The following is a 125,060-nucleotide window of genomic DNA, read 5'->3' on the forward strand; positions in this document are numbered from 1 at the left end:
TTATAAGTAAATATGCTGAACCATTGCGATGGTTTCAGAGTTTGCAGTGACACTAATTATGTTCTGCCTCCTTTGTACACCGCGCGGACCGTTTAACCTGGCAACAACTGCAACCGGCTCAAACGTGATTGGTCAATATCATGCTGACTACAAACAGCCTACAACCAGAAACCAGGGCTCTTCCGCTCTTCTTCCGGAGGCAAGATCCCCGGGGTTTGCCTACAGACTCTACATTCACTGAAATGACTCAAATGCAGCTCCACAGTCTGAATGTATCCTCTCGGGGCAACCAAAAGGCTGGATGACATGTTGCCAGAGCATCTTAGCTGTTGTTATGGCAGTTTGGTCTTTGGTTGGAATTGCCCATGCAAACATCTGTAGCAACTAAGATATATTGATAGACGTCTTCCTGTTGCCCCAAGGACAAATAGTCTATGGCCACTACCTCCAGAGGGTAAGTAGTGACAACAGCTTTTAATGGGCCTCTTACCTCTGGCTGTGGTCGCTGTGACGGCAGTACCCACATTCTGTTGACCACCGATGAACATCTACCCCCTGCCCGGGCCAGTAGAACCTCGGCTTCAAGAGGGACAGTGTTTTAGCCCCCGCCATGTGGCCGGCTGCCCCATGATATTCCTTCCACACCAGCCTCCTCCATCCTGGGGGCACCACAGTATGTGTAGACAGTTCATTAGATCCACCCTCCTCGCCAAGCTTAAAGAGGAGGCCATCTTTCACCATTAATTTGGACCAACACCTGGTGTAAGGTGACAACAGACTCCTGCTATGCCCCTCAATATGCCCCAGTGGTTTACCTTGTTGTAACAGGGCTGAAACCTGTCTCAATGTGGGGTCTTCCTGCTGACGACTTGCCCATCCCTGAAGTCCATTTGCTGCACCGTCCACCACTGTCACTCCCATATCCTGGGGTCTCCGTGCATTGCTGTTCTCCTTCCCTGGGCGATATTTAACAACAAAGTCATAGTTGGCCAACTGTGCTGCCCACCTTTCCTCAGTAGCCCCCAGGTTTGCAGTGTCCAAATGGACCACGGGATTGTTATTAGTATAAACTGTTATCTGTGCCCCCCACAGGTAATCCTTGAATCTTTTTGTTATAGTCCACTTCAATGCAAGGCGTTCCAATTTAGATGAGCTGTAGTTTTTGTCGTTCCGCTCTCCTTCTGCTCTCCTTTTCCCCATGCACCTGAGAGAGTACTGCACCCAGCCCTTCAAAGCTGGCATCAGTGTACAGCCTAAATGGCAACTTGTAGTCTGCATATGCAGACTACATGCGGGCACTCACCATCATCTTCTTCAAGTTATCAAAGGCCTCCTGGCAGCTGGTTGTCCATTTGACTGGTTGGCTCTTGGACCCCAGCTGTTTGGTGCCATGTGTAAGGGCATGCAGAGGGGCAGCAATCTTGGCAAAAGAGGGGATGAACCTTCTATAATAGCCCACAAACCCAAGAAAAGTGTGCACCTGCCTTACAATGGAGGGGGGTCCTGCACTGCCTTGACCCTTTCAGGATTAGGAGCCACTCCCTACTGTCCGAACAGATGGCCCAGGTAGCTCACCTCACTCTGAAACAGGGTCCATTTCTTGGGCTGCAATTTCAGTCCATGTTCATGGAGTTTCTGAAACACTCTGTCCAAATGGGTTAGGTGCATATCAAAGGACTTGGAGTACACAATAATGGCATCAAGGTAGATAAGCAGGGAGTCATTTACCTGAGACCCAAGGCAGCGCTGCATCAGTCTCTGGAAGGTTGCAGAGGCGTTGAAGAGGCTGAAGGGCATTCTTTCAAACTCGTACAAACCTAAAGGGGTAGTGAATACAGTTTTCTCCCGGTCCGCAGGGTCCATATTCACTTGCCAGTATCCGCTGGCAATGTCAAGGGTTGAATACCACTTCGCTTGATTCAAGGTGGCGAGGGCCTCCTCGATCTGGGGAAGTGGGTAGGCATCCTTGTGGGTGAGGGCATTGAGGTGATGGTAGTCCACACAGAATCTCCAGGCTCCGGATTTCTTTTTAACCAAGTCAACCGGTGCCGCCCATGGACTGCTGCTCTCTCGGATGACCCCTTTTTCCAGCATGCTCTGTAACAGTGACCGCAGTTCTTGATAGAGGCTAGGTGGCACAGGTCTGTATCTCTCTTGGGAGGGGGGTACGTTACCTGTGGGAATCTGATGTAGGACAGCGCTTGTTTGCCCAAAATCCTCCTCATTCTGGGCAAACACACACTTCCATTTTGCTAACAGCTGGTTCACTCTTGTCTTGTTGTTGGTGGGGGAGATGGGGGCACTGCAGGGGGCCTCCTGCAGTGCTATCCTCCACCAGTCCCTGCAATGCTCTCACTGCCACCTCCACTTCCCCGTCTGCCTGCTCCTGCAGCACAAGCTCGTTAGCATGGATTTGGTCAGGTGATATGTGACACACATTTGCCAGTGACTGGCATTGGGGGATCTCGATGGGGTAAGGGTGAGGGTTACACACTCGCATACAGATTTTATTTTTCACCACTTCAACCACTGTGTGAGCCACCTGCCGCTCTGTCTCTGTATCTATTCCCTCCACCAAAGCAGTAAAAGTGACCTTACCAGAGTCTCCAGGGACCTGGGCCCACAGTACCATATCAGTCTCTGGGGGCACCACAACCGGCTGCTGTCTGGTCAACCTAGCGGTGACTGGTTGGTCTTCCGTGGGACCCACTGCCAAGGCTCACTGGCAGCAGGCAAACATCCCAATTGCGGTGCGAGCAGGCAGGAACAACAGACCTGAAAACTTGCAATCCAGGGTGCTCCCTACCATTAACAGTCTCCCACACTGGACCAATGAAATTCATCCCCAGCAACCCATGTTCAGGCCCCATACAGTCATCAGACACGATCAAAACCTCATGCTGTGGAACCTCAATCCCCCCATTTTGAAATCCAACATCACATATCCTACATAAGGAATGTGTAGGCCATTGGCTGCTTTTAACTTTAGCCAGCCAATTTTTGCCTTCCCTTCTGCCTGATGATATTGAAAATGTCTTTTAAAGAAAGCTTCGCTGAAAAGATTTACCTGGGATCCTGTATCCAGGGGGCAAGGAATAGTCTTTCCTTCAGCAGCGACCTCCACTCTCCGACAAACGAGGGCTTAGATGGAGCTGCATTCTTTTGCCCTCCATTCACTCGCCGTACAGTGGCCAGGCCTGGGTGTTTAAAGGCAGCCGGTTCTGCTGGCGCTGAGGGCAGTCCCGACGGAGGTGGCCCGGTTGTCCACAATGCAAGCAGATAGGGCAGCCTTGTTCATCCCAAAGAGGGCGTACCATTGTGCGTCAGGGGCGGGCCTGTTTGAGGGCCCCTTCTGCCTGAACAGAAGCTTGCCTACCATTCCTCAGTTCCTCCTTTAAACAATCTCCCAGCTCTGTGACCAGCTTTACCAGTTCCGGTCATCACCCCAGCCTTCCTTCTCCAACTCCTGTAGCAGGGTAGCAGGATGTTTTGTTTTGGTTGATACCTGCTTGTTTAACCACCTGCTCTCTCTCTCTCTCTCTCTGCCTCTTTGGTTGGCCGGCGAGTCACATGACACCAACCGCCACAGCTGTGGCGAATTGGGACAATCATCGCACGAGTCAGTGATCTTGCATTTGGTGTCCTGTTGATAAACCTTGACAATATTATTATTATTATATATCTATTACTATATTATTATATTATTATGTTATTATGGACTCAAGTTGAAGCCAAAGAAATGCTTCTTGGTGAAAATGGACTAAAGTTTCTGGGCCATGTGATCTCTGCAGCTGGCGTCCAGGTTGACATGTAGAAGGTCAGGGCTCTGGAGGATGGACCTATTCCTAAAAAAGTAAGGGAGGTTACAGCAGATGGTGGAGCTCACAAGTTATTACAAGCGCTTTGTCACCAACTTTTACCCCTACATACACTAGCTGGCAAAATGAAAAAAGAATGCCAAAGGCAGAGACTATCAAAATGCTTTTGATAGCCTGAGAAAGAGTCTTGACCCCTGGTCCTGGCATACCCAGATATAATGCTTCCCTTCAGACAAATCCCTGATGGGAACCTACTTGGGCTTGGTGCTGTCCTTATCCAGAGGCAGAATGGAGTAGAATGGCCCACCAAATAGACAGGAGTAAGGACACAAGAAACACAGGTTGCAGCCCAGTGTAACATCTAGTCCCTGAGTTTAGTTATGCTTTCCTGTCTTTGTGAATTTTTGGTTACTTCCTGTTTTATTTTGTATTTACCTCTGCCTCTCATTTCAGATATTCACATCCTGTCCTCCTGTGTTTCCTGCCTTGTGTGATTACCTGCCCCGCCCTAATTAGTGTCGCCTGTGTCCCATCATCCCATCTTCCCTTGTCTATTTAGTCAGTGTGCTTCCCTTTGTTCTCTGCCAATTCGTCTTTTCAGTTGTCTGTAAGCGTCCCAGCCTTTCTCCTAGTGTCAGTTTATAGTGGTTATTGATCTAGTTCTGTTTTTCGACCCTGATTTCTGCCCCAATGATTTGGATACCTCTGCCTGACCTGACTGCCCACTCGTGTACCGAACCCATTTCTTTATTAAAAGGATTATTGATTGGAACTTCTGCTCTGTTGAGTCCTGCGTTTGAGTCTAAACTACTGTCGGTCTTAACACCCAGGCAGCTAGAAAAGGACTGGTCTCAGGATACAAGTGGGATGAAATCCAACAACTCCAAGTGAAAGATCGTGTTATCGGCCCAGTGTTTACAGCTGTCAAAATAAAATAAACAATAGGCCCACGAAAGATCAGGTGGTGTTGCAGTATGCCACAATATACTTACTACATTCTACCTTTGCACTAAATGAAGCATTGCATTAGTTCATGCAGGACACAGAAGTCATATGCCTCCGGCTGTAATCAGATGACAGTCAGATGATTGGATCATTGCTTCTAATCAGTCACACACCAATCACAGCCCATTCTCACACAAGGTGGTCCATTTAAATATGGCGTCCTACTTGCTGATCCCTGCTATACCAATGCTGCCACACACTGCTGCTGCTGGGAAAGCTTTGCCTTTACCACCCCAGCCTCCACGTTTCTAACATGGCTCTAAGATGAAAATGGTATTTAAATCTTGCTGTGGGTCCACTCTTGCATACTCAGGGGGGTTCTGAACTGTGCTCCCTGTTTTGGTTTAGCATGCTGCTTGTCTAATCCAGGGAGCACCTTCACAGCAGAGCCATCAGGGCTAAACCTAACTGTATTTCCATTTATGGCAATAAATGATTAAATCTATGATGAGAATGTTCCTGACTGAACTCAAGTAGACATGTGGCAGCAGTAGTGGTGACAGCGGTAGTAGTGTAAACACAGGACCAACTAAATCACCATCAGCAGCCGATATTACATTTCATACGTCTATATAATCATATTAATGTACATCTTTCAATTGTTTTGCACAGAAATAACATTTTAAACATATTTACCCACTGGTAGAATGGCAAACGCCCCACAGGACAACAGGTGGGTCGTTAGGAAGGAAAGCTCTTCACTTCCTGTTCTCCTCTTGTGGTTCCTCCGGAGCCACTTTCACTTTGGGGATACCTGAAAAGGCACACAGTCATCTAGTGGCTTAAGTGTGAACATTGTACATTTGGTGACACGCAGATTAAAATAGTCACAGCATTATTTGTGTTTTTTTTTGTAGCCTATATCATCAAGTACAAATAAATGCACACTACATATGACAAGACAAGATAAATGATAAAATTATTACCAAAACTGTGTACTGTAAACATCTGAGTTTGCAAAGGAACTTCCTGGTTAAAATCTACCAACTGAACATTCCTTAGTTGTACAGGCTGAGTTACTAGCAACAATTATTTGTTGTGGTAGCTTACATGGCAAAACTGTCTGCTTGTTTATAACCTATTGTGTTTCTTGCTTCATGGAACCTATTTTATTGGATGCTGCTGCATTCCAAGATCTCATGTTTTACTTTAGTGAGTACAATGTTATCATACTGACAGAATCAGTAGCTTGAAGTAGACCAGAGTGTTCTTTTACTAACCTGGAAAGGATGGCAGAAGAAATACCTGCACATGAGTTTAACTGAAATGGACAGCCACAAAAAAGGTTCACAGGATGAGATCAATGCCGAAAAATGTCAATTTATTAGGAACATCCGTGCGCAAAAAGAAAAGTGCTCAAAGTGCAAAGGAGAAAAAAAAAAGGAGATAGTAAGTGTGCAGTCAAGGGGTTTTCATTGATTGTAGTATAAATATAACTTTATCTGGAAGGTCTAACTTGTTGATTCAGAGTCGTGGCAAAACTTTCACAATGGAGACAAAGACACATTACAAGCAACTCAACAGAAAGGTGATTGAAAAGCACAAGTCAGGACATGGATACAAAAACATGTGCAAGTCACTGAACATCCCTCGGAGTATAGTTGAATTAAAATCTGCCTAGTGCAGCAAACTGAGTGAGCATGCATGCAGGACATTAGTGAGGGAGGCCACCAAGAGACCTATTATACCACTGCAGTACTTTCAAGTTTAAGAGGCTCTGATTCAAGGGGCTGTGCGTACAACAACAGTTGCTCTACCAATTGCAGCTTTATGAGAAAGTGGCAAAGAGAAAGCTGCTTCTAAAACAACTTACAACATCTTTGCCAGAGGGCTCAGGGAGACTGAAGTCAGCTAGAAGGTTTTGTTCTGTGGTCTGGTGAGACCAAAATGTAGCTTTTTGGCCACATGAGTAAATGCCATGTTAAACTGCATAAATATCATGCTGTGGGGATACCTCTATGCAGCAGGCCCTGGAAGGCTTGGGAGGGTATAATGAATGCAGCAAAATACCATTCATTTTAATTCATTTTTTTGTATAGCACAGTATCACAAATTACATTTTGCCTCAGAGGGCTTTACAACATACAACACCATCTAAAGGTGTGTTTACACCAGACTTTTTATTTTTTTCGCTGTCGCTCGGTTCACCCCTTTGATATCGCTTCATCGCTCAGTTGCAATTGCTCGTCAATGTGGCAGAAATCAACAGACTCGCTTTTTCGCTTTGATGACGTCATTGAAGCATCTATTGTTGCTTTTAATTTGCAGCTATACTTTTAATGAAGCTGACATGTCATGACAGTCAAGCACCCCCCCGGGATTCCGGGATTACCGCAGCCAATCATTGAGCTGCAAGCGACAGGACCCAGCGAAATACAGCTCCTCATGGGATTTCTCATCTCAAGCGACGAGCGAAATTTCGCTATCTCACTCTGTCGCTGTCGCTCTGAGCCTGAGCGATTTTTCTCCTGGGCGAATATACGCTCAATCGCCTGTTTGCATTGACTTTGTATGTAAACTCGTCTCTAGCGGGAAAAAAACAGGTCCGGTGTGAACACATCTTAACCTGGTGGTGGCACAGTGCTAAAGTGGTTAGTATTGTCACCTCACAGCAAGAGGGTTCCTGGTTCAAGCCCAGGGTGGGGGGCTCAAACCTAAGGTGAGGGCGCCCTTCTGTTTGGAGTTTGCATGTTCTTCCCATGTGAGCATGGGTTTTCTTTGGGCACCCTGGCTTCCTCCCACAGTCCAAAGACATGCAGGTTAACTGGTGACTCAAAATTGTGAGCATGAATGATTGTCTGTCTCTATATGTTAGCGATAGTCCAGCGACCTGTCCAGGGTGTATCCTGCCTCTTGCCCAATGTCAGCTGGGATAGGCTCCAGCCCTAACAAGATAATCTGTTATGGAAAATGAATGAATGAATAATTACATGTCAGTAATTAATGTCATGTTATTGTCATGACATAAAAACTTTAACTGAAATGAATTTTGGCAGATGTGTCGTGAAGCTGCTGGCTTTTGGACACAATTGTACCCCTGACCTCTATCACTGAAACTGGTCTGTAGTCCGTTGCAATCCATTTTGCAAGGGAGTTAGTTAGTGAGTGGACTTACTCAGTTTGTGTTTGAACTAATAATAATAGCAGTACATGATAGTATACGCATATGTGTATAATAATAGTGGAAATATGACGTATGATATTATTAGTAGTAGTAGTAGGGATCAGGCAGGACCATAGCAGCAGCACAACCATGACCCATGATCCAGGTGCAACCATGATCCGTGGGAACCTGCGAGATGTGAAAGCACAAAAGCTCAGAGGAAGAAGCCAAGATAGTAATATACAAATACAGGGAAATCCTGGAGAAAAACTTAATGCAGTCTGGATAAAACCTGCAACTTGGGAGAGGATCTCTTTTCCAGCAAGACAATGAGCCCAAACATAAAACCTAATTCTAAATCCAAGTGAGAATCTGTGGCTTGACACTAAAAGGCTGTTCACTCAAAATCCCTGTGCAGCCTGACAGAACTTGACCGTAACTACTACTTCTACACACTGGCTTAAAGGAAGTTAATACTTACTCAAACAAGTTTGTTGTGTTTCATATTTGTAATGACTTTGTTGAGTTCTGTTTTCACTTCTGTATCAAAGGTTCTTTCTCTGTTGATCGGAGTAAAAAAAAGGAAAGTAAAAGTCCTTTGATTCAGTTCTGTAAAAAGATTAAATAAAACATTAAAACTTCCAAAGTGGGTGAATAGTTTTTACCGGCACTTTAATCAGTCAAAAATACAAACAGCACTCTTTGGGCAGCAACACCAGAGCTGCACCTGATGCAATCATACTATAAACTGTTACATACAGTTTGAGCTCCTGTAGATACTAGTCTTTTATTGACACAAATTAAAAAATTTGACCGTGGACAGGAGCGTTCAACTGACCTCAACCCTCACATTAACAATGTGAAATAATCTGCAGGTATATTGTCATCTCTGCGTTTTCTATTAACATGCCACCAGCACTGTACTTGGCAATACTGCGAACTCATTCAACAAGTTATCTCCAAGGCAATAGAATCTAAAACCACAACAAAAACACAATGAGTGTTCTTATGAATGCCATTCTGGCAAGCTAACAGAGATATTTGCTACTTCTATTACAGCTGGCATCATATAACTGGCAACACTAACACTGGGGGCATCTTTGTTTTGGCAATAACAGGGAAAAACTGAGCTCAGTGGTATTATGTGTTTGGGAGTAGAAAAAATGTTCCAAAACCCAGATGAGAAAGAACAGTTTAATGATGCAGCAAAGTCTGTAGACAAAACACAAGACAGGTATGAGGGGAAGTTTTCAACCATGGATTGTTATTATTCCTGTATAATAATCATCATCACCATCTATTCATCAGAATAAATGCTCTGATAATTAGATTCCCTTAACTCAACTCAACTTTATTTATAAACACATTTAAAAACAACTCACGTTCACCAAAGTGCTGTACAAAAGGAATAAAATCCTAAATAAACACATTCATAGGGGTGACATAATTGTCAGGTACACAGCTCACACATTTATCGGCACAACACACACAGGCACACGTCAGGGAAGACCACATCAGGAGACTCTAACGCTAATGAATAAAAGTAGGTTTTGAGCCTGGACTTAAATGATTCAATGGTGGGGGCAGATCTGATTGGGAGGGGGATGCTGTTCCATAGTTTGGGGGCAGACACAGCAAAGGCACGATCACCCCGAGCTTAAGTCTGGAGTGTGGGACAGCCAGGAGCCCCAGGTCAGCTGAACTGAGGGACCTGGGCGTAGAATCGGGAGTTAGAAGGTCTGCGATGTAAGATGGGGCTTCATCACAGACCTGTAGGCTGGAGGGCAGATATTATGGAGACACAGGAAATGACACTGTCATTTGCATTGCCCGGGCAAAAGTGGCAGGGTACATGCAGCTCAGCTATACATTTTCCATTTTGTATTTGTGGCTGGCTTTCCCTTGAAGAGGAAGCCCATTCCACTCTAAGCATCAATCGGCAACCCCCGAGGCTGAAAACTGAAACCAATGCATAAGTGCCAAAAACTGCAGTTCTTCAAATGGCTACTTGAGGCATCTTAAAAAATAAAACAATAAACATGTTTACAGCCTGGTACAAAAGCTGCTTTGGTCTGTATAGCTAACGTCCTCCTTCATGACAACTGCACAGGTGATGAATCATTGGAACTCACCTGTTACAATTTTATTAGAGCTTAAAGTTATGCATAATTAAAGTGGGTACCATCACTAGCTGCTAGTTGCTATCTGTCTGCTAGGCTTCATCTCAGCTAGTCACTGAACTTGATATCCTGGCTATGTCTGTGGTGTTGTGCTTTTTGGAGAGTTTTTAATTCAAGTATCAGAACAAATAATATTGCTTGCTGTGCAAGTGATTGTACTAAAAGACTGTCCAAGAAGTCTGTCCTCCATTTTTAATGGTAAGTTAGTGTGGACGATTTGAGCTTTGATTTAGAGTTTAGAGGATATCATTTATTTTGCTTCAGACCTACCAAAAGTCCACAGATACTTTAAAATGATACAGATAACAGTGAAATGAGGGGCAGAGACAAAGAATTCCCAAGATTACAAAGTTTATTAAACAATTCAATAAGACAAAAAAGGTATATATTAAAACAGGAATCCTATTAAAAGCTGTGAAAATGCAAAGAAGTACTACTTAAAAACAGCAAATTACATTAAAACAATGGAGTGCTAAAAGATAAGCAAAATAACACAGCAAAATAAGAAAAATGTGATTAATCAAGGAGGTGCAAAAACTACCACAACACACAGGTGAAAGAGGTGTGAGGCAGGGGGAGAAACTTTATCACCGAAACCCTCCACCATTGACAGTCACATGCCAACAATCCTGTTGCATCCAAATAGAGACACTCTTGGGGGAAACAAGAGTCTCAAAGACAAAAAGAAAAGAAACAAAATGAACAAAGCAAAATCACCAAGTATAGAACAATATCAAAATGAACAAAACAGCAGTGGCAGTAGCATCTACAAAAGAGAAGATTAATGAACTAATATATACAGCTTAACAAATACAAAAAACAAAATGCAACACTGATCTTTACTTCTTCTGCCTGCCTACTGGGACCTCTCACACAGAAGGCCAAATACACTGGGGAGCAAGTGTCGCTATGGAGCAGGACCTAAAGTACAAAGCAGAGGGTAAATCACAGCACTTAAAAGCAGAAAACCTAAAACCACTAGGCTAGAACAGAGCCAATCACAAGCCATCAGAATCCTGGGAGCAGAGGGACAAAAGACTGTACCAAGAGTGAGGTATGGGCTTATATACTGAGCCAAACAAATTGAAAACCAAGAAGTAGAAAGGGCTGAGGCCTGCCTGACCTTACGGTGGCTCAAGAAGGACATAACTACATTAGCTTCATTAGCTTCTTAACTAGCTAATTAGCCAGCTTATAAATTAGCCCTGGGTAAGCTTAGCTATGCTAATAATGCTAATTAGATCATATGCTGTCTACAGTTGTTAAACCGTCATGCTCTGAAGAATTTAGGGTGATAATACAGTACTTTTGAACATAAGGTATCTCTGTGAGGTTGGAAAATGGTCCATCACATTAGTAAGCTAACATTATGCAATGGTAACATTAAACTGACCACACTGACGGTAGTCTTTTTGCATCTCTTTCAGAGACTTTAGCATTGCATGTTCCTAACTTTATGTGTGATCTGGCTCTGTCATGAATAAACTGTGTCAGTGGATTCAGACCTGTAGGTGTGCTCCATATAATAATATATAGCCTTAATATAAAACAAGTAAAAAGTCAGAGGGAGAGAAGGATATCATATGCTGTAAACCCCCTGAGGCAAATTGTTATTTGTGGTATTGGGCTTCATAAATAAGATTGATTTGAAAGTAAACTGAATAATAAAAACTTTCCTTTGAAGGGGTACCGTGGTCTAAAATGGTTTGGGGACCACTAATCAATCTAAAGTTTTGAATTTGTGTATCTTTAAGATTGAGTTTTTGTGCCTAAGCCTGATAAATCATACAACATTTAAGCCATAAATTAAATAGTACTTTTACACAAAGCACATAAATCCACACAGTGTAGCACTGCGTTGGTAGAGAAAAGCACACACCACAAGTTTTATGCCATCCTCAATTGTTAAGAATGCTTTTTAAAGTGAGTCTTGTAGACTTCTTAACATTAGTTCAAATGGAATCTAAATACATTTTCATTCATGAGCAAAAGCAGAGAAGGCCAAGACAAGCTGATAAACATCCTTTTTGTCCTGACCAGACAAGCTCACTAGCTACTTTGTTTTGACAAAATGTCTGTGGATTGTTTTGTCTTTCCTGGAAACAGTTAACAAACTTATGAAGTAAAACCAAAACTTGAACAATAAATATTTTCTCTCTTTCTTTTTCACTTCAAATTCACTGTACATACTGCCTGTCAAACTTACCTGTTTTTCCAATTTTCAAAAAGTGAATGAACACACTATACATTGGGTGCGTTTGAAAATACTCACTCTGAATGCAAGTGCACAAACTGGACCGTTCATAAATTTGGACAGTTGGAATGTACCATTCAATTCAGAACACCAAACTATCGGAGCAGCAGCACATACTCTGGGCAATGTCGGGGAGACGGAGCAGCAGAGCACCAAGCAAAGTGAATGTGTGATGAACTTAAGGGTCCGTTATGTGGAAATAGAACGCTCTGTTTCTTCAAACAATAGCTCTTTTATTTTAGTGCAGAGTGTCAGGTTGGATTTACAAACGCACCCATGGACTGTTTTGAAATGTTTGAAACATAACATACAACGTAGTTTATGTAAAGGTTGCCCATTTTTTTTACATATGGTAACACACAATGAATGAACAATGATATGATAAGTATACAACAAGAGGACAGAGAAAAGGATTTAACCACTGTCAATTCAATAGCAGGCTGAAAGCCTGATCTCATAACCTCCTTAATCCTGTATCATGGGGTAGTGGTGGGCTAAAGGTTAGAGAAGTGAGCTTGTGACCAAAAGGTAGTTCCCTCAATCCCTGTCAGCATAAATCTGGGTGGGAGAAGTAAAACTGCAGTGTTTATTATTCTTTTAAACCACAACCATTCCAGTGGAGCCGCTCTGTGGCCAGTGGGTCAGACTGTGGTGGTACTGGGCAGCTTCCAGTTCTGTATGTAAGTAACTGTGTGAATGTGATCAGGGCAAGAGCCTTCCTCTAATTCCATTTTTCAACCAACATGGAATCGGTTCCACTCTGGTTTCTTAACTTTATTTTGAGCCGTTCAGAGCATTTCGACCAAAAATAAATTAGTTCAGACCCTGAAAAGTTGGTTCTCAGCTGGAACCAAAAATATCAGCTTTTTCTTGACCCGAAGTGAGAACCCTGAAGACATTAGTAGGTGTGTCACAATCTACATGATGTAGACATGATGGAGAAGGCAACAATGCAGAAGTTAGGTGAGAAGTGTCAGACAAAAAAACACTGTGCGGTGGTCCCATAAATAGTTTGTCTATGCTTGTTTTGTGGGTAAAAACTACAGTATAATAACAGTACAAAAGTTGGCAGGTGATCAATTTAATCCTTGATTTTACTGCTACTGTTAACTTCCATTGTGTACTACACAATGCCCTCCTTTGATTACACATCCTTGATGACAGTGGTTCTGTGCAAAACTGGTGGAAATGCGGACCAGTTTGCTAGATAGCGCCAAGGTTCCCTGAATCTTGAATGGTTTAAGTCTGGTTCAAGAATCAGAGCTAATTTGGTGGAAAAGAGGTATCAGTGAAACCCCCCTGAAGAAATCAAGGTAAATAATTACACTGCCTTCCTGATCCCTCTCCCAGAAGTATGTGTGTTTTTGTGGTCTCAACACAATGGAATGGGGATACAAATAGAGATAATAGCGCAGATGTTTAAACAGACGACATTCATGTATGGCACTGTTCTATGCACAAGTGATAAAAACAGTTTGAAAAATGAAAAGAGAACCTGAGAAAGAAGTTGAAATTCTGCATACTTTCTCACCTCCACAAACCTGGCTAATTACCATGTAAAGTGTGTTTCTGAAAGTTAAAAAAATTGCAGGGCGTCGGTGGCTTGGTGGTTGAGCGGGTGCCCCATGTGCGGGGCTGTTGCCACGGCGGCCCGGGTTCGGCTCCAGCCTGTGGCCGTTTGCTGCGTGTCACTCCCTCTCTCTCTCCCCCTTTCACACCTGTCTGTCCTGTCAAATGAAGGGTAGAAATGCCCCAAAAAATACCTAAAAAAGAAAGAAAAAAAAAGAAATTGCCAAATGAAGCCCATTCCAATGCTGAAGAAGTGTGGCCCTAGGGCACTGCATTGAAAGCGAGGGTGAATTTAACAACTACATGTGTAACGCTTGTTTCAGCCTATATTTTCCACACAACTAATATAACTCACTGTGTGATTATAGAAAGTGTCCACACTTTCCTTTGGTTGCCCCTGCAGTGACAGAGTGTAACTCTGTGTGTGACGCACATTAGCTATCAGCATTGTCTTTGACCTTGAGAGATTCACAACCAACCCACTGAATCTAAACAAATGGCTAAAGTATCCTAACATACATAAGAAATCATTACAGGAGAATAAACATATCAGCAACCCACTAAATGTCATCCCTGACATCATACTATCTGGGTCACTCAGCCCTGATTGAACCTTTAAGATACGTCTACAATTTTCAAGCACATTTCCGAGTGGAAGCACATTTAAGTTCACGATACTTGTAATGTTCTCTTTCTTGCTGTAGACAGCTGTAGCAACCTAGAATATTTCTGACCTGCTGTCAGGAGGGTCGGTCAAAGGTCACAGATGACCCCTAGGCCTTGGGTTGGAGGGGTAGAGGTCGGGGGAATGTAAAGGCCTATGCTCACTATGGAGTGGGTGTGGGTGTTTTAATAATTCCTAATGGCTGGCCTGGGCTATTTCATGTACTACAGTATAAAGTCACAGTCAGCTGAAGAACTGGAGGAACTTGCTGATATATTCTCTTCTCCTGGGGACCTCACCAGTCCTCTGTAAGACCTGCGAACTGTATTTCAGAAATCCAAACAACTTTCCAGTATACACACAGAGGGTGTTATGGGTTGCTTCTCATTTTACAACATGTCAGAGCTGAAGCAAGCCTACTATAGCTGGCTCACAGCTCTGCAGCCGCCAGAGATAAAAAAGAGTCCTGGCTCTGTGTGCGATTCTGACGCTCAGTCATTGGGGCCTGACAGTTAGAGCTGATTGGCGCTATGTGCACTAAGTTGAACAACAAATCCAGCCAGCGCTTTGAGAGTGGACTTGAAATTTCCTCAAAAGTAAACAAAAAAGGAACAACCAGTACCAACAGCACAGTCGGCCACTGGCAGGCAATGTAATTATGTGTAATTTGCTACACAAGGCTGGCATAGCAGCTAATGGTAGCCAGACAACAGGGCAAACTATGCCAAACATCAAGACCATAGAAAATGAGAGTGAGTGAACAAAAAGGTTGTGTAGAAAAACAAACAGAAGGATGACTTCAGTTCCACCACACTTTTAGTCTGTGTCAAGATAAGCCATCTGACTAGCTTGTGCGGCTGATTAAGCACTAGTTTAATGTGTCTGCATTGAACCCTAGTTGAATCAGCAGCATATCAACTCAATGGTGATATGTCATGACATATGTGTAACTTAAAACAGTTAGATTAACACTGGCAAAAAGCCGAAGCACACTTATTCTTGAATTCAATATGATTAACTAATCTCAGAAATGTTTTTTGTGTTCCAGCTTCTTGGTCAGCTGTAGTCTGATTGGGTTTGCTTTGAAATGGTCAGCTTTAAAGTTCAAGTTTAAGTTTGGATGCAGAATACAGCAGCAAGGTATACAATCCAAGCTGTGCGTAACGGGCAAGACAGTGCTGCCGCAAGAACCTGCAGTCTTTCTCCATACAAAAACAATGTCTCAACTCTGCTGCTGCTGCTACTGATGTGCAGACAGCTTGGTTTTGAATGAATTGATTTAACTTTGGTATCACTTTCCAATTAAATATGGATTATTTGAAAATTATATTACTAAATGACAGCATTGCTCATATTTTATACATTTTCCCAAACAGTGTTTATATAATCTTTGTATTGCCACATTACATGCTGTAGCCCACAGAACATGTTGCAATACTGCCTTTGCACATGTTTGTGGTAAGCATAAGCATTTTCCTTTCAGTATGTATATCATGGGCGTAGCGGACGCGGGGTACGCATGGGACATGTCCCCCACACTTCCCGTATCTGTGCCCTCTGTCCCCCGCACGTTTTACAGCTGTTAAAACCGTTCAATTTGTTTTTAACATGTGGTAACGTGTTTTTTTCCGAGCTGTCTTTAAACGCACCATGAGTAGTCGGTGCCAGGCGCATACACATGCTGTCGTGTTGTGATCAGCACTGCTTAGTAACACACGTCTGGTCTATGCGTTACTGAGCAGTGCTGCTTTGTTTTAACTATGTTCAGCAAAGCAGCCAGCAAGAAGCAAAAAACCTTGCAGTTTGTTCCAAACAAACCGTGTAAGTTAAGTAATGCTGTTGCATGTAGATAAAGTTAGCTAAATGATGACTAATTAATAGATGCCAGTATATCAAGTTAAGCTAGTTAACAAGAATACTAATGTTATTGTTAAATTGCTTGCTAGCTAGTTTCATGCTAGGAATAAACCCACTCCTCCTTAATTTCTGCGCAGAACTTGTGGTCGCTATTGCTTTGCGCATATTTTTTTAATCTTTATTGCCACAATAGAAAGAGCAGGGTCAGGGAGGAGACAGTGGACCAGAGGCCAGCAAGGATGATCATGCAGGGTCTTCACAGGTGAGGAGAGATTATAACTGGCTGAAAAAAAAAAAATCTATAGCATAAAAGTGACTTTGAGGTTAATTTCCACAGCTATGTCACCACTACTATTCCTAATTCTATTTATGAATTTTGCTTTGCACATTTATTATCTATATTATTGCAATAGATAGAAGAGGGACAGGGAGAAACCAGGCAGGTATTTTGCACTTAATTATCTGGCTACTTACCCTGTAGATGCTCGAGGGTCATTTTGTGTCAACTCAACCAGAGTGTGGCAGCTAAAACTTTAGATTTTGATAGTAGCTATATAATTTTAAAGAACTAAAGTCGGTCCTCTGGTGCTGTACTGCGGCTATTTGTGGTTATGTGGTTCTTTAGCCGCCAAGGAGAGGTGCAATTGAATGCGAGAGGATGATAAATCACTCAATAGACCTCTGAACAATTTGTCTCCCTCACTTCTGAAATGATGGCTACGCCCCTGAGGTATACATTATAAAGGTCAAAGGGCAGGTTCACAGTTAAGAGTTTTACACTGTCGAAGTGTCTGGTCTATTTTAATGAATGACATAGACCACAAGCACATATTAGTCCACTAACAATAAACTGTTGGGCGTTATTTTATTTTTTATTTTTTATTAAAAAAGAGACATCATTTAAAATAAGTAGTTCAGCACGATTACTGTCTAATACAAGGCAGTTTTTAAGCCCTATTGGTATGTTGATTGATTAAATGGCTAGGTTATTGTTCAAACAACACACACACTCACACTGCACTGCATTTACAGACAAGGTGTCGCCACTCCCGACAAAGAGTAAGTGTATCTAGAGATAACCCACTGCAACACGTGAAATGACAGAGATAGAGGGATTGTGTAAGACAGAGAGAGAGAGTAAAAGAACATGTGACACACGGACAAACACCCAGATGCCCCCATCCCTGCCCCCCACAAAAGCGCATGGAATGGCATAGTGTATGTTTGAGACAGCGAGAAACAATACTTGACAGTATGTGTGAGCTTTAAGCACTTAAACTATAACAGTTCATGAAGTCAGTGGAATGTTGGTCGACGAGCAGGCTTAGATACCATCCAGCCATCCATGTGCAGTTTATCAACAACTTAAGCATCTCGTTTCCTGTTTTCCGGTGTTCTTTGAAGAGCAAGTACTTTTTTTTTTTTTTTTTCTTTTTTAATGCCTTTCGGAAATTTCTTTGGGGCACTGGTCATTCACACCAAATGTTCTACTGATCCTACCCTGATTTTGCTTTGGACTAGTTCTTTCAGCTGGTAATGTTCAAATTTAGCAAATAATGGTCTTGGGCGATAATGGGACATTATTAATCAAATAAATATTAAATAAATATTGAATATTAAATATATTAAAAAATATTAAATATTCAACTCAGATGGAAGTTTTAGGGAAAAACTCTCTCTCTCTCTCTCTCTCTCTCTCTCTCTCTCTCTCTCTCTCTCTCTCTCTCTCTCTCCCTCACACACACACACACACACACACACTTAACCACACCCTTAAATAAGTAAATTTGCTTTTGTCCAGCCTGTCCCAACAATGTTTGGCAAAGATTAGTAACCACACCTTACATGAGCACTAATCTGGGAAGACACTTGTCTTGTACGGACAGGTGCTTTTACAGCTGAAATCAGCATAGGCAGATTTTTCAAAGTAACTGTCTTACAGTCGATTATTAAATATACTGTAGGTATAGAATTTGACATGATGACCATTGTGCTGAACCATGATCCCCAACTACAGTTGTGGGGTCTGGCACTTCATTTAGTTAAGTTTATGCATATAAATCAGTATCAAATATGACGCACTTAACAGGGCTGCAGCAGGAACAGGTCCTTCCACAGCCAAACCTCTCTGAGGATGTGTTCACACGGAATCTCACGAAATTCTGTGGTGTCTGTGCTTTTTTGTTCCACCTCTTCCTGTTATTTCCATCCAGTCTTACTTCTTTTTCCTTTTCTTTCTTAATGTTTCAGATGCAGATTAATAAAGCATTGGGATACACTCAAAATATTTTATCTCACTTTGAAAAGTTTTTGACATCTTTGTCTTTAAGTGCTACCCCAAGTGAGTTTGTGTCTAAATTAGAGCTTGGCAAAGGAGCTACATAATCTAAAACATGGATGCCTCGCACACATCTTAACCCGGCAGCTCAGAAAGTCTATACAATCATTACAGTTGAACACCCAAGATTAGTGTCACTCATTCAGTATCTGATCACACACTGATGTCAGTGAAGTTGACCTTTTGGATATAAAATGTCATCATTTCATCATCTTTATTCTATTTAACATTGAGGGAAATTTTTGTCATAATTAGTATATGAATTCTTATGGCCAAAAGCATGTTTTGTGACCTTTGGCCACCAAAATCTAATCAGTTCATTGTTGGGTCCAAGTGGCTGTTTGTGCCAAATTTCAGGAAATTCCCTCAAGGTGGTCTTGAGATATCACATTCATAAGAACGAGATGGTCGCAAGGTCTCAGTGACCTTTGACCACCAAAATCCAATCAGTTCATTGTTGAGTCAAGGAACAGTTTGTGCCAAATTTGAAGAAATTCCCCCAAGGCATTCTTGGGATATCACGTTCACAAAAATGGGATGGACCCTAATACATGATGGGTCTCATTCATGAAACATGAGCAGAATGAATTAGTGTGTAAACTGTTCGCAGAAGGAAATTTACGTGTATTTCAGCAATCATCAATATGTTAGTATCTCTGATCTTTTCATAGGTACTACTAACATAATCTGCTTCTGATGGCTCATAGTGCTTGTGTAAATAAAGTATGCACATAAATATTGCTTGTCATGATCAAAAATTACAATTTTAATTTGTATTGTGCTCTGTTATGTTCACAATATGCAGATGCCTTTGAAACATGGAAGTTAAACATGACAAAAGAGAAAAATTACGTATCTTAAGGATGTGAATGAGTTATTTAAAATATGTATAGTTTAAAAATGTACATGTGATCTGCACCCTGCTGTTTGTTCAACAAGTGAGTCTGTAGTGTTTATTTCCAGTATCACAGAACAATACAGCTCTGAACTGAGTTCACATAAACATTGTTTTTATCCTTATCAGTCAACAGTGGGTGTTTGATAGCTGTAGCCAGAAAATTCAAATGAGACTATCTCTGACCTGACACGCAGGCAATCTCACCTGTGCGCATTGCTTAGAAGACCAAAACAGGAAGATGGTAATACACACAGATCGCATGGAATACACACGCACACATACTCCACTCTCTTACATCATATCGTCAAATGATTTTCTAAACTTTCCCTTTTTACCTTCACCCTCCTTGCTTTCTGCACGACAAAAGCTACTTGTTTTTTCTTTGGCCAGAGGAGATTTGACATTTTAAGCTTGGTGACACAGTGTGCTAGAACAGCTAATTAATTCAAAAATGCCCGAAAACATAAGCTGTTTTAATGACAGAGAGGAAGCTCCCAATTCCAGTAAATGTGTTGCAGCAGTGAATGCAGGGTGTGACTGATGCTTGCTTGTGTGGACAGGAACTAAAAGGAGACCAGATAAGAGAGTAGCTATTATCCAACATACATTCTTGAGTGGATCATGAAGAATTTTGTGCCCACATTGCACAAAGGAGAAGCAGGAACACCTACTTGCTCTTAAATTGAGAGAACAAACCTTGTTTGTGTGATTAATATCTGCTAAACAACAGACGATGAGAGAGTAAGTGAGTAATAGTGAAAAAAAAAACAGTTCACGTGCCAGAGTATGACTCATTAGAGGCTGCGAGCCAAATCGGTAAAAAAGCAAAGTAGTGGTGTTATAGCCTTAAAGGTAACAAAGACATATTCTGAATCATAACTTAACATCACATAACTTTGTAATGGCAACAACAGCGGCATCTTTTTCACTAGTGAACACACTGAACCAGCAGGCTCACTTTGCCATGCCACAGGAGAGAGAGAGAGAGAGAGAGAGAGAGAGAGAGAGAGAGAGAGAGATCACAGTGGAGTGTTTTTCCATGACGTCTCTAGTGCGTGAGTGTATGTGCAGAGTATTTCCTCTGTTACATAGGAGAACTTTTGTTCAAAGAAGACTGCCTTTTTCTATTATGTAAGTCTATAGGAGCTTGAGGATCACAGACCTCGCCGTAATCAATTACCTGACCAGACCTGCCACAGAGTGACACTTTGTAACACTTAAGAACAGCTACATAAAATCAAAACTACAAATTGCACTCGTGCTATGATTGTGAATCCTTGTTTTTTCCTACAAGTACTATAGAAGAGGGCAGATGTAATATGGATAAATAGGATGTGAAACATGAAAATACACAGTAATGGTTACAGTGGCATGTCCAGAAACTCTACAGCTGATGGGAAACCTTGCAAAAAACTCTTTGTCATCAACATATAAGAGTATGTGAGCACCGTAGGACATATACTTGAGCAATAACGTCTGTCTGCAGTGACAGTGTGGTAATAAAGTAAAGCAACATCATAAAGTGCAGAGTGGAGATAAAGAGGAGACACTTTTCTTAAAAAGCCATGCAGAAACAAACTGTGGTGTGTTTTAAACACACAATGTGACAAAATCTTTCACAAGTGATGTCACGTGATCATGTTTTCATGGACACTAGCAAAATTTTAAAACCAAAATCAACTAACATCAAGCACCCAACAAAGAGTCAAGAACCTTTTCTCAAAAACTGCAACCAAACATGACTCAGGTATTTGGACCTTCATAACCTACCGAGACTTGGTATTAACATATGGTTTGGGTGATCCGATCACAAGTGGACAGCAGAGACACATCGTTGTTCACACCTGTGCCTGTCATGCGTCTCCAGCTGATCACTTGTGTTCTGATGACGTTACTGCCCCATGCATAGCTGCTTTGTACCATGCATACTAATCATCAGTGTTGGGCAAGTTACTAGAAAATGTAATGTATTAGATATTACTAGTTACCTTCATTTGAAGGTAATAAGTCACTTTACAATATTACTCTCTGTGTAGACTAACAAGTTACTTATTACACTACTTTTGCCTTACTATCACCACAATGACCTCAGCAGAACTAATGTTGATTTTAAATGGATGAGGGTCATGTTATTTCACAGCAGATAATCAAGGCACAGAAGCTCCAGTTTATTACAGTTTATTCAAATCCAGTGCTGCGCAGGTCTGACCCATTAATGCATTCACATACAGTGGTCACCACTTTGTATTAAAATGACAAAAAAATGTATATATATATATATATATATATATATATATATATATAAATATAATTTATTAGTACATCATACACCTGTAGTGACTGTAGACTGTATAAATAACGCGGTGACATAACAACACACAACCACCTTTGGGGGCCGTTTTTTTTCTGGTGGTGCCCCGGCAGAAACGGAGTATGGATCAGTGTGGATGAATGAAAAATGAAAACAATAAACAGTTTATTGCCGGTGGTAAAGCATTACATGACACTGTAAATGTAATAATATTACCAAAACTTCTGTTGGCAATGCGTTATATCATTTTGGTACTGCTAAAATGTAATAGTGTTTTACCCCAACACTACTAGTCATGTTAACGGTTGTGTCAATACAGCTTGAGATATCACTGTCAACAGAAGTCAATGTCTCCTTCAATAAGGCAAAACGATGGATAGTCACGTAACACTTTGTCCAACTCAACATAAAATGGATAAATTATAGAGCATTAGCATGCTGTCACCAAAACAACCACCACAACCTGCACTGATGATGTAGTCCTTGTTGTGAACACATCAGGACATATTACTGTTTATACTAAAAAAGATATGTGGTCAACTGTGTTCCTGACCACCTCAGCAAGTGGTCTGACAGATCGGATCACAATGCACCCTAGTGGTTGTTTAAAATTGTCTTTACGCTGTCCACTTGTGATTGGATCTCCCAAAATGCAGGTTAATACCAGGTCTGAACAGGGGCCCATGATGCAGTTATCTATTAAAGGACCTCGATGGGAAAAGCAGCCATCGCAAAAATACACCATCATTCAATCTAATCTAATCTGATCTTGATCTCTTTTCTGAATGAGTGAAACAGGAAGTGCGTAATTTGGCTGAATTAGTTAATAAAAACCTGGTCTGGCAACTCAGCAGTCATGATATTGCCTAACAGACTACTTGGTATACAATCTCTTTAATACAGTCATCATCATATTTCTGGCACAGTTTTCAGTTCTGTGTCTTCATTCATTTAACTATGTACTATTAAAATAATCCCACAGCATAATAATAGTGTTTGCTTGCCTTAATTAATATGCAACTCTTTTGGCTCTGAATACATTGTCAAGTCTGACTAACTTTAATCATATAATTTCATATTATACAGTGGTTGTTTTTAGGAAAGAGAACCAGCTCATACCGGACCAAACCTGTAATAGCACTCTCAGCACCAATTAAATTATTCAAGTCCAAGGATGGGCCACAGTCCAAGGTGGGATACAGATTACTACAACTCATTAAACTTGTCACGAACCAGGTAGCTTGCAAAGGAAATTTGGCTCCAAAGCGGACGCCAGTACACAGCAGATAGAGTTAAAAGATAGTTTACAAGGACAAGGTCTTTCAGCAGCTGTCAGCAGGCAGGCAGGCTGGATCAGGCAAACATAGGGGGTAGAACTGTAAGACAGGCAGAATGTTGGCAACAGGCAATGTGTTACAGAGCCAGGGCTGGGGCCGAGAATAAAGACAGACTGACTGGAGCAAAGAGAGGGGTGGGGACATGATAGATGCTGAGTCGGGCTGAGGCTCAATAAAGGCTTGAAGAACAAACACACATGACTGGGCAACAGGAACATGTTTTAACAGTGAAATGGGAAGCAAGTTTTACGGTAACAGAGAGACAGGCTCCGACTCTGACACGCTCAGGATAGAGAAGATTCAGGAAAACTTTAGGAATAGGGAGAGATGGAGAAATAGGCTCTGGTATGGAAACAGGAACTAGGTCAGCCAGAAACATAGAGAAACATGTGGCGAGAAGCAAAAACAGATGCAGAGAAAAGTTCTAACAGAAAGACATAAGGCTTAAAGATTGGATCTGACAGATGAAGGCATCTGGCCTGCTGGATATCTGTGGAATGTATACGTCAGAGAACACAAGGAAAACAAACTTAGAGAGAGATAGAAAGAGAGAGTTAAGCAGGTGATAAGCCGGGCTATGACTCCTTATTGTCATAGCTAATAGACTGAAACATAATAAACAGATAACATTCTGAATGCATTCAATTTTGGCTGCCTGGTGGCCAGGCCTGATTAAATATTTGGGTAACTTATTATTCATATCATTAACAGTCCACAGCCCATATAATACTGTTCTTAAATTAAGATCCACAGCATATCAACAGAAACACTAAAAGGTGATACAACAAATGCAGGTAGTGCAGACAGGCCAGTCCAGTGCTGAAATGTAGTTCAACTGTGATTTCTAAGGGAAGCGCAAAGTTAGCCATTGTGCTTTCATGACTGTTATAGCCACAGGCTATGTTGGGAGTGTGAGGAGGCAGAGCCAAGTTGTGAGCTATAGAGAAAGGTTAAAACATTTAACTTAGGTAGAAAAAACTGGAAATATGACAAAAAGCTGGATAAAATAAAAGATAAAAGTTTCTGACAAACATTCTTGCAAGGCTGTACCATACATGCATTTCACTTGCATATGTGAGTGACATTAGGGTGTGTGAATGTGAAAAATCACTTGGGGCAGCTGTGCAAATGAATGGGATTAGTGGATTGGAAAACACTGTTTTGTAACTTCTGATCACATATGCAGCCTCCCCTCACCATCTTTCTCTCCTCAGCACTGTGTGTAGAAAAAAAGAGCAGGCAGCAGAGAAGAGAGACCACTGAGGAGAGTCAAAATGCCTGTTCAACAAACCTAAATTGGCAGAAAACTGATGTTTTCAACTGTTACGTTTGCAGTCATTTCCAACACCTGTATGTTTTAGCCCCTAGCATGCTCTTTAGGCTCATAGCAAATTATACTAAACTATATGAACAAGCTACAACTGACTGTATGTAGCCTGTAGCATTATTTGGTACATCTAAAACTGAGAAAGCTCCTATAGGCTTTGTCTGAGATGATGACCCTCACTCACAAACCAACTGTTGCTGCTCTAGAAATATTTATTGATATAAATCAGTTACAATCCTGTAATAAATATATTCTTTTCTAAAAATTATTTAGATAATAATAAAAAAAGAAATGATAAGTTTGTCAATAAAGCCGAGTATCTTTTGGAAAACAGTATCGACAAAGTCCCAGTCTCTGAACCTACTGTCCATCATCTGATGATGAGAAGCCTCTGAGGAGAATGGACAATATTTCAGGCATTCCTGTGTAGCCAGCAGATATCTGGGGCAAGATTTTTTCTTCTGTGCGCAGCTCATAGTTTATTGTTAGATTAGCAGCTTGAGACGGGTCCAGACAGCATTTCAGATAATCCCTGTAAACAGATATCTGTATATGAAAGCAGATAAATTAGAAAAAAAGTTCATAAAAAGCTTAATCCTCATCAGATGATAGCCAGTGGGTTCATATATTGCATTTTGACCAATGTGCTCCGCCACTTTTGCTCTTCACATGTACCTGTAGGCAACCAAAGTCTGCTCAAATATTATTGTACAGAAACCAGCTTCTGACATCAAAATCTTGTACTGTTGCCAACAGCTTCTGCATAATGACTCTTTTTCTACATGCCAATCTGACAGAGCTGAGGACTCTGTCAAGAGAAGGGCAGGAGTAGTGTGCTTTATGGCGAATAAGGCCGGTATGATGGTGGGGTGCTGTTCTGATCCTGCTGTGGAATGCTGCTGTAATGTTACGCCGTGCACAAACGGCTGCAGAGTGGAGTGGCTGACTGTGTGGCTGTCTTGTTAAGGTTGGGATGTGTGGGCAGTTAAATCATCCCACAACTAGGAACCATGGATTACCAGAACCATCCAGAAACATGGAGAATTATAAAGCAGCAACCAACAATGTAAGAAGACTGAAAAAATGATTGAATTACAGTGCACAAGTTAAAGGAGCTGAAGGGATCACATGTCACTGAAGGTGTACCTTATATTTTTTAATTTAATTTTTTTTTTTAAATTTTATATACTTTATTAATCCCCGAGGGGAAATTCAATTTTTCACTCTGTTTGTCAATTACACACAGGTCCGAACACACACATGCACAAACTGGACATATACATTCACTAAGTGGAGCGATGTCAGAGTGGGCTGCCCATGACAGGCGCTCAGAGCGGTTGGGGGATTCGGTGCCTTGCTCAGGGGCACCTCGGCAGTGCCCAGGAGGTGAACTGGCACCTCTCCAGCTACCAGTTCACAATACATATTTTGGTCCGGACGGGGACTTGAACAGGCGACCCTCCGGTTCCCAACCCAAGTCCCTATGGACTGAGCTACTGCCGCCCCATGTGTCAAATAAAGAGGCCCGTTTCCACCGCAGGAACTTAGGAGTAATTTTACGGGGCAGGGGCCGTTGGTGTGTGTCTCCACCGCAGGAACCACCCCTGAAGGACAGAGTTCCGGAACTTTTACTGGGGCTAAACAAGTCCCTGCCTCGGAGTAGGTACTCAGAACGGCCCCGAAAGACTCCTGGCTGGGGCTTGGGATTTACTTGGTGCTGATTGGATATATTCAAGGAGGGATGTGATGACAACAGAAAGCAACAAAATAGCCGGCATTTTTAAAACTCAGCAGACGAGGGTTAGCTCGTTCATATAGCTTCCTCTGTCATGTAAAAAAAACTCACTAAATGGCCCGTGAAAAAAATATTTTTTCCAGCAGATATCTTAGTTACAACATGATTGAGCTTATAAAAGTGCGCCTGATACCCTTAAATTTTTGTGGAAACAGCTAAGAATAGTTTGGGAAAAACAAATTATACCAAGAGCATGGCGTAGGGCAGGGGGTGTCCTCATTCCTAAGGAGAAGGAGTCTGTGGACCTTAGCCAATTCCGGATGATTTCTCTCTTGAATGTGGAGGGGAAGATTTTCTTTAGTGTAGTAGCGCAGAGACTAGCTAGCTACTTAGAAAGGAATAGCTTAATAGATACCACGGTGCAGAAGGCAGGAATACCAGGTTTTTCAGGGTGTTTAGAGCATACTAGCATGATCTGGCACCAGATTCAGGCAGCGAAGATTAACAAAAGGGACCTACATGTAATATTTTTAGATCTTGCAAATGCGTTTGGTTCAGTACCGCACAGCCTCATTTGGAGTGCGTTTGACTACTTCAGAGTGCCACAGGTAGTTGTTAACTTAGTGAAAGCATATTTTCAGGATATTAGGTTGTGTCTAAGTACAGCAGGTTTCACAACAGGTTGGCAGAGGCTAGAAATAGGCATCATGGCAGGGTGTACAATTTCTCCATTAGCATTTACTATGGCAATGGAAGTAATCATCAGGGCATCTAAGTGGGTGGTAGGTGGGGAGAGACGGCAGAATGGGTTGCATCTTCCACCAGTTAGGGCTTACATGGATGACATGACACTGGTGACCACAACAATGCCATGTACAAAGAGGCTACTAGAGAAGGTAAATAAGAACCTCAAGTGGGCCAGCATGAAAATCAAGCCTAGTAAATCTAGAAGCATCTCGATATGTAGAGGGAAGTTAAGTGATAGGAAGTTTGTCACAGATGATGAGGACATCCCAACAATTAGGGAAAAGTCAGTAAAGAGCTTAGGTAGGTGGTACAATGTAGAGTTGAATGATAAGGAACAGGTGGTGAAATTTAGAAAAGATGTGGCTGAAGGATTGGATAGAATAGATAAATCAGAACTTCCAGGAAAGTTGAAGTTGTGGTGTTTGCAATTTGGGCTATATCCTAGGTTAATGTGGCCATTGTCAGTTTATGAAATTCCAAAATCTGTTGTGGAGAGAATGGAAAGGTCGGTTAGCTCCTACATTAGGAAGTGGTTGGGCGCTCCTAGGTGCCTAAGTAGTGTTGCATTGTATGGAAAAGGGATACTTCAGCTGCCAGTATCTAGTTTAACAGAGGAATTTAAATGTACCAAGGTCAGGACAGAGCTCTTGTTATCTGGGAGTAAGGACGTGGTAGTTAGGAGTGTGGTTCCAAATCCAACCAAGGGGAGGAAGTGGAACCCAAGATCGGCAGTTCAGGAGGCAGAGGCAGCTCTTAGACATGCAGAGATTGTAGGTAATGTTCAGTTTGGCCGGGGAGGCCTGGGGCTTGGCTCAGGTAAACCGGTATGGAATACAGCAGGCCTCAAAGATAAAAGAAAGCTGGTTGTAGAACAGATACGCAGACAGGAAGAGATAGTAAGGGGTGCAAAGGTAGTGGCCCAGGCTAAACAGGGACAGTGGTTGAATTGGGAAAGTGTAGAGAAGAGGAAGCTTAGTTGGAGGGACCTGTGGAGTATGGAGGAGAATCGTATTAGATTCCTGGTAGGGGCTACATACGATGTGTTACCAACCCCCCAGAACCTAAAACTGTGGGTAAATGAGGACCCATCATGCCCATTGTGTTCACGTACCGCAACTTTAAAGCATATTTTGTCAGGCTGTAAAGTTGGCTTGTCACAAGGCCGATATACATGGCGACATAATCAGGTGTTGAAATGTTTAGCTGCAGGCATCGAAGGGAAACGAAGACAGGTGAATTCAGAAGGTGTTAAGGATAGGGGCTTAGTAATTCAGTTTGTCCGTGAGGGAGAGAAATACAGAAGGGATAAGTTAGTGAGGAGGCAAGGGTGTGGCCGCCTAGAAGGTGCTTGTGATTGGGAAATGCAAGTAGATTTAGGGGGAAAGCTTGTTGTTCCTCAGGAAATAGTCTGTACCAGGCAGAGGCCTGACTTAGTGTTGTGGTCAGTGAGTCAACAGATAGTTTATTTCATTGAGCTGACAGTTCCTTGGGAAGACTCAGTGGAAGAAGCCTATGAAAGAAAAAAGCTTAGATATGCAGACTTAGGAGCAGAAGCTGAGCAGCGAGGATGGAAGACTAGGATTTGTCCAGTGGAAGTGGGGTGTAGGGGATTCATAGCAAGATCAACTGTCTCACTCCTGGGGGAACTCGGAGTGCGGGGACAGAATTTGAGGAAGACAGTGAGGGAAACGTCAGATGAAGCAATTAAATGCAGCCAGTTTATCTATTACAGAAGAAATAATGTCAGCTGGGGGGCAGCAGGGGGAACTACTAAGCAGGGCACATAACTCCTTGAGATCAGGTGGAGAGATCCACTTCCTGTCAGAAGAAATCCAGGAAGAGGAAGCATTTAAGTGTGGGAGTGGCCTATTGGAATCCATTTTGTTTGAGGCCATGCGGCAAGGTGAGTGTGCTTGCTGATCCTGTAAGTCCAGTTAGCTCCTTTAACTTTAGCTTATATTGTAGTTATGCTATGTAGTGTGTGAAATAGAGTATGGTGAATGTGACAGGAAAGCTAGTATCAGCATTGCTTCTGCCTGGAGCTCGCATGTATGGAGCCTGGGTTTGGTTGAAGATGGCAGTGCTGTTTGGGCTGAGAAAGCCATGTGTAAGTAAGAAGGAAATCCAGGAAGAGGAAGGTTATTTAAGTGTGGGAGTGGCCTATTTGAATCCATTTTGTTTGAGACCATGCTGCAAAGTGAGTGTGTTTGCTGATCCTGTGAGTTCATTTATCTCCTTTAACTTTAGCTTACATTGTAGTTATGCTATGTAGCATGTGAAATAGAGTATGGTGAATGTGCTAGTAAAGGTAGTATCAGCATTGCTTCTGCCTGGAGCTCGCATAAACGGAGCCTGGGCTTGGTTGAAGTTGGCAGTGCTGTTTGGGCTGAGATCACTGTCCAGCCTCCTGGAGGTGTCATTGTTGTGAGGGCTCGTCCTGGGGAGGTAGACTGTACAGCCTAACCCGGCGGGGGAGTGTGATAGCCTAACAAGGCTTCCTTCCCTGGGTCTACCTCCTCTGTGGTAGTATAGGTAAGGTAAAGGAGGTTGTTCGGTTAGTGTGGGGAGCAGTGAGACCTGGCATTAGGGGAGTGTCTCTGGGACGCCAGAGATCACTGTCTAGCCTCCTGGAGGTGTCGTGGGACTAACTAGACGAAACACCGGTGAAAGGAGGTTCCCACCCGATGACCCCAAAGACATGTTAGTTATCACTGCTCACGGGTCTGTATAGTTAAGCCTTGCCATAATAGCTTATCGTAGGGCTTAGGAGGATTATTCACTGAGTGCTGATCCCTTTTTTTTTTTTTTTTTATTAGAGCACAAACTTCTTGTGTTTATTTGAATTCAGAACTAGCCCAGCTAGTGACTGCTGTGAATAGGGCAGCTGACAACAAGGGAAAGACCATGTGACCGCTTGGAAAGACAGCTGACAGGAGGGAAAAGACCCCAGCGGTGCTGGCATGGGTTAGCAACCCATGGTAGCATGGTGAGGCCTAGCAGCCTTATTACAACCAAAATTAGCTACAGCCAACATAGGGAAAATACCCCAAGAGTCAGCGAGAGCAGGGGTGGAAGATGACTCAAAGGTGGATTACACGGTAACAGACATTGGAAAGGACACGACTATGACTTGGACCGGTGACTCAGTGAAGGATAGGGGCACGGACCTATCCACCAGTGCTAGAATTAGCAGCACTCAGGGCAAGGTGAGCGCATCTGTAGAGGGCAAAAGTAGCATAGTTGAGAACAAGATGCTTCAGGTTTGTCCTTGCGGCTGGCAGAAAGTAACATCAGTGAAAGGCCTCAGAACTCATCAGGGAAAGAAGAAGTGTGTGGCAAAGAAAGGGCAGAGTAGCCGCATTGATCAGTACTTCCTAAGAAGTCAGTCGAGTCAGTCGGATGAAGTCCAGCGGCAGGTAGAAAACCACAGTTCGCAGGATATCAGTAACGCTGCCACTGAGGAGGAGGGGGTAGTAAGAGAGGATGCAGGTGACACTGAGGCCAGTATGCTAGCCAGAGAAAGAACTATGGAGCAAAAGGTTAGAGTTAGATGGCCTAGAGCAAATGACAGTAAAGAATGGGAGATAGTTAATAGAGACTTGTCAGTAATCTTGAGTAGGCTTAGAGGAAATGCAATACAAAGGTTAGAAAAGATGGGAGATATAATGTATTCATATGGTGTAGAAAGGTTTGGGGTGCATGAGAGAAAGAGGAGTGAGAGGGTACAGTCAGGTAAGTCTAGGCGGCAGAGAGAAATAGAGAAGTTAGTCAAGGAAAGGAGACAGTTAAGAAAGCAGTGGAAAAAGGCTACAGAAGAAGAAAGGGAGGGAATTAAGGTGTTGCAAGAGGAGTTGAGAAGCAGGCTAGCAGTTCTTAGAAGGGTGGAGCATCTCAGGAAAAAGAAGAGGAAGAAGGAATATGCTAGGACAGGTTTTTTCAGGGACCCTTTTAAGTTTGGGCTCGTCCTGGGGAGGTAGACTGTACAGCCTAACCCGGCGGGGGAGTGTGATAGCCTAACAAGGCTTCCTTCCCTGGGTCTACCTCCTCTGTGGTAGTATAGGTAAGGTAAAGGAGGTTGTTCGGTTAGTGTGGGGAGCAGTGAGACCTGGCATTAGGGGAGTGTCTCTGGGACGCCAGAGATCACTGTCTAGCCTCCTGGAGGTGTCGTGTGACTAACTAGACGAAACACCGGTGAAAGGAGGTTCCCACCCGATGACCCCAAAGACATGTTAGTTATCACTGCTCACGGGTCTGTATAGTTAAGCCTTGCCATAATAGCTTATCGTAGGGCTTAGGAGGATTATTCACTGAGTGCTGATCCCTTTTTTTTTTTTTTTTTTTTTTATTAGAGCACAAACTTCTTGTGTTTATTTGAATAGCAAAGCAGTTTTGTGTTGCTATGTGTGGTATGTATTCAGTTTTGGGAAATCATGATGTCTAGAAAGCATCAGTGGCTGCAGCTGACAGGGACAGCTAATACTAGCAGCAAAGCTAACATCAGGACGTCATCTGTTAAAAGCCTCCCGTTGTCGGATACGACATGAAACTACTCCAGTTAGCTCAATCATGTTGTAATTAAGACATCCGCTGGAAAACAAATTTTTTTTCACGGGCCATTTAGTGAGTTATTACAGACACCGCTAAGGGCTAACAGCTAACGGCGTCCTTACGTTGCCCCGGTAAATGGTCACACAACGATTACGTCACATCCAGAGCCCGTAAATTTACAAGAACCTTCTCCTACTCCGCTCTCTCAGTGGAGACACAGCGGTTGAGAGGGCCGAGCGAGAGGACGTTCCTGTAGTAGTTCCTGCCTCCCAAATAGTACCAGGAACTTCTTCAGTGGAAACGGGCCTAAAGATCGATTGATTGATCGACTGACTGAATAATTGACAAGAATCTGTTTATAGAGATTAATACATTTCTAATAATAATCATCCTTAGTTCTTGCTCTATCATTTGCAAATCTCAGTCTGCAAAACATTTAGGTTGTAGCGTCTCATTTTTAGTTGCCGCTTGATAAATGACAGGTCATATTAACTGTCGCTAAGTAGCATTAAGCGTGCTGTAACTCTGGATAAGATAGTTGATAGCTGAGTCTCATTCCCTGATTGTCAAGGACTGGTCCAGATCAAGCTGAACGGGAGAGCTATTAACGGACTTGGCAAAGTAAGCATAAGGATACACATGTGACTACATCTTGTTTTGAAAATAAGGTGTTAACAAACGGTTTGTACTGCCAGGGTAGGGAAAAAAGAACTGGAGTTTTTTCATCACATTACAAGGCCAACCCACCAGGAAATTTCTCAAACTTCCTATTGGCCAGTCTGTGCCAGTTAGAGATAACTGGTTAGGGTAAGGTTGGGTTGAGGTTAAGCATCACAAAAACACAACTGGTTGGCTTTAAGGACACATTTGGTCATAGGGTAAGGTAGGAAGCAACTTAAATCAATGAGTAAACAGACTTCAACACAAACCCTGTATCTGCGCTCAGCCAAAGATTATCTCAGAGGTGAAAGTGTCTCTGTAACACCACTGTACAATTGCATGTGTAAGTAGTTCTGACAACTCCAACAGAGTGAGGAGTCTTCTCTACATCCTGTGTTATAACAAGTTCTTAGTGGATTTCTTGTTTTGTAAGGCACATGGACCATTTTGACTTGAAGATAAATTACTTCTGTGACTTGGCTATGACATTACACCAACTGGGTCTAAGGTTGTACATTTATATCTTTTTGTATATCCCAAATGTATAACAGTTACCTTTAGTATGCCTCCATCTGAGAATTAGTCGCCACTTTCTGTGAGAGCTATTTCTGTCTCTGAACCTGGGGTCAGAGCCCTGGTAACCTTATGACACCAGTCTCATTACAAAGAAATATGTATGTAAGGTATTCTTGACAAAATTTATTATGGAGATCTATAAACTTCCTTTTCTAAAATAGATCGACCCATGTCTTAACTCAGCGCCCTTTTTAGGCTGCATACAACCCCATTCATCTGTGTCAGAAAGCATATGGTGACAACCTCCTGCTGACAAAAGGTCAACTCCAGACATGTCATTAAGTCAGCTACTGTCTCTTTACAGCTTAGATCAAATATTCAGGGTATTTAGCTAAGCCCATGGGCCTGAAGTGATTTGTACTGCAGTAACATAGTCATAATTTACCTACTGTGCTGTTTTGCAAAATGAATCTACCCTGTTTAAAATCACAGAGCCCACCAGAGCACAAAACCAGCTGCTGAAGTTGATCTGCCCTCCAAAGATTATGTTACACTAATGTAAGAGCAAATTTAGCTCACTGGGATGATCTGTTATGGGCTGAGAAAATTATTACATAACTCTTAGCAGGAGACAAGGTAAATAATAATAATAAGAATAATCAAAATAGACAGTTTGTGCTAAAAAAAAAAGTTAATAAATAGAACAAATCCACCTTAATGTTATGAACATTTGATACTTATTAAACTACAACTAAACACCACCACAATAAACACAAGACAACACATGGAAATCAGATTTGTTTGAAGGAAAATACGATCAAACTTACTTAAATGATTATTAAAGTATGAATATTGACACAAACAGTGGTTTCTTGCAGTGATCATTCCCCGAGAGACTTAGACAAATACCACATGGCCTGATGAAATTTGGCCAGACTGGATTCATCCAAGAATTATCTCAGGAGAATCACTTTTTATTGGCCAAGTATGTGTACACATACAATAAATTTAATTGTTTTTTGTTTGTTTCTACTGGGGTTTTTTCTCACTGTTTTTACACATAAATAGACATAACAGTTGGGAACAAGGACAAAAAAGCTGGACATGTCTGCCTGACTAAAGGCATGTCAGTACTATTATGTGCACAAGTATGTCAAAGAATTGGTGTTTCTATAAATATTTTCTAAATATAGGCCGTATAAAAGCACCAATAACCACAAAATAAAAAATAAAAATTGTCTATTAGTCTATTTGTCTATTAGTGCAAATAAATAAATACTGAATGGATAGCAGCATGCAGGATTTAAAATGATAGTGACAGATGATACAGTATGTACAGTAAATATGTGAGCACACACACACACACACACACACACAAACACAAACAATTTTTTAAACTTGCCACAAATGACAATCTGCCAAGTACAGCTGCTCAAGCAGCGATAGGCCAGGTGTGCAGGGGTGAGAAAGTAGGCAGGGTTTAAACTTGTTTCTCAACCTTTATTTTGGCTAAAAGTAGAGCTAGCTCTATAAACTCTAGAGGCTGTCCATTACTTACTGAGTGACTTACTGAGTGACTGTTACACCAGTGGTCGATCAATAAAGCCCTGGTTAAGTGTTGGAGTTTTCCCATTGGCCATTGCTCTTTCAAAAGAATTAGGCATGACAGTGTTTGCAGTTTATTTCCTTCAACTGCAGAGGGCACCAGGCCTTTATTTGAACCAGATGTACATTAGATACGTTAGTACAGCTTCTTTTCTGATTTATTCCCATTTGCTATTTAATTGCTGTTGCAGTATTATGCAAAAGCCCTGTGGAGCAGGAGAGGAGAGAGCAGAAGACATTAAGAAAGGTGAGATAAGCTTCCACTTATTAACTATTGCAAATAGGATCATTCTTTATTTTGAGTAATCCACTGTTTTTGAAATGATTTCTCTTTCGTGTAACTTGGTTCCACAAACAAATACTAACAAAGAAAGTAAATGCTCACAACAGTTAACAGCTTAAAATACAGGCAACTTCAACTTGGAATTTTTCTAAATGTTTACACAAGATTATTATAAAACTCAGGCCAGAAAGTAAAAAAAAAGGAAACTGGTTACGATCCAGTTGGCAAAACTGGCTGCAAGGCAACTCCATATGTGTTCTCATCACACTCAGTATCACTTCCTGCTTCTTCGTTTAGATTCTGTGTGACAGGATCCGCAGGTGATATAGTAACATTGTGCTTTATGTGAAAAATATCCCACCTCTCAGGCAACAGGTCATGATTGAATATGAACAAAGCCAGCGAAGAAAAAACTAAGATGGTTACCAAAGTGCACAACATGGAGATTGTCCTGATAGGAGACTTTTGGATGTAGATGCCATCTTCCAGTGTGCAACCAGGAAGATGAAGAACAACAGGAAGACCTACAGAATTCTCCCCCAGCAAAACCCTTACAGTCAGCCCTACGATGTAACCCACCGTGGCACCGTAACCATTCGTCACTTTAAAGAAGAGCACAGAAACCAGATGGGGGAATATGAGGGTGTAGGCGGTATCTGCTCCGAGAATCCAGAGGACCAGGGGGCTGTTGGTGTAGAACGTCATGGATGTCCCAACCACACCCACCACCACCACTGTGACCCGTATTACCCATTGAATTTCATTGTCTGATGCCTAGAGACATGAAGTCATACAAAAGGAGACAGTTCATTATTAATTCGTAAACCTGTGCTTTCCAAAATAGATGGATTTGGATTTGAAAAGTTTGTACTTAATTAATTAGCAACAGTTGTGCACATAACACTCATTTTCAGAGAAACTCCTTACCTGTTTGCGCAGAATGTTCTTGTAGATATTTGAAGAGAAAACAGAAGTTGCAGACAACAGGCCAGAGTCTGCAGATGACATGACAGCAGCGGCCACAGCTCCGATTCCAATGATTGAAATATAGGATGGAGTTAGGTTCTGTAGGGTCAGGGGCAGGACCAAACTTTGCTCACCACGTACATATGGAGATGGAGAACCATACAGCGTCAGGTTCCAGTCTGGATGAGAGAAACAATAAAAATAAATGATTGTAATTTTTCCTCAACAGAGTAAAAGACCCAAATGGAACTTATGTAGAAACCTGGACTCTACTATGTCCTTAAAAAGGCTGAAAAATGAAGCCAACACAGAAGTGCCAAAAATTGCAGTAAAAGCAAGTAATCCCCATTGACACCCATGTTAAATTACCCAAATTTACATCAGAATTAAACATGTTTACAGCCATTTTTCCTGTTTATGACAACCAGTGTTCATTTTGACAGCTATTTTAGATTTACTCTTAGTCTGCTTGTTTTGCTGCCATTCATTGGCTAACAGCCACTGATGCACCTAACAAACTCCATAAATCCATTCATCAGCTCCACCATCCACAGTCAGACACACATGGCTGATTATTTACTGCTGAATTACAGCTCACTTTCGTACCAATGGCTGACACTGCTTTGGTTTGAGTGTTTTTGCTGGCTAGAAGATAATTACAAGCATGGCCTTTTTCTGATTTCAGTGTCTGATAGGTCATAACATTTTTGTTACGTCTCGTCTCATCAACAAAAATGAAACATATTTTTCGTCTTAGTTTTTATTTTAAAAAATATATTTGTAGCTCGTCATTGTCTCATATTCGTCATGGAGAAAAGGTCATTGATAGAAATTTTTTATCATAGTTTTCATCAAAGAAATTAGAACTGATGACAACTGTACGGGGGATGCATTTTTTACATAACTCACCTGTTTGAATTCCTCTAAGGCTTAAAGTTATGCAAAATTAAAGGCATAGCCACTTTGAGTGATGGGTTGTCTGTGAGGTGTCACCACAGTCTATGAGTTAAATCCACCCCTCCCTCCTTCCCAGCTACCATCTTGTCTAAATATGGTCACTTCGGGTTACTTATGGCTAAAAAAATCCAAGATGGGGACGGTCAAAATGTAAGACTCAAGGCCACTTGAGTCCACAAACCAGTGGATGACACCACAGTGGCTATGTCCATTATTTTTATAGAGTCTATAGCAGTGTCACATTAGCTCTTGGTAACGTACAAAGGCCATATGTAGACTTAGGAAGCCAAATAGCCAGAAAGCTCTGTTTTCTCTTTCATATTACAAGATAACTGACAATCAATAATTTGACCCAACAATACTTCTCCTGTCCACAATGTAAGTGTCTGTATTGAAGGTCTGTCATCTCAAACCTAATTCCCACCTGTAGAGGCGGCGACAGCACCAACTAAGGCAGGGGGGATTCCAAGTATGATGATGACAACAGCAGCAGCATAGCAGGTAATCTGGGCAGTTCGAGATGAGTTGGCAGACAGCGTCCTCTGGTGGAAGCTCTGAAATGAAATACTACCAATACCCTGAAATAAGAGCACAGGGAGGAGAGAAAGATGTATGTTAAGGACAAGAAAAGATGAGGAAGAAGAGTTAAGAATAAAATATACTAATACACAAGTACTGTCCAAAAGCCAGGGCATCACTCACTGTTCCATCACACACAGGGATAGAGTGGGGATGAAAAATGGCCCTGGACTTTGTGACTTAGACTGGTCCACCAGTCTCAGTAATGAGTATAAATTTGTACAACATTAAATAAGAGAATTTGTTACAGTATAATGTTAGTATACTTAGTACAATTTTATGTACAATCAAATAACTATATACCACTGGTATAATATGAATTCCAATTGAACAATATGGTTGAGTTTAAGAAATACAGAATTGACTTTTATAACTTTTGTAGGTATTGTTCCTACATTTCATGTAACAATGAGTCCAACATTTCAAGAGTTAGCTGCAGCACTGCAGCTTCTTTTAAATGTTTCGTCTTATACAGGCTGTGATTGGTTGGTTCACACAAAGTGACAGTGATGAGCACTTCGACTTTATGAAAAGTAGAAAGTTTAAACAAAACGGAAGCAACATGGCTAAATAGCCAGTTAGCCAAGTTTATAGTTTCTAATCACCTGAAGATAAGCATCACTGTGTTTTCAGTTCCTTTGGACTATGTCACAATGTACACTTCTGACCTGCCATACATTCCAATCTCTCAGTTCACTCAGTAGATTTCCACTCACCCCGCCTCTCCACCCCACCTACCTGCAAGTCGATCACCTGTCCACACATCTCCTGCTCCTGCCGGCCCACCATACCCGCCTCTTCAAGCCAATTCTACTCACCTGTGGCTCATTACTCTCTGCCCCTATAAAGACTCTAGCTTCACAGACTCTCATTGCCAGATTGTTCTTCGCCACACCCATACAAGACTTTCCAGCTTTTATTCCCATACTACTTCCTCGTTGCAGACCTCGCCTGCCTCTGACTCTCCTACTTTGTCTGCTCCCCGGTAAACCACTCAGCCCTCTGTCCTCGACCAAGAGCTCTGCTTCTGGCTCCCTGGTTTCTGTTTGCCTGTTCCCCCACGACTGTGTGGAGAGGCTGTCACTGAGCTCTCTGTAGTAAGTTTACCTGTTCTACCGCCTGTGGTTTCCTGTGAATTGCCTCACTGTATGGCTGCAGATTCAATCTTTGTGTGTGCCGCAGAATGAACTTGGTTGTTCTGCTTTTTGCCAGAGCCACCCCGCCTACAGCCAGTTCCACACAGGTTAAGTGTGCCGACTTCCCTTGTGTGTTCTCCTGGTTCCAGATTCCCTGCTAGTCTCACATTGCCTTCTGCCTGCTCTATCATGGTAAAGTTGCACACCATTGAACACCAACTTTGGCATTTATCAATTTGGATGTGAGCGTAGGGTACGATCAAATCTCACATCAGGTCTCAGCTCATGTATGCAAGTTTGAGTCAGTGTGGATTTGTGGTGCAGCTCAGCAAGATCTGAAAATAATTATTAAACAAACCTCAAACTTGTCATCTAAGCATAAGCAGCCACATATTCAGTATATTAAAAAAGGATTCCCAAAACGAATAAAACAAAATGAAATAAAATAGCCATGAATGATTACATATTCATCAGTTGCAAAAATTACCACTCTATTAACTTACAGGTAATTTGTGATGCCAGGCTATCAGTAAACGTGGTAGCCAAGTGGCCGGGGGCGGGGATGCACGACTCATTTGTATTCCATAACAGTAGCGTTGCCTCACGGCTACGGCACGGCGCACTGCAGGGCCGGTGTCTTCTCAATAAGTAGGCTATTAAATGACAACATTTTGGTATGGTTCTTATTCTATGTGACAAAGGTTATCCCCTCAATATCTTATAACCCCGCTGGCAAACCCTGCCACAGAGCAGGTGTGCAGGTTTAACAGTGCGCACACACGCACACGGGTCACGGTCGAGCGCTGCTTCAGGTTGCTCAAGCGCAGGTGGCTCTGTCTTGGACCAGCGGGAGGAACGCTGCTGTATACCCCAGAAAAGGTGTGCGACATCATTTTGGCCTGTGCAGTTTTGCACAATGTTGCTTTAGACAATGGAGTGCAGTTTGATGTGCCGGCGCAGCCAGATGAACCAATGCCCAGGGAACCATGGCCAGCACAGCCTCTACTGGGGGCTATACGGAGGAGACAGGACCTCATTCATTCACTCATTCTAAAATGTAAAGTATACTTTAAAGTTGTGTAAGTGCTCTACAGTAGGCCTATTTAATGAGTAATGTAATGCAAGTATAGCCTATAAGAGTATAGGGATATTCAATACAGACAATGGACAACGTTTAGTCATTTAAACATTTTATTCAGGTTTTTTTTTATTTTTTTTTATTTTTTTTAGATTCTAGTTAATTTATTTTAGCGTGTTATTAATTGTCTCGAGTGTGCTAACTGAAGCCAATAAATGGCATATTTCTGTCTGCCTTTCCAGGACCTCTGCCGTGATGATTGGCCAAGCACGGGAAGCGGAGGGCACGCACTCTCCTGCCTGGCTCGGTGGGACCGCTCTGGGGAGAGGACCTGGACGCCATGCTTTTGTACTGTCAGGTTAAATTAACTAATGCAAGCAAAAGGAGGGCTGTTAGTTACCGTTCTGCTCTGGCTCCGATGCAAGTGCGTCTGTGTCTCCACCACCACCACTTATGCCAGAGATAGATTCTGACCCGATTAGTGAGGAGATTCTCTCCTCGGTCCCCTTCATGGTCAGGCTGGGGTCTGGTTGGCCTCCTCCAGTCTGCGTGTTGCTGCGCCTAAGGGCTTTTTGTTGCCAGCTTTAAGTCTGACCACTTTTTCTTGACCTAAACCTAAAGAATTGTGACTTGATCAACTACCAGGCATTGGCTATAAAGCTATGGATGAATAAAAGATTTTTTTTTTTTATTATCATCATTAGATTATAGGCCACTTATTGCGAATTTTATTCAAACCTCAGTCGGAGTCTGTTTGTCAACGGTGACGCTGCTGACTGCCGACTCCTCTCCATGTTGCAACCTCACAGGGCGAGGCCTCTGTACCATGAATATTTAAGGGCGTGACATGCTAATGACGATCGATTTCAGCCGCCACATTTATCAAGGCCTGATCATTCGTACGCTGGGACTGGTCAGATACGAACGTTTCATAAATCACACGTGTCCTATCGTAAGATGAATCCTGCGCTCAGATCTGCACCTGTTTCTATGCTCGTTTGATAAATGAGGGCCTCTCTGTTTATTAAACCGATGCATTTAAGTTCATTACAAACCATCCTGCCTGTCATTGTTGCTGCTTTTGAGTCCCACACCCACCTGTCACAGACTAAGCAATTTGTATCTACATAACAAGCATGTTCTCATCAGTGGAGTCCGCCATGTTGTCCTACAGTAGCCTGTATGGTCTGCACAACCTGTACAGACAGTACCACCTCCACATGAAAGTATGTGTCCTTGAAGCCCATCTGGACCAGTTCAGAATACTGGTGGGCAATGCATCGATTTAGGGTACAGAGATCCACTTCAGTAAATTTACTTAGTTACATTTAACCACTGACAATAGTCCAGGAGTATGTATTTAAAGTGCAATTGCGGTATTTTTTTTTTTTTTTGCTGTATCAGCACTCAGTGAATAACCTCCTAAACCATCATAGGGCTTAGGAGGTTATTCACTGAGTGCTGATCCTTTCCCTAGAGCACAAACTTCTTGAGTTTATTTGAATTCAGAACTAGCCCAGCTAGTGACTGCTGTGAATAGGAAAGCTGACAACAAGGGAAAGACCATGTGACTGCTTGGAAAGACAGCTGACAGGAGGGAAAAGACCCCAAAGATGCTAGCATGGGCTGGCAACCCATGGTAGCATTGGTGAGGCCTAGCAGCCTTACTACAACCAAATTAGCTACAGCCAACATAGAGAAAATACCCCAAGAGTCAGCCAGAGCTGGGGTGGAAAATGACTCACCGGTGGATTACATGGTAACAGACATTGGAACGGACATGACTATGCATTGGATCTGTGACTCAGTGAAGGATAAGGACCCAGACCTATCCACCAGGGCTAGAATTAGCAGCACTCAGGGCAAGGCGAGCGCATCTGTAGAGGACAAAAGTAGCACAGTTGAGAACAAGATGCTTCAGGTTTGTCCTTGCGGCTGGCAGAAAGTAACATCAGTAAAAGGCCTCAGAACTCATCAGGGAAAGAAGAAGTGTGTGGCAAAGAAAGGGCAGTGTAGCCGCATTGATCAGTATTTCTTAAGAAGTCAGTCGAGTCAGTCAGATGAAGTCCAGCAGCAGGTAGAAAACCAGAGTTCACAGAATATCAGTAACAATGTCACTGAGGAGGAGGAGGAGGAGGAGGAGGAGGAGGAGGAGGAGGAGGAGGGGGTAGTAAGAGGGGTTGCAGGTGACACTGAGGTCAATATGCCAGTCAGAGAGAGAACAATGGAGCAAAAGGATACAGTTAGATGGCCTAGGGCAAATGACAGTAAAGAATGGGAGACAGTTAATAGATATTTGGCAGTAATCTTAAGCAGGCTTAGAGGAAATGCGATAGAAAAGTTAGAAAAGATGGGAGATATAATTTACTCATATGGTGCAGAGAGGTTTGGGGTGCATGACAGAAAGAGGGGTGAGAGGGTACAGTCAGGTAAGTCTAGGTGGCAAGAGAAATAGAGAAGTTAGTTAAGGAAAGGAGACAGTTAAGAAAGCAGTGGAAAAAGCCTACAGAAGAAGAAAGGGAGGGAATTAATGTGCTGCAAGAGGAGTTGAGAAGCAGGCTTGCAGTTCTTAGAAGGGCAGAGCATCTCAGGAAAAAGAGGAGGAAGAAGGAATATGTAAGGACAGCTTCTTTCAGGGACCCTTTTAAGTTTGTTAAAGGATTGTTTAGCCAGGAAAAGGGAGGGCAGCTTAAAGCAGCAAGGCTAGAGGTCGAAGAATATTTGAGAAATACATATTCAGATTTAGAGAAGAATAGGATAGTAGGTTTTCCACCGGATATCCCTCCATTAGGAGGGATAGAGCATGAGATGGGTGTCAGGCCACCTAGGTGGAAGGAAGTTCAGGAGGTGGTCAGGCGTGCAAAGGCTTCTTCGGCCCCAGGGCCTAATGGAGTCCCCTACAGGGTTTATAAAAGTGCACCTGATATCCTTAAATTTTTGTGGAAACAGCTAAGAATAGTTTGGGAGAAACAAATTATCCCAAGAGCATGGCATAGGGCAGGAGGTGCAGAAGATACTATGGTGCAGAAGGCAGGAATACCAGGTTTTACAGGGTGTTTAGAACATACTAGCATGATCTGGCACCAGATTCAGGCAGCAAAGATTAAAAAAAGGGACCTGCATGTAATATTTTTAGTTTGGTTCAGTACCACATAGCCTCATTGGGAGTGCGTTTAACTATTTCAAAGTGCCACAGGTAGTTGTTAACTTAGTGAAAGCATATTTTCAGAATATTAGGTTGTGTCTAAGTATGGCAGGTTTCACAACAGGTCGGCAGAGGCTAGAAATAGGTATTATGGCAGGGTGTACAATTTCTCCATTAGCATTTACTATGGCGATGGAAGTAATCATCAGGGCATCCAAGTGGGTGGTAGGTGGGGAGGGACGGCAGAATGGGTTGCATCTCCCACCAGTTAGGGCTTACATGGATGACATGACACTGGTGACCACAACAATGCCATGTACAAAGAGGCTACTAGAGAAGGTAAATAAGAACATCAAGTGGGCCAACATCAAGATCAAGCCTAGTAAGTCTAGAAGCATCTCAATACATAGAGGGATGTTAAGGGATAGGAAGTTTGTCATAGATGATGAGGAAATCCCAACAATTAGGGAAAAGTCAGTAAAGAGCTGAGGTAGGTGGTACAATGTGGAGTTGAATAATGAGGAACAGGTGGTGAAATTTAGAAACGATGTGGCTGAAGGAATGGATAGAATAGATATATCAGAACTTCCAGGAAAGTTGAAGTTGTGGTGTTTGCAATTTGGGCTATATCCTATATCCTATCCTATATATAGGTTAATGTGGCCATTGTCAATTTATAAAATTCCAATATCCATTATGGAGAGAATTGAAAGGTCGGTTAGCTCCTATATGAGGAAGTGGTTGGGCGCTCCTAGGGGCCTAAGTAGTGTTGCATTGTATGGAAAAGGGGTACTTCAGCTGCCAGTATCTACTTAACAGAGGAAATTAAATGTACCAAGTTCAGGACAGAGCTGTTGCTATCTGGGAGTAAGGACATGGTAGTTAGGAGTGTGGTTGCAAATCCAACCAAGGGGAGGAAGTGGAAGCCAAGATTGGCAGTTCAAGAGGCAGAGGCAGCTCTTAGGCATGCAGAGATTGTAGGTAATGTTCAGTTTGGCTGGGGAGGCCTTGGTCTTGGCTCAGGCAAACTGGTATGGAATAAAGCAGGTCTCAAAGATAAAAGAAAGCTAGCTGTGAGGAAAGAGGAGGTATTAAGGGGTGCAAAGGTAGTGGCCCAGGCTAAACAGGGACAGTGGTTGAATTGGGAAAGTGTAGAGAAGAGGAAGCTTAGTTGGAGGGACCTGTGGAGTATGGCGCAGAATCGTATTAGATTCCTGGTAGGGGCTACATACGATGTGTAGGGTTGGGTATTGTTTAGGTTTTATCCGATACCGGTGCCAAACCGGTACTTTTGAAACAGTGCCGGTGCTTAAACGGTGCCCGAACCAGTGCTTAAAGAATGGAAAACATACAAACTTTGTCCAAAAACGCTGCCTTTTTATTAAGGCATTTTGTGACACACAAGTTGAACAAAATATTAATTTAAAATCCTTAAATAATATAAATACAACAGACTAAGAAATTAACTGATATAAAAATTCACAACAAACTGTTAAAATTATCATAATAAAAACAGCAGCATATCAAAACCAGCAGCAATACAGAATACAGAGAACATGCAACATGCAACATGCAAAAAAAAAAAAAAAAAAAAAAAATCACAATCACCTTTCAATTTTTTCGTGTTTAAAAAACACCTAACAACTTTAAACTTTCAGCAGTTTTTTTGCAAAAAGATGACCATGTTAGCCTTTTCTGGTGATATGCGGCATCGCTCTTGGCTGATGGTATGCCCAGCACAAGAGAAAACCCTTTTGGAAGGCGTTGATGAGGCTGGGACACAGAAGTACATATCTGATAGGGCACATAAATTGGGGAGAGTATCCCTCTTACCCCACCACCAGGCCACAGGGTCTTGTCTAGAAGGAATTGCAGGCAGACCTTTGTAAATGTCCAGCTCCTTCTGCACCTGCTCTGTGATGGAGGGGCCACTGGCTGTTTGAGAAGCTGTCTGGAGAAGCTCTCTGTCCTCATCCTCAAACAGCTTTTCCAAGGCCGACTTCTGGACCTTTCTTGGCTGGAAAACAAAAAAGAAGTGTAAGGTTTGAAAAAAAAAAGTGATCAATTTTAGAATATAGTATATGGTTCTTCTGACTGAAAATTTCTGAACTTACACGTTTTTCTGGCTTGTTCATCTCATCGACATCAACCTCACAGTCTGCCTGAGGGCACTCTATAGGAGGCTGTGGACACAGATAGTAAAAGAGCATTCTTTCAACACAGAAACTACAACATGATGCAAAAGAACAAAGATGTACACATGCAGTGAAATACCTGTGCAACTGCTGCTGTGGCATTTGCCACTGCTGCCTTCTCCAACCTGTCCCAGACGTCAGCAGCCTCACCTTCATCTAGCCTGCCTTTAAAACGTGGGTCCATCAGTGTGGCCTCCTTCAGAAACTTCTGAAGGTTTTCATCCTGTAAGGAAAACAAGATATAATACCTGATATTGAAAATGCTGTGGTTCCCCTCCTTTTTATGAGGATAGATATTGTCTGCAAATGGAAAATACCTGGTATCTGTTCTGCAGATTACCCCAGACCTTCTGTTTTATTGAGGAGGTGAAACCAGTGTCTTCATCACATTGCCTGAAGTGTGCCTCCAGCTTGGTCAGGATGGGGATGATTTGGCTGCATGTGGGAGACTTCTCACTTGACGCACACAGGGTTGATGTGTACAGGACTTGCATGCACTTGATAAACTCCTCTGCCTTCATTAAATCTGCCTGTGTGAACCTTTCTAGCCTGTGGAAAATGATTAACAATGTTAAGCATAAATGATAAACTGACATTGTAATTTAGCTCTAACAAGTGGCTCTCTTGTCATTCACCTGTCCTTCTCCATTGGCTTCCTCAGCCGTTGATCCAGAGCAGCTGCCTGGATTGCATCAAACTGCTCCATAAATCTCTCCACCATCAGGAAAAGGGAGTTCCAGCACGTCTTAACGTTGAGAATGACATTATGCTCTGGCAAATCTAAAGCACAGACAGACACAGACATATTTTGAATTACAATTAAAAATGGTATTATTAAAAACAATACTTCTTGATATATAACTGTATATGCTACTTACTGAGGACGCGCTGCTTCTCTCTGAGCAGTTTTGCTCAATGATGAACGCTTGAGCCATACCACAACTGCACGGATTTTGGCACACCAGTTGGAAACTGCAGGAATGTCGTAAATATTTGTGCTGCCAGGTTAAGGGTGAGAGCAAAGCATCCCACTTTTAAGAAATCCAAACTTCTCAAAGCAACATCCATGTTGCTGGCATTGTCTACAGTGGCAGCAATTATTTTCTCCTCTAAGTGAAATTGCTCCACAACACTGGCTATTTCTTTGGCCACAACTGGTCCTGTTTGTGACTCATAAACCGCTTCAGTGCTCAGCACATTCTGCTCCATTTTGCCTTTGGAGATATAGTGGACAGTGACTGTGAGGAAGTGGTCCTGTGCAACACTGGTCCATCCATCACAGGTGATAGCCACCTTGTTAACCTGTGCCAACTTCTGGATGACATTGCTTTTCTCTACAGAATACCATGCAGGTATAAATGTATTGGATATGTCATCCCTGGATGGGGGTTGGTACCTAGGATTAAGGGCAGTGGTCATCTCCCTGTATTTAAAAAAATACATTAGATTAGATTAGATTAGATTAGATTCACTTTATTGTCATTGCCAGGAGCAGTTATATACATATAATACAAGAAGTAAATATGGTCCAAAAAATTTTCACCTGAATGATGGTGACTCCACCGTTGAAAATGGATGAAGGCCTTGCACCACAAATTTTGTTACTGCCCTGTGAATTTCCTCCACTTTTTCTTTTGTCAGTTGAGCCTTCTTGGCCAGGGTGAAGGGAGTCACTGCCATCAAACAACAAAAAGACCTCTGCATGAGATGACAACGGTGTTCGCTAGTTCACCCTACATGCATAAATCTAGCGCATTATTTTAACAACATTAAGTTACTTACTCGACGTAAATTACACATTAACAACATTAAGTTACTCACCCGAAGAAGAACGGCTGCTGTCATCTGTAGCGTCAACGACACTGGCAGGGCTGGGAGTGGGACTCTCTTCTCCGGGGATGCTGCTAACTCCAATAGCGGCAGAAGATGTGCTTGGCGTGGGGTCTCGCAGGCTATCAAAGACGGTGCATTGCTCGGCTTTTAAAAAAATGCCATGTGTCGTCAGATGCTTAATCAAATTCGAGGTGTTACCTCCCTTGCACAATATCGCCTTTGAGCACTTATTGCAGGCAGCCGAATCTGCATCTTTTGAGGTGAAGTGCAGCCAAACTTTCGACCGTTTCGCCTTCGGCATTTTAGGTTCACTTCAATCTAATCAAGGGTCATTGTGGGCAGGTGCAGGTGAAATATACTGACGTGACGTCACGTGCAGTGCACATCCACGGCTGCCCAATGAGCTGGATGCACTTCTCGGCAGGGATCCAAAACTCTGCATAACACCGGCACTGCAATAGAGGTAAGGGGGCGGTAATGAAAAATTCAGTGGCACCAAAATGAAGCACCGAAATCTGCGTTGCTTTCCGGTCTGGTTACTACCGTTTACGTCGGCACCGGTGCCGTCATGGTACCCGGTATCGGTACCCATCCCTAACGATGTGTTACCAACCCCCTAGAACCTAAAACTGTGGGTAAATGGGGACCGATCATGCCCATTGTGTTCAGGTACCGCAACTTTAAAGCATATTTTGTCAGGCTGTAAAGTTAGCTTGTCACAAGGCCGATATACATGGTGACATAACCAGGTGTTGAAAAGTTTAGCTGTGGGCATTGAAGACAGGTAAATTCAGAAGGTTTTAAGAATAGGAGTTTAGCAATTCAGTTTGTCCGTGAGGGGAGAAATACAGAAGTGATAAATTAGTAAGGAGGCAAGGGTGTGGCCGCCTAGAAGGTGCTTGTGATTGGGAAATGCAAGTAGATTTAGGGGGAAAGCTTGTTGTTCCCCAGGAAATAGTTTGTACCAATCAGAGGCCTGACATAGTGTTGTGGTCAGTGAGTCAACGGATAGTTTACTTCATTGAGCTGTCAGTTCCTTGGGAAGACTCCGTGGAAGAAGCCTATGAAAGAAAAAAGCTTAGGTATACCAGACTTAGGAGCAGAAGCTGAGCAGCGAGGATGGAAAACTAGGATTTGTCCAGTGGAAGTGGGGTGTAGGGGATTCAGAGCAAGAAAAGCTGTCTTGCTCCTGGGGGAACTTGGAGTGCGGGGACAGAGTTTGAGGAAGACAGTGAAGGAAATGTCAGATGAAGCAGCTAGATCTAGTCAGTGAATTTGAATGAGGAGGAATCATGTCAGTTGGGGGCCAGCAGGGGGAACTACTAAGCAGGGTACATAACTCCTTGAGATCAGGTGCAGGAGAAAATCTAGGAAGAGGAAGGTTATTTAAGTGTGAGAGTGGCCTATTTGAATCCCTTTTGTTTGAGACCATGCTGCAAGGTGAGTGTGTTGGCTGATCCTGTGAGTTTATCTTCTCTATCTCCTTTAACTTTAGCTTATATTGGAGTTATGCTATGTAGCGTGTGAAATAGACTATGGTGAATGCACTAGGAAAGGTAGTATCGGCACTGTCTCTACCTGTACCTCGCATAAACGGAGCCTGGGTTTGTTGAAGGTGGCAGTGCTGTCTGGGCTGAGAAAGCCATGTGTAAGTAAGGAAAAAGAGGTTGTTGGGTTGGTGTGGGGAGCAGTGAGACCTGGCATTAGGGGAGTGTCTCTGGGACGCCAGAGATCACTGTCTAGCCTCCTGGAGGTGTCGTGGGACCAACTAGACGAAACACTGGTGAAAGGAGGTTCCCACCTGATGACCCCAAAGACATGGGGTTCATGTCATCATGATGATTTCGGAACAATGGGACTTCGGAACAATGGGGTTAACATGGTTGGAACAATGGGATGTCGGACCAATGGGTTGTCGAAATAATGGGCTGTCGGATCAATGGGCAGACCCCAAGACATGTTAGTTATCACTGCTCACTGGTCTGTATAGTTAAGCCTTGCCATAATAGCTTATCATAGGGCTTAGGAGGTTATTCACTGAGTGCTGATCCTTTCTCTAGAGCACAAACTTCTTGTGTTTATTTGAATAATAATAAATGACACAGACCAAGTAAGATTTGAGCTGTGCACGTAATTCTTAGCGCTTTAAGCCAGGGTTGCCAGCTCTCACGTATCTGGTGTGACTGTCACTATTTCACCATCAATGTCACTCTCTCATGCCTGTTTGAGAAATCTCTGAATAATTAAAACACACTTATGATGAAAAAAACTTTTTGTTTGAAGAGTCTGCTGAATTCCTTTAAGAAAAGAAATGCATAAATGCACACAGGTCATTTAAAGTCCTTGAATTTAAATATTTCTGTATGAAATTGCATGAAAATAGGATTTCACCACGTGAATTTTCAAAATTTTCTTGGGGGAGAATCCCAGAACTCCCCTTGAAATCTTTCTTTTTGTCAGAACAGGACATATCACTGGATTTTTTAAGCAGATGATTGTTACTACCATCATATTGATGAAATTGACCTTGATCTGCGCTGTAAAACAAATACTGAATGTCTATGGACATATGTGGGGCTTAGGCCTATAGATATAAATATGCAAACGTACACTCATTTTCGTTTGCCACATGTGCATATTAACTCTTTTAAGGTAAAAAAACAAAACAAAACGTGCCGCCGTGTCCACATATGTTCATCACCACGCATGCACAAGCAGATATTACATCACAAGGTAAAATGCCACTCCAGCCCTCTGTACGAAGTTGGCAACCCTGCGAGTACTAGCCAATCACAGCGCAATAGTACCAGCTAATCATAATGAGCAAGGTGGGACCAGGTGGAACATGTCCTGTCACATGATGATGATTAGATACTGGAATGTATGCTTTTAGGCTATGACCTAACCTTATGTTTCAACTTAAGATTGCTAGCTTAACAAATCCCACTTGTGGTTGTGAGTGAAGCTAGAAATCTTCAGCTGAGCTTGATAAGTTGTATGCTAATAGCAAACATTAAAGTAGCTAATGTTAGCTTACAATTAGGGTAATGGATGGATGGATGGATGGATGGATATGGACAGTGGTTAGCTACCTAGCTATAGCATATAACATACTTACTAGGGATTTCAGGGGCTGCAGCAATTTCTGTCCACTTTTTTTTCTTTTTGAAGCTAACAATCTTGCAAATAGAGATCCTGCAATGTATTTGTAAAATCTTATTCTGTTACTAAAACCTCTCTGACTCATGACACATTGTCTTTAGATGTGAGAGGGTGTCTTTAGTCTTTTAAAATTATTTTCAAAGGGTTCCAGATTATGATAGACATTAATCATTTATGAAGCCTTATAGATTTTTTTTAAACAGTATGAAAATGCATCACACTTTATGTAGCACCAACAATGAAAGGTTATGATGAAGCATGCATTATTATAGATACATCAATATGTACTTTTACTTAACACATACAATGGTAACTTATGATACTGCATTGACTATTATAACATACTATGAGGCCTTACTACAGTTAATTGTTGAGGTGAGTATAGGTGTTCATAATGCATTATAAGCCCCATCAGTCAACATCTAGTTAATAACTAGTCAAAAGCATCCATAAGACACTTATAATTCAAGTAACATCTATAATGTTTTATGACTGCTGGTACAGAGCATTAGGAAGCATTATGTGTTTTTAAGAGTGTTATCACAGAGCAATAAAAACGCATTATAATTCACAATAAATGCCCTCATTACGCATTATAGGTGTGGTCTTCATAGAAAGTGTAACCAAATGTTTTCCTTCACAGGTTTGCTGGAGCTATGATTACTTTACGTTTAAACACAGTAGCCTTTAGTAGGGCTGCCCCCTACAAGTCAAAGATTCTACCTCTCTTTTTAAATTTGTCAATCAGTATGCACTGATCCTCACTCTGCAGCTAAATGTCCCCAGATTTAGCTGCAGAGTGAGGATTTCTCTTTTTCACACTGGTCTCTGGTACAGGCAGCTGCGGACCCAGACCCAGGCTGAGTCTAAGTGAGATGAAAGCAGCTGTCTGGAGGAAGGGAAGTTTTGCCTAGTCAGGCTCCAAGATAACACTGTCTTCTGGCCTCTGCCTAGAGGTGGTAAATTCACAGCTCACAGCAACTTTATACAATAACAGTCTCCAGCTTTTGTTTGATATCAGTGTTGCTCAGTGCACGGACAGAAAAGGCTGTATCATCAGAGAACTTCTGGAGGTGGCAGCTGTCTGTGTTGTATCTGAAGTTCGATGTGTACAGGGTGAAGAGGAAGGGGGCGAGGACTGTCCCCTGTGGAGCCCCTGTGCTGCAGACTACCACCTCAGACACACAGTCACAAAGCCTCACATACTGTGGTCTGCTGGTAAGGTAGTCGATGGTCTACGCAGCAAGGTGGCGGTCAACTTCAGCTCTTTCCAGCTTCCCCCTGAGCAAAGATGGCTGTATTGTATTGAAAGTGATGGAAAAGTAAAAAAACATGACTCTCACAGCACTTTCAGTGTTCTCCAGGCGAGACAGTGATCGGTGGAGCAGGTAGATGACTGCATCATCTACCCCAATGCCTGTCTGAGGGGTCCAGTTTTGTTCTAACCAGGAGTTTGAGGTAGTTCAGTATAATCCTCTCCATGGTCTTCATCAGGTGGGAGGTCAGGGCTGAAGTGGTTGGGCTCCCTGGGGTGTGCAGTCTTACAGGAACCACGCAGGAAGTCTTCCACAGGACAGGAACCTTCTCCAGACTGAGGCTGAGGTTTAAGATGTGCAGAACCACCTGACAGAGCTGGACTGCACAGTCCCTCAGCAGTCTGGAGCTGATGCCATCCGGACCAGTAGCCTTTCTTGCCTTGATCTTCATGAGCCCCTTCCTCTCCTGGGTCAGCTGTTATGGAGAGGCTGCAGCGGGGGGTGGGGGATGACTCCAGCTGAGGAAGATGGGGGGAGGGAGGTGTGAAGTGGAGGGGGGTAAAGAGGCGAGGGGAGGGCGCAGCTGATGTCCCTGATGTCCTGAGGGAGGGGGAGGAGGTGTGCCAGAAAGGGTGAGAGGGCCCTGGGTCTGTGCTCTGGTGGGTGGGGGAGGGAGAGGGAGTAGAATCAAACCTGTTGAAAAGCAGGTTCAGTTCATCCGCCCACCCCGCTCTCCGGACTCTGGGCCCCTCCCGCTGTTGTTGTTGTGGCCAGAGATTGTGTTCAGGCCTCTCCACACCTCTCTTACGTTGTTGTGTTGAAGGCGCTCCTCCAACTTCCTCCTGTAGCTGTCCTTGCCCCTCCTTAATTCTCCATGCCACATCAGTTTCCAACATAATATCCAACATAATATCAAAAACTGTAATATCCTTTGATTCACTGAAACTTGGCTAAATCCTGGACAGCACCATTCAACAAGGTGACTCTTTTTCTATATGCTGATCTGACAGAGCAGAGGACTCTGGCAGGGGAAGGACAGGAGAAGTGTGCTTTATGGTGAATAAGGACTAGTATAACGATGGGAATATGAGGTGCTGTCCTGTTCCTGTTCACTGCTATACACCCTTCAGAAATGGCTGCAGAGCGGTGCTGCCCATTTTCTGGAGGAGCAACCATGCAACAGTCTTGTTGAGGTTGGGATGTGTACACAGTTAAATCCAGAGATGGGACCAAGTCACACATGTACAAGTCTCAAGTCTTAACCTTCAAGTCTCAAGTAAGTCCCAAGTCATTTTGTCTTGGTCAAGTCAAGTCAAGTCAAGTCAAGTCACAGGTTATGTCAAGTCAAGTCAAGTCCTGTAATAGGTCAAGTCAAGTCCAAGTCAAGTCACCTTATTATTGTAATTTTACCTGCAGAATCTGATCTAAATAAAGTGAAAAGACAAGATATAAGTAACTGTCAGTAAACATTGACTTCATCGCTGCAATGTTTACTTTGCAGGGATGACCCCCATGCGTGCGTGCACACACACACACACACACACACACACACACACACACTAACCAAGGCAGCGGCCAAAATCACCCATTTAGCTCATTTAACCCTGTGTTGCTCGTTCATAAAACGTACAGCCGGTCTTGTGATGAACCGGTCGGAATGTTTACTCACGTTTTCTGGGGTTAATGTTAGCAAATAAATTAAAAAACAAGTTCCACCAAACCGACCCACCCCCCGACCCCACCCCACCCCTGTATCGTATCAAGCTAACATTAGCTAACTACCGACTAACCAGATAATATTAGCTAATTGACAAGAACTTACTGGGCAGAATGGCTCTTCAAATGACGAACAAAGTTTGAAGTTGTCGCCTGGCTGTCCGAGATGTTTATGCTGCATGTCTTGCACTGTGCTGTTCGTCTTTTGCCTGTAATAATGGTAATTCTGAAAGCCGAAGACGATGACTCTCGGTACCCCTCCCGCTGACATGTTGATGCCTATCTGATATAAGAGGGCCTGTTTCTCCAATAAACACGTAAGGTACGTAGAGAGGGCATGACTGATTGACAGGGTAGTGATCCAATCATGACAACGCCATTCTTAGCCTGCGCTCCTACCGGGTAATCAACATTATTTTTTAAATTTAATTTATTAATTTTACATTCTAACTGAAAACACGATCTGAATAACACTCAAGTCATTCAAGTCATCGTGTCTCAAGTCAAGTCAAGTCCCGAGTCTTTAACTTCCAAGTCCGAGTCAAGTCTCAAGTCTTTTATTTTTTGTCAAGTCAAGTCACAAGTCATCAAAAGAGCAACTCGAGTCAACTCAAGTCCAAGTCACAATGACTCAAGTCCCCATCTCTGGTAAATACTATTGTTTAAATTTTTTATATTTTCTCGTATCTTTCCTCTCTTGCAAGGAGCACCTGTAACATAAATAATTTCCCCTCGGGGATCAATAAAGTATTTCTGATTCTGATTATGATTCTGATAAGCGACAGCGGCGTTTAACCAATGGACTGTTAGACTACAACTTGACAAAACAATTGAACGGTACAGGAAACATGCAACTATCTTCTACAGTGGAGTCACTCGCTGTCAGGCAGCTAAATGTTTTACAACTACAGTACTTAGATACAAATATGGAAAATGAGCTAAAGAGAACATTTGAAGAGCTACATGATGATGTCGAGTCGAGTCACCCACCGCAGACATTGTCTGTCCACAACAAAAGCTTCCTCTGGATAACAATGGATATCACGTCACTGGATATAACGTTACTTGGACTAAAAATCCACAGAAGCGCTACCGCTTAATGTAACGTTACAGCACTGTGATGAGGCCAGCAGGTCGACAGTGACTTCAGAGATGGTGAGAGAGACGTGTTTCATTAAGATGCTCTGGTAAGAATTGTTCATATACCTCTGTCTGACTTGACCATCTTTTATTGTTTAGGGCTAAAATGTTTTAGTGAAAGGGAACTTCAGTTTGTGAAGGAATACTGCATGCTGTGCGCCATTTTAAAACCTGGCCAAAAATAACGGAGTAAGGCACGTTTTGGTAACGGTAACTGAGTTACTGAATTTAAAAACTAACGCATTAGAGTATTAGTTACTGCCAAAACTAACAGCGTTACTATTAACATGTTACTGCTCAACACTGGTGTTACACAATATAAGTGTGTAAGCTAGAGCTGTCAATGACCCTGAAGAAGATCTGTGTTGGTCGCAGTGCGGTGATCACTTTAAATACATACTGCCATGTAAATTAAAATCATTTTAATCTGCACAAATTCTACAGTGTTCCTTGGACTGTTTTTAAAGGAGACTTTTCCACCTATGGAATCTGCAAGATGGAATAAGCGCAGTACTCCTGACATTTTAAAAGAACATCTGTATGTGATCACCACAAAGACCCAGTAGTGAGTACTCTATTGTCTTACATTAAAAGGTTATCTCATTTCATGACAATTTCAGTTTAAGTACATGTGAATGTATTGGTGGTGTATTGACTGTCCTACTGACATGCAGCTTTGCTCTGAGTTTATGGATGGAAGCAGAAAAGTATGACACATGAATATTGCTCTTACAATCATTAAGAAGTCATCAATCCACTTCCAGATTTTGTCTTGCTCCAGATTGCTGACCCAGGGTTCTTGGAACGTGTGATTGAATGCAGTCTGGGCAATGTTTGTAGATGTGGGGTTGAGCAGCAGGAATGGGATACACAACCACTGGAGAGAAAACATTGAGATCATCAGACCGAAGACATTAGAACAGCAAGTCAATTAATCAGTTTCAATCAATTCATCAAACCTAACAACACAACTGTTTGGCCTAGGTGGTTTTTGGAGGTGTTGGTTTTCTGTGTTTTTCCCTCTCCAGTGAAAGGTTCAAAAGATGTGAAGTCTGTAATAAATAACTTTTATTGCAGGATTGAGTTTTTCTAAGATGGTGTTCTCCCAAGGGGCAGTATCTACTGTAGGAAAAACAGCCTTCTGAACTCTCCCAAAACCTAGATTTTAAGTAAATGGACAGGGGTGAGATGGGCCACTCTGAGGGTCAAATGTTTATTGCTTTGTCCCGACCTCACCTCTTTGTTGATGAACTCTTTCACCGTCATCGTGACGCTAAGGGTGGTAAAGGGGTCAACTGGAAACCCTCCAGATCCCAGTTGCTGATTAGCATCCTGGAAAAATTCAGCATTTGACAACTCAGCCAGATTACCTGCCAGATTGGGGTCATTAACTATGCTTTTAAGTTCACCACATTCTTTCCCCCTTTTGTCACATCTATGGGAGCCACACCAGCTCTATCTGGTTCTCAACCTGGTGAAGATGAGATATAGAACAGATATGGAGGTCGTAAATTCAGTATGCATTCCTGAGCAGAAACTAAGTTTCTCTTGTATCCAACTTGAAATGTCCCTTGAAAGTAAAACTATACATTTTATCCATGTTCTAACATTGTAACTGTGCATAATCCTTGTTTGTTTGTTAGTTGAATGATTTTTTTTCACTCTTGTAGGTCATAGTGTGAGTGAGTTATAATTTCATGTGTTTAAACCCTCATTTAACATGGAGTCATACTGCCATCTTGTGACAATAGTTAAGAGGAGTCCCCGTAAGGAATCCCATATTATATTTCGATTTAAAGCTGCCCTGTGGAGTTTTTAAATATATACCAATGTCCGTTACATTACAGCCACTGCCAAAGGAGTTATTAGGATGATCATTGAACGCATCTCCAGCACACAACAGTCTCTGGTTTGCTTAGAAGTGCTATTGCCTCTCAGGAGCGACATTCCCACGCTGTTGCACAGGAAATGACACATTTGACGTAGAGTTCAAAGAGCACATGCGCAGTTGGAAATGTTGGAGACGACGAGGCTAGCAGAGGAGCTACTGAAAGATGTCTGAAAAACCCAAAGAAACGGCCCAGGAAAGTTTCCGAAGCCTCTGGAGCTGGTCCCGCTGGTCCTCCCCAACCTCCGCAATGTTCAGAAGAAGGAAAAAAGGCAAAATGAGAGAGTGACAAACGTAGAAATCAAACCAGAGTAAACCCTGTCTCACACAGAGCGCGCGGGGCGGTGTGCGGTGCACACAAACATACAAGTCACTGAATCCTCCACAACAAGTTCCTGAAAATGTTTTACAATATTTAGAAAATGAAAGGATTCTCTCAACTGAAGTTATAAGGGGCTTTTGATTTTAAACAGATACAGGAAGTGTTGAGCTTGAAATGCAATAACTTTATCAAGGCAAACAGAAGCAGATAAAAAATAAAAATATAAAACTACAGAGGGAATAATAAATAACGGCCCATTTATAATGTAGTCTGTTTTAAATAAAGCTGGTACCCTCTGCAGTTGTGGTAAGTAAAAGCCCTGCCACTATTTTTTGATTTTCTTACTTATGTAAGCCATTATGGAGAAATAACATTGTTTGCTAGCTTGATGCTAATGGCAGTACTCACTGGGTTGATAAAGTGCCTCTGCTGTTTCATGTCTGCATTTTCTCCTTTTTACTCTGTGTGGTAACATCCCTAGAGGAAATATCTAAAATATCTAAAATGCTGGGGTGTTGTTATCATACATTTGTCCATGGCAGCAGATCACTCTGTGGTCCTATTGGTCAAAGTGACGGCTGTGACGGGAGAAGTTGTGAGAGACAAAAAGAAAATCAAACATTCTGGACTTTCTGTTGGAACATCAAGAGGCATCCCAAATGTGGCGTTGGTTGTCGTTAACTATGACATACTACACCAGATGAAACGATGGATTATCGGGTATGACACTCATTGTCGTTCACAATCCATGTCGACACCATACATTGCTGCGTCGGGCTAGAATCGGGCTGATATCATGGAGTGTGTACCAGGCATAAAGGTATCTCCCAGGGTTCCATCTTGGGGCCTATTTTGTTTTCTGTTCTTATAAATGATTTGTGTAAAGACATTCAAGCAACATTCATTTATATGCATCTGCATATAACGCATGCTCCCTCCATAATGCAGGCGGTACAAGAGCATTTCAGTCAACACAAACTGCTCTGCTAAATTTTAAATTGATTTTAAATTCTCAGAAAACAAAGTTCATGGTCTTCTCAAAAGCTTGCTCACAGTTGCTTGATGATATTTGCACTTTTAATTCCAATGGTAAATCCCTTGAAAGGGTGCCCTCAAACAAGTACTTTTGTATATGGATAGATAACATGCTTTCATTTATTGTACATATTGCTACTCTAGTTAGGAAGCTTACAGTGAAGATTGGCTTTTATTTTAGAAATAAATCTTTTACTTTCAGTGCTAAGAAAAAAACTTGTGGAAGTTAGTTTTCAGTCTGTGATTGATTATGGTGACAAAGTGTAAGTGCATGCACCCTCCTCCATTTTATGTAGCCCGGATTCAGTATACCATGCATCTCTACATTTTATTACAAATGCAAAGTCCCTCACTGACTGCATTCTTTATGATTTGGTGGGTTGGACGTCACTGACCACTCACAGACAACAGCACTGGTATATTTTTTATCTATAAAGTAATACTGGGCAAACTTTGGACCTACCTCTGCAACCTGCTGTGTGCCAGCTCTGGTTATTACCAGCTACCCTCCTCCAAGTGGTTGCTTTCTAATGTACCCCAGGTTTTAACAGATCTGGTAAAAAGTGCATTTTCCTACTATGCACTGTGGGCATGGAACAATCTTGAAAAAGATCTAAAATTAGATACACCTATACCCAGTATAGGGTATAGGTGAATTTAAGGGTATCATAAAGGATGTGATGATAGAGATGTGCTTGTTTTTCTCAAGAGGCCACTATGTTTGAATAGCTGTTGTTTTATTGTGGATTTTTTAATCATATGTTGCATTTGTTGCATTTTAATGTGTTTTGATTGGCTGCTACCTTGGTCAGGTCTGTCTTGTAAAAGAGATTTTCTATCACAATGGGACACCTCAGTTAAATAAAGGCAATAATAATGATAATAATAATAATGATTTGGGCTCCACATAACCAAATCATCCAAAAGCAGTTCCACAGCTTCAGTTTTTAATGTCACTGCCCTTCACGCTTTTTCTGTGAAATGCTTTGAAGCTCCATTTCATTTTGGAAAATCTGGACCTCTTTAGACTGACACACCACACAACAGTCACTGAACTTCCACAAACAGAGCTTATTTGATTGCATACATTCCAAAAAGATGTATCCGTCTAATGAACTTTAAGCTGAATGTTCTTATGCTCTTTGTCTAGCATTCACTTGTGCTATCAAGATGAAGGTTAAATACATATCGGTTGGTAGAGCTTTATACTAGATGTCACATACGTGCAGATACTGTATCATTAAAATGAACATGTGCTACTGTATAAGGCGGTGTAACTCACCAAACTGAGGAAAACTAAACAGAGCTGGATAACATCAGTGTACGCCACCGAATAGAGGCCTCCTAGCAATGTGTAGATAATGGCCACAGCTGATGAGATCCAAACAGAATAGGCATAGGGCAAGTCCAGAATCACACTCATAGTTGATCCTGTTAGACAAACCCACAAACAGTAATGGAAACGCTTTGTTTGCCTCCACTAATTGTTTTATTTTTTTTGTTTTGCATTATTAGGTAGGTATAAATGTTTACCTAAGCTTAGCAGAGTGCAGGACACCCACAGCACATCCACCAGCAGAGAAGGCAGCACTAGAGCACCACTCAGTATTTTGCCATACTTTATCTGGAATGGGTCCATCATGGTGACATACTCCTTATCCCTCATTGGCTTGGCAAAGAAAAGACCACCTTTTGCATTGGATGAGATATTAAAGTTTATACTGTATTTACACTGTGTAATTCAGGATCAGTACAGCTTTTTGCCTTTATAGTGTGTGACATGTCTTACCTATTATGAAAGACACTGCGTAATACACAGGCATAAGAGCCCATATTAAGCCCATTTTAGGAGAGTACACCGCCTCAGCAATACCCAGGATAAAACCACCTCCGACCCACGTTGCTGCAGAAAAATGACACACAGACACACACACACTTAATGTAGAATATACTGCAGTATGTATACTGTATGTACACAGTTGCAAGTGTTAGTATACAGCAGCCGAAATGCTGCAGAGGGCAGATGATGTGTACTGTCCCTTTGAGGTTCAGCAGTCACCACATTTTCTATTTATACTGGTGGGAAATAGTTTGTGGAAAAAACAATGACCCACTCAGTTACCACGTCTGCATTTATACATAAAGAAGTGAAGTAAATAAAGTAAAGTGAAGTAAATAAAATTGTGTCCCTTTGTTTTGCAGATTGCCTTTACTTTGTTTGATTCGTTTGACACAATCGATCATTCCCTATGTCTTAAGAAATGGGAACGCTATGATATGAGTTAAGAAGTTATTCAAATAACAGGTGTCAATATGTAAAAATGAATTATACTGAATCGCATCTTAGAGGAGTAACCTGTTGTGTTCCACAAGATTCGGTATTAGGACCTAAGTTATTCAATTCAATTCAATTCAAAGAACTTTATTTTTCCGTTAGGAACTTCGTCTGTGAAGAGTGATAGTGCATATTAAACAAAATAAATACAAATAGATAAATACAAATGTTAAAAAGTTAAAAATACAAATACAAATGTCAAAAGGAGAGAAGAACAAACACACACACCCACAAGCATACATATCAGATCAAATCAGCTGTTATTCATTAGTCTGATGGATGAGGGTACAAAGCTGGACATGGCTCTCTTTGTTTTAAAAGCAAGAGATCTGTACCTTAGATCTGAGGGTCTAATACATACAATAATGTATTTATACATTATTGAAATAATATTTGTGCAGTATCTAATATGTTGAAATTTGTAATGTTTGCATACGACACAAATTTATTTTCATCAGATGAGGACACGAAAGAGTTATTAAAATCAGTAGAAAGGGAACTGATCATGTTGACAAAATGGTTTGCTGTTAATAAGTTATCACTAAATAAATATTAAACAAAATTTATGGTGTTTAGGGGTATTAGGGCTAATTGTGAAGTGAAACTGATTTTTAAATGAAAGAGTGTATGAAACAAAATTTGGGAGTGATTTTACATCACAAACTATGTTGGAAATCACACATAGAACATATTAAATGGAAATTATTAAATGTACAGTACAGACCAAAAGTTTGGACACACCTTCTCATTCAATGCGTTTTCTTTATTTTCATGACTATTTACATTGTAGATTCTCACTGAAGGCATCAAAACTATGAATGAACACATGTGGAGTTATGTACTTAACAAAAAAAGGTGAAATAACTGAAAACATGTTTTATATTCTAGTTTCTTCAAAATAGCCACCCTTTGCTCTGATTACTGTTTTGCACACTCTTGGCATTCTCTCCATGAGCTTCAAGAGGTAGTCACCTGAAATGGTTTCCACTTCACAGGTGTGCCTTATCAGGGTTAATTAGTGGAATTTCTTGCTTTATCAATGGGGTTGGGACCATCAGTTGTGTTGTGCAGAAGTCAGGTTAATACACAGCCGACAGCCCTATTGGACAACTGTTAAAATTCATATTATGGCAAGAACCAATCAGCTAACTAAAGAAGAACGAGTGGCCATCATTACTTTAAGAAATGAAGGTCAGTCATTCCGGAAAATTGCAAAAACTTTAAATGTGTCCCCAAGTGGAGTCGCAAAAACCATCAAGCGCTACAACGAAACTGGCACACATGAGGACCGACCCAGGAAAGGAAGACCAAGAGTCACCTCTGCTTCTGAGGATAAGTTCATCCGAGTCACCAGCCTCAGAAATCGCAAGTTAACAGCAGCTCAGATCAGAGACCAGATGAATGCCACACAGAGTTCTAGCAGCAGACCCATCTCTAGAACAACTGTTAAGAGGAGACTGCGCAAATCAGGCCTTCATGGTCAAATAGCTGCTAGGAAACCACTGCTAAGGAGAGGCAACAAGCAGAAGAGATTTGTTTGGGCCAAGAAACACAAGGAATGGACATTAGACCAGTGGAAATCTGTGCTTTGGTCTGATGAGTCCAAATTTGAGATCTTTGGTTCCAACCGCTGTGTCTTTGTGAGACGCAGAAAAGGTGAACGGATGGATTCCACATGCCTGGTTCCCACTGTGAAGCATGGAGGAGGAGGTGTGATGGTGTGGGGGTGTTTTGCTGGTGACACTGTTGGGGATTTATTCAAAATTGAAGGCACACTGAACCAGCATGGCTACCACAGCATCCTGCAGCGACATGCCATCCCATCCGGTTTGCGTTTAGTTGGACGATCATTTATTTTTCAACAGGACAATGACCCCAAACACACCTCCAGGCTGTGTAAGGGCTATTTGACCAAGAAGGAGAGTGATGGAGTGCTGCGGCAGATGACCTGGCCTCCACAGTCACCGGACCTGAACCCAGTCGAGATGGTTTGGGGTGAGCTGGACCGCAGAGTGAAGGCAAAGGGGCCAACAAGTGCTAAACACCTCTGGGAACTCCTTCAAGACTGTTGGAAAACCATTTCAGGTGACTACCTCTTGAAGCTCATGGAGAGAATGCCAAGAGTGTGCAAAGCAGTAATCAGAGCAAAGGGTGGCTATTTTGAAGAAACTAGAATATAAAACATGTTTTCAGTTATTTCACCTTTTTTTGTTAAGTACATAACTCCACATGTGTTCATTCATAGTTTTGATGCCTTCAGTGAGAATCTACAATGTAAATAGTCATGAAAATAAAGAAAACGCATTGAATGAGAAGGTGTGTCCAAACTTTTGGCCTGTACTGTATGTTTGTATGTTGCACTCTTGATCCCCTATAACTGGGTGTTTTTAATGGTTTTTCTCCAGTCATTACAATTATTGTGTCATATTCTGCTTCTCTGTCACTCCCTCCATGCTAGACTTGACTACGTACAAGGCAGAGCACCTACTCACCTTGTTTGGGTTGGTTGTGGTGGTGCCATCCAGCACTTTTAGTGTGGTGACATTAAGAATCAGGGAAGCCTTTCCAGTGGTGACAGGAGAACTGTTTCAGTGTTTTGAGGGGAGGCTGGTTGCCTCCTGTAGGTAGTGAGGTGGGGAATTACATTAGAGAGTGAGCCAGTTGCCATTGCTTCCTGGCCAGGTACAGTGGTCAGCCCCCGACCACCTGCAGCTTCACTGATACACTGGATTTCGCCTCCAGCTTGGTTTAATATTTGAGATTTACTGAATCAGCATTTCTCTGCTATGTCCCAAAAAGCTCTTTTGATTTAATTACTTCTAATGCCATTCCAAGCATGTTAAAGTTTATGCATTAGAGCAAGGTGTGCACAGAAATACAAGACAAAATGTGCCCCAAACAGTACATTTTCTTTTACACTATAGAAAATTAATACAATAATTTTGCTATGGAAATTTTATGGGGAATTATGGTTATATTACAGTGTTTATTTAGTATTGCTATAGAGTTGTATTACCACTCTTGACCACCTTTTCTATTGTGTCTTGATGCAGAGGGAATTGGACGATCTGGATGCAAAAGGGGGTTGGCTGTAACTCACGCAAGCAAATGCACATGACTAAGAAGAGTCACTAAGTAGGTGTAAGCAACAAAACTACTTGGTAAGGTCAGTGTTTGTCACATGAGTCGACTTGTGACTTTTAAGGGGTCAGCAGTTAGGTTTGGTGAGGGTTAGGAAAAGGTTGTGCTTGACTTCAGTGACATCAGTACACTCAGCTGACTAATAAACAACAAGTGACTGACAACTCACTGACTAAGTTATTTTCACATGGAACACAAACACCAGTCTCCTGGGTCAAAGACCTGTACTAGACTGGTTTAGTACTACAGTACAATTTTTGAGGTACTTTTACTGTACTGAAATATTTCCATTTATTGCCACTTTATACTTCACTATATTTTAGAAACAAATGTGATTTTTTATTTGTATTGCACACTTAGATGTAAAATATAAATCAACTAATGAACAGTGTTAATTTCGTTGACAGAAACTTTAACGAAAGTTTTTTAGCGGAGCAAGCAGCCACTGGCCACCAGATTTCAAGTCTGTTAATCCCTACAGGATCCACTCAAATCTTGTCTTGGGGTGGCTGATGCTGTTTAATTAAGTTTTAATCTGCAACTCAGAGACATGAGTTAAAACCTCCAGATTAACATGTTACAGATTAAAAAAGAATTCAGGCTTCATTTAAGTTATTTCTCTGCTTCTTCACAGTGAGATCGATAAATCACAGTTTAGCATGAACCTGGGTACAAATCTTAGTTGTCTCAGATTAGTTATTTGTGGTGTCAAAGTTTTTGAGAGCATAAATAGAGAGATGTTGAGCTTTTCAAATGATGATCAGTAAGTGTGTGCTTATAAATCACCCCTTAAACGTATCAAACACTGATGGAGAAATGATAGTTTGTAAGTGTGTAGAAATGATTTGTAGTTGGAGCAAAAAATTGTCAAAATGAAATTTTTATCCAACCTGTCACCTTGATTCTAATTTCTGATACATTAATTAATGAATTAATGGACTAAAATGTTTTGAATTTTGGTCGACTAGACTGAAACTATGAGGGATAAAAATGATTAAAATGTGACTAAAACTAATAACCATTTTCATCTCAAGGCTAAGACTAAATCTAAAATAGATGTCAAATTAATACTGCTAATGAATATGATATATTATTATTAGGGCCCGACGGATTTATCGGCCGGCCGATTTAATTGGCCAATTATAGCCATTAGAGAATAATCGGCAATCGGCCAAAAGTTGGCGAAAAGTTGGCCGATTGACGCCTATGTTAACACTTATATTTTCATCACTATTAAAATGCAGGGAATATGGTGTTTTACTTAGAAATGATGTCCTGTTTCTGAGATTTTGTGAGTTATCTTGTGATAGCGGTCAGGTGAACATGGCGTGCTGAGTGTTTGCTGCTCTTCAGAAACAGAAACTGTTCGTCTAATTTAACCTGCGTACTCGCTTTTCCTGTACACCCGCTCACCTGTCCCCTGCTGTCAAAAGTCGCTGCTTTAAAACGAATGTCTTATCAAGATATCTAACGCTGAGAAGCGTATAAGTGCCCTGGAGGATCGAGCATCATCCAATGGAGAGACGGTGAAACAACTACCAAAAGATGTGAAATTTCTACGTGAAAGGGTTACCGATCTTGAGAGCAGAAGCAGAAAGAACAACATCAGGCTCACCAGATTGAAGGAAGACGCTGAAGCTGACAATCTGTTTACCTTGATAAACAAAATATTCCAGTATATACTGGGCATTAAAGATGGCGACCCGCTTCCTGAGATCGACCGGGCGCATCGGGCCCTGAGACCCAAGCCAGATCCAGGTGACCCCCCTCGATCCATCATAGTGCGCCTGCTTTGGTGGGGTGATCGACAGTCAATATTACAGGCTGCCAGGAACAAGCAGAGGCTCGTATGGGAAGGACAATGATTCTTCGCCCGCGAGGACCTCGCGATGGAGGGCCAAAACAGCGCGCTGCCTACAGAGACATCATCGACAAAGTGAAGACCACTGGCCTGCGATTTGGTCTGCTACACCCGGCGAAGTTTATCATAACCATTGAGGACGAGACTCTTAGGTATGATTCAGCTGAAGCTGCACTGAGGGGCTTGAAGGTGAAACTCCCAAATATTTTTTGATAGGGATGTCAACAATCCTGGAATCTACCTCGCCCCGACTGTAAGTGACTCTTTTTCTTTTCTTTCGTTTTTACCCCCCTCCCCCCCACCGCACACACACCTTCAACTTGCAGTCCCTCTCTTTCCCCCTCTCCTTGTATATCACAGATCATGGAGTTCAAGAACTGAGAAAGGGAAAGGGCATAAGCATATTGTCTCATCTCCCTTATCCCAAGGTCTGATGTGTGTCACCCAGTTTAAGATTATCTTGCAGGTTTACTAACTAAGCATCCTCTCGGTAACGCTCTGTTGACTGTCTTAGCACTGCTTTCACTCACCCATTGCGGATAGAAGATGGGGCTTGACCCCCCCCCCCGCGCATACCTGCGCACTCATTCTCTACCCCAGATCCCCACAGGTGCAGTATCCATTATATACGTATGCATGTACAGCAACAGCTGTTTTTCTTTGTTCCTGTGCCCTTACTCATCGCTCATCATATATTTATTTTTATTTCTCTTTCTCTCTTTGAATAAATGGTGAACAATGCTATAAAAGTGACTTCATGGAATGTAAACGGAATTCAGAATACTGTTAAAACACTGATATAGCAATGTTGCAGGAAACCCACCTTAATATGGAAGAATCACTTAAATTAAAGCAAAGATGGGTGGGTCAAGTGTTCTCTTCCCCAGGCTCTAGAGGTTGTAGAGGTGTGAGTATTTTGATCTCTAAGAAATCTCGTACAACCTAATTGATATGGAGATGGATAAAGAAGGTCGATATCTGATATTATTTGGCACTTTACAGAGCGAAAAATGCGCAATGGTTAATATTTATGCTCCCAGTTCTGCCCAAGCATCTTTTTTATCCCCTATTACATCCCGCTTGGCACGGTATGCTAATCATCCCATCCTAATGGCGGGCGATTTCAACTTAGTCAAAGATGCCCTGATAGACCTAGCAATTACATTCTAAGTGCTATTGTCAATAAACCTAAACAATGGAGATTCAATAATGCACTTTTAAAAGATGATACCTTTATTTCCCACATTAAAACCAGAATAGAGGAATTTATATCTATAAACACAGCCTCTGTTTCCTCTATACAAACTGTTTGGGAGGCCTTTAAGGCCACCTGTCGAGGTTGGATAATCAGCTACGCATCAGCAAAGCACAGGGAAGCTGTGGCAAAGAAAGATAAATTATGTAATGAACTTAGATCATTGGAATTGCAACACATGCAAGAACCCACGAGCCAAATGTTAAAGAGCTCTGTCCTCTCATTAAGGGCCGACTTACAAGCAACAATACATGAAGAGACTGCATTTGACCTCTACAGGCTTCGGAGGAAACACTTTGAGTGTGGGGATAAAGCAGGAAAGATGCTTGCTCTGCAGCTTAAACAGCTGGAGAGCAAGCAGTGTATTCCAGCTATAAAGAACGCTAAAGGCACAATCATAACGGATCAAAAACTAATCAGTGATGCTTTTAGAGAGTTTTACCCAGAACTATATCAAAGTGAGTGCCTAGTTCAGCCCCTTTTATTTGGAAACCTGAAGGTATTAAATATTTAGGTACAACCGTTAAAACACCAATCAATAAGATTTTTGATGCCAACGGTCCAGGTCTACTTAAATTAATCAAAGAAGACTTGAGAAGTTGTTCAACCTTACCGTTGTCACTATGGGGCAGGGTAGACATATTAAAAATGAATGTTCTGCCGAGACTAGCCCATGTAATATCATCCATTCCCCTTCAATTTCCCCAATATTGATTTAAAGATATTCAATCTATATTCTCTACATTTTTATGGAAGAATAAAAAACCCAGAATTAGTTATAAAAAGATGTCCATGTTGAAGAGTAAAGGAGGTCTAAGTGTTCCTGATATGTATTTATATTACCTTGCATACAATGCCAGATTTCCCATTGTATGGGGTTATAGCACTAAAACCTGGAAGCCAGATTGGGATTGGTTAGAGGAACAGATAATTAAAGACCATAATAAACATATATCCTTGCCATCATTATGGTACTGTCCTAAAGATATGGCAGGCATAGACAATCCAGTAATTAGGTGCTCCATTGGCATAGTGAAGCTCGTGCACAGAAGGCTAGGCATTGTGGGGAGCTCCCTTCCCTCCTGCCCACTATGGAGTAACCCTCTTATTTCAGCAGGCGGCCTCCCTTTAAACATTTCTTGTATGAAAAATTGTGGATTACATACTTTAGGGCAAGTTGTGAAGGATAACACCACGATACCTTTCTCTGAAATGTTATTGAAGTTTAATATGAATAATTCCAATTTCCTCTCCTATCTCCAGTTTAAGGCTGTTATTACCAAAATATCCTCAAAAGGATCAAGTGTGTGTAGTCATGAACACTTAGACAAAACCCTAAAAAAACTTGTGGGTGGAAAAGGTCTGGTCTCAGGCATTTATAAATTACTACTCCTATCCTCCTCCAATACCAACACTAGGGCTCAGACAAGATGGGAAGAAGATTTAGGTATCTCACTCTCCCAGCATGAATGGGACAGAATTTGGAATAACTCTGTATCTTTTACTAAATGTGCACGTTTCAGGATTATCAATTTTAAAATCTGACATAGAGCTTACATCACGCCCTACAAGCTAAACAAGATGGATAACTCTGTTTCAGACCTATGCTGGCATGGGTGTGGGGAGGTAGGCACCCTGGCCCACTCCCTTTTGTTCTGTCCTGCTGTCAAGGCCCTCTGGGATGCAGTCAAAGCCACAGTGTCCCAGATTTTAAATACTGAACTGACCCTTTCTCCAGCTACATGCCTGTTAGGTGTTCAACCGATTGGCATTAACTCTTCAATTGCACAAAAAATTGTCTCACTCGCATGTCTTGCAGCTAAACGTATAATACTCATGAATTGGAAAGTTAGAAACCCCGACTGTTTTAACATCCTGAAATGGCTGGATGAATTTTTAAATCTTGTAAGCATGGAAAAGGCTGCTTCGGCATTGTTGGACCTTCACAGGGGGGAGGACGGCTTATAGGACATAATTAGAAACTTTATGACAGCACAGCACCTTGCCCCCACCCCAGCATAATGTGGTCCCATTGAATCAAGGCCTTTTGCCCACTAAGACTGTTAACAGGGCTTTTTGTTGATGTTCCTAGTGATTGACTGTTATCCAGGTGACTCCTTGTAATGTCTGCACCTAAGTTCCATCCATATTGTCTCCCTCTACTCCATACGTCTCCCTCAGGAAATATCATGTGTGTAAGGTCAAGACTTTTACAGTGCTTGCACACACTGCTAACTCAGTGTTACCTACTTATTGTTTTGTACTGCTTTTAACAGTATGTTTACATTGTGGTATGGCTACTTTTTCTTAAGTTGAAAACCAAAATGTGCGGAAAAAACTCAGCACACCCAAAAACAACAGTGCCAATGCTGCCATCAGGCTTTTGCTGGCATGTTGCCTCCAGGCCTTACAACATTTTTTGGGGGAAAGCCTGTGTAGCAGTCAGTCCTACACTGATTCATATCACACAACCACCCATAATGAAAATAGTGTGATGTATCCGGCATGCATCGCGCATGATGCATCTGTGTCTTGAATTATGAAATCAAAATTGATAAATTGTGCAAGCCTGTGTCAGCCTGCACTCTAGTGCACTAATGAACAAATTATTCCAAATTGACTTTATCAGCTCAAACCAGCTGCTACATGATGTGCCACACATCAATACCTGCTGTTATGATATAATTACTATTATATCTACTACTACTATTTATTATACTTTTTTTCTACTGTTATTAGGAGAAAACAAACTTCTTTAGGTCACAAGATAATTAACCTGTAATGAGGAAAACAGCTTTGTTATTCCACGACAATAGGACTGACATTGGCAGACTTGACATTGAAATAACAGGATTAAAAAGTAACTGCAACCAGGGCACCTCCCACCATGTCCTGCCAGCAAAATAACAAATAACTAATACAAAGCTGTGATACCCGGTCTGGCTTGGATGAGTTTCTCAACCCCACAAAACAATTTACCGGTCATGGTGCAAATCCCGACCAGCAAGTTGATATTTCTGTCTCCAAGCAGCACCACTTCAGTCTTGCCTCCATGGCTTTTCCTCGCAGCCTTCTTGGACTTTTTGGCAGCCCACACCCCTGTCCCCAAAATCAGGACATAGAACAGCGCCACTGCAATCACACCGGGGATGTTAAGAGCCATGGTGGTCAACCACTATGGAGCACAGTGATAAGCAGATGGACTGACTGGATAATAAATTCAGATACTGTGCATGGGCCAAGAGTGAGAAAGAACAAAGGTCACACTTTTGGAGGCATTCCTGAGTTCAACTAAGGTGGCTATATTGTTGGTGCGGTGATTTAAAGTTCAGCTAGGCAAGCAAAGAGACAAAGTTCACTTGTCCAAAACCAAGATTTATTTCTCATTGGTTAGCGAACATGATGTAAACTCTCAATTCCCGGAAGTCCCAGCCTTTGGAAGAATCCCCTTACATAAAGTCATGGCAACACACAACTCTCTCTTGGCAATTTCACAATTGTGTGTTTGTTTTTCTTTTTTTTCTCATGTTCACTGCTTCACTTCTGTTTATTAAGCTAGTTGAAAAAGAATTTGTCCTCTCACGTTTTTTCAGCTGTTTTTTTAGGTCATTTTCTTTCAATAAAAACTATTGCTTTTATTGATTCTAATATACAGTTACTATTACCACTGACCTTTACATCACCCACATCTGAACTTGTCCTTTCTTTGCCTCTACTTGACTATATACTAGATTAAAACTTGCTGCAGTCACCCTGATACTCACATAATCTTGACTTGATCCTGACTCCCCCAGTAACTACCAGCCCATTTCCAACCTGTCCTTCTGGTCAAAAGTTCTGGAGAGAATTGTTGCTGCTTAGCTTAAATCCCACCTTGAATCCAGTAACCTCTATGAGCCTTTTCAGCCTGGTTTCCATGCTAAACACAGCACTGAGACTGCCCTGATTAAAGTCACCAATGATCTGCTGTAATCCTCAGACTGTGGTTTCATCACCATCCACATCCTTCTCAACCTCAGTACTGCTTTTGATACCATTAACTATTCCACAGTCATCACACAACTCAAATCCATCCTTGGCATTACTGTCACTGCCCTCTCCTGATTCCAGTCCTTTCTCTCTGACAGACATCAGTTAATCTCTTCATCAACAAGTCTCTGTCACCCATGGTGTCCCCAAAGGTTCACCTGCCTGCCTCATGCCAACCACATCACCAAAACAGCCTTCTTTCAAATCCGTAACATTGCCTGCCTCCGACCCTCTCTGTCACCCTCTGCTGCTGAAACACTCATCCATGCACTTGTAACACTCAGGCTCGACAAACACTGTCCTCACTTAACTTCAGTATGTACAGAATTCTGCAGCCTGCCTACTTACCAGAACCCGCTCATGTGACAACAACACCCCAGCCCTCCACCTCCTCCACTTGCTGCCAGTTAAACACAAGATAAACTTTAAGATTCTACTTATCACTTTTAAAGCCCTTAACAATCTAGCTCCTCCATATCTCTCAGCCAGCTTCAAACATTGTACCTTATTGAAATTAGGCGTGATTATGATAGCTGATGTTGTTTATGACAGAAACACCATAAAATATCACCAAATAAAGCCATATGAAACATGAAAGTTGTGATCCCACTTTCTAGGTGGTATATCTCAGCCAAAAATAGTGGTAGGAGTGAGACTCTTACCTTTTATAAACCAGCTACGTGTCCGCTAACAGATCCGCATGGAGAGGGTAACGGCTGCGGCCTGCGGGAAGGCGGAGCTGGATGTCTAGCCCCGCTCACAAAGGTCCAGCCCCGTCCAACAATCCCAAATACTCCACCTCTTCCCATCTTCCCTCTCAGCAAAAAGACCAAGCGGGAAAGTCATGTCGGTAAGTAAAATTACGTTGCTACAATAAATGGAATAAATGAAAAGCTTTATTCACATCTCATGGCGCTTTTGTTGCTGTATATTGTTGTTGTATAACTTTAGGGTATCTTGGTAGGTTAATGGTCAACATTTAGCTTGTGTGGTAACATCATCCTACGCGACGTTAGCGTCAGCGTTGTTAGCATGAGCATTAGCGTTAGCGTTGTTATAACTCTAATTTAGCTGTGTGTGTGTGTGTGTGTGTGTGTGTGTGTATGTGTGTGTGTGCTTAGATCGGGCCCAAAAAATTCGTTATGTCCGGGACCGGCCCGGCCCGTCCAATTACCTGTAATTATGGGCCCAAGCCCGATTTAAACCCGACATTATTCAATAAGTTGACTGTTACAAGTAACGCTAAGGACACACCGAGCGCGTTAGTGCCGCGCTTGACTGTCCACACAGGCAGCACATTTCACCTGCTCTCTCCGCGCCGGTTAAACATCGACTCCACTCGTCTGTTCCCGTCTGTTCCTCTCTCTCATATCTCATTTCATGTGGCTTAACAGTAAGATTTAGAAACACAAAAAGTATGTTATAAATAAACTGCACTTTTTTCCAAGTTAGATGAATTGGTCAAAATTGTTTTACAGGTGTTGCAACTTGGAGCAAGTTCACTGAAAGGTACCAAGCAGAGTTTCGCAACATGTATTCCCTGGAAACGTGCAGAGTGCAACGAGACCTATAAAAACTGCATTCCAGGTAAGCAAAATGTTAATATGATAGCTATTTTTGTTATTACCTCCCAGAGATTGCAGTAGAGAACTGTTTCTTATCAAAAAATGAAGTTGTTGTAGGTAAGTGAGAATATACTGCTAAAACCCCATCAGTCCATTTCCATGGGCATCCATAATTTGCAGTAAAAATTCATGCAATAGTAAAATAATAGAAATATGGAAACACTCGTAACCCTTCAAAACTGACATAAGCAAACATATTGTCATAATTATTAATTATGAGTAATGAGATTCAAGAGCCCCATCAAATAGAAAAAATGAAGTGGGGCCTCAAATAAGTACTGTTAATTAATAAATCCTTTATTTACCCACAGGCTACGCAGGAAAGGGGAAAAGAGGGGAGCTGCGGGGAATTTACTCAGATGATTCTCAACCGGGCTTTTGCTCAAAGTTTTGCCACATGTATGCAGGCATTCCTGAGTAAAGACTCTTTGATCGGTCAGTGACTATTTTTATCTCAATACAATTTTTAAAGCTCTCATATTCTTTGATTTTATTTTTTAGAAATGTTCATTTTAGTTACTTTGACAGAATGACTACAAGCTATCAGTTATATTCTCAACAAATACTTATCCTTCCTCTATTTCTTCCAGATTGAGTAAATGTGTTCATGACTAAATCAATAACTTTAGTTATCATTGACAAACATTCTACTTTTGTATCCAAATTGAGTGACATGTTCTGCTTTCCTGTTAGGAGTGACAGAGAAGTTCAGTCAGATGGTCATGTTTTGTTTTGCTTGAATAAATTGTTGAAATAAAAAAATGTTCTTTAGTCATTTATCTCTAGACATCTGTAGTAAGATGCAGCAGATGATTTATCAGTCTGTGGTGACAAGTGTGTTTTATGCTGCAGTCTGGTGAGGCAGCATCAGACACAAGGATGCAAGGCAGCTGGGTGAACTACTTGGTGGTAGAGGGATGTACACTGAAGATGTGAGAGGCCATTCAGAACAACCACCAGGATCATCCACTTGATAACATCTTGATGGATCAAAAAAAAAAACAGCAGTGGTGGACGTCTCCCCTTTCTTCACTGCAGGATGAAAAGATAATAATTGTACATTTTTTGCAGGGAAATGGCTTGGTCTGCATGGAGGCTGCACCCATATTATAATTTTTTGCCCGACCTACTGCTAACTATTGCTTCCATAATTTGTTCAGAAGAGTCTGTTCATTGTTGCTAAATAATAGAACAACTTTTCCTTTGGTAATGATTTGCATTATTTGCTATCACTGACACTTGTTCACTCATTATGATATTCCATTAAATGGGTTGCATTTTTTTTTTTTTTAATCATTTATTCCACCTTATTTAACCAGCCAAAGTCAACTGAGAACCACTGTCCTTGATTACCTGGACAAGTCCCAAAATACACTCCACACAAACACACACAGTACACATACAGTACTGAAGGCTAGTATGATACATCAAGACATAGGACATGACATAGCACAGTATAGGTGAGAAAATAGGTCAGATATAATAATGAAAATAAAATAATACAAAAGATGGTGGTGTACTGGATGTCCTCTATAGAAATGTAATTGTAGAGAGAGGGCTGGTCTGGAGGTAGGCCTACAGCAGGCTGGCAAAGCTAAGTTCTGTTAGTAACAATTTGAGTAAATAAAATAGTCAATATAAATACAACTAATATAAACAGAGAGGTTAATAGATTGAGGTTGGCTAAATAGTAGTAAAAAGTTTTCAAAGGTCTTTTCTTTCAGTCTGATATTATTAGACTGATGTAGGTCTACATCATTGGAAGATAAGTAAATTATATAATGTGATCTTTTACTGATTGTTTGTCTTATCTGTTGAATGATGTAGCCTGTATGATTGTGTGTAATTGATAAATAAAATTACAGTTAGTCACTCACTTCTCCACTCCTTAGCATTCTGCTAGACCATTCTTTTTACGGGTTTCCCTTACTAGTGTTATAAACGGTGACAAACATACTTTGCAATGTCTATTGAAAACAGTTTTCATGTTCATTGTGTTCACTGAATGTTTTTTAAATCAGCTTTCAGTCAGATAGTAGACAATACATTGTTGCCATGGTGGAATAATGTGTCCTCACATCAATAATCATTTCAAGTAATTCAACATTTCCATTTATCTTTAAACGTTCGTGTAGTAAATGTTTATGTAGTAGGGAAGAACATCATGAAATCCGACAGTCAGTTTGCGCTGTTTCGTCCGAGTTTCTGAAATCCCGACTTTCCCTGAACAAACCACAGTGACGTAGTGGATGTGGGCGGGGCTGGATGTGTAACGTACGTGACATGGGCGGGGCCTTCCCGCAGCTGTTAGTACTTGTCCGCATGAGATCGTGAGTAATCCTTTAACTTTTTCTGTCGAAAAATGGCATGACATGACTTGTCACCACTCATCGTGATTTTGGACTTTGTGTGTTTAGGCTGCTCTGGTGTGAAATCCATAAGAAATAAAAGAAAAACGATGCCGGATTCAGGAAGCCGAGAGCTTCCTGAATCCGGTGATACCAAACATCACACGGTTTGATGACGTAGTGCGCCTGTGAGATGCCATTTAACAGAGGAGGGAGGGAGCATGGACGCCGGCGTCCGAGAGGAGTTAAAGAGGTGAAATCCACCATTTCAGACTTACCTACACTACTCTATGTAAAGCGTCTTTAAGGACTTTGAGTACCGAAAAGCGGTATATAAGTGTGATGTATTATGTTATTGTGATTATTGCATTATGTAGCATGCTTATACTGCTAATGTTACTAAAATAATACTAGCCTATATGTTTTAATGACAGCTTGATATGATCACAGGGTCTACCTCTCTTGGCTATTGTCTCTCTGCATAAACTTTAATTTTACTCCTCTTTGTCCACATCCTGTTAGGCGTTCCTGATTTTACATCCATCTTACTACATTCTACTGAATCAACATTCAGTGGTCATAAGACACATTGGGAACTTGTATTAGTCAAAATGAATGGAAGTAGGTCAGAGACCAAAGGATAGTGACACAGTATGTTTGCATAGAGACTATCTGCATGCTTGCAGTGGATGTTGCAGCTTACACAACACATGAATCAGAGGTTGAGAGCTTTCTAGCCAAAAGAGGTATTAAATTCACCTCCTTTGTATAAAAGGTAGCAACTGAAGCTTTAAAAGTTTCAAAATCTGAACATCCATCCTCTAACCGCTTCATCCTCTTGAGGGTCGCGGGGGGGCTTGAGCCTATCCCAGCTGACATTGGGCGAGAGGCAGGGTACACCCTGGACAGGTCGCCAGACTATCACAGGGCTGACACATAGAGACAAACAACCATTCACACTCACATTCACACCTACGGACAATTTAGAGTCACCAATTAACCTAGTCCCCAATCTGTATGTCTTTGGACTGTGGGAGGAAGCCGGAGTGCCCGGAGAGAACCCACGCTGACACGGGGAGAACATGCAAACTCCGCACAGAAGGGCTCCCACACCCGGGATCGAACTGGGAACCCTCCTGCTGTGAGGCGACAGTGCTAACCACCACACCACCGTGCCGCCCAAAATCTGAACGTATAATAGCAATGGGAGGCTGAGTGCACCGTGTGCAAAGCTGGCACATATGATTCTATGTCTAATAAAGGTACCGGGGACCTCAAAGTTGGATTTTCTAATACAGAAGAGGTATTATTTAGAACATTATTTCATATTATTTATTTATTTGTCCAGTAAGACTTGAAAAGATAGCTATTATTTTACAAGTTGATTTTTCTAATACAGAAGAGACATTATTTCTATCATTATTTCATTCCAGAGATTTTACATTTATTTTACATTTATATTTATTTTTGTACAATTGAAACTTGTAAAAAGATTATTATTTTAGGCATAATAAAAGCAAGTTGAGTAACCTCTGAGAAGCCTATCTGAATTTCTGTCTTTGAGAGATATTATTTTGTAATATAACTGAATTTTCTATCCATACATAAACTTTAAATATATTAAAATTATAAGGCATCTTTGAGTAAACTGCGAGTATCATTTAAGTAGGCTATCTCATGGCCGGGGCGAGTGTCCTCTTTTTTGGAAATCAAAATATGGTCACCCTAACATATAAAAACCAAAACAATACATGGCTACTGTCAGTATAGGAGAGTGAGACTTAAAACTTGAAACTCACCATTTCCGTCTTATCCAGTCAACCTGTGTTTGGAAGTTTTTTAGAAGTTTGCTCATCTTTCTTGATTTCCTGTGACCCCTCCTCTCCTTGTCTGTACACCTCCTCTCTTCTTTCTTCTCATCTGTACCTTCCTGAGGACTGTCCATGCCCCCTCTCTGTCTATTATGGTAAACAAAGACAGTCATTATATGAAATGATAAGTATTTTATAACAATTAACTGTGGTGTCAAGTACCGATGCTTTATCATGTCACTCAGCATGTGGTATTGACGCCAATGGCACCCTTTAATGTCTCTATGGTAAGCACCAGGCTTTAACCTATGTGCAGTGTGACCGGTCCTTGGAAATACTTGATGCTGAGAGCAACTGATGTAGCATAAAGAGTGAGATAGTCCGTGAAGAGTGAAAAGGTGGGGAGTTGGCTGGGTCATACAAAACAGGACATTTACTCAGGAGAACAGCGTTCATGTCTTGTGTAAAACCAAAGGTCAGTGTTGTTCTAACATAGTGTTATGCAATTTATGTGCATTCGAGTGCCTATGTGAGTAATGTCACGTACTTACCCCACATTACATTATGTGTCACACATAGTTATTTTAACCAAAACATAATCTTTTCTAAACCTATCCAAGTAGCTTTGTTGCCTAAACCTAACCACAAGATTTATCAGGTGTTAGAATGTGTTTCAGCTGATTGTCACATAGACGCACTAAAGGGTGCCCTGTGCATCGCTGAGAGTGGGGGGGGGGGGGGGGGGGGGGGGAACACAACAAAACATTACAAACTGTAAAGTGTCACAATCGCTGTCAGACTTTCAGAGGCACACCAGGCTCTCTGACACTGAGGCCACAGGTCGCACAATGTTTTTCCCTCAGCTGATGCTGAAGCTGACGGAGGTCAGGATCCAGTGCTCCCTCTCTTATTTGATGCTAACACTACTGCTGTGTCTGGGTGTAGCCCATTCTTCCTCTTGATTACTGTCTTTACAGTCAGGTAGTCCTGTTTCATCCTCATCAATCTCGCTGTTGCCTTCCAAGTCTCACTGACTGGTTCTAATGTATATGACAAAGAAAAGTTTGGACCAGGAAAGATTTTTTTCCCCACACAAATGCATCACATCATGATCCTATGCAAGTGTAGGAGAGATAGTATAATGTAGTTATAGTAACAACGTAACCTTGTAAAATCTCTGCAGAAATCGTCACAGTCCCATGACAGCATGGAGACATTTTTTTGTCGCAGTATTGCAAAATACAATATACTGTTACATCCCTAGTTATCACTGGCTAGCTTGTATTATGACAAACAGTGCTGATATAGCCAACAGTGACACAGTCCAGATATATTCTATTACAGTAAGAATAAAAAATTGACAGTCGGGAAGATTTCTGTTGTGTTCACATGGAATCAGGTGGATGGTAGATGGCAAACAGAAAACACCTTCTGGACAGCCTGTGTAGGGTGCCAGGTGGCCCCCAGCCATGTTTTAATTCACAGTCAAAATACATAGATTCACATTTGTTGGGTTTTTTTGTTGTTTTTTTTGTGTACTTTTAATATATATTAAGATGCTTTCATACCACCGGGTGGCAACTGCCCTGTCAACCACCTACCTGCAAGTGCATTCCTCAAAAGAGCAACGTATTTTCAAAGCTGTTGCTACAGTCCAGGCCTGTGATGGCGGGTAGTTGCTGCTTTGATTAAAGTTGGAAGTGCGAGCTAGATGGCGCTGTGTAAATAATTGCATACTGGAGCAAGACAACACAAAACACTGAAATTATCAAAGATTTCTACATACTTATGGTACCAGAGTGCATATCAAAGCATTAAAATAGAGCTAAAGTGATCCCTTTGGACCCCTGACAGAGATCCAGGCTAAGACCCAAATGCCTTCAAATCCTAGAAACACCCCTGTATACATGCGCAGTAGAGATGCAAATCTTGCAGATATATCCGCGACATCTGCGGATGGGTGGGCCAATAAAAATTAACATTGTAATTCATTTCGGGTGGATTGCGGGTGGATTTGTCAGTTATATTCGTATTTAATAACCTTTATTTATATAAACAGGAGGGGACCATACACTCCGTAAAACAGGGCACAAGAGGACTTGACTTACTTCAAAGACTTTTATTACTGCAACAGAGCAAACAATATTAGGCTAGAGTAATTTTTACATTAGAAATGTAACCACATTCAAAAGTAGCCTATAATCTTTTAATTGTTTAAGTCAAGAAAATGTGCCTATATGAAAAGCGACTGAGCACGAATGGCTGGACATAATTTAAATGTTAATACAATAACTTAATGTTTGGCGAGGGTTAGGTGCGGGTGCGGGTCTCTAAATTTTAGAAGATAATAACGTCGGGTGGGTGGCGGGTGGATGATTGATGAGTGCACAAGGATTCGGGTGCGCTCAAACGCCATCCGCACATCTCTAATGTGCACGGTGGCTGACTGGCACCTAACCTCCTGTCATTTTGCAAATATGGCCCCAGGGCAAAGCAAGTTAAGTATCTCTGGTGTAAAAGAAACAGACAGGGGTCAGTCTTGGTGAATGATAGCAAACGCTACAGGCTCAAAACCTTGATTACTTGTGTGTGTAATAGTTAGCAATACTGTACAGGTTAACGTTACTTTTATATGTTACAGTATTTTACAGTATTTTTTTACAGTATTGCCTGCCACCCATGCCACCACAGCGGACACCAAGAATATAGAAGCAGATCAAGAGACAGACCTGCCCCGCTCTCTTTATGTTACTGATTATGTCACTGCATTGCCTATTTCTCATCTGTAATGTTTTTAAAAAATATTTTAGTGCTGTGTTTAGTTGTAAAAGAAAGAATTCATGAACAAGAAGTGGGTGCCATACTGTTTCCTGCACAATGAAAACAGAAAAACTAAAAAACTGAGGCAGTGCTGACCAAATATAAAACAAGATTCTGTTACATGACATGAGAAAACCGGTTTATTGTGTTAGTCTGACTAAAATCGTACTCAACCGAATTTCTCAAAGTCGGATTAACACACCTAGATAATGCAATGGGGAGTATAATTACTTCTGTATCCAGTCAATCGGACCAAAATTGGCCGAAACGCTCTGCACGTGCTCCACAGTTTCTACTTCGGGCTTTGACTTGGAAGTCGAACGGCATTAAATGGGTAACAAAAGAAAAAGCTGGTAATATCTTGGCGAAATCTACATCCAGAGCCATGCATTTTCGGACGGACGAAGTGTACAGATCTGTGTGGTTGCCCACCATGGTACCAGTTTGCTGCTAGCTAACCGTAGCTAACTTATTTGTCGATAGTTTGGTCTGTGACATAATAGGTCAACCAGAAAAAGGTCCAATACTAGCAAGCTGAAGGGGGCCATATGGCCACCTATCATAGAAGAGTTGGACATTCAAATAAGCACAAGAAGTTTGTGCTCTAATAAAAAAAAAAAAAAAAAAAAAGGGATCAGCACTCAGTGAATAATCCTCCTAAGCCCTACGATAAGCTATTATGGCAAGGCTTAACTATACAGACCCGTGAGCAGTGATAACTAACATGTCTTTGGGGTCATCGGGTGGGAACCTCCTTTCACCGGTGTTTCATCTAGTTAGTCCCACGACACCTCCAGGAGGCTAGACAGTGATCTCTGGCGTCCCAGAGACACTCCCCTAATGCCAGGTCTCACTGCTCCCCACACTAACCGAACAACCTCCTTTACCTTACCTATACTACCACAGAGGAGGTAGACCCAGGGAAGGAAGCCTTGTTAGGCTATCACACTCCCCCGCCGGGTTAGGCTGTACAGTCTACCTCCCCAGGACGAGCCCTCACAACAATGACACCTCCCGGAGGCTGGACAGTGATCTCAGCCCAAACAGCACTGCCACCTTCAACCAAGCCCAGGCTCCGTTTATGCGAGCTCCAGGCAGAAGCAATGCTGATACTACCTTTACTAGCACATTCACCATACTCTATTTCACACGCTACATAGCATAACTACAATGTAAGCTAAAGTTAAAGGAGATAAATGAACTCACAGGATCAGCAAACACACTCACTTTGCAGCATGGTCTCAAACAAAATGGATTCAAATAGGCCACTCCCACACTTAAATAACCTCCCTCTTCCTGGATTTCCTCCTTACTTACACATGGCTTTCTCAGCCCAAACAGCACTGCCATCTTCAACCAAACCCAGGCTCCATACATGTGAGCTCCAGGCAGAAGCAATGCTGATACTAGCTTTCCTGTCACATTCACCATACTCTATTTCACACACTACATAGCATAACTACAATATAAGCTAAAGTTAAAGGCGCTAACTGGACTTACAGGATCAGCAAGCACACTCACCTTGCCGCATGGCCTCAAACAAAACGGATTCCAATAGGCCACTCCCACACTTAAATACTTCCTCTTCCCGGATTTCTCCTGACAGGAAGTGGATCTCTCCACCTGATCTCAAGGAGTTATGTGCCCTGCTTAGTAGTTCCCCCTGCTGGCCCCCAGCTGACATTATTTCTTCTATAATAGATAAACTGGCTGCATTTAATTGCTTCATCTGACATTTCCCTCACTGTCTTCCTCAAACTCTGTCCCCGCACTCCGAGTTCCCCCAGGAGTGAGACAGTTGATCTTGCTATGAATCCCCTACACCCCACTTCCACTGGACAAATCCTAGTTTTCCATCCTCGCTGCTCAGCTTCTGCTCCTAAGTCTGCATATCTAAGCTTTTTTCTTTCATAGGCTTCTTCCACTGAGTCTTCCCAAGGAACTGTCAGCTCAATGAAATAAACTATCTGTTGACTCACTGACCACAACACTAAGTCAGGCCTCTGCCTGGTACAGACTCTTTCCTGAGGAACAACAAGCTTTCCCCCTAAATCTACTTGCATTTCCCGATCACAAGCACCTTCTAGGCGGCCACACCCTTGCCTCCTCACTAACTTATCCCTTCTGTATTTCTCTCCCTCACGGACAAACTGAATTACTAAGCCCCTATCCTTAACACCTTCTGAATTCACCTGTCTTCGTTTCCCTTCGATGCCTGCAGCTAAATATTTCAACACCTGATTATGTCGCCATGTATATCGGCCTTGTGACAAGCTAACTTTACAGCCTGACAAAATATGCTTTAAAGTTGCGGTACGTGAACACAATGGGCATGATGGGTCCTCATTTACCCACAGTTTTAGGTTCTGGGGGGTTGGTAACACATCGTATGTAGCCCCTACCAGGAATCTAATACGATTCTCCTCCATACTCCACAGGTCCCTCCAACTAAGCTTCCTCTTCTCTACACTTTCCCAATTCAACCACTCTCCCTGTTTAGCCTGGGCCACTACCTTTGCACCCCTTACTATCTCTTCCTGTCTGCGTATCTGTTCTACAACCAGCTTTCTTTTATCTTTGAGGCCTGCTGTATTCCATACCGGTTTACCTGAGCCAAGCCCCAGGCCTCCCCGGCCAAACTGAACATTACCTACAATCTCTGCATGTCTAAGAGCTGCCTCTGCCTCCTGAACTGCTGATCTTGGGTTCCACTTCCTCCCCTTGGTTGGATTTGGAACCACACTCCTAACTACCATGTCCTTACTCCCAGATAACAAGAGCTCTGTCCTGACCTTGGTACATTTAAATTCCTCTGTTAAACTAGATACTGGCAGCTGAAGTATCCCTTTTCCATACAATGCAACACTACTTAGGCACCTAGGAGCGCCCAACCACTTCCTAATGTAGGAGCTAACCGACCTTTCCATTCTCTCCACAACAGATATTGGAATTTCATAAACTGACATACTTCAGTCAATAAATCGATTCCCCTCCTGTGCTCGTTCGTATACTGGGACACTGAGTTGCCTATTTCTCGCCTCAAATGTTTTCAGAAACATGTTTTAGCTTACCGTTTAACTGTAACAGATTGAGATTGTTTCTTTCCAGCTGACTGCCATTGTGTCAGATGGACATGTTTGCATGTCACCCTCCAGTGGGAGCATTTATTGGTCCGGTGCAGCGCAGTACATTCTGATAGTTCTAGGTTTTCTACCTCTTAAACAAAAGTGTTCTTTTCCTCTGTTTTCTCTGGTTCTGTAGCACCGTTTTCAGAAGTATTTGCATCCTTCCACTGCATAGATTGTCACAACTATGACATCAGTGTGAGGGTGTGTGAGCTTTTATTTTTTTGTCAGTGAAGTGTGCTTGATGTGTTTTGGTTTTGCCTGCACATGCCATTCAAATTCAGTTTGCCGTGTCACAGTGGCCTATCACAGGTTCAAATCATCAGTGGCTCCTCTCTCCTCGATGCTGACAGTAACGTTGAGTTGCTCTGCAGGTTATAGACTCCCTCCGCTGGTGGCACTTAGGTGGCAGTAATGTCCTTTCTTTTTACCACAAAAAGTCTATGTTTTAGTTGGAACTCAAATGCGTGTCTTATATGAAGTGTATAATCAGTAGCTTATTTCCATGCTTCAACCTTGCCATGGTTTAAAGAAAACAGTCTCTCAAACTCAAATGTCACAGCAACTCTTTTTGCTCTAGTTCCCATCACCCCTCTCCTGCCTTTTCTCTTTTTTTTCCATCTGAAAACTTACAAACCCAAGTTTAATTAACACAAACAGCTCTGACAAAAGTCTCAAATAGTCAACACAATGAATCATTGTAAGTTTAACTTACAAAAACTCAACAATCCCAAACTTGTCAGAGCTCTTTGAGTTAAAAAGAGAAAGTAAGTGGACATAACTAAATGGGGCTATGATGTTTTACAGTGTATTGCTTCATGTAATTATTTTAGTAATTGTCCAGATTGTCTGCATTTTCTCCATATTTGAGGGTGACATGTAACATGCGGTTGTAAGTTACATTTCAGAGGACAACAAAAAGCTAAAATATTAAAACTTTTAATGGCAATGCTGTCTCAATGTGTCATGGTATGTGAAGTATTGTCCTATTTTAACACCAGCCACCAGGGCAGGAATTTCACAAGGGCCACGAGGGCCATGGCCTCTGCCAGCCAAGCCAATACTTTATCAGTACACGTGATCAGCATGTAAAAAGCCATATTTCAACCCACTCTGTCGTTGAAATATGATTCTCTCATTCACCACTATTATGGTTTATGATCGCGGCCGGTCGACACAAGCACATCGCGCTCGCAAGGCTAACGGCAAAGTGTTAAAGACAAACTAAAATGAAAGCTGTATGTAGGCTAACACTTTATCTGACCATGTACCTGAGACAGCCGACCTGCAGACAGTGAGTGTCCTCAGTAGAGGAGGGACAGAGAGCAGGATGAATGACTGATACTGATGTTTGTCTTCATGCTGAGATAACGTGACTTTCTTCACTCAGTATTGTGATGTCAGGAGGAATATTTATATTCCAGTGGGATATTACTCGATTTAAATAGGGACTTTGTTGTTGTAAACATGACTGTTGCTGCCATGGACTGTATAAAACTATATCCTGTGTAACTGACCTATAAGGAAAGCATCAGGGGGTGAGGTGTGTGCGTGTGTGTGTGTGTGTGTGTGTGTGTGTGTGTGTGTGTGTGTGTGTGTGGAGGAGAGGGGAGAGGGAGATGCTGGTAGAGAGATAGTGTGTGTTATTAAATACCGTTAATGTCTGGTTTTAAAATGCGGCCCAGTTTAAATAGTAATTGAATAGCCCTGCTGTAGTTTGTTTGTTTGTTAGCTATCTAACAACACATCAAAAATAATTGTAAGCCAGTTTTGTTCAGTGACTCAGTTTATCATGTACACTCAAAAAGTATTCATCTTCATCTTCTAAATGCTTCATCCTCTTGAGGGTCGCGGGGGGGCTTGAGCCTATCCCAGCTGACATTGGGTGAGAGGCAGGGTACACCCTGGACAGGTCGCCAGATTATCGCAGGGCTGACACATAGAGACAAACAACCATTCACACTCACATTCACACCTACGGACAATTTAGAGTTATTAATTAACCTAGTCCCCAATCTGCATGTCTTTGGACTGTGGGAGGAAGCCGGAGTGCCCGGAGAGAACCCAAGCTGACACGGGGAGAACATGCAAACTCCGCACAGAAGGGCTCCCACACCCAAGATCGAACCAGCAACCCTCTTGCTGTGAGGCGACAGTGCTAACCACCACACCACCGTGCCGCCCTCAAAAAGTATTTAGGCCTAATATTTAAGATTGTTTGCCTATAAATACATGAATCTGGTTGTTCTATATTTAAAACACATTGGGTTTATTAGTACTATGAAAAAAATCACATTATTACTTATTATACTCATTATTATTACTTGAGCTTGTTTTATTTATTCATTTCACAGAGAGTTATACATCCTTAGTCCTTAAATTAAATTCATTATGGATGTGGACTTAAAATCATTGCTTTATTTTATGGCCTTGCTGCCCTGGCTTTTGGCCTTTGTGCCCTCAAAAAATTGACAACACGAAAGGCCAAGTGGCCTTGGCCCTAAAATGACAAAATTCCAGGCCTGCCAGCCACAGTACATTTCATGTAGTGATGGGTATGTGTCACCGCCCTTATATACCAAAAACTGCTTGAGGCGAAGTCTGTGAATCACACAAATTGAGAGACGCTGGTTCTGGAAAGACACTGACTCTTTGAACATCATCAATTCTTTGAAGAGTACATATGAAAATATTATTCATCTCCATCGTATTTGGCTAGCAACAAATCTCAGAGGCTGATATCTCAGAATATATGGGTATATCTTCTGATGATTATTGTATCATCCATCCATTTAGACTTATTAACTTTTGAAAGAATGACACCTTTTTTATTTTGAGTAATCAACTGTATTTTGAAATGATTGCTTTTTAATGAAACGTTGTTCCACAAAACAAATATTTATAACAGAGAAAGAAAGTTTATGTTTTTATGATTGTAAATTACTTCATCAGCAACCTTTAGCAGTTAACAGCTTAAAAAGAGTTACTATGTATTTTTTGTAAATACACACACTTATCAAGCTCACTTTAAAATTCAGGCCAGCAACTTTTCACAACAAAAGACAACTGATTATGATCCAGTCTGCAACACTGGCTGTAAGGCAATTCCATGTCTGTTCTCATCACACTCAGCATCACTTCCTGCCTCTTCCTTGAGAATCTGCGTGACAGGATCCGCAGGTGACACAGTAACATTATGCTTTACGTTGAAAATATCCCACCTCTCAGGCAACAGGTCATGATTGAATATGAACAAAGCCAGCGAAGAAAAAACTAAGATGGTTACCAAAGTGCACAACATGGAGATTGTCCTGACAGGACACTTTTGGACATAGACGCCATCTTCCAGTGTGCAACCAGGAAGATGAAGAACAACAGGAAGACCTATAATGTTCTCCCCCAGCAAAACCCTTACAGTCAGCCCTACGATGTAACCCACCACGGCACCGTAACCATTCGTCACTTTAAAGAAGAGCACGGAGACCAGATTAGGGAATATGAGGGTGTAGGCGGTATCTGCTCCGAGAATCCAGGGGACCAGGGGGCTGTTAGTGTAGAACGTCATGGATGTCCCAACCACACCCACCACCACCACTGTGACCCGTATTACCCATTGAATTTCATTGTCTGATGCCTAGAGACATGAAGTCATACAAAAGGAGACAGTTCATTATTAATTTGTAAACCTGTGCTTTCCAAAATAGATGGATTTGGATTTGAAAAGTTTGTACTTAATTAATTAGCAACAGTTGTGCACCTAACACTCATTTTCAGAGAAACTCCTTACCTGTTTGCGCAGAATGTTCTTGTAGATATTTGAAGAGAAAACAGAAGTTGCAGACAACAGGCCAGAGTCTGCAGATGACATGACAGCAGCGGCCACAGCTCCGATTCCAATGATTGAGATGTAAGATGGAGTGAGGTTCTGTAGGGTCAGGGGCAGGACCAAACTTTGCTCACCACGTACATATGGAGATGGAGAACCATACAGCGTCAGGTTCCAGTCTGGATGAGAGAAATAATTAATGATTACATTTGTGTAACCATGAATTGATTAAAGTAAACATTGTATAATTTGAGGTGAACCTGATGACGCGGAACGCGGAACGCGGAACGCGAACCGCGTTGTTCCCTCAAATAAAGTATAGTAAAGTCTATGTCAGTGTGCGGAGGATTTGTTTGTCAAGCTGATTACACATGTCCCTGCTGCCTACCAGCACCTGACTACCTGATTCCATTATATAATTTGTGTATTGTTAAAGCTCAAAGCTAATAATGAAGTCACAAATGCCTGCTTCATGGAAACCTGCAAACACAGCATCTGCAGTTTGTCATAAGATGACCCTAAGGTCAATCCAAACAATCACTGACACCACAAAATAGTTGTATCAGCTTTTATTTTATCAGCTTTTAAAATCAATGGAATGAAAAAATCTCTCTCTTAACATTCAACAACCAGTATTATTTGTTTTGCCTTAAACCACAACCTATAATAGATGACAATTTAGGAAGCAGGAATAGGCTCAATGTGTTCCAGGTTCCTGTTTATAGCTCTGTGAGCAAACTGTCTGTGGCCTGTAGAGTATTTTACAGACATTCTGTATATTATTTGGCCAAACAATACATATACTTCCTGGCCACATTTTGTATGTCTGTAATAAACCTCTGTCATCTCTAACCGAATTCCTACCTGTAGAGGCAGCTACAGCCCCAACCAAGGTAGGGGGGATTCCAAGTATGACGATGGCAAGAGCAGCAGCATAGCAGGTAATCTGGGCAGTTTGTGATGAGTTGGCAGACAGTGTCCTCTGATGGAAGCTCTGAAATGAAAGACTACCAAGACCCTGAAAAAAAGAGCACAAGGAAGAGGTGCATGTTGAGGACAAGACAAGATGAGGAAGATAAGCAAAGAATGAAAGTACTAATACACTAGTACTGCCCTTTGTTCCCCTCAGACTGAAGGACGATTTTAGTGAATGAGTTCAAGAAGAAACAAGGCTGCGTGCAGATGTCTAATACTGCACAAACAAAGCAAAATTTTCCACTGTGATTCACTTATTCTCATGACATTTACTCCTATTCAGGGTTTGCACTCTATCCTAGGATGTCTACATTGCCAAGAAATCATCTTTCTCCAGGAGGAATCTAACTGGGGAGATCTGGTTTCTCTAATCTCCTACCTAATCACACAAACAAGGTTTCTTATTTACATGACATTGAAAATTCAGCTAATTAAGAGTATGTAAAGGCATTGTTGATGTTTTGACAGTCCCACTGAAATGTAGGTTTGCTCTGAGTTTATGGATGGAAGCAGGAAAGTATGATACTCATGAATATTGCTCTTACAATCATTAAGAAGTCATCAATCCACTTCCAGATTTTGTCCTGCTCCAGAGTGCCAACCCAGGGTTCTTGGAACGTGTGGTTGAACGCAGTCTGGGCAATGTTTGTAGATGCTGGGTTGAGCAACAGGAATGGGATACACAACCACTGGAAACATATATTGAGATCATCAGACTGAAGACCTTATCACAATAAGTTAGTTATTTTGTCAGATGTTAAACAAATATGACTTTGCATTCAATCCATTGTGTTTACACACCATACCTAACACCACTGCTGTTTGGCCTATATGGTTTTTGGAAGTCTTGGTTTTCTGTGTTTTTGTTTTTTTCTTTTTCTTTTCATTGAAAGGTTCAAAAGATGTGAACTCTGTATTAAAGTACTTCTGTTGCAGACAGGGCAGTATCTACCATGCTGTCAATTGCTGTTCATGGTTAATTGGATTGTGTTCTTTTTGGCTTTCTGCCTTCAACTGTTGGCAGTGGACAGTGACAGGAAACATGAAGAGAAAGCCAGAGGGATGGACATGTGACAAAATTTCCTAGTTGGAATCAAACTGGGAGCATTGAAATTACATGATATGCCCCTTTCACTAGTAGGCCATGGAGATTTTGCAGGATTGCAGTAGCTGTTTTTGTCATGTGTGACATGGTTTCAATAATTTTACTATTTTGTCTAGCATTCACTTGTGCTATCAAGATGAAGGTTAAATACATATCGGTTGGTAGAGCTTTATACTAGATGTCACATACCTGCAGACACTGTATCATTAAAATGAACATGTGCTACTGTATAAGGCAGTGTAACTCACCAAACTGAGGAAAACTAAACAGAGCTGGATAACATCAGTGTACGCCACCGAATAGAGGCCTCCTAGCAATGTGTAGATAATGGCCACAGCCGATGAGATCCAAACAGAATAGGCATAGGGCAAGTCCAGAATCACGCTCATAGTTGATCCTGTTAGACAAACCCACAAACAGTAATGGAAATGCTTCATTTGCCTCTACTAATTGAAAATGTTTTGCTTAAAAAGATAGGTATAAATGTTTACCTAAGCTTAGCAGAGTAGACGTCACCCACAGCACATCCATCAACAGAGAAGGCAGCACTAGAGCACCACTCAGTATTTTGCCATACTTTATCTGGAATGGGTCCATCATGGTGACATACTCCTTATCCCTCATTGGCTTGGCAAAGAAAAGACCACCTTTTGCATTGGATGAGATATTAAAGTTTATACTGTATTTACTCTGAATAATTTATTGAAATCTTAACTTTGTGTTGCACAGGTTGCACTATGTTCTGTAATTATTGGATGTTGTGGGCATTGCATAATATAAGTTATTGGTATCCTTTACATCATTTCCCGAAAGTAATCCCCAACTGTTATGTGTTGTGCATTTACTGTAGCTGTTGATTTAAATACTTATGAAACAGATAAAATGAGCCACCCGGAAATGATAAGATTATGTCCAACATGATCAAGACCAGTACAGCCTTTGGTAACACTTTACAATGGTACACAAAATTTAGAGTAGTTCCTAGGGAACGAATGAGGATCTAACTATTGGTTAATGGTCAGTTCTTGAGTAATTCTGGATCAAACGCCATAAAGTAGCTAATCAGTAGTTACTGATTAGTAATTGAGAAGTGACTGAGGGAACTAATGAGAAAGGAATAAAGAACTAACTATTAGTTAATGGTCAGTTCTTCAGTGACCAATAAAATGTCATAAAGTAACTAATGATTAGTTAATTGAGAAATGAGTAGGCCACTTCCCCAGTAATTCCTAATTAAGGACTTAATAGATACCTTTAAGTTGCTGGAGAACCTTTATTGTCACATGTAATCATAGTGTAATCACAGTGAAAAGTTCTGGTCAGTGACCCTATCCAGGATCCTAGGACCCCAGTGGCTCCTCCTGAGCCCCTTGGCACTTGCCTGGTACACCCAGCACCTCCTCTGAACCACAACAGGTAGAAAAGGGCATTTGGGATCTCAAGAAGATCCATGTGGCCAGGACTTAAGCCAGTGTTCAGTCCCTTCACATCCGCCCCAGCACTTGCCCTAATGCAGAGATGGTCTTGCCAGTCCATGTGGTCAGGATAAAAGCTGGTGTTTATCCTCTCCACCTTTTTCCTAGGTGATTATTTTTGAAAACCCTTGAAAGAAGAGAAAAAAAAAAAAAAAGAAGAAAAACATACTGTTGTGATTTTTGGGGCGTTTAGAGACTTCCGTGTTGAAATACTTTTCATTTGTAATTTTGGGTTTGTTTCCACTTCTTTTGCATGCTGCTTATTATTTGTTGTGTTTCTATTGTATCTGTTGGTGGTGCAGAGGTCACTGATGGTGTAAATTATAGTACTACTGTTATGAGGTTCATGTAACTTGAATCTTTCTCTGTATTTTATAATGTTACACTGACTCACCGATGCTGGGTATGTTTATTGCACTGACGTCAGTAAGATTTGTACTGTAACTAAGTGTTTAGCTATTGGCAAGCCAAGCTAACTCACTTGTGTTGCTGTGAGCATGCGATTGATGTTGTTTCAGTGTGATATTATGGTAATAGTGGTTATTGCAACTTTTGATGTTTAAACATTCACCTAGAAAGTATGCAGATTTCATTTTATACCTGCTAAATGCCTTGAGTTAATATTTAGTAATAACTTGCAGATATGAATGCTTTTGTTTAATTACAGAAACTAAAAATTATGCACAATTTTTACTATCTTCATGTTGCCAGTAAAGACCTGAAATCTATCTGTTCTGTTCAGTTTCCCCACAAACAGGTTTTAAGAGGTCTAATCCCCAACACATACTATAGGAGGAACAGTGCATTAAATTTGCCATCTACTGTAAAAAACAGTCTATGGATAGGTACTTCAATTTCAAGAAATGCAAACTATTGCTTCGTTAATTAGCTTGCATTTTTCACTGGGGTTATATTTAAATTTAAAGGCACTGTTACTTGCTGTGACTTTCTGTGCAGAGTTTGCATATTCTCCCCGTGTCAGCGTGGGTTTTCTCCGGGTACTCTGGCTTCCTCCCATAATTCAAAGACATGCAGGTTAGGTTAATTGGTGCCTAAAATTGCCCATAGGTGTGAATGTAAGTGTGAATGGTTCTGTCTCTCTCTGTCTTCCTCTATATGTTAGCCCTGCGATAGTCTGGCAACCTGTCCAGGGTGTATCCCGCCTCTCGCCAATGAAAGCTGGGATAGGCTCAGCGACCCAGAGACTCTCAACAGGATAAGTGGTCATGGTAAATAAATGAATGAATGTTACTGTGTGTTTTTTCATAAATGCCAAATCTTTTTATTGAAAATTAATGTTCTCATGTGGGTTAGATATACTGTAGGTTTGCAGCAGTAATAAGTAATGATTCAGTAATGATTTAACTAGTCAGTATGATGCACCTATCTTAAAGGGGCAAAAAGCGAAATCGTTTCACCGCTAGATTTGCTGTTGCACACTGCCTGTAGACCAAAACAAAGTGTGTCATGACCCACACCTCCCTCTACCTCTGCTCTCCACCCCCCACCCCCCACTCGCCTCGTCTAAGCTTAGTTTAGCAGTTAGTGATGTCTTTCACTCACTCTCGGTCTCTGCTGTGTTTAGCTATTCCCCTGCCTACTTCAGTGATGATGATACCTGTAATAAATGTAATATATTTGCTGAGATGGAGGCGAGGCTCAGTGATTAGAAGAGCTGGTAGAAGCGCTCCATAGCTGTAAGTTACTCCAGTAGCCGGTGGCAGCCAACTCGGCTAGAGCCATCGCCGGATCCCGGCTAGTGCTAATGCTGCGTTCATTTTGTACTCGGAGGTTGGAAGTCGGAAGCAGGAATGACGTCACCTCCGAGTTGACAACAATTTTTGCATTCTAGTTGACAACGGTGGACAAGTCGGAAAAAAACATGGACGCCCACAAGAAAGCCTTTGTTGCCCTTGCACTTTCGGAGTATAGACAGCTTCAAAACCACCATGCACTCCAACTGATGAAAGCCGCAGATGAGGCTGACCTAATGTAAAACAAATAAGATAAAATTGCTATAAACAGTACTTTAGCAGTGTTTACTCACTATGTGACCGGCAGCCATCTTGAATTCATAAGTCGGGGTTGATGCGGCTGCTCTGAGTTTCCAAGTTGGAAATCCGATCTCAGGGTGCGTTCGATTTTAAACTTCCGACTGGGAACTGGGAATTTCCGACCTGCGAGTACAAAACAAACGCACCATAACGCCAGGAGCTAACGCTAACGTTCTTACTCTTCTCTGTGAGTGAGAGCAATGTTTTAGCCGGGCTACATTTTACAATGCTAATTGCAAATATTAGCTGGGCTGCCAGGCTACTCCCCTAACACAACCGAAACGACTGACCCATTGCTGGGACAGAGCTGCTAATAACTCAAGCTCTGGACATTTACCCATGCTACGATTGTAACATTAAATTTAATTGAATCGACATAGCGACATGTGCCTAACGTTACTGTAACACTAATTAAAACATACATTTGACTTTATGTTGTTACTTAACGTTACCTGTCCAGGTCAAATTGTAGCCCTTTAGCTCTCGCAGTGCTCTCCACCTTGGAAATGCAAGGCCAATGTTAATTTGGGTTCTGTCCCTTACTTTATCTGACAACTTCTTCAGCAACGACTGTTGTTTCTTTAGAGGTAATGTCGGATCCTGGTCGTCTTCAGGTGAACGTTTTGTTCCGCTCTCCGCCATTTCGCTTTGAAAATACGCACTGCCATTGCTCACTGGCTGTAGCCTTTTATAGGGAGGGAGGGCCAAGGGCTCCGAGAGGAAGGAGGAGGCGGCGATTCACATGAATGTACATGACCTCGCAGCTGGACCGGCTTGTAAACAAGGGGCTGGAGATCAACGCAGAGAGAGGGTGTGTGACGTCATGCTATACTTCAGATGAAATTACACCTCTAGCTCTTCACATAGCGATTTTTTAATTCCTTCAATCTAGAGATGATGACTTTCCGCTTATTGCCCCTTTAAGGAGACACAATAAAGATGTCAAATTGTCAGGTAATAATTAAGTACTAATTGAGAACTTCAGTACTATTACATTTGATTGGGAGTTACTCAAGAACTAACCATTAACTAATAGTTAATTAATTAATTCCCCATTAGTTCTCTCTCTTGTTTCTCAATCAACTAATCATTAACTAATGGTTAACTAATGTCCTCATTTGTTTCTTATTAGTTCCCTCGGTTTTTTTCTCAATTAACTAAATAATATATAACTCTACAGCATTTAATTGGGAGTTACTCAAGAAATGACCATAAACTAAAGGTTAGTTCCTTATTTGTTACTCATTAGGGTCCCTCACTTGTTTCTTAATTAACTAATCATTAACTAATGGTTGGCTACTATGTGACATCTGATTGGGATTAACTCAAAAACTAACTAACCATTAACTGATATTTTGTCATTCATTACCCATTAGGTTCCTTACTTGTTTCTCAATTAACTAATCAATAACTGATGGTCAGCTACTCACACATTTGATTTGGATTAATTCATAAACTAACCATTAATTGATATTTCCTCATTCGTATAAGTTCTCTCAGCCCTTTTCTCAGTTGACTGAACTAACTAATGATTACCTACTCTATGACATTTCATTGGGAGTTATTCAAAAACTGACCATTAACTTGTTGTGAGTTTCTTATATGTCCCTCATTTACCTAGTTATTACTTTAAATGATGTGTATTATGTGTAAATTATCTGTTATCCAGCCCTCTGCCTTTGAAGTGTGTGACTTGTCATACCTATGGTGAAGGTCAGGATGTAATGTACAGGTATAAGAGCCCATATTAATCCCATTTTAGGAGAGTACACTGCTTCAGCAATACCCAGGATAAAACCACCTCCAACCCATGTAGCTGAGGAAGAATCACACACACACACACACACACACACACACACACACACACACACACACACACACACACACAGGTTAACGAAAGAATAAATACCTGTTGCCATTATTGCCAATGTTCATTTATTCAAAACCAGCCAATGTCAGTGTCGTATGTTACCAAATCATCATGCTTAATGATACTGAGTTTAATTAATACTTACAGGTAAGGGAAAAGCTGTGCACATTTTGCACAAGGAAAAGCTATAAAACTTCACTGATTATTTCAGCAGCTAAAAGTTTAGCTCTGTTTTCTCTGTCAAGTTTTTTTTATTACGTTTGTAGTTCTGCTGCTTAATTGTACCACAGAATTTGCTGAAGTGAAATTACTGCACAAATAGAAACATTTTTACAATTACAGAAAGCAGCCCCTCTAATCATCAAGTAAATGGTAAATGGACCTGCATTTGTATAGCGCCTTTCTAGTCATCCCACCACTCAAAGCGCTTTTTACACTACGAGTCACATTCACCCATTCATACACGCATTCATACACTGGTGGTCGAGACTACCCATACAAGGTGCCACCTGCTACTCAGTTTTAACACACTCACACACAGATGGAACAGCCATCGGGAGCAATTTGGGGTTCAGTATCTTGCTCAAGGATACTTCGACATGCAGACTGGGTGAGCTGGGGATTGAACTGCTGATCTTTCGATTGGTAGATGACCCGCTCTACCTCTGAGCCACAGCTGCCCAAGTAAGTTGTTAAACAACAAAATCATACATCATTTAAAAAGCTATCCTATGGATAACAGAATAAAGAATCAGTTTGTGATCCTTGTTTCATGTTATTTATTCATGTTTTATCTGCTTCCTGTTTTATTTTGAAGATTCTCTCCTCATGTGTCATGTCTGGATTTACTTCTATGTGTGTTTCCCGCCTGTTTTCTGTCACACCTGTCTCATTAGTACTTGCCTGTTCCCTGAGGCTGCGGTCGAAAAGTGCCTCCTATTGTCTTTTCCTAACCACTTTTCCTTGACCTTGATGGAAAACGTCACGAGGTCAAGGGAAGATGTGAAGGAGAATTCATAAGGACTTAGGAAAAGACAACTGCGGTGCTGAGAGAATCCGACTGCACTTACACTGCGCTACGTAATTATGCGACAGCGGATGTTATTGACGTGGGTCTGCTGTGGTGAAACTACAATGTTCTGAAGATGGACTACTAAAAGCGCATCTTAGATAATGCGCCCCGTATGTTCTCATCGTGTTGTTTCATGCAGGATATACAGTCAGGTCCATAATTATTTGGACAATGATACACTTGTCGTCATTTTGGCTCTGTACACCACCACAGTGGGTTTTAAATGAAACAATGAATACCTGCTGAAAGTGCAGACTCTCAGCTTTCATTTAAGGCTTTTTTCAAAAATGTAGTATGAACCGTGTAGGAATTACAACCATTTCTTCACACAGTCCCCCAACTTTAAGGGCTCATAAGTATTTGGACAAACTAACATAATCATCAATTAAACAGTCAGTTTTAATACTTGGTTGCAAATCCTTTACAGTCAATGACTGCCTGAAGTGTTGGACACATAGGCATCATCAGATGCTGGGTTTCTTCCCTGGTGATGCTCTACCAGCCCTTTACTGTAGCCGTCTGCACTTCCTGCTTGTGTTTTGGGTGTTTTGCCCTCAGTTTTGTCTTCAGCAAGAGAAACGCATGCTCAGTTGGATTCAGGTCAGATGATATGACTTGGCCGTTGCAGAACATTCCACTTCTTTGCCTTAAAAATGTCTTTGGTTGCTTTTGCAGTATGCTTCAGGTCAATGTCCATCTGCACTGTGAAGCATCGTCCAATGAGTTTTGAAGCATTTGGCTGAATCTGAGGAGATAATGGTGCCCCAGACACTTCAGCTTTCATCCTGCTGCTCTTGTCAGCAGTCACATCATCAATAAATACAAGAGAACCAGTTCCACTGGCAGCCATACATGGCCATGACATAACAGTACCGCCACCATGCTTCACTGATGAGGTGGTGTGCTTTGGATCATGAGCAGTTCCTTCCCTTCTTTCTTCTCTTGTCTTCCCATCATTCTGGTAGTTGATCTTTGTTTTATCTGTCCATAGTATGCTGTTCCACAACTGTACAGGCTTTTTAGATGGTTTTTGACAAACTCTAATCTGGCCTTCCATTTTTAAGGCTAACCAATGGTTTGCATCTTGTGATAAACCCTCTGTATTTATTCTAGTGAAGTCTTGTCTTGCTTACAAGAGCAGCAGGATGAAAGCTGAAGTGTTTGGGGCACCATTATCTGCTCAGATTCAACTAAATGCTTCAAAACTCATTGGATGATGCTTCACAGTGCAGATGGACATTGACCTGAAGCATATTGCAAAAGCAACCAAAGACATTTTTAAGGCAAAGAAGTGGAATGTTCTGCAACGGCCAAGTCATATCATCTGACCTGAATCCAATTGAGCATGCGTTTCTCTTGCTGAAGACAAAACTGAGGGCAAAACACCCAAAACACAAGCAGGAAGTGCAGACGGCTACAGTAAAGGGCTGGTAGAGCATCACCAGGGAAGAAACCCAGCATCTGGTGATGCCTATGTGTCCAACACTTCAGGCAGTCATTGACTGTAAAGGATTTGCAACCAAGTATTAAAACTGACTGTTTAATTGATGATTGTGTTAGTTTGTCCAAATACTTATGAGCCCTTAAAGTTGGGGGACTGTGTGAAGAAATGGTTGTAATTCCTACACGGTTCATACTACATTTTTGAAAAAAGCCTTAAATGAAAGCTGAGAGTCTGCACTTTAAGCAGGTATTCATTGTTTCATTTAAAACCCATTGTGGTGGTGTACAGAGCCAAAATGACGACAAGTGTATCATTGTCCAAATAATTATGGACCTGACTGTATAAACGTGGACAAAATGGTGAAAGATATTATTTAATTACTATGGTCAGAATTGAATTAAAAAAAGGAATATAGGCTGCCAGCCACAAACTGAAACGAAAATGATTTAAAAGAGGGCACTGAGTTTGCTAACCTAAGTAATAAAATTAATTAATGATATTACTAAAGGCTGGCAATACAACAACGCTCAAATGAATAATTGACTGATGCTTGCTGCAAGTATTTAATAACCTCAAGCAGTTATCTTTTAACGTTACAGTCTTTTGTATAGTGCCCAATTTTGTCTTTTTATTATGATCCTTCCACTGTGGCTCTGCAGGGAAACACTGTACAGGGGAATAAAAAGTGGGAAGCAGTAACTTCATTGATTATTTAAATCTCCAGATACGCCAATTATATGCGCATTTACACACGAGGCACAGCAACGTTATTTCATTGATTATCTATCCTTTTTTTTTCAGTTCAATTCAATTTTATTTATATAGTGCCAAATCACAACAAAAGTCATCTCAGGGCACTTTTCACATAGAGCAGGTCTAGATAATACTCTTGAATTTACAGAGACTCAACAATTCCCCCATGAGCAGCACTTGGCGACAGCGGTAAGGAAAAACTCCCCTCTAATGGGGAGAAACCTCGAGCAGAACCCGGCTGTAGGTGGGCGGCCATCTGTTTTGACTGGTTGGGTTGAGAGAGAAAAGGGGGGGCACAGAGAAGCAGAACATCTATCTATCTATCTATCTATCTATCTATCTATCTATCTATCTATCTATCCCATCCCATCCGCACAGCCAATGCCAATGTTTTGAGATGCAGTAGGGGTAGATAATATAGATAGGCCTATAAGAATAAAGGTGAAAAACAAGTAGGTTTCTGGTTTTGGTTTAATTTCTATTTCAATTAGCCATTTAATATTATGGATTTCCATTTTTTCTCATTCACACGAAAATTGGCAAATTAAAATAATGCATTGTATATTTGTTTATCCTGTTATAAAACAAGTTAAACAAAGCTGTGGAGGGAGGCTACACCAATAGTAGCAGAACGTTCATAGTTCATGTCTAAGTTTAACATAATGTTGAAAGTTCAAAGCATATAGCATATGAACAAGTTATGGCATGAGATGTATAATGCTTCATAAACAACGGTAACTTACATGGTGATCTCCTTCCTTTCTAGGTCATGTTGATCTTTTTCTTTCTTAATCATTTGAGTTTGTCAATGGTGTGTCGCTTGGTCACTTTAAATATTGCCGCCACAAGGACTTGTGGGATGGAATTATCTCCTTTCCTTTCGTAAAGGATGGTCAAGTGTACCCTATGCTAAAGGAGATTAGAAAGGAAGCACTGAAGCACCTTTCCTTAAAATTTAGAAAATTCGACCAGCTCTTATCATGGCTGCCACTTAGATACTTCTGGGTCATTTCACTCAGTTAGGAACCTTCCTAAGCAAAAAAAACTATTTGACCACAGCCACAGTCTTCCCTTCACACCTGTTTTGTATTAGTCTTGTCTGCCCCATTCTTTTTGTTTTTTACCTGTTGGTTTTCCGTTTGGTTTTTGCTCTTCTTTCATTTGGATTTTGAGGGCCTGTTTATACGGTTCTGTATATTTCTGAAAACGAGTATTCTATCTATATCTTTGCATTTGCACCTATCATTTACACGTAACCAGTGTTTTTCTCGACAAAAACGGAGATTTTCAAAATCGGCTTCCAAAGTGAAAGTTTTTAAAAATGTCCGTTTCTGCGGAGACGTGTAAACAGGATAGACGGAGATTTTGGAAAACGATGATGTTGCAACACTGTTCACACATGCCCATTAGGTGCCTGGGAACCACAACAATTGCAGATATATGCCTGGTTGTTTACATTTTGTTAGCATTTTTGGGACTACTTACAAGCTTACCAATGAACTTAGCACTGCTGCATCAACATCACTGCTACATTGGCCAACAAAGATGTCTGCTGTGCCCAATATTAGTAAGTGCATAGCAGCTCACTATGCTACATAAGGTTAAAATGTAGTCTATCATTGTTTTTATCACTAGAGCCAAGAGGAAAACAAATCACTGTGCGTGCGCAGAACATTCTTCTATGGTGTTTGACATATGGTGTATCGCCACCTACTGGCCTGGCATGCTAATTGCAGCAAAAAGCTGCCGTTTTTGCATTTTTGTGTAAACAGGGATATTGTTTTCACAACTGATGGTGTAAACTCGGAATTTTTTTTTTTATACGGGATAAATAAAAATCCGTTTTTATTTGTATCGGTATCCGTGTAAACAAGGCCTTAGTTGCCTGCCTTTACTGGATGTCTTTGACCAGCTACATTAAAGCTCGCCTTTTGTTAGACTCAAACTGTCTGTGGTCTGCATTTGGGTCCTCTTCTGAACTGACACGTGACAGTGCTTTTGTTTTCAAGCCTCTGAAACCTGTATCCTGTTACTCTGTGCCTGCCGGTCTGCACATTTCCCATGTAACCCATGGACTCTTCTTCTACTTGTATTTATTTATTGTTTGCATTTTTATTTCATTTATTTATTTATTTTTAAGGATAAATCACAACTCCTCCTGTCCGTCTGTGTTTGGACCCTTACCATGTACCCTCACATTCACTACTGTGACATAACTATGATGGTTTTAACTGTGTTAGTGAACAGTCTTTATTTTGCTCTACTACATAATGTTAATTAATAGAGCTCATCCACTCACAGCAATTAAAACACAATACTCAATGTGCCGCGGTGATTTTTTGCAGAACCCTGGCGGTCATTGCACAAGATTGAACCAAATAAACGGTGAATATGGTACAGTGACTATATTGTTATTATAAGTTTTGGTCTCACAGCGAAATAAAGATGTAATGTGCTCAAAATGGAATTAATGTCTTGAGAGAACAACATGTACATTTTGTCCATACAGTTTTATACCACACATGCTACTGTAGAAATTAGTCCCTCGCTGATTCATGTCACAAAACTAACAATGAAAATAGTGTGCTGCATCATATATGCATTGGGCATGGTGCATCTTTGTCTTGAATTATGATCTCAGAGTCTTGAGCAACATGGAATCCTGCTTATCTGCCCCGGCATACAATACCAATCAATCAATTCATCAATTAATCAGTTGCTACATGAGCCAGGAACTCACTTCAATGCCTGCTGTTAAGAGGCAACTCTCTCATTATCTAGATGAGATTTCATTAATAGATAGTCTTGTACATTGAGAAGTTAACTTTTGTTTCTATTCTTATCTTGGAAAAAAAAAAACTTTTCTGAAGATCACAAGATTATTAATCTGTTAATATGAGGACACACTTTTGTTATTCCAAGATAATCAGATAATTAAAAAGAATTAAAAACATAACTGCAACCAAGGGCCACGGTCTGCCTCTTTACACAATGCCCATGTTCTGTTAGCAGAATCCCCAAACTAATACAAAGATGTGATACCCACTCTGCCTCAGATAAGTTTCTAAGCCCCACAAAACAGTTTACCAGTCATGGTGAAAATCCCAACCAGCAAGTTGATATTTCTGTCTCCAAGCAGCACCACTTCAGTCTTGCCTCCATGGCTTTTCCTCTCAGCCTTCTTGGACTTTTTGGCAGCCCACACCCCTGTCCCCAAAATCAGGACGTAGAACAGTGCCACTGCAATCACACCGGGGATGTTAAGAGCCATGGTGGTCAACCACTATGGAGCACAGTGATAAGCAGATGGACTGACTGGATAATAAATACAGATACTGGACTGAAGTGCACATGAAGAGTAAGCAGGAGCAAAGGGCAGACTTTTGAAGGCACTCCTAAAATAAGATGAGGTGACTATGTTGTTATGTACCAAAAGTTCCACTTGAAGAGTAAGCAAAGTTTGTCGAGAAAGAGACAAAGTTCACTGGCACCAAACCAAGATTTACTTCTTAAAAGTTAATGTTAACATTATTAATTAGGGCTGTCAAACTAATAATTTCCAAAATGAGGATAAATTGCAACATGTCAATAGTCAGTTGCAGTTAATTACAATTTTTATCGCATGTTTAAAATCCTATTATGAAAATGACCTATTTGACAAATACCAGTTTAGCTTCTGTCAGAAGCACAGTACTGAGACAGCTCTGCTGAGGGTCACAAATGATATTCTTATGCAGCTAGACCAAGGTGATATTGCTATTTTAGTTCTCTTAGATTTGTCTGCTGCCTTTGACACAATTGATCATGCTATTCTAATCGATCAGCTTGAAAAATGGGTGGGAATATCTGGTGTAGCACTTAACTGCTTTTCTTTTTATTTAGCCATTGGAAGCGGACATCAGGAACTTCCGTGTGCAGAATCTACCTATTCTGCACAAGTGTCTGGTCGAGATCAGTAACTGAATGTCTCAAAAAAATTCAGTTAAATCACAGTAAAATTGAGGTATGGATTTTCACTCCAGATCAGGTTTCTACTTACATCTTCCACTACCTCGATTCATTGGCCACAAATAGAAAATCTTTTGCTAAAAACCAAAGAATCACTTTTGACTATAAGTTGACATTTGAGGAAGACGTTGAGACAGTTACTACTTTCACTTAAGAAATATCCTAAACTATATCCACTGTTATCCCTCAAATGGTTAGAAATGGTTATCCATGCTTTTGTGTCCTCAAGCTTAGACTACTGGAATGCCCTTCATTCTTCCCCAAGCCAGGAAGGTGTTACATGGTTACAGTTAGTGCTAAACTCGTTAGCAAGACTGCTCACCAAAACGCTCTCACATCACCCCCTTTCTGATGTTGCTTTATTGGCTGCTGATCAAGATTAAGGATTCAATTTAATATCCACAAGTGACCTGCTAGGCCCCTGAGTTCCTCTGAACAGGGCCTGATAGGTCAAGACTGAAAACACAAGGGGACTGTGCGTTTGCTGTTCTGGGTCCCAGGCTGTGGAACAGTTTCCCCCCCAGCTGTCAGGTCAGCAAACTCTCCTGAAGGCTTTAGGTTACAGCTGAAGGTCTCTCTTTCATCTAAGTGTTTTTATGCTTGAATCATGTACTCTAGTTTGAGCTGTGATGCTGCTTATTGGGTTTGGGGTTTTTTTGTGCCATTTTCTTCTGTTGTAATGTTATTATTGTACTCATGAAGCTCAGTGTAAGTTCAATCAGGAAGTCTTTGTGCTCATCCATTCACAATTCTCTCCATCCTACTCTCACTACTTCCTCTAATTAGCTGACTATGGGTGTTCACTCTTCTAGTAATCCAGTCAAACTTTGCCACAATCTCTATCAGCCAATCAGGATGCCACTGCAAAATGTTAAATCAGCTCTCTCTTTTGCTGCTGTCAGACATCATTTAGGCAGCATCATCTAGATTCTGGGGGGGGGTTCCATATTTGACTATGGATTCATCACTCTCCTTAAATCATAAAATCTCTACAGGGTGTAATCACCAAAGACTTTTCACATTTTTGTTCGTATGTGCACATGTCAATAAATATTCTTTTTACTATAAAAACAAGTCTCTCATGATTAAAATACTGTTCTTTCAACCTTTCTCCTTTTGTACAGTACTTTGTAACCTAAATGCTCTTTATAAATAAAATTTTACGTAATTACTTTACGTGCGATATTCAAGCACATCCTTCCACTCCTGGATTGTAGTTGTAAAGGACATCTTTTAAACTCTTATACAGCCTCTTCTGTACTGTTAAACACAGCTTTGAATATGAGGTATAGTCTAAGGTTATATTAAATACAAACGCACATACAACACAGTTATATATATATCCTTTAATTATTTATTCATATTGAGCGATGACAATGATGATGATACAACTCATAACAGAAAACCCTCTCTTTGTATTGCTTACATAACTTATTTGGTATCACAGATTTTCACTTTGATTAAAGTGTTTGGCAGTAAAAAACTCCTCCTTAATTTTGTCACCGATGTTGACAAAGGCATAAAAAGAATGAGTGTAAAATATCACATACAGATTCAGGAACAAATACATCGATCCACTACAACTGACCACGATACATACATGAACACTATCTTAAAGGAACCTTAACAAAAAAAATCTTTCACAATTCTTATGCTTTGATGATGTAAGAGTACATTATTTACTAGGAGTGTAACAATATACAGTACATGCCAAAAGTTTGGACACACCTTCTCATTCAATGCGTTTTCTTTATTTTCATGACTATTTATATTGTAGATTCTCACTGAAGGCATCAAAACTATGAATGAACACATGTGGAGTTATGTACTTAACAAAAAAAGGTGAAATAACTGAAAACATGTTTTATATTCTAGTTTCTTCAAAATAGCCACCCTTTGCTCTGATTACTGCTTTGCACACTCTTGGCATTCTCTCCATGAGCTTCAAGAGGTAGTCACCTGAAATGGTTTCCACTTCACAGGTGTGCCTTATCAGGGTTAATTAGTGGAATTTCTTGCTTTATCAATGGGGTTGGGACCATCAGTTGTGTTGTGCAGAAGTCAGGTTAATACACAGCCGACAGCCCTATTGGACAACTGTTAAAATTCATATTATGGCAAGAACCAATCAGCTAACTAAAGAAAAACGAGTAGCCATCATTACTTTAAGAAATGAAGGTCAGTCAGTCCAGAAAATTGCAAAAACTTTAAATGTGTCCCCAAGTGGAGTCGCAAAAACCATCAAGCGCTACAACGAAACTGGCACACATGAGGACCGACCCAGGAAAGGAAGACCAAGAGGCACCTCTGCTTCTGAGGATAAGTTCATCTGAGTCACCAGCCTCAGAAATCGCAAGTTAACAGCAGCTCAGATCAGAGACCAGATGAATGCCACACAGAGTTCTAGCAGCAGACCCATCTCTAGAACAACTGTTAAGAGGAGACTGCGCCAATCAGGCCTTCATGGTCAAATAGCTGCTAGGAAACCACTGCTAAGGAGAGGCAACAAGCAGAAGAGATTTGTTTGGGCCAAGAAACACAAGGAATGGACATTAGACCAGTGGAAATCTGTGCTTTGGTCTGATGAGTCCAAATTTGAGATCTTTGGTTCCAACCGCCGTGTCTTTGTGAGACGCAGAAAAGGTGAACGGATGGATTCCACATGCCTGGTTCCCACTGTGAAGCATGGAGGAGGAGGTGTGATGGTGTGGGGGTGTTTTGCTGGTGACACTGTTGGGGATTTATTCAAAATTGAAGGCACACTGAACCAGCATGGCTACCACAGCATCCTGCAGCGACATGCCATCCCATCCGGTTTGCGTTTAGTTGGACGATCATTTATTTTTCAACAGGACAATGACCCCAAACACACCTCCAGGCTGTGTAAGGGCTATTTGACCAAGAAGGAGAGTGATGGAGTGCTGCGGCAGATGACCTGGCCTCCACAGTCACCGGACCTGAACCCAATCCAGATGGTTTGGGGTGAGCTGGACTGCAGAGTGAAGGCAAAGGGGCCAACAAGTGCTAAACACCTCTGGGAACTCCTTCAAGACTGTTGGAAAACCATTTCAGGTGACTACCTCTTGAAGCTCATGGAGAGAATGCCAAGAGTGTGCAAAGCAGTAATCAGAGCAAAGGGTGGCTATTTTGAAGAAACTAGAATATAAAACATGTTTTCAGTTATTTCACCTTTTTTTGTTAAGTACATAACTCCACATGTGTTCATTCATAGTTTTGATGCCTTCAGTGAGAATCTACAATGTAAATAGTCATGAAAATAAAGAAAACGCATTGAATGAGAAGGTGTGTCCAAACTTTTGGCCTGTACTGTACATATTCGTATTGAACCGTTCGTTAGCTTTTGGTTTGGTATGTATTACAAACCAAATGATATGTTAAGCTCTCCTATTACTTAAAAATAAAATATACAGCTTCAACCAGTGGTTTCCAACTGGTCCATTCTGAATGGACCGTAAGTGAGTTGTGAACGTGTCGAGTTTGTAAAACACACATCTAATTTTGAAGTACACTGAATAACTGGCACAAATTTTTAATTTTTTTTTAAGGTGCTGTTTCCTGTTGTAGAGTGAGTGAGTGAATAACAGTTAATAACAGAGCTAACAGAGACAGCAAACTAGCTTGACAACATTGCCAAATTTAAGTATGACACTGAATATATTAAACTCTGTGTAACTTGAACCAATGACTAAGGAGAAATCTGGACCCCATGGCTGGACCGGTTGGGATTCACTGGTTTAAACTACTGCGCTTGACAAGGCAGCCCGCAGCCCCGCACAAAGGAACCGCACAACCAGAACACTGTACTCCAGTGAGACCAGCCACACTAAGCTAGCTTGCTGCAGGATGGTTACTTATCAGTTGGTTAGTAACACCATTACTAACTACAGACATAAGATCCTATGATAACCTACAGGTCTTGTGTTTGGAGCCACTTTGGTTTTGCTGTGAATTATGAGGGCGATGGCAAGATGGATAAAAACACACCAAGCCAAAGACCGAGCCACAGCTATAGACTCTCCTTAGCAGCTAACCCTGTAGCACAGTAACATATGGGACCCCTTGAGCTGAAGCATAAGAACCATGGAGAGCTGCTGCATGGCTATGGGCTATAACCTTTACTTCAGCAGCTAAGGTTATCTCAAAGTACAGACCAACAGCAGTAAGCAGCAACTGCTGGCTAGCCAGGTAGCTGATTCTGGCAGACTGAAGACTGAAAGATACGTTAGTGACGGCTGTTTAACTTGTGTTTATATGATTGTAGCACTTAACAGGAATGTTTATTCATGCATTTTTTGGACTGAGAGAGCTCAGAGAGCTTGTGGAATGTAGCAACCTCACCACTGACACACAGTGAGCGATAGAAACGACATAAATACTACGTGCTGTAGTGTCAGCTCTAATGTCAGTAGTAACGAGGCACTTAGCTCCATCATTGTTCAAAGTAAAAAAGATCACACTTTATGATTTTAGTATAAATAAATAAATGAATTAGAGTAACATACAATTAAAAATAAAACATAAGAAAATAAAGGAAGATTCTCTAGCATTTCTACTATTCTCTAGCATTTCAAAAACACACCAAACCGTGACACCACTGTATCGTATCAAACTGTGAATTTTGTGGACCATTACAGCCCTATTATTTACCTGTACTTATATATATCTCTACGTATGCACTTAATTTACACTTGAACTCAAAGCACAGTGTGCAAACTTCTTAAATTTTTACCCTAAAATCAAAACATTTTCTTCTTTAACTCTACCTGAGCTACTTAACTTGGCATGTTCCACTTTGTTAAATACATTACACAGCACCTTCTTAGTGCTTGTTATGGTGATGCAAATATGGAATGCCTCAAGAAATTCTTGCAAAGTTGCATTAAGCATTATTTGCCCTTTATGTGTCATAGTAGGCTTAGTTTTAAGTTGTTGTCCAGCAGGGCTGTTAGATTCTGGTCGTTTGGTCAATATGCTCTTGTCTGACCAAGTTCTCATTGATCAGAAAATCACTGGTGATACTTTAATAAGGCTGTGTCTCCACCAAAACGTTTCTTTTCCCAGTTGGAAACAGTAATTCTAAAAGACTGGATTATAAAGCTTCCTAAAGGGATAGGATCACACCGAAGCCCTTGTTGGAGTGGCAGGATGCTAACATTAACTACTGGGCTAAAATTAGTAAGTCTCTCTCACATGCAGCGTTAACAGAGATATTTAACATTAGTAATGTTATGTTGTATAATACATTGTCAAACCCACAGTTAACTTATACGGTGTCCACTATGTCAGATTTTTCTCATCAGGCCTGCTCAGTGCTTGGCGGTGAGACACTAGCTGGATGCTCCCAGCAATACAGTGTGCAGTTTTTACAGATAATATTACAGTGGACATCACATTTATTTTTCACTCGAGGCATTCCATTTGCCCAAACACAGAGTTTACTTTCCCTGGGCAAGTGTTATTGTCAAACTCACAAGAAAATAGTGCTTTGGTGACAGTGCCCTGTGACCAATTTAGTTAATCTAGAGATAACATGCAGATATTTTTTGCCCATCAGAGTAGGTAGAATTTCAGTCGACCAGGAATTTTTTTGATTACAGCCCTCCAGACTGAAGTGCTTTGGTCCTCTAACTCTTTAGAAAATATCCATGTTTATTACCTTGTTTAATTAAACTCTCTGCCATAGAGTGGTTGTCTAGTTATTTATGAGAGGGTTGTTGGCTATAAGCAGCACAATGCTGCAGACTCGGGCTGATCCTCAGTGGGATCAACAGCGCCAGCAACTCTTTCAGTAAAACGGGATTCAGTGTTAACATGAAAACATTATGGGATGACTTATTTCAGCAGCCTAGTGAGGATGTTGCTTATGCAGATTCCAGCGACAAGGATGACAACCATGAACAGCAATGCGAAGCCACGCCGTAACACCAGTTGTGTTATCGACAGAACATTTCCTACTGTAGTGGTACTGGTTTTATTCTGGCCTTCCTCAGCATGCTCACAACTGGATGCAGTAACACTGATCTGGGGCTGGCTCTGATTTGCACCTGGAGGTTTGAGGGAAAACTTTAAGTATCAACAAAATACTGTTACATGAGGATGTTTCCATTTGGGTGTTGGAGCTTACCTGCATTTTCTATCCCAACCATCTCTTTTTCATCTTTCACCTGGACTCCTGCTCTCAGAAGAGCCTGATCAGAGACATTAAGACAGTTGTTAATAGCAGGTTTTAAAATATATCTCAGGACAAGTAAAAATTCACATTTTGGTCAAGGAATGTAGGTACGTACCTCTTCGGCAGCCTTTTTCCAATTCAGTTTATACACAAATGTGACAAAGAAAACCGACTGCAGTAATGTACAAATGGTCAGTCCTGTCCATAGTCCTTTTACAGAGATGAGAGAAGAGTTTTAATGGCTTTCCTGAATGTTACTTGACAGGCAGAGATAAGACTACATACAGCACTAATTGCAAAACAGTACATTAATGGATGATCTTACCTACAATACCCATGTTTGCTGCGAACATTAGGGACACACCAATAGGGACACCTATGAAATAAAACCCCACCAGGTTACACAGAGCACCAACTGACTGTTTTCCTGCTCCTCTGAGAACACCTCCAGTCACACCCTGTAGACATCAAACAGAGATTTGGTCACATTAAATTCTGTATGTCAATATTTGGTCTGAAATCTTGATGACTTGTATGACATTCTTTCTCACCGCAATAGCATCACCAACATGCAAGAAGCAGAACACGATCATGACGTCAGCAACCCTCTGTAAAATCTCTCTGAAACATGCAGATAGAGATTCTTGATTGACACAAAACGAGTTTTGGCAATAAGAGTAATCATGACTTCTTTAGTGAGATAAGTGTATATCAAAACATCTCCAACTGACAGATAAATACAATGAACAGTATGTTTGGGCGTATGTAGTTTTTCATTTGTTCAAGTCATACCTTCCTAAAATTTCACCGGGGTACACAATATATGTCAGTATTTGTGTGCAATGCTACCTAACACCCACACCCCCAACCAGCAAGTTTGCTATGTTTAGCAAGCTCTACAGATACAACTGTACATTAGGGCTGGGCGATATGTATTAGAAATAATACCACAATATTTTTTGGCTGTATTGCAATACGAGATGTATATCACAAGACTTAGAACTCCTCTAAAGTGCTGCAGATTTCAGGCACAGTATGAGATCGCTGCTTATTCTCGCGATATTTCGGCCGCGCTTTGGATAGCAGAGCTAGAGGGATAAACAAACATGGCAGCACACCGGTAAGGTAAGACAACACGTTTACATGTCATTTTCTATACGTTCTCTGACATTTATCCTAACAATATGAGGCGGTCTTTGTGGAAAAAAAGCTTGTTTAGTGGACTAACTTTGCACTTCATGGTATGCCCGTTCACTCACGTTTTAACAGGTCTGACGCTACTATGCACCCCGGCTGTATCTAGGCTAACGGCTAACATGCTAAATATTATTTTTATGTCACTAGTCACTTGAAACAAATTTAGGACGATAGGAGACAGGTTGAAATAAACCGAAATTTCCCTTTAAATACATAGCCTCTCCATATGACTTTAATATAAAGATGAGTGTCTCCATTTGGACTGACACCGTTCAGATTTCTAAATACCCTGGCATACAGTAATACCACAATACCATCCAACCCTAAAAAGCAGATAAGAAAAACTACATATAAGCAAGACCTTTCCTCCCATAATGAAAAAGGGATGTGTAATATGACATGACATAATAACATGACATCCCAGCCACTCCTGGCATATGGCCCTTCTTTTTGATTTTATTGAGCCTGAAGTTTGTTTTTTGTTTTCCTTACCACCATTTTGGCTAAAGAATGTTGTATGTCACTTTAAACTGGAAATTAAGTTCTTAAGCCTAACTGACATGGAACAAACAGGGCAAAAGATAGTTTATGGCAGACTCTGCAAGATGGGATAAATAGCTGTTTTAGCAGTGTTTAATGTGGCATTACCAATAAGGAGTTCAGTGCTTGTGAGTCAGCATGAAGATGATGACTTTGGTTAACATGTAACAACCTGGACAGTAATATTAAAACTAAGTTTGCTATGTCACATGCACTGAAAATAAGGAAGCACAAAATGGCTGCATAATGTGTCAGCACAAGACGGAGAAGGATATTGTGTCAAAGACTCTACTCACTGCTCTGATGTGAAGATGTATCCAATGACATCTCTGGCAACGCTGAAGCTGACTCCAACTAAACATGCAATTATTACTGCCATGGGGAAAAGAAACACAAAAGTTGTTAAGAAATTGAACACTGTAAGAAAAGTGTGTTTTGAACAATTAATATATTGAAATCACCAGGGGAAGAAGTGAACACAAGAAAGCAACTCATTTCAGATGGACGTTTTAAGTGTGAGAAGTGGTTTGTAGCTGAAAACTGCTTTATACGTCCAAACTGCGCCCTCAGTTTGGATGTATAAACCAGTGGCTTCAGTAGTGAATTCTAAATATAAAGTGTGATTACTTTATAAGTAAGTATGTTAAGTGCTAAGTGTGATTACATTTGTGTGTTAACTTCTTCTCTGATTCAGTCTGAAATATTTCAAGAAATCTCTCATATCTCTGGTAATGGATCAAAAGTTCAATTTAATTCCTCGCTCAGGCCATGCTTTGATTACATGCCAATCATAGTCTTTAAAATGAACATTCAGGCCAAACTGCTTGGCTTTTAGAAAAATATAACCAGTTCATTTTTTTTAACACTCCAGTGACTGGCATGCTATTTTAAAGTATTATTATGTATTTTCTGTTTTCAAATTACAGTGTTTTCATATACATCATGTTAACTGCATTGTTGTTTTTTTGTGTGGAGACACAAATATGCCCTTGATACAAATGGCCAATAAACTACTATCCCCTAAGCTCAAGTGAATGGCATTTCAGGAAACATGTTCAGTATAAACTGGGTCTTACAAGTACAGATAATGGGGACTTTGCAAGACAGCTTGGCCTGCTCTATGTTTCCTGCACCAAGAGCATTCCCAACCCGTACACTGGCAGCAACAGCAAATCCCATTGGACTCTGTGGGAAAACATATATACAAGTAATTACCAAAAGTGTATAAATGCTACACTTTCTAAATTATAATTTCACTGAAGCAATAGCCAACACACAGACAGATGGTTAGCGGTTAATATTAATACATAAATAATGGTGAGAAAAACATATATTACCATGTAAGCTATAACCGTCAACTCATAAACCACGGAGTGAGCTCCCAGCTCAGCCTCACTAATCACTCCGGCCAGGAATCCTCCTATTTCAAACATCCACCACTCCAGACAAAGCATGAGCATACTAGGGATGGCAAGCCGAATGAAGGGTCCCCACTCCTGCAGACAGTCCAGTGACCAACCTGTGGGTCAGAGGTATGTACATTAAACTGTAGAATGGCTTTCCTTTACAGTTTCACATTAGAGGTAATACCTGTGAGCAGTTGGTTATGCTAAAATCTCAATACAGACATGGATAGACATATGCCACTTTGAGATTTATGCTTGAAAAAAGATCCACAAGTCTAATGTTTGTAATTCTTTAAATACTACAGGTTAAAGTCATACAGAGCCCAGGTTGAAAGGGCCCTCTCAATCTTTCATTTCACACACATAAATAATTGTGCAAACTTTTAGTTCAAATCAGAAAAAGGCCAGGATAACCGTATTACTGCAATTTTTTCTAGTCTTATACAACAGCCTTCTGACAAATAATAGAACTTAAAAGTAAATCCTAACTTGGGCCAGATGCATCAAAAGTGTCACCTCTCCCCTGCACTACATTACAAAGTTAACAGAGTGTAACTAATCTTGTCAAACATTCATAACTGGAATGTCCACAATAGACAACCAATTAAGAAATTGTGTAAGACCAGGGACTTGAATGATGAAAGAGGATGAAATTACTAGATAGAATAACAGCCGGCCCACATTCCCTGCCTGAGCAGCACGTGTGCGTCACAGAGCCTCTTGTATATTTATTTTCTGTGCCAGAGTGAGCAGGTTAGAGCAGCCACACTACCCGCCTGAGCATTGCTGCTCACACGTGGCCTGCAGAACATCTAGAGCAGTGATTCTCAACTCAACTGTCCAAATCTGGGCCACAATAAAGTGCCAGATGGCCCCCTGCCCCAACCATTATTTAATTCACAATGATAATAACATAGTACTTTTAATGTAAGTAAGGTTCCAGCAAAATAGAGCTTGTTTATTAAAAAAGTGCCAGGGGAAGATCCCCTTTTTCCATGTGACATGTGCAGTTTCAGCAAAAAAAGACAGTGATGTAAGTGAATGATGTGAATGATGACAGTGAATGATGTCTTGATAACTGTAGACTTTTAAATGACTTGTTTTGGCTCAATGTGTGTGTTGTCTTGACATATATATTTGTTTCTATGTTGGTTCGTTAACTACTAGCTGTGGAACTAATTGCCCCTAGGGGATAATAAAAATGCTTGAACTTGAACTTGAACTGTATTGACTTTATATCACCTTTCAGTACAATTTCAATTGTCCCAGATGTGAAAACATACAAAAATTTCTTTTAACTCAACCTGTACAGTTGCATTTCAAAATAAGCCCTCTGACAACATGTCTGTCGACAGAATCCCTTCATTTGTTAATACTAGGCTTTTTATTGTAAAATACTGTCATGACTAGTGGTGTGGTGGTAATTGATCAGGTGGTTGTACTTCAAGTTAGATGGGTAGGTTACACAGGAGGAGGTGGGTATACTCTCCTATATACTCCAGTGGCTTTTTGGCTAACAGGTGGGTACACTGTAAATGGCCAGAAATAGAGGTGGGTATACCCCGTATACCTGCATATACCCCCCACTACACCACTGGTCATGACGTGTTGTTAATGCAGTGGCTAACAGGGATCCATGATTTAGTTGAGTGCCAGCTTTTAATTGTGAAAACACAGTCGTTACAGTAGCAGGCAGCTCTGCAGCAGCAATGCTGTCTGTGCACACACTGTATGTGTGCAAACTGCAGCAGTATAGAAAGGCAGCTGTCACGCACTACTCATGCAGGTAGCAAGGCACAGGTGTAAGAGAATTACACCTGTAACATCATAAGAAGAAAAGCTTACATTTCAGTCAGTTTTATTTTGTGGTGAAATATCTCAAAAGCAATGAGAAAACAACTGACCTGTCCATGTAGCCTTATGCAGTCCCCTCCAGCAGATGTAAACAAATAATAACACAGCCAGCAAATACTGTGAGATAGCATTGGCTGCAGCAGATCCACTTCAAGATAAAAAAGACATTACACTTAGAGAAAAGAGGAAAGTGTAGAAAGCACTATTATATTCACATTTTGTTGACAGCTGTTTATAGTTATGAAACTGAGCTTCATATACATCTTATGTCCAGATGATCTTTCAGAATAATATAAAATATGTTACTGAATAGTAACACACTGAGTTACAAGGTGAATAGATGTCTGTGTACAGTGTCATCCAATACAACAATCCAGTAATAAACACTACATTTGACAAATAACAAGAACTGTTGAACTGGACAATTGCTTGATTTAATTTTTAAGGCATATGTTACTCTTATGTTGAGTTGACATAGGCTTATAGGCTGTATGAGGGCTATGGTGAGAGAGAGTGGTGGAAAAAAAAACACACTGAGCCAAAGAACGAGCTGCTGCAAAGCTACAGACGTTCCGCAGCAGCTAACCCAGTAGCACAGTAACATATGGGACTCCGAGCCGAATCATGAGCCGCTGTGTAGCCACAGACTCTCTTTAGCAGCCAAGTCAGCAGCACACATATGGTTTCCCAGTATAACCCCCCCAAACCAGGGAACAAGAGCCACTGCATGGCTATAACCTCTCGTTCAGCAGCTAACGTTATCACAAAGTGGGCTAAAGAAATGACACTGATACTTTACACTCTAATGTCAGTAGTAATGTAGCATTTATATGGTAGTAGAGAGGTTACGTTAAGGATGGCTCAAGTGCGTCATTGAGCAGGCTTTTAGGCCCACCCAAAAAATCCTGGACACAGAAATTATTTAAAGACAGTTTAACTGTCTTAATAACATAATTAAGTGTTATAATAAATGAATAATTGGTAAGCTCTACTACAAAGTAATGATAAAATACTCACGCAACACCCATGTCCAGACAGAAGAGGAAAACGTAGTTGATGACTGCGTTGAGGATATTTGCAATCCCTCCAGTTATAACCTGAGGCCATATAATTCCCTGAAAACCACAGTATCTGGAGTCAGTATTTATTTGAATAACTATGGCCATAAACTTCAATATTAGTGAATGTCATTGCTGTACCTGATTTTGAAGATACCTCCCTTGCAGCTGGTACATGAAAGCAGCCTAAAAAAAGGAAATAGAAATCTGATCAGTGTCACTTTGGCATACTCTTGGCAAATATAGTCTTGTGAGTACTGATAAAGCAAAACTTGAAAACCTCTCTATGTATAATATCATTATCTTAACACACAGAGGTTTAGAATGCACCACACTCACCGGCAGAGCAGGCATGAAGATCATTACATACAGCTGGGAGAGACTACATGCAGAGAGACGACAAATAATTAAAACATAGGACTGTAAATATATATTGGATTTATAAAATGTGAGTCTATGAGTCATTAGGATTCATCCCCATGTGACAATGTTGGGTCTGGACCTAAATCATGATTCTAACTAAAAACGTATTAGATTACTAAACCAATAATTGTAAACTGCTCATCTATCTCATTAATAACAGTTAGAGACAGTTAGTGGACATAGTGAAGCATGTCGAAACTAAAATTAACACGTCATGGTTGTATGCCTCAGCATACAGTTAACTTTCATGTCTGTGAAGACATGGATGCTTCACACACATCTTCCCCCTGGCAGCACAGAAGATCACAATCACTACAGTTTCAAGGTGGACACCCAAGATTAGTAACCCCAATTCAGTATTCAGTAAATGTCTCTCTTTCTGTTTCTGAGATATGTTGTGGAGTATTATCCAGAAGTATTTTTGGAGAACATTATGATGTCCTTTTGAATATATAGTGTCATCCCTGCAATATTTTATCCAATTCTTGAGTTGAAACATTTCCTTAAGGAGTTTTTGAGGTATCAAGTTCATGAGAATGGCACGGATGGACAACCTTACATCCTAATACCTCCAGCCACAGCTATCGCCAGGACAGAGGCATAAAACTGCAAATATAGTGAGGCAAAACGCCAAACAACAGTGAATGTGATGTTGGCTTTTACTTTCATTTCCATGGGCAAAAGTTTTTACAAAGAGTAACTAACAATCCTGTACATTATACATTTAAGTTCATCAGGTGGTCAGAAATACAACTAAATGAATGTTATTGTTGATCCATATCTCCTGGATGCGTAATGAGCAACCATTTGTTAACATTTTCCATGACTATGTAAGTGACACTGTTGTGTTTACAGCTGGTGTTTGCTACCCCCAAGTGGCCAAAAAATTGAGCTAATACAGGTTTGATGTTGACAGATTGTCAGTTGAGATAAGGTCACATATCTAACAGTGTCAATAAAGTTATATGTTGCTTTAGGGGGAAAAAATGTATGGACTCATACAGAAGTAATTCCTCTCAATCATCACTTATGACCCACTAGAAGTGTGTATCTACAGAGACTCTGCCCTCTGCCTAAAATTTCTTATTTCGCTCATATTTTCCTGTGTTTGGAATGTTCCTTGGCACAGCCAGCAGGTGAGGTCAGGACTTTGTGAATAGGTAGCAACCAGGTGCCAGACAGTGAGCTGCATGCATCCAAGAGGAAGCTAGCGTCGAAAAACACAAATGTAGTTAACAACACTGAATCTGGGGTTGAATGTCACTTTAGTTGGCAATATTTTTTATGCACAGTGACTGCATAGTATACCTTTAAAGATATGCCAGATAAGGACTAAAGAATAGTGCTGCCTGTCAGAGAGCTCAGCAGATCAAGTCATCATTAATTTGTCACAAGAAATCATACAAGGTACAGCTCCAGTGAAATGAAGCTCCTGTCACCTGTTTCAACTTGTGTACCGTAATTAAGTCACTTTTTGCCTGTTCTTACATTACAGACTACTGCTTTATAATAGTCCAAGTTTCCAGACCGGCTGTCATATGTGTGTTTACAGCATTCCAGATGGTTCTGGTAATCTATGGTGTCTGATTGTGGAATGATTTAACCGTAGATTTGGGTTCAGTTTCTTCTGTGGTTTTACAATTTAAACCCACCACAGACTCTGTGAATTTATTGATGTCATCGGTGAAGTCGACAGTAGTTTCCCAGTTTATTATCCAGCACCTGTACAATGGCTAGCAGGATGCTAGTTCAGCTAGTGTAGGGTGACCATATTTTGATTTCCAAAAAAGAGGACACTCGGCCCGACCCCTACATAGCCTACTTAAATGATACTCGCAGCTTACTCAAAGATGCCTTATCATTTTAATATATTTAAAATTTATATGTATGGATAGAAAATTCAGTTATATTACAAAATAATATCTCTCAAAGACAGAAATTCAGATAGGCCCCAATCGGGGACACATACACACACTAGAGTGTGGCGATCCGAGCCCGATGGTACCCGACGGGTCGGGCCGGGTTTGGTCAAAAGTGTAGCTATAAATTGTATTCGGGCTTGGGTCGGATTCGGTCAGCTTTCAGTGAAAATGTAGTGTAAAAATTAAAATAAAATCCTATTGTCTGTCCTGTTTATTGCTTGGGCACTGTTATTTACGTGACAACACCTGAACACAACACACACAGACACACATTGGCTGTTTCTTTCTACCTCTCTCCTCGCTGAAAGTCTCAGACCTCCAGCCGCCCGCCTCCGCCTTGATTAAACGCTGAAAGTAAAATAAAAGAGGGAGACAGGTTTTTCCTATTTTATCTTATTTTGTTTTATTTCTCCCTCTCCTCTCGCTAGAAGCGTCGGACCTCCCACCGCCCGTTCCCGTCTCAAACACGGACGTCTCCCTCGCCGCTGAGCACGCCCGGCCTGTTAAATAGCCTGTAACCATAACAACTGTGACACAAACTCAGTGCTTTGGTCATTAAATAATGTCGGGCTCGGTTCGGGTTTGGACAGAAACTTGGCGGCGCTGTGGCCGTCAAGTGCCGCCCCCCAACACACACTGGCAGCGGCACGCAGCGGCACCGTCGACGTGTATTTGCCCCCACCAGCCCGCTAGGTGGCTGTACCTACACTAGTTGCCAACGGTTGCCAACTGCTAGTAACGGAAGAAGAAGAGGAAAAACTTTGAGGCAACAACAACTTGGATTTCACGGGTGAATTTCTTATCACAGTCGTCTTATTAAAATTTTGAAACAACCGGAGTTGATACTACGGCAGCCGAGACGTACTTTAAAGGCTTTTCTCGCAGCGCCGCCATGAGCGCCGGCCGCGCTGGAAATAGAGCAGGAACAGTCTCTCTTTGCTTTAACTGGCTAGACAAACCCTGAAACCTCTGTCAGAGGTCAACTTACTCTGGTAAACCAGGATTTCTTCCTCAGGCTTTGTGCGTGTTCCTACAAAATGAGGTGTTCAGTGCGTCATTTGACTCTTTGATCGTAAGCGTGCCACCTACTTCCGCCTTTAAAGAATATTTTAAAAAGTATTACAGTAAAAAACAGTAATGTTGCATCAGTTAAGGAGAGAGAGAGGAATGCTGGCAGAAAATGACTGAACTCTGTTTATTTTTGACAACTGCACATTGTACAGCTCTTAAACTATGAATTTGATGCAGCAGATTTAAACGTTTTCCTCGAGAACCACATTTACATATACTGATATTGTCCCATAATGAAGGATAATGAAAGGTCGTTTGAAGGAGTTATTCTGCATTTCATTTGCAAGTCAAGGTCATCCTGATAAATAATAGAGTTAACTATTAGCATATGCTACCTGTGATTTTGCATTTGCGTCACTGTTATACTGTAGGTTACTGTGTTAAAAAATGGGACACAATACATAGGCTACAGTAAGCCTTTGTGTAATTGCAAAGCTTCGATGGGTGGCATTTATGTAATGTTTCAGCTCAACAAGTTGGATAAAGTGCATTTAAGAAGTGCATTGACTATTGACTGCATGTGATGTTATTCAAAGGGGCAATAAAGGTGCTCTTTAGCAGATTTCAAGCCAAAACTTAACATAAACAGGTCCAAACCATGTTAGGTCTGCAGCACAAGTTAATGTGGAGATCTAGCCAGGTCAAAAAGAGAGCAACCTTTGTAGGATGGAAAACTCTGCCTTTAGACTCAAAATACCTTGCTTAAACACTTATCTCACTTCGTGGTACACCCCTCTGATTAGCTAGCAGAAGTCGGCAGTAAGAGAGTTAACAGGTTGTTGAGTTGATTTCCTAATCCTGAGAAGTGACTCACAGCTACACGGCAAACTCTTTCAATGCCAGCCAAAGAAAGCCCCATCAACACTTGTAAACTATACGTAAGAGTATAAATTTAGCCCAATTTAGCAAAGCTGACAGAGTGGCGACTGGAAATGTCTGCGCCCACATTATGTAGCCAGCACAGCATGATATCCACTACAGGGCCTAATGTCAGGTAAAAATTGTTAAACATGAATTCTGGGCTTCTTTAGCAATGCTCATCCAAGTTAAGCACATTTTACTGTGTATTAATAACGGACAGTACACTTTCCTATTCTACACTTGTTAATGTAAACAGCTTGTCAGTCTAGATGAGAAAACATGTATGGTAGTATTGCTAAAGGGAAGGATGCTGAAGGTAATGTTGTTATTTGCCTGTGCACTGCCAATAGCTGTGGCCAGAGGCATCATGTTTTCAGGTTGTCGGTCCATCCGTACATTCCCCTATATCTCAAGAACGCCTTGAGGGATTTTTTCAAATTTGAAAAAACGAACTGATTAGATTTTGGTGGTCGTTGGTCAAAGTCACTATGACCTTGTCTGTCTTATTCTCATGAATGTGATATCTCAAGGACAACTTGAGGAAATTTCTTTAAAGTTGCTACACACATTCACTTGGACTCAAAATTGATTTTTCTGGTCAGAGGTTAAAGGTCACTGTGACCTTGCATCTATCTTATTTGCATGAACACAATGGGCTCTAGTTTCCCAGACCGGGCGAGGTGGGGGCGCAGCGCACCTGTGCTTCGCCAACTGGGTGTAGCCAGGCGGATTTTGCAAGTTTGGCACACCGTGCACCTGGCGCACCTACTCCTCTTTCCCACCTCTGTCCCTCCTACCTGCGCAAGTCGGAAAGAGGGAGGAGAGAAGGCGTGGAGTGGGTTTTACACACATCACACCAATCAAATGAGCCCCTCTCCTCGCCCTTAAATGTGCCGCGTGAAGGCGTAATGAGAGTTTACTCAATTCGCCATGGCAGAAGAGAGCAGCAGTGTCAGACGGCCAAACTTCTCCCAGGAGGAAACTGATGTTTTGGTCCGGGAGGTCCAAGCTCGCAGTGTCCGAATATACGGAACTGCGAGCAGACCTCCATGGGCTGATGATGCAAAGGTAGCCTGGGAGGAGGTCACCACAATTGTAAATCAATGTTGCGTTTCTCTCTCTCTCTCTTTCTCTCTCGCAGTCTCACTCTGTTTCTTTTCCTTTGACTTTTCTAAGATGACAGATGCTGAATATATACTCCCTATCTGATGCTGTGGCTGTGTGTGGTTGGCTGAGAGGAATGTGAACTCATTAGTTTGCAGCTGTGTTAATCAAATCAGGTTGGGTTTCCATTACGCGTGCCAAACGTGCCAAACGGTGCCGATCCCCTTTGATCTGACATCAGATGTGACGGGACAGTCGATATAGAGATACATTTATGTGCTGATTGCAGATAGTTGCATTAAATAGTGTTTTTGGGGTATTTATTGCATCGTTAATGTGCCTGATATTCTGGAAACCTGCCTGTGAGGTTTTGGTTTTGACAGTGTGCGCACTGTCCACCGGTCAGCCAAACTTCGGCTTACACCAGCTGCGCTCCCCCTGCGCTGACAGTAGACGTGGTTTCAGCTGGCGAGCTTTTAGCGCACCTTCGGCGAAGCCTTTTGGCACGAAACTGTCACTGCGCCAAGCTGGATCTGTCGACACCTCCCCCTGCTGCGCCGCCACACCCATCTCAGCGCACCTCGATCTGCCAAACTACCAAACTGAGCGTGCCTTGGGTTGCGCTGCTCGAAACTAGCTCTGCGTGGGGTTCGCCACCCTGCGCCACTCTGCGCCACCCTGCGCTGTGCCGGGAAACGAGAGCCCAATATCTCAAGAACACCATGAGAGAATTTGTTCAGATTTGGCACAAACCTCTACTTGGACTCAACAAGGAACTGATTCGAATTGGTGGTCATAACTCACTGTCACTATGACCTAATCTGTCTTATTCTTGTGAACATGATTATCTCAAGAAGAGAATTGCTTCAATTTTGGCACCAACAGCCACTATCACTAAGCGATGAACTGATTAGATTTTGCCGGTCAATGGTCATAGGTCAAGGCTACTTTGACCTTACAAAACATGTTTTTGGCCAAAACCCAAGAATTGATGCATGCTAATTATGACAAAAAAATCACAAAAAATGTCTAATAGGTTAAAATGATGCAGTGATGACATTTTATATCTAAAAGGTCAAGGGTTAACTTCACTGTGACTCACAATGTTCTGCATAAAACACTTTTCTGGCCATTACTCAACATCATATATCATGAAAGGAAGGGGAAATATTTAGTCAGATACTGAATTGGTGACACTAATCTTGGGTACCCACCTTGAAACTGTGCTGATTGTATAGATCTTCTGTGCTGCCGGGGGGAAGATGTGTGTGAAGCATCCATATTTTCACAGACATGAATGTAAACTGTACCTGCAGTTGACTGGTGCATGAAGGCACATAACCATGAGGCAGTAGTTCCGGTTGGGATTATTATTGACTAACCTGGCGACTTCTGGGCTCTGTTTGACAGCAAGTAGGAGAACTTCAGTGTTGATGAGGACAGCCCAGCAGGGGAAACAGGCCAGCAACAGAATCAGAATCCCCCTTTGGAGAATCACACCCACACGCTTCAAGTTACCGCTCCCATAGGTCTGCACAAAACAGGGAGATGAACACTCAAATAAGCAGAGTTAGAAAACACCAAATCACACCAATAACCAAGGGTATGACTGGTCAAAGAAAACTAACATGATACAAAAGCTCATTGTTGAGCTGTTTTCAAAAGGACCCCAGGGTCTCTATTCATTTTTTTACCCCCATTAAAGGGTTTTTTCCTTGTCCGCTATGAGGGTCCAAAGGCAAAAGGATGTCATACGTTGCAAAGCCCTCTGAGGCAAATTGTAATGTGTGATATGGGACTTTATGAATAAAACTGAATATAAATCAAAGTGAAAGGACAACCTGTGTCTTGGTAAGTTAAGTGTACGAACAGTAAAACAGTGATTAATAGTTAAAAAGCAACATTTGGAGAGTTCACTACCTGAGATATTAAGGTATCACAAGTTAATGACAGACCAGTACCAATGGAGACACCAGTGACATTAACCACCTGCAAAAAGAAAAAATGAATATAATTCAGGGAAAAACATAAACTGTATATTTAAAGATAGATGATGTCAAAGCCAGTCCAAACCAGGCATGTGCAGAGGGGGAGGTTAAGGGGGCTTGAGCACCTGCCCCTTTGCTCCTTAATGTCCAAAGTGCCCTTCTGTCGAGGCATATTTTATGATTTTTTTTTGTAAAGGCCTGCTCGTGGTCTTTGTCAAAAAGAACTTTTAACAATTAACAATTAATAATAATAATACGTTTATTTTTGATTAAGGTATGGGTGCTATGAGTGGCCAAAAAGGACGAAGAAAGACCTGTATTTCGGCAATAATTTCTCACATTTGATATACCAAGTAAAACACTATTTTGCATGTTATAAGAAATCTAATTGAAATTTAAAGTTATTCAATTGTACTGTTGTTTTCTTTCTAAAAAGGGAGCTCTAAAGTTAAAATATCATCAAATATTCATATTTGACCTTTCATGAAAACCTTTCTTTTATAGGTTATCCAGCATTTCTAATAGATTCCTGTTTAGGATGACACTGACTACGACCATACAGAGGTTCATATTGTTTTACTGTACAGTTTTTGAGAAACTTAAAGGAAAGTGAGCTAAAATTTCATTATAACACCTTCATAATCTCATCATATTTGTCATAATTCTTGATTTCTTTATCAACGGGTGGGTGACAATGATAGGGTTCCATGTTACATTGTGTTTGAATATGGGTTGCTAAAATTCAGCAGGTTAGGCTGTAAAATATGTTCGTTTATGATATTTTAATTTGTTTGTTTTATTATTCCGTTTATGCCCCTTTTTAACTTTTAGCACCTGCCCCTCTAAAGGTCTCTGCACGGCTCTACTCCATTCCAAACACAGATAAGACTCAACAAAGTTTTCTCACCGCAATTGATAACGCTACTGCTGCAAGTTCAGTTTTCCCCAGGTGACCACAGAACACGGTGCTGATGAAACTGATCAGGAAGACCATCAACTGGGAAATGATCTGGAGAATAAAAACAAACACAAACGTCTTCTTCATTTTCTTGTGTATACAAATAAATAAATAAAACAAATAAAAACATGAGGCATCATAGAAAATGACCTAATAGATATCATTAGCCTTAAATATAACTATATAAAATATAACAAATATGTAACTGGTGAAGGATGTGTTTTTTATTTCGGCTTAGGGAAGGGATTACAAATTTAAGTGTCTGTATTTTGTATTTAGTTGTTTTTTTTTTTAAACATCAAAATTACACAATGTATCATAGCTAGAAACTGTAAAAACAGAAATTGAATTTTCAAGATTCGACGGTCCTTGGACAAACACTTCTGTTAGAAAAACAAAACAAAAAACATAACCGAAATCAAAGCTTACAATGGGGATATTTCATCAAAATCAAGCACCACAAAGGTGGAAAAAAAGGCTTTTTCAACTACAGGATTTCGTCTTCAAGTTTTAACTTTCAAACATCAAAGGGTAAATATTAAAATCAAATAACTAATTTATGGTAAAGGAAATATGGTAATTTATGGCACAAGGAAAAATAGACTATTTATGGAGAGGGTAAAAAAAAGCCACCCCCTTCCTCTGATGAGTAGCTTAAAGAACAGTCCCTTACAAGTTTTAATGTTTAAATATGCAAATAAAGCATTCACCTGTAGTGCCTTGCCTTAATAAGATTGTGCTTCATAAACATAACAAACGTCATATTAATACATAAATAATGTACAATAAGTCGGAGAAATGTGAACACATTCAAAAAACATTTAAGTAAAAAGTCTGCATTCAAAAATCAGTTGACATCATTGTTTCAGTTCAAACAAACTCTAGACTAAAGTGAGCCTTACCACCGGTCCCGCCAGTCTGAACAGCTGTACCAGCTCGTGTCGGTAGTCCGGCGGGATGAAGCCACACATGTTTTTCATGCCAGAACCCCAGCATCCAGGTGAAGCCGATTCACCTGCTTTTAAATCTTCCCTCAGTCCCTCACAGTTTTTAACTGGTGTTTTAGTGGAGCCGTCCATGACTGGGGTGTTCTCAGCTGACAGACCGCTCTCCTTTCAGCAGTGACAGACAGTATCAAACGTGGTGGGTTAAATATATGTGTGATAACCAGTCGGAGGATGGGTTACGCACGGGCTTCAAGAGTCTACGCCAACGGATCAGTTTGTGTGCGTCACTATATTTGCATAGACCAGGGGCGTTTCTAGACTTTGAGGACTTAGTCCGTAGGGATTCTCTGGGGGGGTCTGGCATCTTATTTACCTTTATTTTAGCTTAAACTACCCAGCAGGGGTGTGGGAAAAGTGGGACTGATTACCCGGCCACAGTGGGAGAGGGGTCCTCAATAAGCCTGGAGTCAAAATTTGGTTTAGTTTGCAATTATTAACTTGTAAGTAATAAGTTTCATGACTAATTTAAAAGTGGCTGAATAAATGAAAGACTGACCATGGTATAAAAAATGGAGGCACTCTGAGGCTCCTCTCACCCCTTAAACATGAATGTATCACTAATAATAATCCAGTGTAACTTGCAGGAGCACTGTTGCCACGAGTGTCAATTGCAAGATAACAGTAAATGCTAAATTATGGAAGAGTCATCAAGTCTGCAAACTGACTCAGTAATGTCCATTACTCAACAATGTTCTATCAAAAGTTGAATTTGAATTGAGTTGAAGTGAGGAAAAGCGCATTTATTGCTTTTTCATTTGTTAGGGAAAGGATGTGTTGTTTGTTCTTTCAAAGTTACATAGTTTTACTACAGTATAAGTACATTTTGCTAAAGGAATTATCTAAATAAATGCTTCAGTCTTAAGGCGAAAAATAGTTTAGTCCGTCCCTGTACTAGGTTTCATCTCTAAATGCAGCTAGAGCTAAGAGATTGACTGCTTATGCTGCTGGAGCAGCGCACTGTCATGTTTAGATTATTTAGTCTCTATATACAGACTCTACATTCAGTGAATGTAGAGTCTGTAGGCAAACCCCAGAGATCTTGCCTCTGGAAGAAGAGTGGAAGAGCCCTGGTTTCTGGTTGTAGGCTGTTTGTAGTCCGCGTGATATTGACCAATCATGTTTGAGCCGGCTGCAGTTGTTGCCAGGTTAAATGGTCCATGCGGTGAACTAACGAGGCGGAACATAATTGGTGTCACTGCAAACTCTGAATCCATCGCAATAGTTAAGCATATTTACTTATTATATATAAACCGAAGTCGGAAACGGAAATTCACCTCCTCCGCCCTTCAGTTCACATTTATCGTTTGAACAGATTGCCCATCATTAGAGTCCAATATCTAATGACATACAGTAATATGATATGTATATGCCTGTATGTGTGTGCCATAGCTTTAGTTTGTGCTTCACATAAATAGATCTTAGCCCTTGTATTAAATATCAATGGTATGTGTTAATGTTTGTAAAACAACCAGGAGGTGTTCTATAAAGCTGGTGAAGAATCAGTTAAGCTATCTGTATTTGCAGAAAATAATCAGGCTTAAATATTTCTTTTATATAACTTTAATTGTTTTTATGTAAATGCACAGTATTACTGTGAAAACATGAGCATCTAAAGGCATAAAAGATTTGCCTCAGGCTGCTTGAGTAATGTGTAATGAACCCTTTAATTAAATAAGTCCTGGCTGTAACTGTGACAATCATTCTCTCTATTTGTTGTCACTTAAAATGTCATGTAAAGAAAACTCAAAAAGATGAAATATACATACAAAATTACTGTCACTGGAAGTAAAACACAGATCTGAGCATAGGCTATTCAAATGGCATTTCCAACATATGGAGACCACTGAGTCACCTGTACAGACTGGGGAGCATAATCCAACACAGGTACTTTACGATGTTAGAAAATGCAAATTAGAATAAGTAACCTGTTTAGGTCCTTCTTAGGTAATCACTCTTCAGAATCTGTCCCTTGTATTTTACGCATGCAGGTTAATTTTCAACAGTCATGACGCAGAGAAATAATAAACCCCCCAAAACACTAGCACTGAACCTGACGCCGAGACGCGGGGATGACATACAAGGAAGGCATGGAAACAAAGTGAGCCAACATGGGAGTTAAATGGCAAATGGTCATCTCTGTTTATCTTTAAGTCTGACCTAACGTCTGGTGGGCTACATGCTGTCAAACTTTTGGCTGTGTTTATGGCAGTGGTTTTGTCAGCACATTACATCCTTTGCATTTTGTTCATTGTGTGCTATTCTTTGGGCTATAAATGTTGCAGTGTTGTCTTTACATCTGTTTTCTTAATGTGAAGTGATGAGATCTGCATTTAATGTTGTGCTAACTTTGGTACTTCAGTGGCTTTAAGGAACACATCAAACCTTTCCCCAATAAACCTGGCTACTCTGAGCCTTGTTTATGAAACACTTCTCTATTTAGCTTCAAATATTTTGTCAGAGATGTTCATAATTGTCCTAGCCAGACTGTTTTGCTCATACTCAGTTACTGTAGACCAGACTCACTGACACTGTTTCTATGTTTAATTGTACTAAGTGTGTTCATCTTTAATTTCTCTCATTTGTGTATCTGCTTCACATGCCTGATTCTTTTTCTATCAAGAGTTGTCTGTACTTTTTTTATTGTACGTCTGTATTGTATTTCTGTGTTCAAAATCCTAGAAAGACTAGAGGTAGACCATAGACTGTACATAATAATGGACATAGCTATGGTGACATCACCCACTGGTTTGTGGACTGCTTTTCTGAAACACAGAGTTTACATTTCAGCCATCACCATCTTGTTTTCTGGGGCCAAAAGTGACCATATTTGGACAAGAGGGTAGAGCTTTGAAGAAACGAGCGCTGTATCTCACTCACAGAGTGCAGCAATGCCTTGCAGGCAGCCTGTCACTCGAGCAGCCCCACCCTTTAATATGTGTATTGTCATACATATTGTCATATGTGTAAGCTTGGATCAAGGGCTGGCTTTCAAAAGATCGTAGCAAGGGAGCTGCTCTGCTACATATGAAACCCTGGCCCAAAATCAGGCTGTCTGCAAGTGATTTAGCATCAGGTTCTCCACAAATATGCGGTGCGAGATAGGAGAGGGGCGACCATCATCTGGCCGCACCCGAGCCCTGTCATGAACAGCTGTGCACACTCACCGAGGCCAGTTATCTGGCGCCAACCGAAGATCCATGGCGCTATCATTTCAACAAGGTGGGATTATGACTTAGTGGTGTTCAGTCATAAGGGGTGTACTTAATTTCTTGAGTATGAAGCTCTTTGAGTATTAAGAGTAGCTTTTTAATGCTCTATTTGATTTATTCCTGAAAGATCTAGTGTGTAGATCTTTAAGGAAAGATCTACGCACTAGATTTTTA

The 125,060-nt window shown here is 41.3% G+C and overlaps 4 protein-coding genes and 2 long non-coding RNA genes across 8 annotated transcripts; 2 read left to right on the forward strand and 4 right to left on the reverse strand.

The window, feature by feature from the left end:
• The first annotated feature begins 28,911 nt into the window (after positions 1-28,911).
• On the forward strand, positions 28,912-41,982 carry LOC144459450 (uncharacterized). Its single transcript, XR_013488435.1, has 2 exons — positions 28,912-30,613; positions 41,627-41,982. It is a non-coding gene; the product is annotated as an uncharacterized LOC144459450 (long non-coding RNA).
• Positions 34,351-75,688, reverse strand: LOC117255842 (high-affinity choline transporter 1-like). 2 transcript variants are annotated; one of them, XM_033625057.2, is made up of 8 exons: positions 75,557-75,688; positions 58,953-59,066; positions 58,697-58,852; positions 58,446-58,594; positions 54,652-54,795; positions 37,103-37,256; positions 35,683-35,900; positions 34,351-35,529 (listed from the first exon to the last, which is right to left on the reverse strand). In XM_033625057.2, exons 2-8 carry the CDS (start codon positions 59,005-59,007, stop codon positions 34,966-34,968), a joined length of 1,440 nt encoding a protein of 479 aa, XP_033480948.1. In that variant the 5' UTR covers positions 59,008-59,066; positions 75,557-75,688; the 3' UTR covers positions 34,351-34,965. The 2 variants fall into 2 exon arrangements, with proteins under 2 accessions (XP_033480948.1, XP_033480947.2); XM_033625056.2 differs by lacking the exon at positions 75,557-75,688 and adding an exon at positions 68,735-69,063.
• On the reverse strand, positions 44,209-52,802 carry LOC117255843 (E3 SUMO-protein ligase ZBED1-like). 2 transcript variants are annotated; one of them, XM_078163607.1, is made up of 7 exons: positions 46,355-49,658; positions 45,690-46,234; positions 45,447-45,591; positions 45,129-45,360; positions 44,891-45,034; positions 44,731-44,799; positions 44,209-44,633 (listed from the first exon to the last, which is right to left on the reverse strand). In XM_078163607.1, the coding sequence occupies exons 3-7, from the start codon at positions 45,530-45,532 to the stop codon at positions 44,271-44,273; spliced, it is 894 nt and encodes a 297-aa protein (XP_078019733.1). In that variant the 5' UTR covers positions 45,533-45,591; positions 45,690-46,234; positions 46,355-49,658; the 3' UTR covers positions 44,209-44,270. The 2 variants fall into 2 exon arrangements, with proteins under 2 accessions (XP_078019733.1, XP_033480950.2); XM_033625059.2 differs by lacking the exons at positions 44,209-44,633; positions 44,731-44,799; positions 44,891-45,034; positions 45,129-45,360; positions 45,447-45,591 and having other exon boundaries at positions 45,696-46,234; positions 46,355-46,484; positions 46,633-52,802.
• On the forward strand, positions 70,516-73,285 carry LOC117255844 (uncharacterized). Its single transcript, XR_004501578.2, has 4 exons — positions 70,516-70,634; positions 71,263-71,371; positions 71,721-71,844; positions 72,262-73,285. It is a non-coding gene; the product is annotated as an uncharacterized LOC117255844 (long non-coding RNA).
• An 8,798-nt stretch (positions 75,689-84,486) lies between the features above and the next one.
• On the reverse strand, positions 84,487-99,427 carry LOC117255941 (high-affinity choline transporter 1-like). The gene is made up of 8 exons (XM_033625201.2): positions 99,175-99,427; positions 92,651-92,764; positions 87,911-88,066; positions 87,668-87,816; positions 86,860-87,003; positions 86,204-86,357; positions 85,301-85,518; positions 84,487-85,147 (listed from the first exon to the last, which is right to left on the reverse strand). Exons 1-8 carry the CDS (start codon positions 99,356-99,358, stop codon positions 84,584-84,586), a joined length of 1,683 nt encoding a protein of 560 aa, XP_033481092.2. The 5' UTR covers positions 99,359-99,427; the 3' UTR covers positions 84,487-84,583.
• A 3,904-nt stretch (positions 99,428-103,331) lies between these two features.
• LOC117254840 (multidrug and toxin extrusion protein 1-like) lies at positions 103,332-122,333 on the reverse strand. The gene is made up of 16 exons (XM_033623271.2): positions 121,573-122,333; positions 120,620-120,721; positions 119,645-119,713; positions 119,107-119,255; positions 112,683-112,725; positions 112,485-112,529; positions 112,303-112,400; positions 111,336-111,433; positions 109,363-109,544; positions 109,102-109,210; positions 108,322-108,397; positions 106,840-106,909; positions 106,614-106,746; positions 106,404-106,498; positions 106,241-106,304; positions 103,332-106,160 (listed from the first exon to the last, which is right to left on the reverse strand). Exons 1-16 carry the CDS (start codon positions 121,747-121,749, stop codon positions 105,949-105,951), a joined length of 1,722 nt encoding a protein of 573 aa, XP_033479162.1. The 5' UTR covers positions 121,750-122,333; the 3' UTR covers positions 103,332-105,948.
• Between the last annotated feature and the right edge of the window lie 2,727 nt (positions 122,334-125,060).

The sequence above is a fragment of the Epinephelus lanceolatus genome, chromosome 3, assembly GCF_041903045.1.
Source record: "Epinephelus lanceolatus isolate andai-2023 chromosome 3, ASM4190304v1, whole genome shotgun sequence".
NCBI lineage: Eukaryota > Metazoa > Chordata > Actinopteri > Perciformes > Serranidae > Epinephelus > Epinephelus lanceolatus.

Bases quoted from the DNA above. Each gene is read 5' to 3' on its own strand.
- LOC117255842 (XM_033625056.2), bottom strand. From the start codon at position 68,918: ATGGCTCTTAACATCCCCGGTGTGATTGCAGTGGCGCTGTTCTATGTC. The intron at 58,853-58,952 runs GTAAGACATGTC...CCAATGCAAAAG, and splicing joins CGCAGTGTCTTTCATAATAG to GTGGTCTTTTCTTTGCCAAG. The intron at 35,530-35,682 runs GTAAGGAGTTTC...TCATGTCTCTAG, and splicing joins AGAACATTCTGCGCAAACAG to GCATCAGACAATGAAATTCA.
- LOC117254840 (XM_033623271.2), bottom strand. From the start codon at position 121,749: ATGGACGGCTCCACTAAAACACCAGTTAAAAACTGTGAGGGACTGAGG. The intron at 111,434-112,302 runs GTGAGTATTTTA...TTTATCTTGAAG, and splicing joins TGTCTGGACATGGGTGTTGC to TGGATCTGCTGCAGCCAATG. The intron at 109,211-109,362 runs GTAATATATGTT...GTTTTCCCACAG, and splicing joins TGACGGTTATAGCTTACATG to AGTCCAATGGGATTTGCTGT.
- LOC117255941 (XM_033625201.2), bottom strand. From the start codon at position 99,358: ATGGCTCTTAACATCCCCGGTGTGATTGCAGTGGCACTGTTCTACGTC. The intron at 88,067-92,650 runs GTATGACAAGTC...CCAATGCAAAAG, and splicing joins CATCCTGACCTTCACCATAG to GTGGTCTTTTCTTTGCCAAG. The intron at 87,004-87,667 runs GTGAGTTACACT...ATATGTTTCCAG, and splicing joins GTTTAGTTTTCCTCAGTTTG to TGGTTGTGTATCCCATTCCT.
- LOC117255843 (XM_033625059.2), bottom strand. From the start codon at position 46,945: ATGCCGAAGGCGAAACGGTCGAAAGTTTGGCTGCACTTCACCTCAAAA. The intron at 46,485-46,632 runs GTGAGTAACTTA...GTTTGATGGCAG, and splicing joins CAGCAGCCGTTCTTCTTCGG to TGACTCCCTTCACCCTGGCC. The intron at 46,235-46,354 runs GTGAAAATTTTT...TTTTAAATACAG, and splicing joins GTGGAGTCACCATCATTCAG to GGAGATGACCACTGCCCTTA.